The 144,179-nt window shown below is 29.2% G+C and overlaps 4 protein-coding genes and 1 non-coding gene across 5 annotated transcripts; 3 read left to right on the plus strand and 2 right to left on the minus strand.

The window, feature by feature from the left end:
* Positions 1-15,086: 15,086 nt before the first annotated feature.
* LOC129956577 (uncharacterized) lies at positions 15,087-16,619 on the plus strand. Its single transcript, XM_056068505.1, has one exon. The coding sequence runs from the start codon at positions 15,087-15,089 to the stop codon at positions 16,617-16,619; it is 1,533 nt and encodes a 510-aa protein (XP_055924480.1).
* Positions 16,620-16,927: 308 nt separating this feature from the next.
* Positions 16,928-17,743, plus strand: LOC129956578 (uncharacterized). Its single transcript, XM_056068506.1, has one exon. It carries the CDS (start codon positions 16,928-16,930, stop codon positions 17,741-17,743), a length of 816 nt encoding a protein of 271 aa, XP_055924481.1.
* Positions 17,744-28,527: 10,784 nt separating this feature from the next.
* LOC129956861 (probable nuclear hormone receptor HR3) lies at positions 28,528-116,913 on the minus strand. Its single transcript, XM_056068815.1, has 10 exons — positions 116,392-116,913; positions 49,539-49,624; positions 46,511-46,652; positions 43,952-44,159; positions 42,825-43,030; positions 41,095-41,216; positions 39,899-40,031; positions 38,500-38,607; positions 37,300-37,416; positions 28,528-35,944 (listed from the first exon to the last, which is right to left on the minus strand). The coding sequence occupies exons 1-10, from the start codon at positions 116,474-116,476 to the stop codon at positions 35,682-35,684; spliced, it is 1,470 nt and encodes a 489-aa protein (XP_055924790.1). The 5' UTR covers positions 116,477-116,913; the 3' UTR covers positions 28,528-35,681.
* LOC129956860 (biotin--protein ligase-like) lies at positions 47,351-49,503 on the minus strand. Its single transcript, XM_056068814.1, has one exon. It carries the CDS (start codon positions 49,299-49,301, stop codon positions 47,553-47,555), a length of 1,749 nt encoding a protein of 582 aa, XP_055924789.1. The 5' UTR covers positions 49,302-49,503; the 3' UTR covers positions 47,351-47,552.
* On the plus strand, positions 49,899-49,971 carry Trnar-ccu (transfer RNA arginine (anticodon CCU)). The gene has a single exon. It is a non-coding gene; the product is annotated as a tRNA-Arg (tRNA).
* Positions 116,914-144,179: the final 27,266 nt, after the last annotated feature.

A 144,179-nucleotide genomic window follows, 5' to 3' on the forward strand; every position in this document is an offset into this window, starting at 1 on the left:
CTAGGAATTGGATATCTATCTGGGAGTGTTTGGTCATTCAACCTTCTGTAGTCCCCGCATGGTCGGAAAGATCCATCTTTCTTCGAGACCATATGCAGTGGACTGGCCCACTCTGATTTAGATGGACGAATAATATTATTGTCCAGCATAAACTTAAATTCCGGTTTGGCAGTTTCTAATTTCTTCGGATCTAATCGTCTTGCCTTAGAGTACACTGGTGGTCCCCTAGTTTCTATGTGGTGTTTTATAGTATGCTTTACATCAGAAATAAAAAAATTAGGTTTTGTAATAGATGGGTACAAATACAATAAATCTGAATATTTACAGGCACTGTACATTGTATTTACACTGACGTTTAAGGCAGGTGCAACTTTACCTTCAGAAGAGAGGTTAGTTATTCCATCAATTAATGTTTTATTCTTAACGTCAACTAACAAATGGAAACGATTTAGGAAATCTGCTCCTAAAATTGGCTGTTTGATATTTGCTATGACAAAAGGCCATTGGAATTCACAACGTAATCCCAAATCAAGGGTTAATACTTTCGTTCCATATGTTTCAATTTCAGTTCCATTTGCAGCATATAATTTATAATCACTAGTTGAAATTTGTTTTGCGGTATTGGGAAAAATGCTAACATCAGCTCCACTGTCCACAAGAAAACGCAAACCCGTTGTTTTGTCAAAGACAAATAAACGGTATTGACGGCAATCTTGATTTACTTCCGCAGCAGAACTCGCCGTTAAGTCTGCTGCTGATGCTAGTTTTCCGAATTTGCATTTTTCCACTCGCAAGGTTTCTTGCATTTATCGGGATGACACTTTGCTCCACATTTATAATGATAAAAACAGTACTTACCAGCAGGATTAAATCGTTTACGAGACGCGCTGCGCCCCCGATTGTTTTGATTAGCATCTCTGCTCCTTGAACGACTGCGTTCAAGTTGTAAGCGGTTGATTTTACGCTCTAAAGAAACAATTTGTGAACGTAAACTATTTATTTCACTATCCTGCTGTATATCACCTCTAGATGTAGCATATATTTCCCGATTCGGATGCATTTCTACAATACGGTCAGCCATTTCGGCAAGTTTCCGGATATCTTCATTGCTGACGATTAGGATATTTCGGATGGAATCCGGCATTTTTTGAAGAAATAGAGTTTTCAACACATTATCCGAAATCCCATCTGTCGCCAAACTACGCATTTTTTTGAAGTAGTTGAGTTGGCCGTAAATCGCCTAACTCCATTTCTGACACGAGACGCTGAATACGTCTATTTTCGCTTTCTTTAAAGGTATTCAGCAATCTCTCCTTCGCAGCGGTATATTTATTTTCATTAGCATCAGTGACTATATCCCATAAATTTTCAACAAATCTTGGTTCCATCTGCGCGATTAAATAATGAAATTTTGTTTCCTCCGATTTAATACCACTAATGGAAAATTGCGCCTCCACTTGGTAAAACCAAATTTCTGGCTTTTCTGTCCAAAATGGAGGCATTTTTATACTAACCTTGGCTACTTCACCATTAGCTGCAGTTTCCGTTGCACTTACTTTCGGTTCGTGTTTTTCGCTGGTCGCCATTGCAGTTCTGTTTCCGGGTCACCACTTTATCGGCGTATGACTCTGCGTTTTAATGTGCAGATTGTAAACGCTCGATACATAAAATAAACATTTCTTATTTTAGGATATTACGACCAACGATTTAAAGTATTTTAAAGAAATTAAAATAAAAACACAAACTACGTCAAATCCAAGCAACGGCGAGCATCTCACTCGTTCTATTTATTTTTTACAATATAAATCTCGTTGCCAGATGCAACAGCAGAAAAATAGTTTCATTTAACACAAAAATAATATATAAAATATTTTTGATGCAATTACTTCAAAAACAAACATGAACAATTATAACAATTAAACAAATACAAAACATTAATAATTATTTATAATATTTAGTTACGTGTGAACCACAATAACTTGCGATGATGAGTTGCGTTACTCACAACCTGTTCTTACAGTACTGTTTAAAGATAAAATCAAAAACTATATTTTTGTTATTTATAAATAATTCAATACATAATTCAGATGTTTTAAATTTATAAAATAATTGATTGATATGTATTCATACCTCTAGAAAACTTAGAAAACAAAATGCTTTTATATAAATTAATGAAATAACTGAAAAAGTGGTTAGGAATATTTTTCTTGGATCAGTGATAGATTTCATTTCAGTATACAAAATGTAAATTTCGTGGTATTAATACTTTCGATCCTATGAAATAATTCATGCAAGATTAAAACAGAATTTACGTATTTGATCATAAAAAAATAAAAAAAATAATAAATTACGAAAAATATCATTGCAAGAAGTACCCTTCCATATAATGAAAATTATTATTAAAATGCCACAATTTTTCCATATCAAAAACGAAAATTATATAGTTTCTGTGCAAAAATGTGAGATATTTTGTAAATTAGATTATTCAAAAATTTCTTTAATCCAAATTATTATTATAGCAAGTGCCTGAATTCAACTATAAAAAACTCTGTTTCACCCTAACTTGGCAGTAGTGTATATTCTAGGCATGCCGAATCGCAGTCGTCGTCAGGGGAACAGGGTTACTTTAAAGTACAAAGTTACTAGAAATGCAGATCGCTGGCGAAACTTTATCTCGCAGATTTTTCGCCAAATAGTAAATATTTATTTACTTTATCATATCACTTTATCGGAGAATTAATTCTTTCCTTATTTTCAATATTTTTTCAATATTATTGACACATTTTTTTAATAAATCATTAAAGTTATTTCATTTCGTGTCACCGTTTCTCAAAAGAAAACAATATATCTTTCAATATTCTGTAAAGCGTAGTTCGGCTAATGTTTTTCGAAAAGATATCTGTATCATCGTTCACATCTTTTAAAACTTTATCTAATGTTGGGATCTCATTTCTGTGAAAAAAATGCCTGGATTTTTCGTCAAATACAGAATAATGTAAAATCATCATATTTTACAAGACCTGAATGTTTATCTACTGAGAATGGTCGCTTCTTTCCAGGGGTACTTAAAGGATGCCTTTATTTCTTTTTTCGAAAGGAAAACTGTTCATTGCGAAACATCTGTAAGATGCGAAACTTTATCAACGATTTGATTGATAGAATCTTAAAGGTTTTCTCGGAGTCGAGAATAAACATTTAATATGTTTTTACATGTTGCCCTTTTTGTTGGTTTCACTCGCCTTGAAGGTGTGCACAGCGTAGTCGGTGAAAACACTTTCTCTTTTTCAAACATTTTAGAAGTTAATAGAAATGACGAATCGAATAAATATTCACCAAACAAAACTAATAACTACTAATGCGATTAATAGTATCAAAAATATCAGTTGCTAAAAAAGCGAGAATAAAAAAGTACGAAAGATGATAATGGTTGCGAACAGAATGAAGTTGAGTTGGCGGAGACCTAAAAGAAAAGCGCGCCAAATATTTGACCTTGAAGACCGGTTCTAGCCAAAGTGGAATTCATTATGTCAATCTTTTAGTTTTATTCGTTCGCTTTATTTACAAAATACTTAACATATAAGCACTTCTAACTTCAGAATAATTTTAAATACATATTGATAAAAAAAAAAAGGATTTCTGTAATTTATGATATTATTTAATAAATTTCTGCGCATTTTAACTGTTTTAAAGTCGGAATTGATGGGGAACTCTTTCTCAACGCGGAGAGTCACATTTTCCACCTTTTACAATACTGCCAAGTTAGGGTGAAACAGAGTATAGTAGCTTTTTTAAACTAGTCGTCAAAGGCTACTAGACTAAAATAAGATCAAATTACAAATATTGAGACTTGATTACTGATTTGAGAAAAAAAAAGTTCTATATAATAAATAAAGCGAAAATCAGTACAGTATGTTGCACAATACTGTGTGGTATTATATTCTATATTCAACCATCTTACATAATATTGCTAATATTATATAATAGTAGAAAATATTCGTAATATTTAATAATATTGAATATTTCTGTGCTACTTGAGTTTCAAAGCTCACATACAAAAGAAACGTAGTTCATCTAATCGATTTCGAAACCCAAATTGTTTTTATTACTGATTAAAAATTAAATTTTTTGTATCAAATAAGCAAAACAATGTACTGCATTCTTTAGTTTTTCAGTTTGTTAATAATCGACGGTATGGCACTCTTGGCTATGATCTTTAAAACAAAAAACAATTTAATTCAAGATAAATAAAATCATTCGTCATAATATGCTTAAACATCTTTGTTTTTAAAAAAATTGCTTAAAATTGACAACACGCTACATAAAATGGCAAATGACGGTAAGTAAAAGCATATTAAGAATAACTGCAAAAATATTAAAATGTTGGATACCGCTTGTCTCACCTGTGACTCACACCTACTAGCTTAATTATTCACATTTATATAATTAAATGTCTCTTTCTATACTTGGTATAAAGAACAGTAAAGGTAACATGTAATTAGAGAAACGATCCGAGTAAGAAGTATAAGCCATGACTACGCAAGTGTTAAAAAGGCAATAATAACAAGCTAATGATGTTTGGACCAAATGGGGAAAAAAAAACTTTTTTTGAAATTTAAAATATAAAAGACTTCCGCAAAAATCCTAAAAATCTCTAAACTTCGAAAACACTTATCAAAAATTTGATTTTTTTTTTAAAGCAAATGCCAATCAACAATTTTCTTTTAAAAATTAATAAAACATATCAACGTTTCTGAAATTCAAAACACATTTTACTGGTTGAACATTCGGAGGCAAGTGATAGCAAATTAACTCCAAAACAACATTTTGAATCGAATCTGCTTTCGTACAAGAAAGAGGGAAAAAATTAATATTACTATTTTCTAAAAATAAGTACATTCTTATAGCTATTAATTGTATTCAGAATTGATTTTAATTCACTTTCTAATTATCGCTTACTAAAATTTTATTTATAAGCTTGCAACTCTTTAAATTGAAAATTACTTCCAAAAAATGTGCGATAAGCTTACTGCGAGAAATAACTTGTAAAAACAATTCTTGTGACATATAACAGCTGATGTTAAATTTTCATACTTAAATGCAAATTAAATTTAATTTGGTCAATTCGCAATGAAAAAAAAATAGAATTTTGTTTATAAGCAGAGAATAAATAAAAGTAAATGTATACATGTACTCACATTAGTAGAATAACATATTTTCAAGATTTAACAAGATAACGAAAATGACGCAATATCCAAAGCACTTTGAATTCAAAAATAAGACAAAATCCGAAATTCCAGAATTTTGCTAAAATAGCAGCAACCCTTATGGAATAAGGAACCACGTTCCGTAATTTTCCATTCTTCATGCAACTCTAACTGTTGATGTTTAAATTTCCACTTTGGTGCAGTAAAGCGTTGCCAACCGAGAGAATTTTAATGTACAAAATTATAAATATGGGCTCGAAACAATTTGGAGACGCACAAATGGCAAAGTTGAAAGTGAAATATTGTTATACCTTTAACTGTCAGATTCGAATATATCATTGGTAAAACTTACCAAGAACTCAAAGATTTTTTAATTAAGATATTGTTATTCGTTATATTCATTTTTAAAGAGGCTTGCTTCCATTGAAATGCTTTTTTTGTTAATTTTTTTTTAATTATCTTAACGTGATTTTGTAAACAAGAGATCCAAAATTATAAAAATGAGAGTGAAAAATATTTCAGGTATTTTACAAGTGGATAATTAAATTATCTTTTTTAATGATCTTTATTTGTTGCATGATTTATTCTATTGTTTTAAATTTAACTTAATTTTTAAATCAAGATTATTTTATTTAGAATTGTTGGATGGAGTTGATATTTTAAAAGGAACATAATTGTTCTATTTTACTTTATAATGATAAGAAACTTTTGATGACCAAAAAACAATACGTTTCTTTTTCTTTTCCCCTTTTGTTTCGAACGAAAACATTATTATTATTTTTTTTTAAATCTCTTGGTATTCTTGTCTTTGAACTTCGTTTCTGTCAACTGCTATTTCTTTTGCACTCCATCAACTTAATAAGCCAATCCCTTTCTTAAAATCTATAGCTGATTATTAAAGTGAATGTGGTCTTTCAATGACTTTTTAGTTCGATTTCCATCATCAGATGGCGCTGATCGCAACGGTAAAGATATTTGTTTACATATGTCATTATCCTGCAATGCTGCGCTCGGAGTGATATATTTTGTGGACGATGAAATAGAAACTCTCAAACACCCGTTAATGGAACAAAAGTTTAATGACACAGAACATATGTTACAATCCGCTTCAAAACACATTTCTATAAGTAAAATATACACGTACCATAAAACATACCTTTTGCTGCATTGAATGTAGTTAACATTACTTACAACAGTAGAGTTAACAGTAAAAATACTTTATTGTTATGAAAATGAATTTTATATAAATGGATATGATATCACTGTGACAATAGCATGCACCAAGATAACATGTAATAAAGTATGATAATGCAAACAAGATGAAGGGGAGAAACATCATTTTTATCAAATGAAATTGCTATTCTTTTATTAATTCTCGGGAATAATTTTCTTTATTTGTTTTTTTAAAAAAGCTTTAATATTAATAAAACTTAATGTCAGGACTCTATATTTATAAAAGTATATTAAAATGTTATTTATAAATAATTTCTTATATAATAAGTGCGCCAAACAGGGGGTTACACTACGATCGCGCCTTAAAAAGCCTCTATAAGCTGCAAATATTAGGTTTTCAATGCTTTATTTCTTAATGAAGAATACATGGAAGAACTCCTTATCTAAAATTTCTGGTTGCACTGGAAAATAACGTTTGGATTGATTTTTTTTTCTCTGATGTCACATTTAAATGAATACATTACATAATGTAATGTAACAAATACATAACATACATAAATTACATAATGCTACTTCTATAAATTACTGCACTTGTGCTTTTTCTCATGTTTAAATTTGGCTTCATTTTAGTTAAATGAGGCTTGTTAGCTTAAAATCGATGTAAAGTTTTTTTTTTAATGTATTTTGAGTTTAAAATAATGTTTAAACTTTTGAGTGAAATCTCTCCGAATTTCAAAGGAATAGGAAAAATGTTTAATGAGATATAAAGTCATTTTTGGAGGTACGGTGTTAAAACTTACGCTTATTTTTTTCCTGATAAGCCAGTGAATCTCTTGCCAAAGAGCAAGACAATTTCCTGAAAACTCTATTGTTTATTGATTCATATATGTAATATTATTATATATGTTAATGGCCAAAGCCCGAAATCCGCCAATTCGCGAATTGGCCAACGTTGCTGTAAACTTAACGGCCAATGCCAGACCTTTTCTTGATTTCGGGCTTTGGCCGGCCATTTCGCGAAGTTGCTTGGGACGATCGGCCAAAGTAGGAAAAAAGGAATCAAGAGCACACTATTAAAAATTATTATCATCAAGAGAAACTATTATTTTACACACTATTAAAAATGAAGTATTTAAAAATGAGTACTTTTGTGTACTGATTTTTTTTTAAGTACAATTGTTTCAGAAACGAGTTCAAATATAGATGACATCTCTGAGTTAAAAATAAGCTTTAAGGGTGATCCTTACTCTTTTTCTGCTCCATGGACCTAAGGTTAAAGATCCCAGATCACATTGTCTCCCGAAATATCGCTTCAAAAAATATGAAATTTTTTGCAACGGCAAATAGTAAATATAAGGGCTAATTAAAACAAATATAAGGAAAAATAGTTTTGTTGTTAATATCATTTAAAGACATTTCTTTGTTGGCGCCATCTGCCGAATTTCACCTACAACATGTCCTTATTTATATTTTATTATATTTATACATAAATGTCATTATATTTATTTACCACTAGTCGCCTTTGGCGACCAGCTCGTTCGCAGTATTAATGATCGCTAAAATTTTCAGTTAATGTAACTTTTTCTCTTAATAGCTTTCTCTGCAAAAAATTTTTCAGCTTCATAATTTGGTACTTTTATGATTTAGTCATACTTTTATGTAGGTCTTAAACAGTTCTGTTCATTATACTACTCTAATTTTCTGTCAGCACCCATAAAATTTCTACTTTAAATTAAAGTGGAAATGTTAAACTGCAATCAAAATAAAAGATTTTTATACTGAAGCTAACCATGTCTTTTTTTAAATATGAAAATCGAAATCAGAGTCGTTCGGCAGTGAATTTATATGTACACTGCAGAATGATTTATATAATATCTAAAAGAATTATTCAGCAAAAATTTCTGATTCATCGTAAAATTAATTTTTTACTTTCAAAAGACTGAAATGATGCAAATAAAAAAAAAATATTTTATTTCAGTCAATAAACGAACTTAAGAAAAAATTACGAATTTTAAATTTTACACAGTCCTTTGGTCCCAAGGAATCCTATTCCGCGAAATACTCTTGACACTTCAACTTTTAAATAAATAAATAAGCTTCCCTATCTTCTGCAATAAATCTGACCGATTTATGAAGTTTTTATGTATCAGTTTTAGAACAATCAACATTTTTATAATCACAGGTCGAGAAACCCTGGCAGAAGATTAGCGTATCTTCATTGAGGCAGTCGGTGTAGTATAAAATCGCTAGTTTTTATAGAAGAGCGATATTCAAATTTAATAAATTATTCAGTCTTAATGAATGATTTTGTTGATTGGAGTTCAACAATTTTTATTAAAAATGTTGGTGTCTCAAGAATATTTTGTTAAATATGATTCAAAGGGCAGAGGACCTATGTAAAAATTTAAAATTCCAAATTCATCGGAGCATTTATTGACTAAAGTTACATTAAATATAATTATTCAGTTCCTTTAGACCAATTTGTTAACACATGTATGCCCAAATTAGCTGATGGTCACTGATTAGAATGATTAACCTAAGTATATTAAACCATGCTTGACTTAAATGTTAAATTTTTTTATTTAATTAGTAATATAAGTATGGCCAAAGCTCATAGAAATTTTTTCCTCCTTTTACTATTCAGAAAATATCTTATTTCATTTTATACAGACAGCTGCCGGAAATTACAATTTTATATATTGAATTTGCAATAATAGTTGATTTATCTTTTAATTTAAACTTCTATCAATGTGATGGCAACGCGTTGATGAAAGCTAATTTTTTTTTTTTTTTTTTTTTTTTTTTAATTTGACGGGCTTGTGCAGATTAAGTTTAATTTTTATTTTGAGCGAAATATATTATTGAAAAATATAGTTAAAATATTTCTTTAAAAATTCGTTAAAAATCTAAGCATAATTTATAAATTAAAACATTGATATCATTAAAAAGTTAATTTTTTTACCTTTAATTTGATAATTAAATCGATTTTGTGCTATAATATTTTCTGAAGTTATAACGACAAAACGCCCAAATTACGCTTAATTTTTAATAAATTAAAAATTAAAAAAATAGCTTCAAGGTGCACTTTTTCGATCTCCAAGATTTGATAACTGTATGTCAAACGGTTTGGACTGTAAAGCGCCAAAACACACACATACACATACAAACACACACACACACACACATTGAGTTTTATTTATAAGTACAGATTATCACATCGAGCTTTGGCCAAGGATTCCCGGCCACTTCGCAAAATGGCCAGACAAAGTAGAAAATACAATATTAATTGCAAGTACTTCGGACTTTGGCCGTAACATATACACTGATCTTATAACGTAAATTCCTCTTCCTACGGCTTGGATAATTTTTAAAGAGAAAATCAGCTTTCTCAAAAAAGACATCAACGTAATGAATCACTTATTCTAATTTTGATAAATTTGATAATTCTACGAATTAACAGAACGACTCAATATTTTTTATGCATGAAAGAGGTGTGAAGCTTGAAAATTAAATGTCCTAAATAAAATAGTTTAAATAACGATTTTGAATTTGGCAGTCAAATTCCTACATTACAGAAATCATTTACAACAGTAGAGATAAGTACAGTAATACATTTTCAATTGTATGAACAATGTCAAAAATCATTGTTATCCAGATTCAACATCAGAAAGCATCCATTCACCATCATCCGAAGAGTTCCGAGGTGAACTTTTTTTTAGCTCCTATTATTCCACAAAAAATTTAACTGAAGCAAGTTCAAAAATTTGTATTCTTCTTTTCAATACAGGTTAGCTTTTTTATCTACAGTATCTCAAGAGCATTCTGGATCAAATATTTTCATACACAGTTTTAAAGAATTAGTTTATATATATATATATATATATATATATATATATATATATATATATATATATATATATATATATATATATATATATATATATATATATATATATATATATATATATATATTCGAAAATTGGAGCTTAAATTCAATTTTAACTTATCTCTTGAGGTGACAGAATTGTCGAAATTTATATAAATGTATGCATAAATTAATAATGAACGATTTTCACATTCTCAGAACATAATTAAAACTAATTGACGAACTGTTTCTTTCATTCAAAATCGCCTTCTAGTGAATTTCAAAATAAATCAAATTCTTAAATCCAGCATATATATGTAGTATGAGCCCCTATGCTACTCCCCCTCCCTCGCCGGTAGATGGCAGTAGTTTTCAGACTAGACGGAGAAGCGAGGCAAACGACAGAAGAGACACGCTTGGAGTGAGAGTGTGTGAGCGTCGAAGTTGAAGAATAACAACCATTCTATGTTCGCGTAAACTGCAACAAACCATATACTTTTGTTCTTTTGCTTAATGATCGTGTAGTGTTGTGTTCGTTTATTAAAATATGGAAAAGGCAAACGTGTAGTCTTCTTTCGATTGGGGACACGACCCTGCATACATTATAATAATGAATTTAAAACTTACAAACAAAAAAAATCTACGCTTTAAAATAATCTACGCTTTTATACACGGATAAAAGTATTTTTTTAAAAACTGTATTCACTATTAAAAAGCATTATTTTTTTTTCTTTCCTTTTCCTGTCAACAGATCATACTGGATGGGCTATAAAACATAAAAAGCTATAAAATTATTATAATAAATAATATTATAAGAAATATTAATAATAATTAAATTATATTCATAAATACTAATATTTATTTATTCATTGGATACCAATAACATATTGCACGAACAAATAAGTTAATTTGTCAAAGATTCTGAACTATGTCATCAAGATTATTGGCAACTATTAAGTTACCTTTCTTATAATGATGAATCATACAAAGCTTTGTAAAATTTATTCAACTTGGTCACAGTTAATTGAAACAACTCCTAATTAACTAACACTAAAATATCAATTACTGCATACCCCATTTTTTCTAAATAAAAGTTTTCTGGAAAGGAAGTGAAATAGTAATCTATATTTCAAATTAAAATTTTTGTTTCTGTTTCATATAATTTATTTTCAGTAGCATTTATCACAGAATTGAGACTGACTTGCCCTGATGAAAGAAGGAATATTAGAGTATTTCTATACCTTAATAAATATTGTAACAGAAAATATATTCCATAAACATAATATTTAAATTTATTTAATTTAAAAATATACGTTCTATGAAACTAATTGTTGGTATAATAATTATGAAAAAAATTCGGTTGCAAATGGTATTTTTTTACTGAAAATTATTTGTAACAGTTGAAAAACTATCTAAAGAATCGACGTAAGTTTAGTGCTTGTTGTATCGTCATTTTATCAATTTGGTGAACCCACATCTATCTGAATCGCTCACGTGGAAAGATTGCGCTTTTAAGCTTAGAACAAATTCGGACAAAAGCCTGAAACTGTAGCATTCCTGTAGGCGCATTCGAATTATTGCTCTATAAGAAATTCAACAATAATTGAATGTTATAGCAACAATAATTTTTCCATATCACAAAAGGAAACTAGATAATTTCTGTGCAAAATTGTGAGGCATTTTATTAATTGGCTTATGCGAAATTTCTTTCATCGAAATCAATATTTTTAGCATGTACCCGATTTCAACTAGAGAATTCTTAAACACAGTCGGTGCAAGTTTCCCTCAGTTTAATACCGGAATTGATGTTGGTGCATAATTCCTTCTAAGACAGAGGCGCTGCGATCGCTTAAAAATCCCAGAGAGCGCTCGATTCCGTCTTCACTTCTATCACATTACCTTTTATCTCAACGGCTTTGGCAGTAATTTCGTTCTGCTTCCGCCTAGCAATAAGTTACTCCTTTTCTTTCGAAATTAGCTTTTATTTCAAAAGCTTTAATAATAGATTATAGAAACACAGCTAATGAGTGTCGGCTTATGCATATGGTTTTTTTTTTTTTATATATATAAAAAGATTCTGATTAATAATAGTGGTAGATAATGAAATGCAGAAATGGAGGAGTTACGATTAGTGTTCAAACATTCGCACTATTTCTCTTTCGGTAATTTGGTTCATCTGTTACAGAGGAGATAATAATATATAACATAGAACTTCTTTACTTTTTAAATTGGTTTATTAAACAAAATATGTGATAAATAGGAAAAAAATCGTCTGACTGCAAATGATAAACACAGGCAGTAGAAAGCACATTAAATTAATAGTACATACATACGTATAGTTTTTAGTTTTGGGAATATTGGAATTTGCTATTCGTTTGCACAAAGATTTATTATTAAAATGTGGTTTTTATAATGCGAATCAATGCAAAAGTAGAGTTGAAAAATTTAAAAATATTATCATTTCTAAATTTCAGTAGTAAGTTCAGTGTACAAAATTCCTGCTTAAACTTATGAATAATTTTTTTTTACATTCTCCTAATATAATGGGTCATACACAAATTTACATTTTTATTAGGCATTCATAAACTACTGACCATGAATTTCTTTTATCGAATACTATTTTGAAGAATGCTGTAAAGTGAAAAGGTAAAGAGAATTACGGTACTTTTAAATTTGCCGAATGGTGTCTGGCTTTGTGGCAAGCTAGAATTTTTTACTCGCAGGCATATAATATATTACTAGCAAGATATATGAAATTGCTGAGCAATGGGAATTTCTTCTGCCTTTCTAATTAAATGCCTTTTTAGAGCTGTAACCATTTATTTTTACAATTTTTTTGATAGAAATTAATTCTGCCTATAATTAATATATAAAAAAGGTTATAGTTTTAAAAAGGCAAGAACCATTTTTTAATTTAATATTTATTCTATTATTTGATTTTTGTATGCCCGGAATTTCTCGTTGTTCTTAATTTTCATAAAATTAATCTGTTGTAATTGCAACTATTTTAACATTGTCTATAATTGTAAATGAAAATAACTTGAGGCATCTAAACGTTAATTTACGTCACTTTTAGTATAATTTTTTGATCGAAAATGTATTTAGCTGTTATGTATTTAGTTTCACATCCTTATAAAAACAAATAATTTCAACGATTCATAACTATTGATTGGTGATTAAATAGTAAATTCATAAACTTATTAAATATATTTAAAGGATTTATTTATAATTCTTAAATAGTTCTAAAAGGACTGCCTCTGGATAGAAAATAGATTAAAAAAACAGGATGAAACTGAAAAGCTATAATTTAAAGTAGAAAGAATTTCCAAATGAAAATTGCAAAGAAAAACCACAACGTCCACTGTTTCTTCTTGATAGAAAAATCACAGAAAACTTCAAAAAGTATCTATAATTTCAACCATTTTTTTTTTATTTCTCGGCATTAAAATGAAACCAATTAAATTAGATTGATAAATTGGTTATAGAGAAAAAGATTAACTGTAATTTTTGCTTCCACTTCGCTAGCTACATTTCCGGCTTCAGAGGCAGACGTATTTGTTCGTAACAGAATTAGTAAAGCAGTCGATTTCTATCAAAGATTGGAGAAATATGTTACATATTCCTTTTTCTCCAAATAGCGCTGTGGACCGTCGATTTATATGTTAATGTCTTATTTTCTTGGCAGTCAACGAAATGGAGAGAAATGGAAAGCGCCGAAGAATCCTATTCCAAAATGAAATTACTTTAAATATGTGTGTAATTTTAAGTAACTTAATAAATAATTTTAAAGGCAAATTCTAAATCAATATCTACTAGACCACATATGCAACAGTATATACAAAGAACCGTAAATCGTGCTGATTTGTCCAGTAGAGAATTTTAACAATCAGCGCCGTCTATCGGATTTACCAAGGAGCTCAATTTCCTATTTTAATTTGGATAAAGAAATGGAGAGGAAGGGAGGAATGACAGAAGTTCCAGATAACAACTGAATTATAGAATTTAATATTTTTAAATTAGTGTTTGTGATGTCTGCAATAGTAATAAAATAATGATTTTCACTACAAATAGTTGGATTGCTGGCTGAATAGTGTTGCCGATACGATACAGACAAAATAAAATAGTGGCAAATACTGAGATTGCTTTGCATTGGTTAGAGGTGATTTAATTGCCTAGAAAAAAGTCAATAGCTAAAATAAACTGATAATATAAGAAAATGTTCTAAGATTATGAATCTAAAACATAGATCTTAGAAAAAAAAATCACCGAGTGCAAAATTGAATTCAATATCAACATGTATTGTATATGGATCTTTCCGTCTTCAAATGGGTTAGTACCAAAAATGAAAATTGAAGCAAAAACACAAAATAACATTATGTGCTTCGTAATTACTGTTTTCGAAAACTACCTGTGAAAATTTTTTTTTTGATATGCCTGTAGCGTGAATCCGCAATCTTCGACGAAGCGAGTAACAACTCAACTCCGGATTAAAACAACAACAACTTGGAATCAAACTTGAAAAACGGAACAGCGTTGTGATCAGCAGCTGAAAAGATTCTGAACTGTTTACTTTCGGAAATGCAGTCATTTTAACTTAATATGTATATAGAATAGCTTGTCTTGTCGTAGAAATAAATGTTATAGTTATTTTTTCAAGGAGAGTAGTTTTTTTCAATCACAGTAAAAGAACCCGTGTACCATAGGCGAGTACACGACATGGCGTCCGCGACAGGACTGTGATTTGAAATCAACGATTCGAAAGGCAAGTGAATTTTTTTGACGATAAATTATTTGTTATTAGAAATTTGTCGATACTTTGAAGAATAACTGTTTCAGAAAAAATTATGGAAGCTTTAAAGCTTAAACGAAAAACAGTTAGATCTGCATTTACTAGATTGTTTAATCATTTAGATGAGTCAGCGAAAACGGAAGTAAACATTGCAGATGATTTAGATTGTTTGGCAACTTTCCAGCTGCTTGGCGAGAAAAATAATGAACTTTTGCAATTAAATGAAGATATTTTGAATCGTTTGTTGATGTCTGAAGAAATAAATGAAGACGATATTGAAAAGGAATCTCGTTCAGCAGATGAGTATTCACTCAATTTTAAAAGAATGAGTTTATTAGTGGATCGAAAAACTAATCCCGCTGTTAACGCTGATACATCATCTTCAGTTGGCGGTGAAAAGCGGAAATTCAAGCTGCCTCGTTTGGAACTGAAGAAATTTGGCGGGGAAATTAAAGATTGGCTGCCATTTTGGGGACAATTCAGAAAAATTGATGAAGACAACGATATCGATGAAACCGACAAGTTTCAATATTTAGTCCAAGCAACTATCCCGAATTCCAGAGCGAGGGAATTAGTTGAAAGTTTTCCCCCTACCTCCGGAAATTATTGCAAGGCGATTGATTGTCTGAAATCTAGATTCGGCAGAGATGATTTATTGGTTGAATATTACGTTAGAGAATTGTTAAAATTGACACTCGCATTTAATCTTAAAGAGAAACATGTTGAATTATCAACTGTTTATGATAGACTTGAAACCCAGCTGAGATCATTAGAAACTCTTGGCGTTACTACAGCAAAGTATGCGGCCATGTTGTTTCCCTTGGTTGAGTCTTGTTTAAGTGAAGAAGTTTTAAGAGCCTGGCGGAGAAATGATAGAGGATTGGATAGAAAAGATGACACAAAAGAATCTCGATTGGAAAGTTTGATGAAATTTTTGAAGAACGAAGTTGAAAATGAGGACAGGATAGCTCTTGCTATGGAAGGCTTCTCTTTGAAAGAAAATAACAAAAATATAAAGATTAAAAGAGACTTGCCGACAGCTGCGGGACTTTTTTCAGGAAACCAAAAATCTGTTTTGAAGTGTGCATTTTGTGACAAGAACAATCATGAATCCAAAGAATGTCATGTTGCTCGAAATTTGGATTTAAGTGAGAAAATGAACCGATTGAAGAAAAGAGGTTGCTGTTTCAGATGTCTAAGTAACGGTCACGTGTCAAAGCTATGCAGGGTCCAAGTGAATTGTGGAATTTGTGGTCAAAGACATCATGCTGTGATGTGCCCTGATAGAAAGACCGTTGAGTCTTCTAACTCTCAAGAAGCAACGGAAAGTTCAATCAATTTTGGACAGTTTAATACATTGACCAATCCCACATGTTCTACAAGTGTGTTTCTACAAACCCTGGTCGTGGTTCTTCGAGGAGAAACACAGGATTTTGCTGTGAGGGCCCTCATAGACACTGGAAGCCAGAAATCTTATATTACGAAAGAAGCTGCTAAGAAAATGAAGTATCCTGCATTAAAAGAAACAACTCTTATTCATACTTTGTTTGGAGGGATGCAAAATCCTCAGAATACAAGATTTTTGTAAGTGATTTTAACAAAAATTATCATTGCACTTTTAACGCATTTGATCAAGAGAAAATCTGTGCCGAAATTTGTCAGATACCAACCGGATTTTGGTCAAAGGAACTAGAGGATAATGGAATCCATCTAACGGATCAAGAATGTTTACCATCTTGTTCTTCATCAACAATCCATTTGCTTATTGGTGCTGACATAGCAGGAAAATTGATGACTGGAAAAATCCTCAATTTAACTTGTGGATTAACTGCCACTGAGACTTTGCTTGGTTGGACACTTATGGGAAGAGCACCAAGCAATTTAGACTCTATAAACATGACAGTGACAAACTTCCTTATAAAAGATTGTAATATAAGTGACTTATGTAAGTTAGAAGCCATTGGAATTACTGATCCTACTGAATCGAAAAAGAAGACTGAAATGCATCAAGGTACTTCAGATTATTTTCGAAACACTCTGACGATTGATGAGGAAGGGAGGTACGAAGTCGCCTTACCTTGGGTGTTAGAATCATCCCGGCTCCCTGACAACAGACAAATGGCCGAGAAACAACTTTCTTCTGTTTATAAAATACTTGTAGAATCCGAGAGAGTTGGAGTATATGCAGATATCTTTAAAAAATGGATTGCTGACGGTGTCATTGAAGAAATCGAAGATAAAAAGGAATTGAATGTATACTATCTCCCGCACAGGCCTGTATTTAAAGAGAGCAGCATTACTAAGAAAGTGAGGCCAGTTTTCGATGCATCCGCACTTATAAAGGGTACACCCTCACTGAATGCCTACTTAGAAAGCGGTCCTAATTTAATTGAACTTGTTCCTTCCCTACTGAATCGTCTCCGGAAATTTCCTGCTGGAATAGCATCAGACATTGAGAAGGCATTTCTTCAGATCGGAATCAGAGAGAGATACAAGGATTATCTGCGATTTTTATGGAAAACCAAAGACAAGGGAATGAAAATCTACAGACATCGTAGAGTTGTGTTTGGTGTCACCTGCAGTCCATCCCTTTTAGCGGCAACTTTGAATTGTCATCTGGAGTTGAAGATGAAAAAGAAGAGGCAGTACAACAGCAATATGTTGAACATCCTGAGCTACCAGAATCGGACGAAACGTCTCTGTCAAATCTAAATACCATGAAAACCCGTTTCAGCCGAAAGATTCAAGTTCTCAATCGGCTGGACCTGTGAACTGTTTGGACTAAAGAACATTTTGAGTTTTCTTGAAAAGAAAAACCCAAAAGGTGGGAGTGTAGCGTGAATCCGCAATCTTCGACGAAGCGAGTAACAACTCAACTCCGGATTAAAACAACAACAACTTGGAATCAAACTTGAAAAACGGAACAGCGTTGTGATCAGCAGCTGAAAAGATTCTGAACTGTTTACTTTCGGAAATGCAGTCATTTAAACTTAATATGTATATAGAATAGCTTGTCTTGTCGTAGAAATAAATGTTATAGTTATTTTTTCAAGGAGAGTAGTTTTTTTCAATCACAGTAAAAGAACCCGTGTACCATAGGCGAGTACACGACAATGCCAATGGCTATTCGAACTGAAATTGAGAGCATAAATTAAGTAATGAAAGTAAAAATTGGAAGTACTTTTCTTATTTTCAATTGAATAAAAATTTTGTGTCATTTATTTAAGAGAGATGGATTTGAGTTTAGTGAAGATTCCATTTTGATTACTATTCGGAAGTACATATTTCCTGGTTGTACTTCAGTATACCCAAAGTGTTGCCAAATTCAACCAACAAATTCAGAGAAGTGACAATAGATATCAAGAGGATAGAAAATCACTATCAAACAAAAGTCCTCAAACAACGTTTAGTAGGTGAAAATCGCAAAAATATAGGATATCCGGGAAATGTTGGAAACTGAAAAAATAATAAATATCAAATGATGTTTCAACTACGAATTCTTTTTTAAGAGAAATCACATTCTTAATTTTTTTTCATGTTGGCAACAGCCTGATTTGATGACCCAGGAGGTAGTAAATTACAGAAAACAAGAAAGTAGTTTGGAACCCTATCTGCAAAAATATTAAAACTTGAAAAAAAAAAGCATGAAAATGTGAAGAATACTTCACTTTTTAATTTGATATAAGCATATAGTTTGAAAACTAAAGAGTTTTTCAGATATTCAAGAAAAACTAAAATTGGCATCAGAATACAGGAATTGGTGTCTGCTAATCGTTAGCAACATCTCTACTGATGTTTGCACAGGGTGTTGCCGAATCCTACCGAAAAATTCAGAGGAATGATAATAAAGATCAAGGAGATAAGAATTCCAATGAGCATAAGGTCGCAAACGACGTTTGTTTGATGAAAATCGCAATAGAAATACAGCATACAATTAACGTTAGAAAGACACGTCAGTTTTAATGTCAGAAAGGCAATAATAAAAAACCTCTATAAAAATTGCTGAATGTTGCTACCGCGAAAGTCATTGCACAGCCAACAACGACATTTAAAGGATCTCCGGACGCATTCAAATGTTCCCTCTCTGCTGGCGATTTCTACAGGAGCTAAGACAATTCGCGCCACGAAATGTTCCATTCTATCCAAAGGCCATAAACAAGCTATTTCATGTGGCCGCTGAAACAGAAATCTAAGGGATTGAGTACCGTGAACGTGGATACTAACAGCATATCAGTCATGTTCTATCCACTTTCCGGAATATGTAACATCCAGGAAGTTATGCACTCCAATAGAAAAATGTGTTGGTGCCCTATTATGCATTCTCCACATGTTCTGGTGTACAATAGTCGGTATACCCTGCAGTTCCTTTTGAAGGACGTGTTACAAGAAAACATGGCATATTGCACCACTAAGGCTTCGGGCAGCAGATACGGAAATAATTTATCGTGCTTCGAGGAAAACTGAGAACAAAGTTTGTCCTATTCTGAAATTTCATTATCTTTCATAAAATGTTGTGTAGGTTTTATGTACAAAATCCAAAATTTATAAATAAAACTAGTTGAGTACTTTTGAAAAAATACTATAATATATGTTAGATGAATATTTCAAACAAGTATATTAAAAAAAAAAAAAGAAATAAAACTTTAAAATAATTTATGTACGCATTTGAAGATTTCAACAGAAATAAATTATGGAATGTATTCAGATATAAAATAAAAATAAAAGCACTACTGAAGCGAAATATCTGAAACTGAAATTCATAATGGAAAAACTACAGCTTAAATCAAATTCTGCAGAATATTTCTTTATTTGTTATCATCATTATTATCTTCGAAAGGACCCTCAAACACCAAAATTGGCCATTTCCATCTCCCCTCGCCAACGCAAGGGATGAGAATGATAGGCGTAAAGCCATTTACACAGAATTTCAAAATGCTTATTGTTTTTAGAGATCCGAAAAATGCAAAAACAAGTAAGTTCCGTCAAAGAAATAGGCATATCTCATTCCTAAATTATTATGGTACCTCATCCATACAGGATTTGAATCGATTTGTTTTCACTGAATTTAATGTTGGAAAAAAAATACCCTTCTTTTTCTTGCATCAGGTGTTTGATTTGATTCCAGAAGAAACGAGCTTTATCTAACGGCTGCTCATTCGTGTACTATAAATCTTTTAAACTTTTTGTGTTTGATGACAAGTTTTGATTAAAAAATAACTTGAGATTTTTAAAATTAAGTTACAATTAACTGTATTTCTAAAAAAAAAGCGAAAAAAAATAGTTTGAAGTATATAAAACGTTGTTTAATATTAAAAAAAAAAAAAAAAAAACCGCAACAACAGAAGTTAATATTGTTACTTATGGATCCTTAATGTTCCAAATTTAATTAAATCTTAATTAATCACTGAGGAATAAAATTTGGATTTCTGTTTGTTCCTAACTGAAGTTAGATTTAAATAAATACATTGCACGATGCCAGATATTTAAATTTATTTCTTCTGTTTTTTTTGTTCCTTTTTTTTTTTTTCCTTCTTTTTGATAAGCTTCGGTTAGTGAAACTTGTTACCTTAAATCAATGAAAAATTCAGCTTTTTAAATTGGTTTTCAAAAGATGTTTATGGTTAATCCTTCACTGGGGAGTGCAGTATCTCAAACCGCTAAAGATTAGCTTTTGGTCACGACTATTCTATTTTTAGCTCAATCGAATGGATTGCCCCTGTAGCTTCCTGACCTTCACTACACGTGCACTTTTTCAGCGTATGCTATTTTAAATATCTCAGCTATTTATTTGCACGGCGCCTATGACACCACACTTCTCTTTTAGAGTTCAGTATTATACAACGCTTAGCAGACGGCTCTAAAACTTGGTCCTCGAAATATCATCCAACTTACTGACCTTCCAGAGACTTTTGAATGAAGCTGAAAGTGATTTTAGTGATCAAGATAATTTGTTTTAAATTGTCACAATTCCAAGTTCTATAAAAATAAATCTTTCACTTGCAAATGATGGTTTTTTGCTTAAAATTATTTGTAGCAGCTGAAAAACTATCTAAAGAATCAACATAAGTTTAGTGCTTGTTGTATTCTCATTTCATCAATCAAGAGAACACATATTATCCAGGAAGTCGTAATATTAGTAAAAATGAATTATCCGAAAAATTATTAAAACGTGCAGAAAAATAAAATAAAACATGAAAATTTAAGGAATTTTATACTTTTTAATTCGATAAAATCACGTAGTGTGAAAAATGAAGAACTTTTATGATATTCTATAAAAATTGAAATGGGCACTAGAAAACACGGATTGGCGTTTGCTGATCGTTAGCAAGATCGCTACCGATGTTTGCAGATGGTGTTGCCGAATCCTGCCGAAAAGTTCAAAGGAATGATAATAGGCATCAAGGAGATAAAAATTTCCGACAAAGATAAGGCCGCAAACGACATTTGTTTATTAAAAACCGCAATACAGATACAGCATTCAATTACAGCAGATGCATTTTAACGTCAGAGAGGAAACGATGAAAAAATTTTATAAAAAATTGCTCGATGTTGCGGTTGCGAAGGTCACTGCACAGCCGACATCGACGTTTAAAGAACGTCTGGACGCGTTCAAACTTTCCCTGTGTTCTTGCGATTTCACCAACAGAGACAACAATACGTGCTACGAGACTTTCCACTGTATCCAAAGGCATCTGATGAACAAGCGATTTCATGTCGCCCCAGAAGAAGAAATCCAAGGGTTTGAGTTCCGGGGAACGTGGAGGATAACAATAGGTCAGCTGCGTTCTATTCACTTTCCGGGATATGTAACATCGAGTTACTTAAGCACTCCAATTTAAAAATGCATGCCAAGAAGCTTTAACCACAATCAGGAAGGACGTGTTACAAGAAAACAATGTACTTATCGCCACTGAGGCGTTCGGGCAGAAGATACGGAAATATTTTATCGCGCTTCGTGAAAAACTGAAAGCAAATTTTCTGAAATTTCATTATCTTTAATAAAATGTAGAATAGGTTTCAAGTGCAAAATCCAAAATTTATGAATGAATCTGGCCGTGTACTTTCGGAAAAAAATAGAATAATACATTTCAGATGAATATTTCAAATTTAAAAAAAGAAATAAATGTTTAAAATATTTTATATACACATCTGAAGTTTTAAACAGATATAAATTTTAGAAATATTACTCTATAATGAATATTTCTCTCCTTTCTCGCTAACATTGTATTTCCATATAAAATAAAAATAAAAACAGTACTGAATCGAAAATGTGAATTTCAAATTCATAGGGGAAAAACTAAAGCTCAAATCAAGTGCTGCAGAACATTTTTTAATCTGCTACAGCATTATCATCTCCGAAAGGACTCTCAAATACTAAAATTGGCCATTTCCATCTCTGATCGGCAACCACAATGACTAGAATGACAGGCATAACAGCATTTACACAAAATTCCAAAATGCATATTGTTTTTGGAGATGTTAAAAATACAAAATAAGTACGTTCCGCCAAAAAATAAACGTCATTTATTCCTAAATTATTACTCTATCTCATCCCTACGGGATTTGGTTTGATTTGTTTTCACTGAACTTAACGGAGGAGAAAAAAACCGTTTTTATTGTTGCACCAAATGTATGATTTTGATTCCAGAAGAAACGAGCTTTATTTAGCGGCTCCCCATCCGTGTGCTATAAATATTTTAAAATTTTTGTGTTTGATAGCAAGTTTGAATTAAGAAATAACTTCAAATTTATAAAATTAAGTGTCACGATTAAATGTATTTCCAAAAATAAGTGAAAAAATAGTTTAAACTTTAAACAATATAAAGCATTGTTAAATATTTTTTTAAAAAACTCAAGAATAGAAGTTAATATTGTTACCTATGAATTCTTAATGTTCCAAATTTAATGAAAGCTGCGTTTCCTAACAGTGTTCTTTTCATTATTTAAACACATGTTGATTGTTTTAAAGAATTCATAATATTGTTATAAGAATATCAGTATTATTACAAGTTTCAACAATAATTTTTACGTGATATGGACATCGCCAAATTCATTATAATCCAGTTCCGTCTTCAGAAAGAGTCTTTTCAACATCGTCTTGAAGTATTGTGGGTAAGACTTTTTTCTAGCTCTGACTAGCTAAAAAAAGGCATGTGCAAGCAAGTATAAATATCATTTGTCTTCTTTTCAATGCAGGTTAGCTTTTTCTCTCCAGTACTTTTTGTATCTATTATTACAAATGATTTTATGTAGAGTTCCAAAAAACATTTTGAAATAAATCCAAGCAATACCAAAATCATCGTTCTTAATATATATGTTAGGTACGGCTATTCAAAAGTTTGTTTTGATAATTTGTACTAAAATTAATTTAATTTCTGAAGAATTTAAAAGATCTTTGTAGCATCTTTTAGCATTTGCATACTTCTGTTGCAGTCAAATTAGTAATGCGTGTCTTATGTATAATTTAAAAAGCAGTAATTCAATTAAATTTTATTCGGAAATTTAGGAATATAAAAACCCTTGTAAGATGCAAATATTATGCTTTATTTACTTATAAAGAATATATGCAAAATGTCCTTATCTGAAATTTCTTCTTGCACTGAGAAATAAAACTTGGAATTGTGTTTTGACTCTAGCTGACATCAGATTGAAATGCACGATGCGAAATATAGAAATTCATTTCTCTTGTGTTTTTTCTCATATCTTCATTTTTATTATTATTTCTACTTTAAATCAATGAAAAATTCAATTTTCTGAATTGGTTTTAGTAAAGAAAAAAATATATATCAGATTGAAATTTTTTTCTAACTTTTGGTTGAATTCTCGGAGAATTTCAAAGGACTAGGACAAAGGATCCGGACAATGGAAAAGTATATAGGTATTTTTTCGTTACCAGGGCGCAAATGTCGCCAATTGTGAACCAAACGCAAATTTGGCGTAAGAAATGCGGCGGAATTCTATATTATTTGGCAATTTTTTGCTTGCGCCCGGCTAACGGATTGTGAACCAAATGCGAATTTGACGGAATTCAACATTATTTGGCGATTTTTCGCTTGGGCGTTGTTCAGCGAACAATTCAATAAATTGGTTCTTTCCTCACTCCAGATTGCTCTAATTACACAGAATTTTTTTTGCAGATCTGATTATATGTTTTTACATTATATGATTAAATGTTACTAGATTAAAAATTTCAAACCAATAACTGTAATTCTATATATTATACGTTTATTTTTAATTGACAATATATTATAAATCGATATTTTTTCCGAAATTCTAAGGAATATGATACAGTGATCTCAATACTTGGTTTCAAGAAATTGAACCAATGCCTATAAGTATAATGTTATACTTTTTGCATATTAATATTATTTATTCTATGTTTGTTTTTATTTTTTGCTTAGACTTTTTATGTTATTTCCATTTTTTTTTCTCTATGTATTAATTTTTCAAAACCAGCGAGGTGAATGGGAACGCTAAAATGGTTGGAATATTAAAAAGACTTAAAAACAGGGGAAACCAAAATATTCTATATGGGGATACTGTATTTCATGTATCAGTATTTTCCGTCATCTAAAAAAAAAAAAACTAGGGAAAGAATGCTGCGGACGTTTTATACATGAAATACAGTTAAAGAAATGAAGAATTATGCAATAAATGAACATGTAAGCCATTGCAAGGGTTGAAAGAATCTGCAATAAGTTATGTTTATCCTACCACTAAAATAAATATCCGCAATTCTCCTCAAATAAAATAACCAATCTCGCTTAAATTTATACTAAAAGCGTGAGGTGCTTGAAGAACTGAGTTTAGGCCGCATATATACGGCAATTGTATTAGACCGTCCTCAGAGAGAAACCGGCAATCTTTAAACCACAAGGTGTACAGCATCGGTTCAATTTTCTGATAAACAGTAAAGCATCTACAGCACTTTAGAACATTTGATAACAACAGAAAATGTTAAGAAAAATAAAAATCTTGATTGTCATCTTACAAGCCTTCTATCTTCCGCTTTTTGTGTTCTGAAAGAAAGTTTCAAGTGGATGTCGTGATGAGTGTTAGAAAAATATTAACTCAATTGTCCGATGGTGTCCACATTTTATTCGTTACGCACTTTTATAATTAAAAATCTGCCAAAAGAGTCATAGCCCAGATGATGATATCTCAAATGCATTGCAAGATTGTCAACAATAGATAGTACCACGACGGTTTTTTTTCTCTATATATAATATTATGTAAATGCCTCTAAAAAGAACAAAGCTTCTTTTTTACACAAATAAATGGTGCAATCAACACTATTCAGTAGATTGTTCAAAAGATAACAGCGTGGGATTAATTTCATGTAAGGAATTAATAAAGATATATTTTTCATACATAATCATGAGGCGTAGTGTTGGAATTATACAAAGTATGCAGAATTCAGTTGCTATAAATTTTAGTATCAAAATTCCGGAACCCATATCTTTTCTCGCTCCCTCTATATTCCTTTATCCAAATTAAAATAGGAAGTTGAATTCCTTCGTAATTCCGATAGATGGCGCTGGTCGTTACAAATCTCTGCTGGGCAAATCGGCAGGCAGGATTCATGGTTTCTGTTTCTGGTATATACTGTTGCATATTTTATCCAGTTGATATGGAATTATAATTTACCTTTCCAATTATTTATTTACTTAAATGATGTACATATTCAAAGTAATTTCATTTTGGAATAGGATACTCCGGCGCCTTCCATTTTTCTCCATTCGGTTGCTTGCCACACAAGTAACATATTGAGATGTAAAGCAATACTCAACAGCGCCATCTGGAGAAATACAAATATGTAACTTACGCCTCCAATCTTTGATAGCTGTCAATTGCTTTGCTTCCTTAATTGTGTTGTGTATATATATATATATATATATATATATATATATATATATATATATATATATATATTTACGTCTGCAATAGGTGCATGTAATGTAGCCTGTGAAGTTGAAGCAAATGTTGCAATTAATCTTTTCCATTTGATCAATTTAATTTATTTGGTTCCATTTTTAACACCGTGAAATAAAAAAAAAATGGTTAAAATTATAGACTTGCTTTTTTGAAGTTTTTTGTGTTCTTGCTATCAAGAAGAAACATTGAACGTTGAGGTATTTCTTTGCAATTTTCATTTGGAAATTCTTTCTACTTTAAATTATAGCTTTTCAGTTTCATCCTGTTTTTTTAATCTGTTTTCTATCCAGAGGCAGTCCTTTTAGAACTATTTAAGAATTATAAATAATTTCTTTAAATATATTTAATAAGTTTATAAATTAACTACTTAATCACCAATCAATAGTTATGAAATCGTTGAAATTATTTGTTTTCATGTGGATGGGAAATAACAACAAAATACATTTTCGATCCAAAAATTATATTAAAAGTGACGTAAAGTAATATTTAGACGCCTCAAGTTATTTTCATTTACAATAATAGACAATGTTAAAATAGTTACAATTCCAGCAGATTAATTTTATAAAAATTAGGACTCATCTTTAGCATTATTGATTCGCATTTTAAAAACCACATTTTAATAATAAAACTTTGTGCAAACGAATAGCAGATTCCCAAAACTAAAAACTATGCGTATGTATGCACTCTTAATTTAATTTGCTTTGTACTGCCTGTATTTATCATGTGCAATGAGACGATTCTATTTATGACATATTTTGTTTAAATAAACCGGTTTAAAAAGTAATGAGGTTCGATTTCATATATTAAGATCTTCTTTGTAAGCGATGAAGCAAAATACCAAAAACGAAATACTGCAAATATTTGATCACTAATCGAAAATGACTCCACCATTTCTGCATTTTATTATCTACTACTATTATTAAAAAAAATTTTTTTTATAAAAAGTAAATACCGTAGTATGAAATTGACTTTCGTCCACACTAAGTCTTCAATAGATTCATTAAAGCTTTTGAAAAAAAAAAAGCTAATTTCGACAGAAAAGGAATAATTTGTTGCTGTGGGGATGGAGAACGAAATTACCGCGAACTCCGGTGAGGTAATGTAATAAAGTTCAATACGGAATCGAGCACTCTCTGGGATTTCTAAGCGATCGCAGCGCCTCTGTCTTGGAAGGAATTATACACCAACATCAATTCCGGTATTAAACTGAGGGAAACTTGTACCGACATTGTTTAAGAATTCTCTAGTTGAAATCGGGTACATGCTAAAAATATTAATTTCTATGAAAGAAATTTTCGAATAAGCCCATTTATAAAATGACTCATCATTTTACACAGAAATTATATAGTTTTCTTTTGTGTGCGAAAAAATTGTGGTATTTTTATGGTAAATTATTATTACTTAATTTTTATCATAGGAATGGTACCTCTTGCGTTGATTTTTTTGTTTTTAATTTTTTATAATCAAATCCCTCCCTTTAATAAATATAAAAATTAACTACCTAATCGCCAATCAATATTTATGAATCACTGAAATTGTTCTTTTTTATAAGGATAGAAAAAGACTGCAAAATACATTTCTGATTTAAAAAAATTATACTAAATGTGACATATAGTAATGTTTCGATGGCTCAAATTATTTCTGTTTCTAATTATAGACAATATTAAAATAGTCGTAATTACAACATATTAATTTTATGAAATTTAGGACTCGCTAGTAATTCGGGATATACAAAAATCAAAGAATAATAAACATTAAATTAAAAAATGGCAATTGCCTTTTTAAAAAATATAACCTTTGTTATGTATTAAATATAAACAGAAAAAGTAACCTTTGTTATGTATTAATCATAAACAGAAAATATAACCTTTCTTATGTATTAATCATATACAGAAATAATTCCGATCAGAAAGTTTGTAAAAATAAATCATTACAGTTCTAAAAAGTATTTATTTAGAAAGCCAGAAGAAATTCCCATTTTCCAGTAATTTCTTTTATATTGTATGTGACATATATGGATGTGAGTAAAAAATTGTAGCTTGCCACAAAGCCAGACACTATTCGGCACATTTAAAAGTGCGTAATATACTACGTTCAGCTTCGAAATGAATGCCAACTGAAATTGAACTGAACTGAAAAGAGTTTTTGACTAGGTAAGTGTGTTCTAAATAGAAATACGATTTAAATCTAAGCTGGAAATTAGAACAATAGGCAAAATGACATATATATCAAGCAAAGAGTCGTGGTATTTTTTTTTAATACAAATAATCTGTTTGATGAAAAGAAATTTCGTTTCTTATTTCCTGCCACACGACACGATTCGCTTATAAGTGTACACTTTATGTTATTATTACCACTTGGTTATAAGAAAATTTTATGTCCCCGTCATGTTTTTTCAAATTGTGGAAAGATACATATACATTCAAAATCTTGTCACGACGCACCAAAAAAATTGACTTTAGAGGCATAGTACTAGTTCAGTTTTTTTGACAGTGTTAAAAGGGTTAAGCGAGGATGTTTTCATAATTGAAATAAATAAAAAATGCAGACAATACAATGAATGAGAAGAAAGATAAGAGTATCTTTTATTGTTTGTCATCAACAGTATTAAAAGATTGCAAGGCTAAACAATATCTATGATCTCTAGAGAAGGGTTCGACTGAAACAGCCACTTGTAGGACCCTTTTCTTGCAGGCGATGGTTAACTCAGGCTGCAAAATAATTCACATTAACTCTTTACTTCGCCAGTATCTTTCTTTTGAATTTGTTGTAACAAAATGAATTGGAGAAGAAAAAAAACTTTTCACCTAAACGACTTTAAGCTATGATTCGCTAGCTCCAAGCATAATTAATGATATAAATAGATAAAATGTTGGGTTCATAATAAAATAAACTCTATTGATTAGAAACAACTTTTAGTTTATGCCTTTATATGATAATTTTGCATGAGGATTAGCATCTCTTTTTATATAATTTTTGTAAGTTTATTGGTTCAAAACAGCCAGTTTTATAACAAGTCTGTAAAAGTTTTATTTTTAAACAAAATGATTTTGCATAAAAAAATGAATTAAAATTTGCACTACACACTGCAATTTAATATGCAAATGGAATTGAAATTTCCTGCAATTAAAAAAAAACACAAATATTTTATCATTTTAAATGAAATTAAAATATTTTGGTTTAAATAAATGAAAATATTTTTTTTCAACCAGAAAAATAAAGAGTGAAAGTAATTCATTTAATTTCTATATCCAAATTAAAACTTTCATTTATTTAATCTGCAATAATGTTTTACAAACTTAACAACTGAAAGAAATCCTGTAGTATTTTGCATTAATATAAATAATACATTCGAATAAATTGTAAAAAATTTTTAAGCATAGATTTGAAATTGAATAATACATTTTTTCCCATTATCTCTAATCTAGTAGCTTATTAATATTTCGAAACTATAAATACATCTTCCAAACTCATCTTACTAACGAAGCATCAAAGTAGCAATAAATACAATTTAAAATAAATTAAAAAACTAAGAACATTTTTTACAGCTGAGTTAACCATAGCCTCATTACGATATACATAAACCCAAGGTAAAGGGTGTGTACCATCCATGGGCCCAATATTTAGACGTGTAAATATATAATATATAGCTTTGCTTTTTTTCGTCTGTAATATTCTAAAATAGCAGAAACATCTTCCATGGTCAAAAATATTACAGAACTCCAATACACCACGAAAGAGAACAAAACGCATCTGTACATACACCAACAATGATGAAGAGTAAAAAATATTGTACATCAAAATAATATATTGAAACATTTACACATTTGTCTTAATACAAACATAACTTTTTTTTTTGAGTAGAACAAATTAAATGTTCTAATTACTATAAAAGATATTAATGAAACTGTGTCTATCATATGAGGCTTCTCAAGTAAAAAGACATATACAAGGGAGTAAACATACAGAAAAAAAATGATTCAGCACCCATTAAAGTCACAATTAATGTTTATAAGCATTTGTGCCATCTTACATATATTTTTTTTGTACATATTCAACAATTTTAAATGCTTAAACAATAACGGGATATTTTTATCAGACATAATACTACAACTGAAATAAATATATGTATGGCTTTTCAAGACATAAAAAAATCATGAGACAAAATTTATAAAAATATCACTTCTAAAAGTTTAAGAGGTATACTTTTTAAATGTTCATAACATTATTTAATAGCTTTTAATATCTCGTTAACAATAGGAATTCATAATTTATCAACACACACTATTTTTTTGTAATAACATCTTCAAACAAGTCTATATATATCAATAAAAGTAAATGAATTCCATGTGATTTTTCAAAATGTAATGCAAAAGGAGAATTCAGTACAATAAAGTAATTTAGCAAATTAATCAGATCCCCCCCCAAATAATTATAAGTATATTCTCCAAATTTTTCATTCATTTCAAATTTAAATGCATTTATTTTCAACTGTATGCACTCAAAATTTACCATTTCTTTTTAAGTTGTGTTTTAATAATTGGTAGATAATTTCAAACCATACACTTTTATTCTTAAAATGCAAAAAGCAGCTAAAATATTAGAAATGTGTGTTTTTTTTAAAAATTGAAATGAAAAAAGCTTAGTCTTGCCATAAATTCAATTCTTGTCATTGAGAAATTAGTAAAACAAAATGAGGTTCATAAATTAAGTATTACAACTATAGTGTATCATATAACAAATAACATATAATTTCTCTCTTTATTGCATATTAAATGCTTCCAATAAAATGAACAGTTTTGTTACAATATTCTAGAATGAGACTCAAGAACACAGTCCTGTCCTGTTACCAACCATTAGGTTTTGACTGTAAAAATCTAATACCAAACTTGGCAAGTTATTGCTCCAAAAATTCAACTTGAACACTGTACTGTGGTCTTAAGTCTAACCTACTCCTGAACAATCCTATAACTTATGCCAGTAACAAATAGTTTATAAAACTTTTATTGGTACTATTCCAATAGGTTGACAGTAGCTGCCACCAAGTATAAATGTTGGCGTAAAATGTCACTTTTGATGCAAATGTGTATGTTTCACCATACAAGGTTGCTGTACTTGGCAAACATATGTGGCTGCTATCAAGCTATCGAAAAGTACCATTTTATTAACATGTAAACATATCTACATGCATTAGCATCTACAACTATTCTCAATAAATAATATATTTATTCATTATATAACTTTAAGACAACTTTGCTAATTTTGTATAGAATAAAATTTAAATTCCATGCTAAGTTCATAAACATTAGTGCAAATTATATTAGGCACACAGTGAATAGTTTAAAACAAAATTCTCTCTCATGAACTATGAGAAAACTCATCATAAAATTATAGTCTATTTTCTATATATAATTTATTTTTTACAATACACTAACTTTATTCTTGAAATATTTGCTAGATAGCGCATTTAAAAAAGTCACTGAAAATACTATACTTAATACTTTGACATTATTAAATATGGCTGAAATCTAATTAGTGTGTCCCTTCATATCGCAAATGATGCCTAAGTTTCCAATGCCAAAAAGCAACATGGGTACTAAGTCAAGTTATGTAGTGAACCAGTCATTGAAGACCTGCTAGAAAAATTGCTCTGCTTCATTATTATAGAAGCAATATTGGTGATAAAGCAGATCAAGGGGCACAATAAAGTAGATTTCAACATAAAATCTTTGCAGCTAATAATATATATTTAAGGCCTTCACTGTAAAACTAGTACAACTACATATATTCTTCATTGAAATGATGAAAAAAAATGCATTGCTTAAAAAAAAACTTGATAAATCAGATTTTAAAATATATAAATAATTTAATACCTTTATTAATAAATACCATATTCACACGATCCAAGCACATCTAAACATTCTTCCATCATTTTAATATCTGATATTCTATAACACAGCAAAGCATTGATAATTTGGATTAATTGCAACAAAGATCAGGATCTTCATATCAAAAATCCAATAATAACCTGCAAATTACATTTGAGAAACAACTATATATATTGTATTCATAATCTAAAAGTTACACAGTAGGCATTTATTAATTTTTTTTTTTTAATTTGGTACATCCATATAAATTTTGCAGCCATAGGAAATTACTGAAAAATTTGTAACTTTGGCCAGATGTAGAGAATAATAGATAAACTAGCATCCTACTCTCCTAACTCCCACAATTCTTTAAGATCAAAGAATAAATTCCAGATGTAAATCAACAGAAAACCCATGTCCAATATCAAGGCAGCCAAAAAGCCACCATATAGAATTTAAATTTTAATAAAATCTGCAAATATCTTAAAGATATAACATTTTTCATTAAATCCCTTATATTCAATTTATTACAATTTTTTAAAAACCAAATTTATTATTAGGTAGATAATGGCAGATAGCAGATAAGTAATGTAATGAATCCAGATTTTTAATACTTTGCTGTATCTTAGAAATGATTTAAACAAATAACTTAAAAAAAAACTCTAAAAACACTTTTATGACATTACATATCAGTATTAATATAACTCGCATATATATATATATATAATTTCAGTTACAACAATATTTTTTCTCTCATACAATGTTCATGCATTTACAACAAATAACTAGAATTACAATTCATATCCTTTCAGGAAGACACTGTCATAAAGTTTTTATTTAACAAGCAATTTCTTTTTTTTACTATATAAAACAACAAAATAGAGAAACAGATTACATATAAGTTACAAATTGTTGAATAAAATAGCAAGTTTTTAAAAATAAAATTAAACTACCCTTGTGACCATGAAACAATTTAACTAAGCTCCGACGATCATTCAGCACACATTCACATATAAGAATCAGTCATGCACGAAAAAAATTAATGCTTATATATATTAATTTATGAAACAAATATGAACTCGTTTCTAACATGGTGGCAGTGATAAAGTCATATGGAAAAAAAAAAAAAAAATTGTTTCTAACAATTTTTATTGACATAATCACATCCCAGCATTACATTTTTTTTTTTTTTTTGTAAAAAAGGCATTAAGAAGTTAGCAAAAAAACATATACTGAAAAATAAATAGTGAAAATAACATATTTTCATTAAAAATGTGACAAATTTCCAAGAGCAGAAAAGTTAAACAATATCTAATAATTCACATGATCTACTGTGAGACAAGTTTAAAATTCTATTTATGTGAGTTATTAGTATGCTCTCCAGAAAATTTAAAAATTCAATATCTACTTCCTAAAACTGAGAAATTTATTTAAAAAGCAAATGTGCAATCAATAATTATTTATTTTGGGACACAAATTTAAAAGGCAAGTAAATCCCCCTCCCCCCAAAAGTTTAAACCTTCAAGAAGATAATTTTGTAAAAATATCTTACGTCATCCTCAACATTTATAATAATGTGAGCAACAACAATATTTATCAGTTAAAGCATGTTTAGCTATACATACGATCTTTAAATTAATTATGCAAGACATTAAATAAAAATTAAACAATATTCAAACTAAAATTTACAAAATATGTAAATATATTACATAATTGATTTTTATAAATCAGATTTTAGACAAGTTGATTGCTTTAATAACCCACATAATTTATTTTAAACCTGAGTTATATTCAGTAGGTACATTTTGTCTGTTTTCCTTTGAAATATTGCACATTTCACACACATAAATGGATATAATTCTGAACTTCTTTAGTGTTTCATATAATAAATTCATCATATCTTTCATTATGTTATTATTTACAATATGAAGTTAAGTACCAGGAATTGCAAACATATGCATTCTCAGCAGGCAAAAAAGAAAAAAAAAAAAAATGTCTTCAGTTTGCATGTATGTAGTATGCTTTATAAAAAAATATGCAAGATGAATGTAATAGAATATGATTAAAATAGGAAACAGTTCAAACCCAAGACGAAAAATGCTCTGTACATGCTAAATATTAATAATTCATAATAAAAATAATTTGTACACCGCTAGAGAGCTAAAAAATATTGTTTTTACTGATCGCCAAGTTTGCTCTCGAAAAGGCAACGTCCCACAACACAAAGTTTTTTTCTTCATGCTACACAAAAGAAACATTAAAAACACTAAATGTGCAATATAAATAAGTGAGCCAAAACGTATTTTACTATATAAAAACTACCGATCACCAACTAAAAACACAAGCACAAAATTGGCAGTAAGGAAAAATCTCTTCGTTCACACACACAGTGTTAATAAAATTCATCTTGTAACAAATAATTGCTTCAGAAATATAAATCCCTGGCATTTCTATTAATAATAACTCTTATATATTTTGTACAAAATATCTTAGTAGTCCATTCACAATAAACCTACACCATAAGCTATTTTCAACAATGTTTTTCGGCTTAGAGCCTCGTAACTTTCACTTCACTTTGTATCACATTTATTGCTCCTTCTAAATCTTTTCTTGCAGATACTTTTTTTTTTAATGGAGAAGGTGATGTTCAAAGATGCAGAGAGTTTCTAAAGGAATGAACAATACTGCCTCTATAGAGCTATACAATGACTCCCCTATAGGAGCCAATTGGCATTTTATACCATAGTTCACCGGTCAAACTCAAGTTGACAAGTAATGGAGTTGTACACTTGAAATCTTTCTTTCACAAAATGTCTATAAATAAATCCACAAAAAATGCATCAATATATATATAGTTAATGAACAATTTATATTTTCTCTCTTTTTTTACAATCCAGCATTTTGAATAACAATAACAATATATATTAGATATCTAATATAATTTATCCAACACGAGCACCTTAATACAGGGTGAGGAATTGCTGAAATTCAAAACTGTCGATAGTTTTCAGCACAAAAAACCAGACAAATGTAACAAATCACATTAATTTTTGAAATATTAATCCTCAGAATGAATCTAAACAAGCTCCTGTCATTAAGTTATTTCTAATCATCTTAATAATAATACAACATGACCAATAAAGAATGTCTTGGTTTGTCATTTTTTTGTACTATAGGTTATGTACATAAATAGGATTTTTTTTTAACTATACAGCATTGAAAATGGCAACAATTTGAAATATATCCAACTCAATGACTATGAATATTTTTTTACTAAAATATTATAGATTACACATTAATAACAGTCATTCTATTACAACAGGTTTCAGAAGAAATATACTTTTCATACATTTTAATAAACTATCAATTGCATTTCAACAATACTGAGAATTTACTAGCAGAGATGGAATTTCATTTTTAATAACCGATTTTTTTAATTTTATTTTCAAGAAAAAATATTATTTTTTTAATCTTATATATTTTTTAAAAAATTCTGCAATAATAAAAAGATGCTATTACTTATTTTCATTAATAATAAATTATTTATTCAATACACATGGAAATATTTGCATATTTATTTATCGATTTGCCTTTTTCTGACATTTCCTGCACTAAACAACTACAAACAGTTCTAGATTTAAAAGAGAAAATTGTACACTTTCAATTTTCCTCACCCTGTACAACATGTCAAACTAAAATCTTTCACCTCCAAATGAAAATCATAGATTTTCTCGTGGAAAAAGCAGCGTGTTAATGAATGAGAATTCAATAGGCCACCGTTAATACTTTAAATTCTGGCACTGCAAAAACTGATGAGTCGATGGATGATCTTTCAAGGAGGAAGATGATCAAGCGCTCTCGATGGAAAACAACTCTTTGTGGAGTGCTGGGAATTCGAGATGTGGTGCAGACATTCTGAACTTTGCCAGCGTCTCCATGTGAAGCATGCTCAAGTCCCTCAAATCCGCCAACTTGGCCATCAAGACGTCAAACACTCGAACATCGCCTTTGTATGGAAGTTTGTGGGTTTGCTCAAGTTCATACTTTAAGGCCTTGAGAATAGCCTGGTAGAGAGTCTGGACATCTGAGATATTTTTAAGTCCAAGACGGTCTGAAGAAAAAATAATTCAATTAGGAAATGGAAAAACCAAATAAATAAGATAAATTGAATTTCTTAACATTTAAATATTGCTCATTGAATTTAAAAAATTGTTTTCATTTCTGTATTTATTTTATTAGGTCAATTATTCTGTATATCATGCTATATTTTTTAAAATTTTCTATTGAGCAATGAAATGAAATTTTAAAAAGAAATCAATATATCACATTTTCACACACACACATACTATACATTAATTATATAGTTATATTCTGTGATGTATACTGTACCTTTATCAAAATTAGTTATTTAGTAGATTAACTATTATTTAATTACCTTTTATGGAATTTTTTAATTAATGATACATTAGTGGTTTTTACGAAGTTGGTTAGATTTAAGAAAAATGAATTCATTTTAATTTATATTTATTTATTATTGATTGCAGAATTTTTTAAACAGTAAGAGGTACACTTCTTAATATATATAATGTAGGGGTCTCTGAATCAAGACCCAGAATCACATTTAATGAACATTTTTATGCATCAAATTCTACAATATTAAAAACAAGTTTACCTAAAATCATTTTAATCCAGAGGGTTTAAAAAAATTATTATTCATTTAAAAATGTGTTTCTTTTTTAAAATTCATCCTAATCACAGGTATTAATTAAAAATGAGAAACATTATATTTAATAATAGATGTATCTTCAATAGAGTAATTTACATTCTTGTCCCAATGATTTCTGTCCTATTGTCAATCTATCTGGTACTCAGAATAAAATTGCATTTTTTCCACAAAAGTCATAAAACTGTCCGTTTCGACAACTTTTTGATCCCACTTATTTCATTGTCTTTCCAAATTTTTGCTATTTCTATTTATTTTGTGAGGTCATAAATGGAATGACTTTAAAAGATTTTGTATTGATATGAATTACTGTAAATATAATACAGAACTACAGATATTCTGTAAGTTCAGATATATATATATATATATATATATATATATATATATATATATATATATATATATATATATATATATATATATTAAAGGATATTCGAATATTTTGTCAAAAAATTCATAGCAAAAATGTTTTTGAACGATATGGCCCCACGATATTGCATTAGAATTTGACAAATATTTCATTAAGAATCAATTTAGAATCTTTTAAAACTAATTTATAGTGAGATCTGCTATTCAATAAGTAATTATATTCCAATTTAGTCCTAAAGTCTGTCCTGTAGAGCATCTTGAAGGATTTTTTTTATCATATCACACATGCAGCAATTTTATAGATAAGATGCAAGCCTATAATCATTATTATGTTACTCATTTGATTTACAGTAAATTGCAAAAATATATATTACCTGGAGAAAGTAAAACACAAGCAGAATATAGAGCAAGCTCAGACTCTGTCAGTTTCAATTCAGCTATACTTTTGGCTGTCTCAAATGTGTTATTCACAAGCTTCATTTCTGATGTATCTGAAAGATTTATAAGAACATTTTTTAAAAGATTCTATGAATTAGAAGTCAAGATATGACTTAAGAAATGAAAGCTAAATTTTTTTTCAAACTGTATGTAGTAACATAATTGAACAAATATAATTATCACAAGATTATACACTACCATTACAATAAATAGCATTCATTCTACTTTAGGAGTTTTCATGGTACATGTACTTCAAGAAGTATGTTAAATTATATTTAGTGTGTAATATTTATATGAAAAAGTTTTAATGATTGTTCAAAAAGAATGGAAAATAGTACACTTGTAAAATTTTGTCTTAATATGTTAGAAAATGCAGGATGCTAGAAATATAGAATTATGTACAAAATATCTGTAATACAGAATGTTATGAAAATATAATAGTACAAAATATTTCAATCAGTTTTTTTTTAGTTTAGAAAAAACAAATAAACTTCAAACAACTGTTTTTGGCAAGGAAGGTATCGTATTTATAAAAATACTTCCTTCCTTTTCAAAACTGTTCAGCAGAATGAATGCATTTTGTTACTGAATGTATACGGGGGGGGGGGGGAGGAATCAGTATTCAGATAAATCAATTTTAAATTTTCTCTGCTCACATTGCTTTTACTAAGCATTTTGAATATCAAAGATTGAAAGGAATGCTATTAGATTGTTGATGGATTTGATATTGTGGGCAAAATTAAATAAATTAATGGCTATTTAAAAAAAAAAAAAAACCCTGCATTTGGAGCAGTTAAATAGTGCTTATATGCACAGACTTCTACCCATTTTTCTTTTAAAGCAAAGTATGAAATTTTGATTTCAAATTTTGTCAGTGCTTTGGTAGTTCAATATTTCTAGATGAATTTAAAGGTTTCAAAGATGGAAACGTACTAAAACATGCAATGGAATAATATGCAAATTTAGAATATCTCATTAATTCTTCTCTAAAATTTCAATCCCGTAAATTTGAATTAGTGATAAATATTTTCTAAATTAAAACTTGACAAACTATTTTTCATTTTTAGAAGGAAATAAAAAAACAAAACAATGAAAGATAAATAAACACAAAATAAAAATCCAACTGAGATACAAACCAGCAGTTGTAAATGCTTCAGATGGAATCATGGTGTCTCCATACATTACAAGGTTGGTAAGAGGATCAAGGTACCTGCTCATTCTGAGAACACTCATTTCGAAACTACCTATAATAAAAAATAAATAATGTTATCAATAATACTGAAAAAATTAATATTATTATCTTTCTCAACAGATTAATAATTTGATTAATTTTTCATAATAAATGAAATGAATAAATTATTATAAATGTCTCAAATATCAACATTTTATTAAAAAAAACTTCATTTCTTTTATTTTTAGTAAAAAATATTTTCATTTACTTTATACATACTCATTAGATATTAAAATTTTTTGTCTCCAATACAACAGATATTGTAGTACACACTGCAAATCAACTTTTGTACTAAAATTTTAACCTTTGGCCTCAAATATTTTTTTTGTTCCAGTTGCTGCAACAAATTAAACAATTAACCCTCTCAAGAGCAAAAGATTAAAAAGTAACAACCTAAAAATTAAATTAATTAACCTTCATAAATTAATTAAAAAACTTAATTAGATGTTCGTAATGTTTAAAGCAAAACAATACAGTAAAAATTATGGCCCAATTAAACACAAAGAATTCATCTTACAGAAATATAAAAAAACAATTTTAAAACACCAAATAATTCTCCTTTTTAATTATCTACTCTTGCTATTTCAAAATAATTAATTTATTTAAATCAGAACTTATTAAATTAGAAAAAAAGAAGCTATATTTATATAGTTGGCAAGGGAAGTTTATTACTTCTACCAAAGAAGAAAAAGATAGGTTATATTTACATAAAATATTAAATATTTTATTTCAACATTATATAAATATTTTAACAACAAACAAATATTTTATTCCAACATTATATTTTAAATCAGCATTTTTTAGTAAATATGGCAAACTCCAAAGAAAGAAGACTGAATATATATATATATATATATATATATATATATATATATATATATATATAATAGCATTACAACACAGAAGCAATATATCCAATAACTAAAATAATGAAAAATATCCTTGTATAAATTAAAATTAGAGAAAAACATTATAATGAAATAAAGTTGGTATCACTGTATAACTTATATTTCAAATTTTAAATAAAAATTTTTTTGGGTATATGCTAAAAAAGAAAAAAAAATTAAAATTTTCAACACTTTTAAGTTAAAAGTCAATTTACAATCATTGAAAGACCTTTTGTAGTGAGCACCTACTATCTAAGAAAACAAAAATCACATGCTATATTTAACAGTCATAACTCTATAGTTTGCTTGTAGAATGTTTCGTTGTTTTTTTTTTCTTTCCCCATTAGGCAGACAGTACATCAGGCAAACAAAAAATAATCATGTCAAAATCAATATATGATAAAATACAATCTGTACCTGCTTTGAGTAATAAGATCTGATCATCTTGGGAAAGTTTCATGAAGCCAGGAACCATCTTGGCAAATTCGATGATTTGTTGAATGATGTTGGTGAGCTTTTGAGCACAGTCTAGCCACAGTTGCTCATGGTCCTACACAAAGAATAAGTTTATTAAAATCGAACAAAAGCAAATAATATGAAATGAGAAAATAAAATTAAACATATATTAAAGGTTTCATCTGACTGAAACCTTTAATCTAAAGCAAGGAAATCCAATGAATGAACATAAAATTAGAAGCATAAACAAAAGCTCAATCATTTACATCTTATTTAATCTATGAAATGGAATTTCAAAAAAATTATGAATTTAAACCAATGACAGTGACCTGCCCAAACTTTCTCATTTACTCTCTAATAAATATGCTTGCATATTATTAAAGCTATAGGCAACAAAAAGTTATGAAAGAACTTTTTAAAGTGCAATCTTCAATGATTCTTTATTTTACGATTAATTATTCAGACATGAATAATATTAAAATACTAGACTGGATACCTTTTTTTTCAAATCAATTATTGTCAAAATTTGAAACAGATTTACAATTATAATCACAAATTCGCATACCAATTTCATATATATAAGTCATTGCATTTATGAGTTTTCACATTTATATGCATGTAAAAGTAAGTATACATAGAAAAATAGTCAACCTCTTGGTTGAATTGGGTCCAAATTTGATACTTATCTATATTTAAAAACTAAATGTGTATCAATTTTTATCCATCTAGTTATCTTCATTTTGCAGTAATCATTATATTAAAACAGCTGAATACACGGAATTTCTATGAATGGATTTACTTTAAAATAGGATAAAAATCTATAAATCTGGAATAGATATTACATTCTAGCTATCCAACTAGTTCAATGCGTTTTTGAGTTACCACATTCATAGGCAAATCAAATTCAAAATTCATAGGGATTCAAAGTTGCAAAAATATTCTTTTTTGGTTTACTGAGGTCCAAAACATGAAGAATTGTCAAAATTTTAAATTTGAATTTTTTGATGATTACGATACTTTTCTAATAGTTACTTTGAACAAAGAACATGTTTTCAGATGAAAAAATACAAAATTGTATTTTAATATTTGAAGCATTTAAAAAAAATCCAAAGCATTTGAAACAATAGCCATGGATATGACTCATTTTTCCTTCTTACCATGCTTTTGTACAGAAGAATGGAACCAACATCTGGTGGTTTTTTCATGATCTCAGCTACTTGGTCAGATGAGTATAAACACGTTCTTGTGTGAGCTTCTGTCAGTGTTTTTGTTAAGAGTTCTGAAACACAAATTCAAAAATTTTACAAAATGTAAATGAATACATGAATTGATAATGTAAAAAAAAAAAAAAAAATCTATCAAATTAAAATTTTAATATTGATGTGAATTTGATTGGGAATTTAAAATTTTTCATTAAAGCAAAGAGATGAGATTTAATCTTGAAATATTACAAGATCTACTTTGTCCACTATTTATTTGAATGATGGAACAAATTAACAGAATAATCGATTTTTTTGCTTACACTATAGGTTTGATGCATATTTAAATCTGCATTTCAAATAATTCCATTATCTGAGAAAATTTGCAATATCAACTTTTTTTTAAGAACTAATTTTATAAGAAGTCAAATATTTTAATGTTATTACCATGAGTACTTGATAACTGCGAAAACTTTGATGAAGTCAGATAAATCAAACCTAAAACTTTATGGTGCTACTTGTTTCAGACTAGAATGAATTTCGAGCTTTTCTTTCAGATATTATATAATTTTGATTTAGGTATAATAGTATTTTTTTTTTTTAGTTTGAGATTATAAATAAAATTATGAAATAAGTTAGAACCTTGAAAATGAAAGAATAAAATGATATTTGATGGAAATATATCAACAGCTAATGATTATTTAAAATTAAAAAAAGTCAACCACAAGATAAATTATGAAAAAATCATTCAATCATCAGATTTTTATATCCATTTATAGTTTCAATAGGCTTGCTTTAAATATTTGGCAAATTTTCATATATTTTTTTCTTAAGATCTATGAAAAAATATAAAATGCATTCCTTGCAATATATATATATATATATAATTTTTAAGGCAGATGTGTGGCCAAGAAGAGAGATGACACTTCGAGTTTTTACGAAAAAGAAGGTAAAAGAGGGAAAAATTAATTATCCCTAGTCTTATACCACGAGATTCCAATAGGGATTTCCTACACGAGTCGACCACAGGCAAGGGAATCATAAGGATCTTTTAGAAGAATTTGTTTAAGTCTGCAATATTTTATTCCTTCACTCAGAGTGTGGGAACTTGTCGGCTTTTAGCCGATTCAGCAATTTGAGAACTTGTGTTGAATTAATTAAATAGAAAAAGTGGAATGGGATCAGGAAATAAGAGAATATTTTAGAATGAAGTTAACATGGCCTGAATTAAACTGAAAGTTAGGAACTTAATTAGGATTAAATTAGAATTTAAATTATATATATGCACATGCAAATGCAAAAATATAAAATGCATACAGGAGAGAAATTGCATATTATATCACAAAAACATGTTTCAAAAAGGATCACTGTATACCGTAAAATATGTTTGTCATGAATGAATCAAAATCATATGCTTATTGCATGTTTTTTTTTTTTTTTTTTTTTAAGTATAGCAAAATTTACTAAAACACCTCATTTTAACGCCTCATCAACATTACCATATAAATTGTTGAACGTTGTATCTAATTTTCAGAGCAATGTTTACAATCATTTACTATCTTTATGATTTATATTCAGTGTTTCAATGCATTGGTTCAGGTTTGTAATTTAATCAAGACTGAAAAACACTGTTATAAAAATTTAGAAATTCCAATTTAAATATTGCATTAAACATAGAATAAACTGACCAAGATGAGAATTTGTGGTCATGGGTCCAGGTGGGACAACAGTTATGAGCAGGCTGTTGGCATCTGGAATAGTTTCTAGCTGCTGTTGAGGGTCAAATGTTGTGCTGTCAACATAGTCTGTGCTGCCCAGATCAAATTGAATAGCTTGGGGAGTGTAAGTGTAACCATTTGTAGAAAATGTATTCAGGTCCCCATTATAAGTATACCTACAAAAAAGTAAAACAATCAATTTCAGCAATCATAGCACTTTGTATCTACTAAAAATAATACAAAACTATTAAAACTAGCATGCATATAAAGAAATTTTTAACTATCTAAACTTGAAGATCAAATTTAGAACTTTGAAATTTTAGGCAAATGTAGAGCCAATAAAGTATCTTTTCTTTTAAAAAAAAAACCCATAAAAAATAATTAAAATATGCAAGGAAAATATGAATTTAAGGTTTTATTTTTTATTCAATAAATAAGAATCAGAGCATTTTATTTTTTAATAAAGAGAACACTGAATACCACCAGACCAGAAATGTAGCATAAATTTTGTCAATACACATTCAAAATTCGACTTCAATACACACATACAATTAAGTAATATCACAGTAACCATGGGGACTATCAATTTACTAATGCTTCATTCTCTTACATATACAAATTTTCATTAACGATTTTATTTTTGCAGCTAATAGAGTGTTTCAAAATTTTTTTAAAAAAATGGCCCTTTTTTTACTAAACACCAAATACTATAAGTGTATATCTTTGTTTATTTTGTATTAGATATTTTTAAGACATCCTACACATAGGTAATTTGTATAACAGCTTTTTGATTATTCCAATACAAAAACACGAATATGGAAAAAATCATAAGCTGAACAAAATTGGAAATGAGTTATGAAGTCATAATAAAATTATTTTATTATAAACTCTAATACAATTAATTAAAATTCTAATGCAATTAATTAATTAATTAAAATTCTAATACAATTAATAACTTACATTAAATCATCACAACTTAGTTACTTAATACTTTTGATTTGGTCAATTAGTTACAAATAAAAATTAATGCAAAAGACTTTAAAAAAAATTGTAATGCTATTAATACAATATATGTAAGTGATACACTTAATCCATACCCGCTGTTAATGTAGGAGACATGTTGATTGGATGAGGACGGCTGCTGTTGGTGGTCAAATACCGAACTGTCCGGTGAGGTTTCTGTGGGTTGCGGCGTCGAGTGGGACGGTGCCGTTCCCTGAGGACGGACTAGCTGCGCTCGATGGAACCTCACTTCATCTTCCACCTTTTCGCGCTGTTTCTTGGACATGCGGCCAAACTTTACCGCTAAAATGAAAATGCACAGACATTAATAGTGACAATAAAAAATATGACAATCAAGTAATTGGTAAAATAACTAAACAGAATATTATAGTTTCATAAAATTGGTTATATATTTTTTAAAAAATCACTGTATTTTTAATAAAATAAAATAAAAAAGCATAATGTTGTGGGAAATTAATTCCATAAGAATTGAGAAAATTCTCCAAGCAATTAATGTAATTAAAATAACTGTCATTGTAAGTCAAAGGATATAAAAGTAGAAAGTTTGAGAGAAATTTTCTAATTATGAAGGCGAGAAAGAATTTGCAGACATTTGAATCGTTTATATAATTCTTTACCAAAAAAACAACCAAACTTATTTTTTATTATATTTAGAATATAATAAAACTAAAAGAGAAAGAGTTAGATAATATGGTATGAAAGCACAATATCAACCATGAACTTGAACCCTACACACCAGACCACTGATGCTCATTTGGGCATAAAAATACAACTTTTTTTTTTTTTGGAAAAAAAAAATGAATGATTATTTTATGAAGAATTATTTATTTCACAGTGAATTCATTTCAATCATCAAACATAATGATTGATAAATCAAGCTAAATTATTTATTCTATGAGGCTCATTTTACATGTATTTTAAAAAATCAGTTGAATTTATAGAGATAGAAAAAAAAATTAAAAACCAAGAATCTCAAGCTTAATTTAACTAATAGCTTCATTGATGTTTAAGAACAGAACCTTGCAAACTTAACATGGAATTATTGAAGAGAGCAAAACCAGTTTGTTACAAACAATAAGGAAGAATATAATTTGATTTATTAACCCTTTTAGTGCTCATTTATTTTGTTCGAATACAAATTATTCTTATATAAATTACTCTAATACAAATCACTCTCTCAAAAATATTTCTAGTGAGAGATTTTAAGAAAATATACATCTAACTATGAATTATCTGCTTTTGAACAGAATATGAAAATTGAATAAGTTGACACTAATATTGATCAATAGTTAAAGTTATTTTTTTATAAATAAAAAAAAAAGAATTTTATTTGTCTATGATCAATACTTATTACACAAACATCTTTAAAAAAATTAAAAGCTGAAAATAAATGAAATTGGGGGAAAAAAAATGAAATAAAATAAAAACTAAGATTCCAAGCTTTCATTATAAGAATGGATAAATTGTCCAAAGCCAAGTTTCCAATATTTAATATCCCTAAGAAACATCACTTTATAATTATAAAGAGAGAAATAATCAAGAAAGAAAAAGAAAAAATAGTAAAAAAAGACAATAAACAGAAGTAAAAACAGAATTTCTATTCTAATAATTCAAATACGAAATTCACAAGATTGAATACATTATATTCTACTTGCCACTTCCAAAACAATTTGTACGATTAAAGGATGAAAAACAATTTACTATAATGGAAGGTTTATCTTTCTTTCAGTTAACATTTGAAAAAAAAAAATTCATTCTGAAAGTCCTTAACCTGTGAAGAAAAAAATCAGAGTTCTTGATTAAAATTCAAAAATCTTATATGCTGCAGAAAAACAGTCTAAAATTTCTGGGAGATAGATAAAAAAATTATTTGTTAATTTTAAATTAACTGAATATATTTGTTGGATTATTAATAGTAAACAATAAGTACCATGCCAATATTGAGTGATATGTTTTCTTTTTACAAAAGTTACAATTATAGAAATAGATGAATGAATTTAAGCAAATTTTAACATAGACTTTTATTCTTCACAAGATTATTTAACAATACTTAAAACTAAATTCCATTCAAATTTATTGATTACTTTTAACACCTTAATGCATCATTTAAGAGCAGAACATGAGAATTCCATTTTAACTAGACTAAATGAAACAATGTGCAATTCTGTATTAATTTGAGCTTAGTGATAAAATCAATTAAAGTGTCAATTATTACAAAGTAGAAAGATTATACAAATGAGAATGGCTGTTTAAGAGCATAAAAAAACCATCAGCACATTATACAACAAGAAGTTGTTATATTCAACATATTTCTGGATACTTGTTTATTTTTATGATTGCAGCAATAAATTGCCAAAGCATACAAAATGTTAACAACCATCTTGCATCTAACATGTAATGGAGCTGGCAAAATCCTATCTTTAGCATAAAGAAACTTGCCATAAAATAAATAAATACCCAATTCTATATATTTTTGGCTACTATAGAAGAATATTAATATTTATATACTAACCAATGCTCTTGGTTGTTTTTATTAAGCTATTAAAAATATTTAAACATTGATGAAACATAATAGAAAACATCATTAAAAATATACATTTTCATTTTAACCTTAACAATTGAAACAAACTCACCATCCCTGGACATTCCGAGAGCAAGACATTTTTGTAACCTGCAGTACTGACATCTATTCCTATTAACTCGGTCAACAACACAATTCTTCTGTCGTGGACATTGGTAATTCACAACACTTGACTGACTTCTTCGAAAGAAGCCCTGTAAAAAATGAAGTTTAAAAAAGGTGTAAAGCAAAAGAGCTGAAATTTTGTCTAAACTAATGAATATGTATAATTATCAAACTGTAATTTTGTTTTGAAGATAATAAATTGCCAGATACATTATTGTAGCTGTATTTTTCAGTTTATATTTGGTGAACTTTCTACTATTTGGTAGAGTTTGATTTAAAATCGATATAATGTTATTTGATTCTATCAAAATATTTTATTTTCTTAAGCAGATGAGAATTATATCAAATTTTATATCCACAAGGAAAAGCTTGGTCAATCCAAAGTAGAGAGAATTTTAAAGCACATAAATCCAGAATTAATTAAAAATGTTTAAAAATTCATTTTATTGATATTGCAGTTAAATTTAAAGAAAATTATAAGTAAAATTCACTTGCAGGAAAAGCATATGTATTTAAAAAATTAATTATTACATGTAACTTAAAAATGTATAGATATTTTTAAAATTTAATCTTTCACTGTGTAATATAATATTAAAATATATTCACACAAATATTCATAGATAAACTTTTATTTTTTATAAATATTCATTTCCAAGTCACAAAAACACATTAACTCTTCAAAAAATTTCATAAAGAAACAAACATATTATATATAAAGTCACAACTGTGCCAAACAAAAATATATTTATAAAAGAACAAAATACAATTATAAAAAAGTCATAATCAGTCTCTAAAACAATAAAGATAAATAAATTTCTAGATATTAAATGCATCATCTAAGATACAGCTTGAAATTAGAATAATGAATCATCTCATATTGGTATAAAAAATAAAATTTTCAAATAATATAATGTCACTCGAGCTTATCAAATATCTATCATAAAAAAAACAACAGAAAAACCAACTTTGTAAAAATAAATTTGGCAACATTATTTGCTGATTATTAAATTTTGCATCATGTCAAAGCGATTCCCATCAGGCTGCAAAGTTAAACATTTTTTTTCCGCAGTTTGAACAATCAAAAATCCATAATCATCTAAACCTTGTATTATTGCTTCTTTATTAATAGAAGAAAGAGTGACACGCTGACCACTATGAAGCCAGTACGAATAATATGAAGATAAAAAGTTATCTAGTCCAGATTTCGTAAATTCATCAATTATATTTTCTAGCTCAGTTAATGCCAAAGCAATCACTTCTTCTGGTTTCAGTAAAGGCAAAATATCACCAGTGACTGAATTATGAGATTCAATTGCACTATTGATGCATGCTGTAGGTTGTTCATTTGCAACGTTGATTCCAATTCCGATATAAACATGAGCTATACTTCCTTGGATTGTAGTATTGACAAGAACACCACCAACTTTCCTATCTTTTCCTAAATACAAATCATTAGGCCATTTAAGTCTTAAATTAAGTTTGTTATATATTGGATTTTTTCTGATACTATGAACAACAGCAAGAGATGCCATATGTTGCAACAATGACATTCTTTGGCCTAATTTTGAGGATAATGATAAGCTAAAATGCAGAGTAAACATCGCAGAACCTTCTGGACTTATCCATATATTACCGGATCTACCTCGACCAGATATCTGTCGCCCAGCTATTATAACTATATTCTCATGCTCAGAGAGTTGTTCAGCTGCAATCATTGTGGAAGTTATAACAGGAAAATAAACCACGGTATGGCCAAAATGATCAGATTTTAAGTTTGAAAAGTAAGCTATCTTGTCAAAAATAATTGGGGCTGCCCCATCACTTTCAAATAATATAGGCACACATACATCAGCAGAAGTGCCTAGCAATTCAGCTGTGACTGAAAAGGAGTTTTCAAGCTTTCCAAGGTGAATTTCTTTGGAATTGAATTTGCTCTTGAGTTCACCAAGCAGTTTGTCATCATCAACAATGACATAACCAGGAGTAGGTGAAGGTATGGTTACAGATTTTATTTCTAATCCTAATTGATCACCTAAAATACTCTTTAATATCAGCAAACGATTTTCTTTATCTTTTTCTGCATCTTCAGTATGACTGACCAATTCAGGATCTAATGCCAAGTGAACTGATGAAATAATAAAATCGCCACTTTCATTAGATTTAATTATTACAGATTCTTCGTCAGAATTCGTAGCCAGAATATGTCCACCATCAAGAGTATATGAATACTTCCCACGAATAACAGGAACGTTCAAAATATTTTTATAACTAATATTCACTTTGTCCCCTCCAGGTACTACATTATATTTCAAACCAGCTCTAATATATTCAAAATTTGAACAAAATATAATCATCTTGCCTTTATTATCGAGATAATTTTTGAAAGCTTCAGAAATACTAGATTCAATTTCTTCCGAAACCAACACTAAAACAGCTACATTTTCTTTCCATGGAGTTGCGAGAACTTGAGATTTCTTAAGTTCATAAACAACATATTTATCTACGTTGAGACAACGAAGGATGTTAGTAGCTACATTTTTAAAAACATGTTGCCGATTTTCTCCCACATAAATGAGAATGTTGGGTGGTTTCACAAATCCACTTCCGGAATTCATTTTCAATAATGAATAGGTTAAATAAGATTGCGTCCTTAGTAAAATTTGCTGCTTATACAAAACTTGCTGCTTACACTGCGAAAATTTTCGCAGTTTTCCCGCGCATGAGACGAGATATCTCATTACATAACTATAAAAGTTAATGTAAAGGTATTTCTAATACCCAAAGAGTAATATAACTTCACCCAAAAAAAATCCTAAAAAATAACTACCTCGAGCACGGTGGCGCCATCTATGGTAAAAATAAATTAAGACACCATGTTTGTGACTTTACGTAAGATCTTTTAAAAATAAAATAATAATTATTAAAATCGCGAATTTCGGAAATTCTATTCATTACCAGATAATTGATCTACATACCTTGCAACCTTCACACGTTATGACACCGTAGTGAACACCAGAGGATTTGTCACCACAAACTTTACAAGGGATAATTTCAATTTGAGCTGCAATGATAAATAAAACGAAATTAGTTCCGGTACAAAATAAACAATAATAAATAAATAATATGATTTTGTAGCTTACTTGAATTGTAAAGTAATTAATATGTTGCTTCCAAGATAATGTAATTCCTTGTAGTATACAAATTGTTTTATTTAAAATTTCGATGTTAGGTGAAACGACCGAATTAACTTTCAAAATGCCAATTAGGCATTTAGTTTGTATTAAAGAAAAATAAAATTTTTATTTAATAGCAGATTTAAGATAAACATAGTTGTAGCCCTCGTGGCCTAATGGATAAGGCATCGGTCTCCTAAACCGGGGATTGCGGGTTCGAGTCCCGCCGAGGGTAGCTGCGTGTTTTTTTTTTTATCTTTCGACTATCTGATGTGTATTCCTAAAATGTTTCAACAAAGCAATTCGATATTTTATTAAATTTCTTAATTCTGGTAAAAAAAAAAAATATTTTTTTATAACTAAATAATTTATTCCAATATAGGGAAATAAGTCACTTTTAACTAATAATTTTTCTTACTCACTAAAAAGTTCGCGAAGAGTGAGGTTACGTATAACTAAAAAATGAAACAGAATAGAAAAAAAAAATCATTTTATTTTTTAAATTTCCATTTTTTTTCCTTTTATCCAAATCTATTTGTTTTAATTAAAAACTGCTTTCGGCTATTTTTTGAATTTAAGATAAATTAAATATAATATTTGTGTCAATTCATACGTAGACTGGTAAGCAATTCGCAGAGAGATTTTTTTTTTTTTTTTTTATCAAACTTTAAAAATAAAAATATATTTCAAAATATTGATTGATTGGATTGGTAATGTATGCAAATGGTTCGTAAGCAAATGATTTCCAAATATTAATTAATTGGAATATCAAAAACACAGTTTTAAAATCGATATATTTTCCTATAATATAACATTTAATACTTGAATATTCAATATAAAAGTATTTCAATTAATTTAGTTCCTATGTGTATGTAATAAATAAAGCTTCAACTAATTATCAATTTATCCAAAATTTCAATAGAATTCGTTGATTTACTAATACTTTTCACAACATTTCATAATTCTTCTTTCCATTTTATTATCAAATTTATTTAATTAAGCAAGTATAATATTTTATATCATGAAAATAATTTTTTTGCAATAAATATTTTACAGGGGAAAATATTTCTTTATTCTTAATTAACTTTTCGTATTCAGTATTCAATGCTTGAAATCAAACTGACTGCAAAAATGATTGCTGGTAAAAATGTTTAATTATATTTTGGCTTTAAAAACAAACCAGAAGAACAAGGAAAATTTCACAACTTTATTTATTTAACTTTTTAATAAAGAAACTCATAACGTTAAATTCACAAAACCAAATGCCAATAATTTATCACAGAAGGGAAAAAAAAAAAAAAAAAAAAAGAGAGAGAGAGAGAGAGAAATAGGGGAATGAAAATCAGCAACACGGAAACTAAAGAAAAGCTCATAAATATTAACACATTAGATCTCTTCTCGTTTATCTAGTCTTTAAAATTATGTCGTTGGTACAAATGCTTCGCTTCCTTTATTTTTCCAAACTGTGCGATGAAGCAGGTACGCAACACTTCCGGTATTTTTTTTTATTTATTCTTTTTGTTCTTTCTAGCGAACATAACAGGTCAGTTGGAAAAATGACTACAGCTTCCTACTTTTCACGCATCATTAATTTGATCACGAGACATTTTCAACCACATTTTGGTGTTCATTTTGCCAAGCGATCACGTTTTATAAAAGATTAATTTTTATTTTTTCCTCTTTTATTGCTCCAATTTTTAATATCATTTTTACTTAATTGAGATTAAGTTTTTTTTCAAGTCCTAAGCTTTGAGATTCCAACTTTATAAATGTGTATACTGACTGTTCGTTTAAATTTGATTTTATTAGAGTTTCCCGCAGCAATAAATGGAAAATTACAACGCAATAAAAAAAAAAAGGTAGTTTGGGATTATCCTGTCGACCATTTTCGTACTTTGGGATTATGTGCCAACCATTTACGCCACACCCAATATTATCGCCAAAAAGTAGCTTCTTGCATATTCTAAAATCGCCAATCCTTTCGCGCATTTTCGCCAGCATTGACAGGTTGACGGAATAATCCCAAAGTACCTAAATAAAACGTCTAGTCGCATAATTATTATTAGAATTTTTCGAATTCCAATTTCGTGCATTTTAATCGTCTGCAAAAACATATTCCCAAAAGTATTGATAAATTTGGATTAGAAAAGGATAAAACTTTTTCGTTTGGATAATTTCAGATAAATTCATGAAATGTGTGTATGTGAGTGGGGGGGGGGATCCTCTAGTAAAGAATACAACGGAAATGCGAATTCAAAAGAATAAAAATTGTAGAATTGTAATTGGTACAATGGCTATTATTCTTTAGATTTGTAAAATGGCATAGTTTTAGCAATACAATAGAATAAAATAATTTATTATAGCTTATAAAATACATATTGTAGAAATAAAAGGGCACAACTATTCTATATAAAAAAGAAAATACATTCATCCATAATTTGAAAGTATGAATTTATTATAAATAAAATTAGTAAAATTTAGACTGAGAGTTCAATTCAAGAATTTACATTTCTATTTTCAATGTGAACCGCTCGTGTAGCTTAAATGAATCTGTGGTTCAATCTTCAACGAGTATTCAATTATTATTATCATTTAATTTCTTATTTAATAAAATTTTGATACATCTGAGCAATATAGTGAAAGTTGAAAAAAAATAATAGTAAGGAAAGCTATAATAAAAACTTATTTTTAAATTTCAGCACTTTACAATAGAAAAAACAATCCTTTAGGTCATTAGTCCGCATCATTTTTTCTCTTTTTTTACTTAAAAAACACACACATATAAAGGCAAAGAGCGAAGTCACATATACTTGCTGCTAAACACAGAAATTAAAAGTATAGCTCAGTAATAATAATAATAAAAACCGTGTATCGAAAAGATAAAGTGCATTCCTCAGATCATTTGGCAGCGGATCAATTTGTATTGAAATTCTTTTACATATAATGGCAACGATCAAGATTAGCGTATTTTCCCGCGTTTCTCCATCAATCTCATCAACTTGCTCTCCAGTGGAAAAGGCCAAGGTTCTTTATCTTTTATTTTATTCTTCGCCCTCGTCTTAGCTGCCCTCCCTATCGTAGTAAATTCAGTTGTAGAACGTGACCAGGCCTAGCAAGGCCATAGTCAGTCTCACGGCTGCGTTCGCAACTTCCTGGATATAACGGAACAGATGCTCGAATTTTCTCTGAAGTGCAGACGATTAAAAGATCTGACTAGCCGATTCTAAAGCGAGAAGAAATAAAGAAAAAAAGGAAGTAAACAATAAAGAAAGGAAGGAGAATAGTGTCAATTTAACATTTTTTTTTCATTGCGCTTTTTGCAAAAGAAGATGAAATCTATCACACAAGGAAATCAACAATTTTTTGTAGGTGGTGCATGTTAACTTTAGTTATATAAAATTGCCATTCATTACATAATTTTTTTTTCCTTTTTAGGTTAATAAAAAGCTGATAATCTGTAAAACGCATGCATTATATTAAAATATACGGTATTTTATCTTATTTAAATAAAGCTAATGTTCATATATTATAAATAGTGTATTAATAAGTAAATCGGGCTTAGAAATAATTGTATTAAATGAAGGGTAAAAAAAAAACCGTAGTGCAATGTAACTCATGCGCAATCCATTAACACTTTAATTTGCAAAATGTAATTTCATAAATCAAATTGCAGCACTATGTATTTAAGTCACAGTGAACGTGATCTATAACAAGGATATAAAGCGAATTGTTAGTTATTTACTTACATAAATAATGCGAAGGATTTCTACGTAAAAAAGGAGATATGATTTTTGCTCGACAACTTAGATGTTATTTAAAAAGAAATTCAGTTAAGATAATTTTCTCGCATCATTATAATTAGCATTTTCGATAGATTAAAAGAATATTCAAAGCAATGGGACTCATTTAATAATTTCTACTCAAAAGGATCTTGGACGAAGAGGTTCTTCGATACAGAAGATGTATTTTAATACTTTTCATATTATGATACATTTTTTTTTTATTTTTGCATAATTTCAACTTATAGCAATTTTTCAACCAAGCATGTCAAATTTATTTTAAATACACCTCACCTGTCAAAATCTATTGTAACCGGGTATATACATTACTCAATTAATTGTATGTGTGTATATATATTCGTTTTAGAGACAAAGATATTTAAATTTAATAAACGGCCATACTATTTTGCAAAACTGTACATTTTTCTTAGCCTTGAATATCAAGTTAAGTAAAAGTTTTTACTATCATCATAAAAACTAAAATTCATTTAAAAAAAATTAAGGAAAAAGAAAAGAAAATAAAACAAATTTTATTTCTAAAATCAGAAGGCTTTATTCAAGAAAACTCTACACCGGAGTTCCATAACATTTATTAAAATTTCATGAAAAGAACAAGTTAGCCAGCAATTTCGAATTAAAATATAAGAAGCAGTAAAGTCGTGAAATAAAGAAACATAAGTTTTATTACTGTATAATTTCTAATCTTAGAGGAACCACACATACACGCACACACAAAAAAAAGCTTGAAGCAAGAATATAAACTAATTTGAAATGCAAATATCGTCTGACGATATCCTTGAAGTGGTATCGTCTGACGATTCCTCAAGTTTTCTGGAATACCTCAGGTATAAGAGAAATTATATTATTTTCATATATTTTAAATTAAAAAAAGACTTATTCGACTTGTTTTGCTGTGTTAAATCGCAATTTTTAAGCGAATGTTGACAAAGGTGTTATTTGAAATCTTCTTTTGTAAAAGAACGCTCATCATGACATTTATCAAAAGCGTGCTAACCTCAAGATCGTGCAAGATCTGGTTTTTCATTTACCGCTACACGAACCGGTTTAGCAATTCACGTCTTTAAACCCTTTTTCTTGCTGTTTTTCTTTTCTTGTTCTTATCGTTTGGTGGAGAACCTCCTCCCTCCTTTTCCTAGCAGACGATTTCCAAGCTGATTTTGAATTTCAAGTCTGGCCTTGCAGTTGAGAAATCCCTCCGTTTTACCTTCAACTTTTTTCTCTATTAGTCTTTTTGCTTTCCGCTGTGTGGTGTATAATTTGAATTCTTTTTCTCTCCCCCCTAACTTCATTTCTGAAATTCATGTTTGTTTACCACAGAGATTTTTTTAACAGAAAAAGAAACGGCAAAATGCGTGCTTTTTTTTGGCAGAAAAAAAAAATTCTGTTGATTAGATCGTAAGGTATTTTTTCACCCCATTGAATCTTAGATTATCACAGAAAACGGGGATTTTAGGCTTTAGGCTTTCATATAAAGTATCTCCGGAAGATGGCGCACTAGTAGTTCAGCTAAATTGCAGAATAAATGATTATTAAACCAATTTAAGTTGAATGTTCACACCGCACATTTCCATCGTTTCGTCTGTCATATGCAATAATAAATGGATTATCATTATTAGATTTGCTTCCACAAGATAATACAAATAAATTTACTGTAATGAATTCAATTTTATAAAAAAATAGATTTTTAATAAAAATTTCAAAATTCTGAGAATTCTTGGAAAATTCCGCCTTTTTCAATAAACGTTTTAAACATTTTTTGTCCCCCCCCCAAAAAAAAAATGATAACTGGAAAATTAAACAAGAAAATTTCATATAATAATTAGACAACGTATTATAGAATTAAAAATATTAAAAAGTAAACACGTGAATATACTACTGTGCGATACCCCGACCTAGCCAAAGACCATGTGGGAAACTTGATGGGGCTGCTGAAGAGCAAACCCACCTAACACGGAGGAATAAACTACACTTGATGACACTGGACCCTTACAAACAATAAAGAACCTTCTAGAGAAAACACATATTGGTACTGAAAAAGAATAGAAAAAAAATTACATTTTACATTAAGTATTAAGTTGTGAAACATTAAAAATTCATTAAATACAGTAAAGGAGTGTTAACTTTTTACGTTAGAAGAGATTTAAATACAAATGTTCCTAATAGAAAACTTAATAACTGGAATTTTTACCAGTTCTTCGACTTCAAGAGACATCTAATTTCTTGGCCATCTGAGTCTATGTTCTTGACATAGTGCCTAGACTTTGATCACGTGATTTTTAGATCCTCATTTAGTGTCACACTGACAAGTCGAACTTTGGTCAAAAACACAACTTTGATGTGCAGAAAAAAACACCATGGCCAGTGTGTACTTGGTTAAGATAGAAATCACCCTCAATTCGGTTAACCAGAGGTTAAACACGTGAATATGAAAATAATAGCCTTTTCACAGAAGAAATTATATTTCAGCCTTAATTACGCAATTCATTTTTTTGTTGCGTAATGTGACTACCTTGGCAATGTTTAGGAATGTATGTCTTTGTGCCAAACGCAATTTAGATAGCCTAGTAACACAATTTTACAAAGAGGGATGCAAGTAAAAAAGTACGGAATAAGGCAACGGAACTATTTTTAGCTTCCTTATATCTCTCCCAAATGGAGTTGTAAAGTTTTTTTTTTTTTTTTTTTTTTTATTCCACCTTCTCCCATTCGCGAATTCCATCTGATGCTACATAATTCGCGCTTACAGAGTTCACCTGCTATTCTTAAAAGTTCGTACACTCGCCTTTTCAGCAATTCCAGGATCATTTTTATTTTATTTTTTCGACATCACAAAACAACAATCACTTATCAGAAAACAAACATTTGTTACAACATCACCAGAGAATTGGATTTTAACAATGAAATCCCTTGGATTTTAACAATGAAAGCAAGTGAAACGATTAAATATTTGATAAAACAATGAAAACCGTTCGAATTATATAAAAGCAATGTAAACATTGTTGCAAATCATGGATAAAAAATATTTAAAAATTGCCAAAATTTGGGGGGGGGGATTGTACGACAATGAAATTAGTTCATTAAAGGGACAGTTTTAATATCATATAATTTTTGTGCAATAATATTTCCAGAAATTATCGTGGAAAAATTCTTAAATATCATTTGCTTTTCAATTAAATTTTTTTAAAAATCTCTCCAAGTGCACATTTTTACCATACGATTGCATCAAATTCTAGAACATTTCTAGAACATTGCATCAAATTCTAGAGCAATTCTATTCTCTAGAACATTAACAAAATTATAAGACAATCAAATTAGGTTCATTAAAGGAATAGTTTCAAAATGGTGTAAAAATAATTTTTGTGAAATAATAGTTTCAGAAATTATTAGGAAAAAATTCCTAAATATCATTTGCTTTTCAATTAAATTAAAAAAAAAAATAGCTCCAAGTACACATTTTCGCTATGCATTTGTATCAAATTTGATGCTTCTAGATGAAATAGCCTATTATCTAGAGCATTAACAGACACATACACAAGCACACACATTCTAATTTATTATTAATAGTGATAATCTATTCATAAGACATCATTGTTAATAAAAAAATCTAACTTATATGCCATTATCTACATGCACGTGATCCTGAACATGCTGGCGGAACACGTATTTTTGTTCCTCTTATAAAATGGATTTCAAAATTAAATTGGTAAAATTTATTTGAAAAACTTAACTTCAGCATGAATTGAATCTATTAAACTTTTAGTGTTTCAAGTGATTCCATTTTCTAATCAATGCAATCCAATGACGAAAAGATAGTTTACGAATATTTTATGCATCTGAAAAAAGAAAAACGTTATATGTCACAGTGAAAGTCAACAGCCAGTTAAATGTTAAACACTGGCAGTTACTGTTATCACGTGACTGTGACCTGGACCATTGCCCAATTTATGCCGTTAAAAATATTTTTTAAACGGATTAGCATAAGTTTTAAAGCGTTCAATATGAAAAAAAAATAATAAAGGAATTATAATAATAATTTAATTTAATCTTGGCAACAAATCCTTTGAATATCTAAAAAATTTAGATGACAGATATTAAAATCATCTACCTTTCAGGAAAAATAACAGATATCTCTCTATTCCCGATTAACTAATTTACAATAAAAAGATAAAAACATAATTTAAAACATCAATAAATATAATTATATGATATATCACATCAATTATTTCAATATAAATTTTTTATATAAAAATAATTCATTTAATAAAATATTCTTAAGTTTCAGATATGACGTTTTTCTTAAACGGAGGAGGTTTTCCATGTAGGCTGTCACCAAAAGCTGCTAAGACAAGAGGCCACAAACAAATCGATTGAAAGCTTTATTTTCACAATTCCCAAATGCATACGTTTGCAAATTCTATTAAATGATAAAATACAAAGATAATATTAATTTTTTTATGAAGTCTAATGTGTCAGCATTTATTTACAAAGCCGAACTTCTGGATCAATAATATAGAGCATGAAAGTGAATGCCGGGAAGTTAGAAATCATAACTGATTTTTAAAAAAAAATGCATATTTACAAAGTTAATAAAATAAAAATTACTAACCTATAATAAATCATTAAAACGTTAAAAATTTTCTGAAATGTAACATTAAATCGACCATCTTATTTAAAAAGGGCCCTTATAACGTGCATTGTCAAGAACAAAAAAATTATCTAAATTCGCAGTTGTTCTTAAGCTATTGCCATTCAAAATCAATCTTGAAAAAAGAATCCAATACATTACCGAATTTCATGATCCGTTCAATGAAAATCTGTTAAGTGGATTCATCCAATCCGACCTACATATGCGCCATTTTACAATTTATGGTGGGTCCCTTATTCAATTTTACCAGGTGAGACCGATACAGCACTGCCTGGCTTCAATATACAACAACACACATACAAACATATGCGGAAGTAATCCAAACAGTTGCCCCACTTACCAAATCGCCATCATAATCCCCTCATCCACCTCTTCCTACACCCTCCGGGCAACCCAACAATGCCTTTTCTGCGGTTGCAGTTAGTTCCGGCACATCAATGAATGCCCCCGGACAATCTACCATTCGCATTGTAATATTGTGTAATAAAGTAGTAATCGGCTGCATTGTTAGGTAGACGCCAGGGATTATTTCAGATAGTGCCTGTACCCCCCCTGAGGGGAATGAATATCGATTTTTTCCCTCCTTTGTTAATCGGCTAATTGATACCTGTATTTGTGCAAGAGATTCAGATATTACTGCAGGTGGTGTAATTGATGATCAAGAGTTCTGAAGAATGGATTTAGCTAAGTCTTATTGCCCCATCGTAATTTACTGCGTTTTACTGCATAAGTATTGTGGCAGTCTAGCTTCAATTGGATCGCTAAATGTGCGATACTATGTCTGTATTTGCATTGTGAGGATTTTCAATCAAATAAATTTAAAATTAAATAAGTGTCTAACAAGTTACAATGAAAGAGGGGGAGGGATTGAGGCCTTGTAAAAGATTTCGCAAATTTATTTTTTTCCCCCATCAATTTTCTCTTAAAAAGAGATAGTTTAATTTAAAAACATTTATCTCATATTTAAAAACTTTAAAAGAAATATAAAAAAAGAGCATCTCGTTTGGGCTGCTGTCAAACATATATAACAATTATTTATACGGCTTTTCTGCTAAATTTCAAAAATTTCTAAAAGCAGCATCCACAGTTACTTCCAAAATAATATAATGTATGCTATGAACAATTTTCGTAAACGGTAAGGAAATATTTGAATTTTTTTTCCAAATTATTTTATTTTGCTCTTTTTTTTAGTATAAAATGTTTATAATAAATAATGGATAAAAAATTTAAAATCTTCCTCACAGCTCTGGATTTTAAGATAAAGAATTAAGCCTGGGAAAAATTCATGAAGAGATTGAAAAAAAAAAGTGATTCAGCGTGAAAATAAAATTTATAATTTTAAATAATCTGAATGCATTCCGCAGAAAGATATCAAATTAAATGAATATTCTTAAGTTATATTTAAAAGATTCAAAATGTTAAAGTTTTGCAGCAGAACACAATATCAGCCCACATTAATAATAAAAAAAGTAAAAAATTACGAAAAAAAAAAAAAACCGATATAGTCAAAATTTTAACTGAATATAAATCTTTTTAACTGAAATTCACAATAATTCATGTTTCAATCAAAGCTTCATATAAATTTAAAATTCACAAAAACTTCCAATTCAAATTTTTATTTTTTTAATGAGCTCTCGAATTTTCTTTTTAATATTCCAAGGATATTAAGAGAATTTTAGATATTTTTTTCATTTATATATGCATTGTACTCTGTAACATACAATGAAGTCTAAAATTAAACGTTTTTATAATTAGATTTCGATATCACATATATCTTTTTTTTTCTTCAGAATAAAATATGTTGAGGTGACTACGTGGAAATTTTGATTTTTTGAGGAATTATGAAATGTTTTTTTATTTAATATTATTAATGTCTGAACAGATTTCTTTAAAAAATTCTTAGAATTTTGTTTTTCTGAGTCTATTTTTTTGAGAAGTTATACTGATATTTATATTTGCATCTGCATACGTTTTAATGCTATTTTACATATTTAGATGCTATTTTCTCAAATTCTACTTTTTGATAAATTTTATTAAGAAAAACCTGTTTAAATAATTTCTCGATATGTTCTGTAGTTCCCGCACTAGAGAATAAGTAACTTATTCATTAAAAAAATTTTATAGTTGTTTTGGTACATTATAATGTGAGAAAATTTGAAAATTTTGTGTTATTTATCAGTTGAACGCCAATATTTAAAGAATGGATAGAAATACAGTTTATTTTTTAATTCAGGAACTAGATAATATATTTCTTAAGACATCAGAAAAATTCAAGCAAATCATTTGATAAACCCTTAAAGTAGAAGGATTTTGATTTATATCGCTTTTTAGCCAAAAGAAAATGCTCTTTTTTATGCAATTCTTAAAACAAAAAACTTTTGCCATTTAACTTGCATATTTTAATTTTATACATGTTTTTGTTTCAACTTTTTTAATGTAAACATACAAAAATATAACCATTTTCGAACGTTTTTCAAAAAATTTACCGTGATCGTAGTCACATATCGCAGAAATGAATGGCATTTTTTTAAAAAATCTCTGTATGCATAGAAAATTAATTCAACTAGATTTTTTTTTCTGTTAAAGGGAAAAGAAAAAAAATAGCTACATATGCCATAATATCGAACCCACTTCTAAATATCCGACATGCAAACATACAACTGAGAACTTTTCGCTAGGGGAAAGAAATTAAGGTTATTTCGAGCAGAGAGATTCTATAAAAAGATTTTTCACACTAAGCAAGTTGAAAAAAGCAAATGGAGGGTGAATCCCTTCGCCTCAGTATATTCATGTCTGCCAAAAAGAACCTCGATGCGAATTTTTAATATTTCACCTGCTACTCGTGAACAAAGAGAGAGTGAATACTCTTATTTAAGTAGCTGCTCCTGCAAATTCGCGAGTTCTGGACGTTACGTCACCTAGCCTCGTGCTTTTGTTGAAAAGTGAGTAGACTTTCGTTACGGTGTGAGGCAACACGTGTTAAGAGCAAACGATTTTGCTCCATTTGGAACAACTGAGTAAATGTGCAAGCGGATACAACTAACTAATTATTCATTAATTTGAAAGTTGGCAGCTTAAAAAGAAGAATTTTTATCTCTTTTGAACTGTACATAAATCCGAAACTTTCGCGTTATTACTTTTATATAATTTTTTTTTTTAATTTTAATAAAATGAAAACGTAGAGACACTTTTTTTAAACGCAACTTTGATAGGAAAAAGGAGAAAAATAGTAAAGAATTTAAAGAAAATTTATTAAATAGTCTATTCAAAATTCGGATCTCAAAGAAAACTATTCAGAAAAATTTATCTCAAATGTTTCATTTCATCATATAATTTTTTAAATGCAACTTACAAGTACAACTTTATGAAATTAAATTATTGCTATTAAAAATTATATAACCGCAGAAATTGTAGCTTTATTTAAAATAAAAACTTAAACTAAAATTTTAATTTGACATTATTTTAAAAACAACAGTAACAAACGAAAGATTCAATTGCATCATTATGCGTAAATACGAAATCTCTTGCAATTTACGAAATGTATTTTAGTGAAACAAATGTAGTTTTTTTTTTTTTTTAATAATAGAAGGAAATTAGTTGCACGTGCACAACACAACACACAAATATATTAAACTTGGTAATTCACTTAATAATTAAATTAAGTTTTGTGTACGACTGCAAAATTTTGATAATGTAAAGTTTGCATAAATATGAAATTTTGTGATACAATGCTGTTTTAGATAGATGGCATATGATATTAAGAATATTTTTGCCTGTCAAAAAATTAATTTAATCTCTGATATTAGTAAATTGGAATTATCTCACTATTAATTATAAAATATTTGGCTAGTTTTGTTATACTTTTAATCATAAAGAAGTAAAAATTAGAGATTTGTTTGGAGTGAATGCACCTAATATTATAAGATGGATAAAACATAGATATGACCAGAAGAATATATTATAAAGCATAATAAAAATAAAACTACTTTATTACTGATTGCCACATACAAAATTAACTTAAATGGAAACTATTTATTCTTTTTAAATTAAAAAATATATTTTATAATTGAAAGTTATTCAAACGTTTTAGAATACAAATAATCTATTATCTTCCAAAAAAAAAAAAGAAGAAATCACTGGGAGTTTTGCATTTTAATTAAACTAATGACTATAAAAATACTTTGCTTTTAAAAAAAAGAAATATCATAATAGCTCTATTTGCGAAAAGGCATTCGAGAAAAATACTTTTATTTTCACCAAAACAGATAACCAGAGCGACGGTGGTTTCGACACAAGTCACATCAGCATTTCAAAAGCAGACGATATTTCTCTCGGAAACGCTAAAAGAGATGTGAGGAACAAATGCTGTGTCGCTTTCAATTTCTATCAGAAAGAATTGCATCTAAGTACTTATGGAGACATTTCTCAAAATGCTGGCGGAAGAAACACCCAAATAAGAAGTAATAGAAAGTGTGGAAGAGGACACAGACTTTATGTGTGTGTGTGTGTGTGTAACCAGTAAAAAACACACAGTGAGACAGCTACCTACTGTTTGATCAGTAGTGTATGTTACACTTCTTCCCCACCAATCAGATGGGAAGTGAAGAGAAAGGGGGACTATATACTTATTGCAAATAAAATGAATGAGTCTGTTATAAAAATAAAATTGCATTTTAACAAACAATTGTTTTTGTCTCTAAAGAAATATACCATTTAATTACAATTAATTTGTGAATATGAATGCTCTTATCTTTCTAGAAGATTTGAAGTACTTTAGTTATATATAGATTTTTCATACACCTTCAAAATTTTCAATCAGTTTTGAGAAGGAAATAAAAATATCAATAATTAGAAAGAGTTTAACCTAATTATAAATTGATTTTTGTTTCGTAAAAAATCCAAAGTAATATTGATTTCTTTTTTTGAAAGCAATGATCGTATTCTTGAATTTTTAAGTATTATTCCTCAGTGTTATTTTTAACAAAAAGTTCCAAAAGTTATCGCAAAAAAAAAAAAAAAAAAAAAAAGCCGGAAATGAAAAGTTGATGCTAAAATGTTTTTATTTGTTAAAAAAAAGCTTCTATTTGTAAAAATTGCATATATTTCATATAATATGTATCGTAAAATGTTCGTAAAGTTAAATCATGATAATCATGTTTAACAATTTCTTCACTTGATGTTAATACCTGTATCTGAAAAAATTTGCATCGTATTCTTATTTTTGTGAGATGAATAGACAAGAACTGAATAACAAGGGATAACCAAAAGCAGCAGCGGACTAGCCGTGCGAACATATCAGAATGAAAATCGAAATAAAAGAATTCGTAAATGTAAAGTATGAGCTTTTATATACCTATTTCGCTACAGAAGGCATTTTATGTAAAAGAAAAGATGATAAAACTGACCTCCGTTTACATCGTGATACAAGTGCAAAAGGGGCCGCGGTGGCCTGGTGTAAGGTCTCAGCTCGTGAGCCGGAGGGTTGAAGGTTCGAGACCCGATTCCACCAAAGAACCGTCGTGTAAGGGGGTCTGTTGCACGTTAAATCCGTCAAGGACAAACGTCCTCCCGCTTGTGTGATGTGGATAGGGGAGTGCCAGCCTAGGTTTCGTCCTCGTTATCTGATCGCGGTTAAAGATTACGAGTTCCGCCCCAAAATAGCCCTATTGTTGCTTAAAACGGGACGTTAATATAACTAAAACTAAAGTAAACTAAAAAAACTGCAAGTGCAAAAGAGAGAGAAATTTTTCCCTTCTGTGATTTACTATGATAGGGAATTTTTTTTTTTGACACGTGTCGATTTAGGAAAGGAAATCTTAGGTATCTTTAAAAGAATATTGTAACTTTAAGGATTTTTATCCCTTCACTCAGAGCATAAGAAAATTCTGAGACCAGAAGTTTTATAGAGCACGTGTAGAATTAATTAAATAAAAAGTGGGAATTGGATCAGGAAATAAGAAAACATTTTAGACTGAAGTTAATATGGGCTAAATTAAGACATTAATTAGGATTTAAATTAGATTAAAAGATATCATTTTATATACATCCATATTATTTGTTTTTTAAAAAAAATTGATGAAGCTTTCTTAAAATTTCAGACAAAAATGATAAATTTTTAACGAAAAATATCGAAGACTATCATAAGATGAATTCTGTTGACAAACTTGCAAACTATCCTCACTTACATTGTAATTTCTTTAAAAATTACAAAAAATAAAAAAGAAAGAAAGAAAGAAATATGCCGTCCGTGCATATTCAAAATTCATTCCGCGTTTCACCCTGAACACCATCAGATAGATCACTTCCTACAACAACCTGTGGAACATCGAATAACCATGTGGTCTCTCTTCTTCACCTTGAACTTTCCTGACATCCACAAACTCCGTTATCAATAACGTTAATAGAATTCTCTTGCGTCTCTACCCGTTCTAGATTCAAGGTAAACCTTTTCTACATACCATCGTGGGAGATGCTTTGATCTACCCGTGCGCATTAAAAAGAAAAGGAGAAAATATTCTTTTCAAAATAATTCCACCCCCATTGCGCAAGGAACCCAACATTTCATTCGTATTGACCTTCAGACACATGAATATTTTTTTGTACCTGCGAATGCTCTGTAATTTTAGAAAAAAAAAAAAAGAAAAAATGTCTTTGTTTAAATAAGTGGTAACTAATAATCACACACAAATCAAAAACATAAGGAATTACTAGATGTGGGTATATCAAGGTAACCACCTTTAAGATTAGTCATGTATATTTCATCGTTTTAGGTCTTTAAATTTGGATTTTGTAATTTCTTTTTATAAATCCGAGCGAGCATTAATTCAAATGCCAAACGATTTGAAATACCAAAGAAATTTTTACTTACAAGAGAAATTTAATAACTAAGAGTTTAATCTCTATAGGTCAAATTTAGTTATTTTTTAAAAAAATGAATCGGTTTTAATTCAAATGCCAAACGATTTTAAAACTCCAAAACAAAAATTTTATTTAATAGAAATCCAATAAGTAGTGAAGCACTGATTTTATATTTGGATGTCTTTAAAATATTATGACTATATATTATAAAGATCGCGACTTTATAATGGCATTTAAAGTTTATAAAAATATATTTGGTATCATTTTATGTCGACGCTTTTCACATACAAACTTCAATACAATTTAACAAAGTAACAGTATGACGATTTAACCAAGAAATGTGAGATGGTACACTTTGCTTCGTTTTCTTTTTCATGAATTGTCACAAGTTAGAATTGCATTGATATATTAATTATAAAAGCAAAATTTCTTAAAAAGATTTTTGAGATTAGCCCCATGCATTAAAAATCCTAATGCAGAAATTAGTAAATAGTAGTAAAAGATAGTATAAATTAATATTACATCTTAAAAATTTAATTTTTGCTAACAGTAGACAATGCAATTGTAAAAACATTTTATTTTCAAATCACATATTTTTTTTAGATAATCCCATGATTCAATTTCAGGAAAATCTGGTAAAATGAATTTCAAAAATTATCGTCATTGCAAGATTTGCAGTGAAGATAAGAATTATGATCCAAAAATCAATAGCGAAGTTGCAAGAAACAATGTTGAAGTATCAGAATATTAATTGCCATGAGGAAAAGGATGCACAACAAAAGTGGGAAACGCCCCTGCTACAGGAATGCGGGCGTGTTCTTGAAAGAAAAGAACGATAATTCATTTGAGCAGTTTGAACACTCCATAGAGAGAGAACAAAGAAACTTCAACTGACAAAAATTTAATTTTATATCGGATCAAAGGAAATATTCCAAAATTCTTTGTGGAAATCAGATTAATAAATGATTACATTAAATTCATAAAAATCATTTTAAATACAGTGAAATGAGTCGACTTCGTTAAAACATTGAACTACGAAACAATAATACATTTTTGTAAGCTAAAAAATGCTCTTATATTAATAAACGTTCTTTCTATGAAGTAAGTGCAAGACATTCATCTATACTTTAAATACATTTTAATGATGTTAAACATTCCGTTTATTAAACTACAAGAACATTGAAAGAATCAAAATTACATTTTTCAAAACATATTTTATCAAATATCTGTATTGTTTTTCTTATTTTATTCAGTCATGAAGTTTATAAAATATATTTTTTAAATGAAATGCCCTTTAATACAAAATATATTTAATATACACCTATATTTGAAATTTAATGTGACAAAAATTTTAAAGACTGATTAAATTATTACTTTTCTTACTTTATGAAAGGAAGGTGACATTTAGCTGAGCGAACATAGAGATTTATAATGACACCAGATGATAATTTTATTTTTTTCCCACATACTGATTTTAACAAATATAAATAAAATTATTTTACAAACGATTCTGCTACTAAATGTTGAAAATTCCAGTTTTGATGCATATTATTTTTTAAAAAAAATAGTTATGACGATAAAGTTAAAAACACATTATTAAAATACATTTAACATTAATAATTTTATTTCGTACTTTAAATACCCTCAAGAATTTATTTTATTCATAATAAAATAATTTAAATTGCATCATTGTAATAACTGTAGTTTTGTTCTGAAAGAACAAGCTATTTATTTTAAAGCCCATTAATTTTTTTGGTGTAAAATAAAAATAAACTTATTAAAATATTATTTATTAATATTTTCAATTTATGATACTCATTATTTAAATTTACCATTATTAATATATTCAGTTAAATTACTTATAACTTCATATTGTTTATAGTTCTTATTAATTATTTTATTTTATATTCATTTGCTTTATTTTTATTTCATGTCATCTTATTATATTTATTTAAAACCCCAAGAATGCTTCAACTTATTCTCTTAATTAATGCTCTTCACATTCTACTATATTAAATGCATATAATGAATATCTATTTTTAAATTAGAAATTCCAATTACTTCGAAATATATTTACAGCAATATCGTTGTGATTCAAATTTCTAGGACAACCGAACATCTTTATAACAATCCAAATACACCTAACGACAACTTGCTGCATTCCATCTTCACAGATAAGAGGAATTAGCAAACGATAATAATAATAAAAAAAATGTAAATATGCCCCCATTTTTGAGCCAACGTGACTGTTCCTATATTACGAAGAACAGCGGTAGATAAATATTTACCAGCTGCACGAGCTTTTCTGATAACAAACCATAGTAGGTCATTTACACCAAAGTAGGACACTGCAACAGAGCAAGGGTTCAAATTCAACTCGTTAGGTGTTTCTAAGACCCAGAATTCTTGAACTTGGATTCTTCTTGTGTTAGCATTTATTGATGTACGCTGCCGTCGCTAGTAAAGGTCATGTCAGAAAAAAAAAAAAAAAAAAAAGCAGCTCTGTTGGGAACAAGTTTTGTCCTACTTAGGATGTTCCAAGTTCAATTATTTTTTTCTTTTTAATTTAAGATGGTTAAACTATGAGTTCATTGTAATACTTTAGACATTATGCAAATGAACTTTGTAGTGTATTTTTGAAAAATGCATAAAGTTAATAACTTCAAAACAAAATTCTTGACTAATAAAGCATAATTACGTATTTTGAATAGTTGACATACATTGAACACATTCTAAGATATTTAAAAATTTCTAATAATAACACCTGAATAATAATATGCTTAATTTTATATAAATATACTTAATTTGTAATTTTATACAAATATACTTAACATACTTTAATATACATAAATTTTATATACCTTAAAAAGTTTATTTACTAAAAATGGCTCTGTACAGGATTTCAAATCTATTTATACAATTAAAGGTGTATATATATTTTATTTAATTATATTACATATCATAATTCATTTCCTTTATCATTGCTGTTATTAAACGTTGACTTTCATGTTAGTTTATATTATTCATTATCAATTTGTTTATTTTTAACATATAATAAAATTATGTATGGAAATTCAAAAAACATATCAATGCAATTAAAAAAATTAAATGCAGTTTGCTCTACTGTATATTTTAACAAGCACATTTCTGAAGAATCAGTTGCTATTTCGTTTCAGAACAGTAGAAAAAGCAAAACATCATTTCATAACATTTATTTAAATAAAGAAACTATAGTTGGATTAAAATCTGAATATCTAAAACATTTTAAAGTTTTTTTGCAAGTTTTTTAATTTTATTTTCAAAATAACAAATAACACCGTCAACAATTTTAAAATAAGAGATCAAAAAGTCATACTATAAAAAAACTGCATAGCTTTTAACATTTTTTTTTTTTTTTTTTTTTGAAATTCGTATTATTACATCCAGCAACATCTACTCTTGTAAATTTATATTGAAGAATTTTTTAAAATAATATATTAATTACAATAAACATGATTCTGTCGAATAATGCGTACTAAAATATCACTTATACAGTTTCAAATGCGCAAACAGCATGGAGTTCTCTCATGCAGAAAATACAGAATTCCAGTTAAGGTAACATATTGGCAACAAGTACTAAATATGGATTAAAGTTATAAATTTTCAGAAAACACTAATGTCGAAATTTGAAAAAGAATTCACATAAAAATAATTCGTTACACTTGATTAAATTATTTATGATATTCGATATAAATAATATAATATATCTATTTAAATCCCTAAATAAGAAATCTGTTCTCACAGTTTTGAGGTTAATTATCATAAATAGAAGGAAGATGGTTGATAATATTGGTACCTTCGAAAAAGTAGAAATTATGAAAATAAAATCGCGATGAGCCATTAAGTATTTCAAATGAAAAGACATGTTTTTAGATAAAAATTTTCGAAATATTATCCTTAAATCTTTTAATTAATTGTAAAACATTTCTATGAAATTCTAAAATGAAATTTAGAATTAGCAAAAAAACATTTTCCAAAACTTAAAAATTATCATACATTTTATTATTTATTTTACACAAAATAAAGGAAGAATGTATGGAAAAATCATTATAATGATTTTACAGGTGTTATTATTAATAAATTTACATTTATTTGGAATATAACAATCGTTTCCTCGTCTTTTCTAAATGTAGAAACCTAATGGAAGGAAGCCAAATGACATTTTTATAGAAAATAAATCAGATAAATTAATTTAAAATACAATTTTTATTTTTTAAAGCCAAGTAATTAACTGACAAAATAAATTATCATAAAACAACAATTCATTTAAATTATCAACAGTCGTACTATGACAGAAAAAAAAATCATAAAACAGATACATCCGCGAAAACAGTTGATAAAAAAAAATACATATAATGTCAATGGTTTATTCGAGAAAAGGCTTATAAATGATGCATTCAAAATTTAGACTTCTCTTTCGGCTTCTGGCATGATAAATGAAACCGAAGGAAAAGCAGATGATAAATGAAATGAAATAAAGTTTATTAATGAACTTTGGCAACAAAGAGGAAGAATTCGAAACTATCTCCGCGCCGAAGCGGCATCAGAAACTACGAAAAAGATGCAAAATAAATTTCTCAACAATGCCTAGTCTGGAAGGATTCCAAAACTGAAATCCAATGCATTAAACATTCGTGTAAGTAACAGACGAAGAGCTTTTTGAATTTATGTAAAACTGTTTCAACAAATACTTAAAATATTAATCAAATTTCATCACAAATATAAAAATTAACATTTTCATCTTTATTAACTGAAATTATTTAGTAGTAAAACAAAAAATAATAATGAAAAAAAAAAAAAAACTGAAAATTAGCTTGAAGTGCCTGATAACTTATAAAGTTAACAAAAATAAAATTTTGCAATGCCATTTTTTTTTTCATTCTTCTAAATAACTTAATTTAACATAAATTTGAGAAAAAAAAATCATTTATGTTTTACTGTTATATTTACTTTCAGAAACTGCTATTATTTGTTAATTTTGATAAACTTATGGTGAGGTTCATCTTAATAACCAAGTTCAACAACATTTAAAAAAAAAATTGAAGCAGTAATGTATTCAAATTCCTTTACAAAATTAATACAATTTTGTAGGAGGGAGCAAAGTAAATACGTTTGATTTAATTTTAATTTCTAAAACACAAACATTTCACGAAGTATATTTTAAAATAAGGATTTTATCTTCTTTCCAACGTGGCATCCCCCCCCCCCCATAGTTTAGGAACAGAACTAATTACTGGATTTTATTAATATTTATTTATTTATTTTGTTTGTGAAAATATTATCATCTATTTTGATATGTAAATAATATGTAAAAAAAATCCATAACTATTCTATCTATACTTTTGAAGAAAGAGAAAACTAACTGATTCTTTTGAAAATGTCTGATTTAATGTTAATTGTTGTCTTTGCAATAAATGTTAATTGTTTTATGTTAAAAATAATGCATAGTTTCTCAATGCATTTTTTTAAAATTTCACCAAAAGATATTTATGTCCAATATTCAAATTAAAAACATTTCCCAGATAAAAAGGAAACATTTTTACAAATATCAATTCATATTTACATATTGTTCAAAATTATCAATTTTAATTAATGCCATATCAAAATTGTAAGCAAATAAGACTTAAATGTTAATTGTTTTATGTTAAAAATAATGTATAGCTTCTCAATGCATTTTTTTTTTATTTCACTAAATTTATATTTATGTCCAATATTCAATTTAAAAACATATTTCTCTAATAAAAAGGAAACATTTTTACAAATATCAATTCATATTTACATATTGTTCAGAATTATCAATTTTAATTAATGCCATATCAAAATTGTAAGCAAATAAGACATATAGTTGGCCGTCTTGTTCACAAAACGTTATTATAACTGTTTATAATTTCTCTAAATGCAGAAATTCTGGAAAAAGAATTAAGCAGAACATTAGATGGCCATATCAGATTTTCATCTTGCTAAAGAAATGCGCAATTTCCGAAAAGTTTTTGTTTGTCATTATCAATTTACGGCGAAGTTCAATGATGTGAATCTATAATTTTACAAAAGGCAAAATCATCAACGAAGGCAGTTTAAATTATAAAATAAAGCATATCATCTCCTTGGTATCTAAGGCCAAGGTTCGAAAAAAAGCGCGTAACAGTTCGCGTAACACAAAAATCGGGTTACAGCTACAGAGGTCTATTAACAACAAAAACCGAGTAATAAGGAAAAGATAATAGTGGGGGAAAAAAAGAATGAAAAAAAAAGCCGTAAAAAAGTAGGTCTCTGAGCCAAGAATGAAGAGCGCGGTCAATCACACGGAAGCGGAAGTAAAGCGAGTGTGGCACAATTCCATATCTCTAGTCCAAATCCTTTTTCCGGGTTAACACCATTACGACGCATCTGACGTCAGCAGAGCTTCGTTCTCTCCCTAAAACCTGTACATCGCCGCCGATGACGATGAAGCCGTCATTCTAGTTCGTCTGCTATCTCATGAACAGCTAACTCTTCATTCCGAAAGACTCAACTCTTCCGAACGAAAAAAAATAAATTGCAATTTGATCGGCACTTTTTTTTTTTTTTTCCCCATAAGCGTTATTCTACTCTCGACAAACTCTTTCTTATTTCTTTTTCAAGATGTCACAGATTTTTCATGAGCCAACATGATTAAATATACGGCTTTCGAAGAATATTAAAATTTAAATTATGTCATTATTATGTTAGTATTAACAATCGTTTAGTAATGGTCTTAAAAACTGCGCATTTTAACTCTGTGCTTATTTAATTTTTTTTCGAAAATCATAAAGAAATGATCTTGCTCATTATTATGTCTCTTATTCTTTCTTCCTCGTGAAACAAAACAATTTTTATTTCCAAATCGGTGAATTTTTTTTTTCCTTGAATAAAAAAATGTAACAGAACTATTAATTTTCTCATACTCACATTATTCTTTATTTCTTTTTAAACAATTTTTTTTTGATTCTTTCGAATGCCAGAGAATTTTAATTAGCGAACAAAATTAAATATGTTTAAAGATTTTTAACTACCTATTTTTATAAACTATTAGAAAACAAAATAACTAAATGATCATGTCGATGCTTAAGTTAAAATTTATTTGTTTTCTAACAAAAAAAGAAAACTTCCATATCTCACTGGAAGCAGAAATAGTATATTAATACTATGCGTTTATCATCACTTAAAAAAAAGGAATATAATTTTTCTAATAAACTTTAATACAAAAATTTATTTAATATTACGGAATTATAACATTTTTTGTTTCGTTTTTAGAGGAACTTCATGTATGTAATTATTATTATTATTTTTTTTTTGTCCAAATTCGATTATATAAAAACCTAAACGGTTATTTTTGCATATCTTCTTTAAAATACATAAAATGAGAAATTATTTAAAATGATTTAAATGACACTATTTTTTAAACGATTAAAAGCATTATTGATTTTGTTTATAAGCAGTCACTCAATTTAATGGCAAAGCTACAATTTATTACAGATGATTATTTGATACATTGAATTAATTATAATTTAAATAAAAATAAATACATTGTTACTAAAAATATCCGCAGAAATTATTTCAACATTATGAAAATTTGAATAAGCAAATCTTTAGTGCTGCTTTTATATTAGTCTATATTAATTGAAAATGTTATTTGGTAATAACTTTTTGTAAAAGACATTAAATGCTGATTTTAAATCGATGGAACAACGATTAATTCACAATTATTCATAAGATCACGTGATAACAGATGTTGGAAATATTTAGTTTGGTATTTAGAGATATTTAATTTTGAGATTCAAAAAGAATTGTGCGTCATAATACACGCTCAATTTAATGATATGTGTAGTTATACGTGTCACGTGACTTAACTTCCGAGCTGTTTTAATTAATAACTCACGTATTACAAAGCTTTAAGGAAATAAAAACTAAAGGGTGTGAGATTTCTTACTCTTTAACGTTTTTTTACCATTTGCTTATTTTTAATAATAAATATTTGACACTGGAAACAAATATAATTTCACCTCACATTGCAATATTTGTGTTGCAGAAATACATTTCTGTAAATTTATCTAGTATTAAAATATAAATTACAAAATCGATTCATTTAATCACTGCTCAAATCGCTCGCTGACCGTTCCATAAAGTCCCACAAATATAACTTCTGAATATACCGAGAAATTATCCACAAAATTTTACAAAAAGAATATCAATGAATTTATATAATAAGTAGAAACACTTCCTACTGTTCTCAACGAACTCGATTTGCAACCATATCAGTACTTCCGACACTAGGGGGAAAAAAGAAAGAAAAGAAAAGAAAAAAGAAAGAAAAGACAAGAAAAAAGAAAATGGGTTGATTCGGTCCCTTTTCTCCATAAAACACAGTTACGCCATCTTCCAAGTTTAAATTCAATAAAAAGAACCTACTCCATACATCAAGTGTTATAAAACATCTTGATAATCTTTTACACCACCCAAAAAAGTACCGGCCAACTCACAAAAAATAACAAATAAAAGAAGAAGAAGAAGAAGAGTGATCAATTCTTCAAACAGACTTAATGCCAGACTATATTAATGCTAAGACCGCATTATTATTCCATACATGCTACTGAGAGTTAAAATGGCGCTGGTATAAAAGGGGGAAAACCAAAGAATTCGAATGGCGGGAAAAAAAATCCTGACACTTATTTAATGAATTGTGATAAGACTAAGATATATATGCATTTGTTCAGAGAAAGGGTTAGAAGTACGCTGTTATATTTATGGGTATCCGTGATCATTCCTTTAGAGGTATAGAATTTGGCAAATAGCCCAATGGGTTACTCGCGCGAAAATAACGCGCCAAATGAATCGCCAAGGTGTAACAGATATACTGTATATTCTGTCGCGCCTATTGGAAAATGTTGGAATAAATTTAATTTCTAATCCTTTGAAGTAATTTTATTTATTGTATAATAATACTTAGAAAAATAATAAAGAACATACAAAAAATAAATTAAAAAGAACTTTTAGAACAGTTACTGAAGTGCAGACAATATTATTTCCATAGACATAATTAAAAACTCTGATTACATTTACAAGAAAAAAAAATGTAAATGTTTTAAAAGTTATGTTAAAAATAAGGAAAAGTTTTGTTATATATTTTATTTAAGTCTGTTTCATGAATTTATTATATAGAATTACTTTTACCAAATATATTATATCGTGTCATTTTAATAGTTAAATAATTAATAGCTGATTACAAGATTCTAATAGTCTTGCTGATGATTCAGTTTTAACGGCTTCTCTTAGCAATTACTGGCAAGCGGCCAATGCAACTTTTCCTCACTGGAGGACGGGGAGAAATTCTCTTTTCAAAAACAAAGAACAGCTGATTTAATGATAAAATTAAACAGAATGCTAAACATATAATGGCAGACCTTTTTACGTTTTTCTAGCTAAGGACAAAAAGGGTTTAAAGAAAAATATATTTAGAAAGAGGAAATCTGTTCATTTAAATCTTCAGAAAAATTTATTGTATAAGTAATGAAAATAAACACATAGATGTTATGATTTACTCAATAGGGACTCCTTTTGTGGTAATCTGATCATTTTAAAATTCTTTATAAAATATTTAAATATATAAAATAAAAGAAATTCTTTCAAGCCAAACCAGCAAATAAACGAACTCCACTCTACGTATCCATTTTCAATTTAAATAGAAATATTTAAATCTAATACTTTTAGCATTTGTACTAATTTTAATAAACTTTATTTGATAACTAATTATTTAAATGATGGCGCATGCATTATTTGCTGTTATAAAAAAAATCCGAAAATTAGGGATTCGTGAGTTTCTCCCTATTCCTTTATAGACTGCATATTGTTCTTTCAGTGAAAAAAAATATTAAATAATATGATTAAAAAAATCTTAACTTGGTTAAATAAGAAATAAATCCACATAGAAAAAATACATACTCTTGAGTAATTAGTAAAGTAAAAATAAGTAAAATTGACTGCAAGTTTTTCAAAAATGTAAACTGTCATTAATTTAGAATTTCAGGAACTAACAGAACTTTATATTTCAGTAGTCTAAAATTAATAATAAAAATCAAAACTTCTAAAATTAAACACAGACATAAATTTAAAAAAAAAACTGCTTCTATTACACAAACAAAAAAAAAAATCCACATTCATTAAACAAATAAAAAAAAGGCCATGTTTCATTTTCTTCACAAACAATAACATTTTCAAATCAATTAAACTAAAAACCAATTTAAGAAAGAAATCCATATTTCGCATTAATAAACTATTATAAAGCTCAGTTTCATTCGATTTGCATATATATTACGAAAAAAAAAATCCCTTTTTTTTTATGTTAACTATGACAAAAAATAAATTAGTAAAAAGGATAAGTTATTCTGTTTTGCCCTGAGAATTTAGTTTTAAATAATTATTCCCCCCCCCTCCCGATATCATTGCGAAGTATATATTACGTTTACGGATATTATAATTCCCTATATTCAATTTTTAGATCAATGATGTCTCTAATATCCGGTAGTCCGTTATAAACCGGATTTACAAAGGTGTACACAGCAGTAATCCCTAAAAATAGCTTCGTCCCTAAAAGAAAATTGCCAAACATTTAACGTTCAAGAAACCCGGAACTTACCCGGAATTTTATGGAAACCTCGACCCCTAAAATGCTCTTGTGACCCAGACAGACACTGCCAAGCCCCCTTCCCTCAAACGATAAAAATGCATACGAATTTTATATCACCACCGCAGGTTGGTCCCATAAATTTCAGCCACCTGATCGCTACGAACACCCTCTTTAAATTCCAGTTTATGTCGCAGGATCCCGGATTTTCGAGACCAAACGATAAAAGGTATTGACGTCACTACCTCATCTTTGACCCACCGTGGGATCGGGGTTACCTCCTCAACCCCTCTGAAAGGGGTTCCGCGAGGGGTGAGCGGAAGAATGAGATGATAGAAAAAAAAAAAAAAAAAGGCTTTTGAAATCACCCCCAAGTTGGCCATGATCGTAGCAAGAGAAATTGGTTTTGATATCTCAGACGACCTTAAAATCGAATTAAAAAAAAGCTTTTGGGAGGTCATGTGGTTTGCCGAATAGATCGATGATTAGCTTTCACGTTCCTACTGGAAAAGAGGAAGTGAAATGTTTAGTTAAATGATGACGAAAAAACAGTATAATTTGAATACAATGTATATAAATAATTTAAATAAGGAATGTTTAAGAAATGGCTGAAATGATAATAACTTATTAAAAGTACTATATTATTAAATTGTTAACTATAAGATTTTTTATAAAATCATCTTAAACTATCCTGTGTAAATAATTCTTTTTTTTTTTTTTTTTTTTTTTTTGCTTCAACTTTGAAGAGAAAATTAAATATCGCACTTATTTGGAAACAAGGAGAAACATGATAAAACTAATTTATAATATTTAAAATGAATTAATATAAGAGAAAAAGGAGTTCCTAAAACTTTAAAATAACATTAAAACGACTTTCGAATGATAAGTTTAAAAAAATTGTTAATGTAAGATTATAAATATTCAAACATCGCCTTTGAGCACACACACACACACACACACACACACACACACACACACACACACACACACACACACACACACACACACACACACTCACACACACACACACACACACACACACACACACACACAAAATAGTTTTTTAACGAATTTCTAAAAAATTTTTGGTGTGTGAATTTGTTTTTAAAGGTTGTTATATAAAAGATTCTTAACCTTCATGTGTTTGAACCAGAGTTTTTCAGATAAGGGTAAATTTTTCTATTCTGCAATGAAATTTTGCTGATCCTTGCCTTTCTCCCACATTCTAGAGAATTTTGGAATTCTCAATATTTAGATTAAAACAATATTTTTAATGTTTTAGATAATTTTAAGAATGATATTTAATCTTTACATTAACAGATAGAATGTCTTTTAACTTTCTTTTTCATTTTTTTGTTTTGTTTTTCGCCTCCTTTCTCTCCTCTTCTGTTATTCACCCCTTAAGCGGATCGTCATGTATCTCGAGTACTACTTTATGTAGTAAAGAGTTGGAAGCACAAAATCGTTTGGTTTCTGCATTAAACGCCAAACGTTAAAGAAAGACAAAGGAAGTTGTTTTTCTACAGCTACATCAAACTTAAACAAAGATTTATTTAAAATAATCAGTAGAATCTAAAATATTATTGAATTAAAACTTCCCGGAACAAAACATTTTTTATAATCCAGATTTAAGATTCAACTCCCACATCCAGAAAAAAAATCTTTTTTTTCTTCCTCAAATTTAAGTAACGATAATCTTATTAGATATGCTGTTGCCAGACACAAAATCCGAAATAACAATTACTAACTAGACATTCTTTTCTTCAATGCGTGGCAACAATGGAAGAGTTCCGGTCGTCGTAAAAGGCTGCCAGCCAAATGCAAAACAATGCTCCAAATAAGTGAACGACGTGAGAAGAAAATCAACGCTTATTTTCCCTACGACTTGTGATTGTTTATTCACAATCAAAACAGCTTCGGAAGGGAAAAGACTGGCGTTTGAGATGTTCGATAATGCAGGAATGTAGGTTGCAGACGTTTTTTAAAAAAAGAAACGGGGGGAGGGAGGGGGGATTTTTAAAAAGAAGTAGGAAGGGATTCAGATCCGGGTCACGTGTTCCATGGGACATCGTAGCAAACGATTCGCGTGACCGATTGTCGTCCGATGTGCACCTCCATCGGAGCACAACAAAACACGTGAACTCACGCCACGGCAGTTCCCACTCTGAGTTTTCTAACTGTGACTTTAACGGGGGATCGCCTTCTTGGAATGATAATGCCCTAATAGTGTAGTTTGTTCCGCTGTCCTATATCACGATTCGGGGAATTTTTGCGCATGCTTGTTGAAGTTTCGGTAGATGATAGAAGATATGATATATTTATTGGTTGGTGAATTATTTTTAGAGTTTCTGGTAAAGAATGTGGTGAAAAATTCAAAATATACCTGAACGTAACAAACGATTCTGAAGTGCTCTCTCTGAAATAAACGAACATAAAAAAAAACGTAAAAAATAAAAAAAGTTTTAATATAAAATATTAAAATTATCATTTAAAAAAAATATCATTTCGAAAACTTTGTGCGCATGCTTGTTGAAATATCTGTAGATGAATAGAAAATAATATATATTGATTGGAAATGAATTGCTTTTAGAATTTCTGGTAAAGAATATTTTGAAAAATTCAAATGCAATCTGAGGGATAGCAAACGATTTTGGTCTGCTTTCCGCAATTAAGAAGAAAAACATTTAACAACGAATATTAAATAAAAAAATGATCACATTTTTTGATAAGGCATTCATTTATTTACAACAAAGTTAGCGAACATCCATTTAATGAAGGTTTTGATTCAGCGAAATCTTCAGAACCATGATTTTTATTTATTTACAACAGAGTTAGCGAATATCATTTAATGAAAATATTTATTCAGCGAAATCTTCAGAACCATGATTTTTATTTATTTATTTATTTACAACAGAGTTAGCGAACATCCATTTAATGAAGGTTTTGATTCAGCAAAATCTTCAGAACCATGATTTTTATTTATTTATTTATTTACAACAGAGTTAGCTAACATCATTTAATGAAAATATTTATTCAGCGAAATCTTCAGAACCATGATTTTAAACATGCTTTTTACTCCTTTCGTAAAAAAAACTGTTTATATATAATAAAATATTTCCGGTATTTTTTTTTTAATACCACAGTTTTTATTTGTTGAAATTTTAACAAAACCAATCAATTTTACAATTTAATATCTTCATTAAAAGCCAATGATATGGAAAGAAAAGTTTGCCTTTTCCATCTTCATTCATTTTTAAAATTTGATTTACACACTTCTAACCAATAAATTTATTTCTAATGGATTTTTTAAGTGGAACAATGCCATTTCATTAAACATAGATTCGACTGTGTATTCTTCGATGCTTTTTCTCTTTCGATACCTTTCAAAACAATCGACAGAAATTTTAAATGGCTTATAATAATTTAAAAAAAAAATATTGAAATTTGGCACATATTACTACTGCATATTTATTTAATGCGTAATTTTGTTTTTGTTATTGATTACTGCAGGAAAATTAAAATTTTTTGCAATTTCTCTTTGGATGCTCAGTATAGCAAGTGTATTTAAGCGTTATGCGCACATGATTGACCGAAAACAATTATTTGTTAATTTTAATTTGCTGAAAGTATCTTAAGAATTTATTATTGTAATTGACAATGTAAAGAAATGTTTTAACACAGTTAGTATATTTAGAAATAACACATTATAATTATAAGTTAGTATGTATTGCAATAATTAATTATTTACACCCCTTTTCTTCAAAATCAAATCCCGTAGCAAAACAATTTCATGGATTAGGTTTTCATCTACATATTTTTTATAAAACATAACAAAATTTTGGAACATTTTTCTAATTCATGTTTTTCCGGTGTTTTTATATAAGTAACTAATTTAAAATAATTTTATATCTTTCTTTTACATGACCAATAATAGTATCATTTATAGAGTTAAAAAAACAACATCTAAATTCCCCAACCGGCTTTTCTATAATTTCATCTTCTGCTCTATCGGAAAATGTTCTGAAATCTTCAAATCACGTGCTATCTCTTTTGCTTCGTCTAAAAATGAGTTAAATTTTGTTCTTAAATTTTGGATTTCAGCTTTAATTTTATTGACTAAATTAAAAGCCCAGTAGAGAAAAAATGTTTTTTGCTTGAAATAGTTTATTGATAGTGCTCATTTTGGACACTATTGCAAACCATACTATTAACCATAAAATAAACGTCATTTCTTGTACTGAACCCAATAAACTTTTAGCTTCGGATATTGCTGTATTATTGTTATTTGCATCAATAAATTCTTCTAGGGTGTTGCGGCAAGCAAGCAAGCAAACAGTTCCGTATAATTACTTTAAGCTTGAGTGGCATCACCTTGTTTTGTTGTTATTCTAAAACTACTTATATGCTTGTACGTCTACTTATTGTGAAGAATAAATATATGTTTTACTAACGCCGTCGTCTTTAATATGGTGCCGAAACCCGGGTAAAAGTTTCTTCAAACTATATGTACATTGCTTTAACTGAATCTATTTTGGCTTCCCAACGAGTGTCGCATAATGGCTTAAGAGTAACGTTTAAATGCTTTTGTAGAATTTCCCATCTTTTTGTATATGCAGAAAATAAGCAATATTAACGTTGCAATATCCAAAAAAAAAATTACAATATATATTGCTAGAAGCGGTATTGCAAATTAATAAATAAATTAAAATAGTGATAGGCAAGGCACATAAGCATGAGCACAAGGGATTAGAGAAATTATTCTAGATTGCATACCTTTATATTTCCCTTTCATGCTGCTATCGTTATCGTATGCCTGTCCTCTACAATACATAATATCTAAATAAAGATCATTTAATATTTCCAAGAGAGCTTTAGCTATTCTTCTCCAATCACATCAGTTATTTCAATAAACCTCATAAATGACTCATTTATACTTAATCTTTTTTTCCCTTCAAAATTTACATACCTAATAAAGGCTGAAGTTTGTTTACTATGGAAAATATTAGAAGCAGAATGCATTTGGATACTGTTATACGTGGCTGCCTTTATATCGTCTTTAATTTTTTTCTTCTCTTCTTTCCATCCCGCTATTACCGTTCAGAACATTATTTTAGTTCTTAAATCATGCTGGGGCCCCTCAATCGTGGACCTCCCCCCCTCCAGATGGCCGGCCCTGACTATACTTCCTCTATACTACATATACGAGAAAGTAAAAATCGAATGCCATTCACTTTGATAAAATATCGATATATCAAATCGATTAATAAACTGATATAAGCGAGATTTAGCTACAAAATAAAAATACATTTCTTTTTGAAGCGTAAATTATTAACAGAGAGGAAACAATAAAATCGCATTCTCTGTGAATTATCTGTAAACTTCTTAGCTCTAAGAACTTATATTATTATGACTGTAAAACTATTTTTACGGCGAAGCAAATCGGTGTACAGAAAAATACAAATTACTGGACATGATTAAAATATATTTTATTTCTGTTATAAATTCAAATCTTGACAAACCAACATTAAGTAATACAATGGATACAAAATAAAAATATCAGCCTTCAAATAAGAATAAAGAATTCAAAAAGATGCTTTAAAAAGAAATAAATATTAAAGATTTTAAATGTACGCGCATGTACTTGATTTGTATCTTACTGCATTTTATTTTGCTTTGCGGAGCATGTACTTGATTTGTATTTTACTGCATTTTATTTTGCTTTGTGGAGTATATAGTTTTACAGAAACAGGTGGAGACGATTTTCTGCACATGGAATTTTACTATGAGTTTTTTTTTAATTGTTCCTCATCCAAAACTTTGTTCTTAACCAATATGCAGTTAAACACATTACTGAAATGAAATTTCCATTTACAGCTAAAATTATTTGAAGCTATAGAAAATGAAAAAAAAAAAAAATGGTTTCTCTATTTTGCATATAAATACACACTAATAACATTAAAGGCAATTCATTCAATAAAATGTCTGCATTCAAAATGGAGTCCAATAACAACCATGTGAGAAGCTCTATGTTAATTAAATTTCGGATCAGGAAATATGGTTTCACATTTAAGTCAAACAATGAGCAGTTTGGCGGTAAATGAAATGTGCAGTTACGTTTCTCCTGTGAGTCTATCTGCATCTACGTCATTAAACACCACGCGGAATTAGAAGAAACAACATTTAAAAATCGAGTACTACTTTTAAATACCTCTAACTATAGGGATAAAATGTACCTTAAAATGTCTTATAAGCCAAAATAGTTTATAAAGACTTTCGTTTAAAAAATATGCGAGGTTATATATCAAAACTTATTTTAAGAAATTATAAAAATGTGCCTCAAACGCAATGAAAAAACAATTCTTCTTTTTCGTGTGAACTTTTTATACTTATCCATGTGCGCTTGCAGTAAGGAATCTTTTATCCAAAATTAGAGAAAATATTTCTAATATTAAATATTTAAAGCAGAGTCGTTTTCGATATATATGTAATTTTAAAAAATGTAGCTGCATTAAAAGTTTTTCTACATATAATTATTAATTATTTCGAACGCTTCAGTTCATTTAGTATTTTACTATTTAAAAAAAAATGGAAAATTTTGTGTTGTGTATCGGAGCATAAATTAGCGTTAAAAAATTGAACTGTAAAAACATCGCATTTATAAAATTTAAATAACAAAGCAAAAAAAAAAAAAAAGGAAAAAGAAGGGGGAAAAAACCCAGCATTTTATGAACATAAAATTTTTATTTTCTTCTTCCTGTTCAAAATACATAAAATTGAAAATCCGATTCCATGAAAATTTAGCCATATGTACTGGCTAGGTGTGAGTTCGTTTTTCTAGGTGGTATAATAAAATTAGTTAAAAATTACGATAACGGTCCCAAAATCAAAATAGATCACGTGCAGTGACTAACAGCGATACTAAGTTAACTCAACTAAATATATCCTCCTGCATGTGAATTTTTTTTAATTGAATTTCTGACTAAAATGTCTACATAAACAAAAATTCATTTGATTTGAAGAAAACAACAACTTTCCATCAAAATCATATCAATTGATGACAAATGTCGAATGCAAACTATCACTTATTAAATTTTATAAATAGTAGGATTCAAAATAAAATTCGATTCAAATGGACACCTTTCCACAACAAAATCACAGACTTTGCAAAATGATTATTATCTCGTTTTAATCTAACGACATATACAATTTTTGCAAGGAAAATTTCATTTCCTGGAAACGAAACGAACAAATTCTCACGTACAAATTCAAAATATTAACAAAATTTCAAGGTTTTCTTCCTTAAAGTTAAAACCTTCCAGAGAGCAAAAACACAAAGACTTCAATTCATTTTACAAACGTGAAAAAAAAATCCAAAGAAACCTGTCTTACACGGTTAGTTAAAAAACACACACCTTACAGACATATTACTTCTTCTTTTTCTTTTCTTTTTTACTTTCCGCCCTAAACCAAGTTTTAAACAGTTCGAAGAAGTATAATTTTGGCCCAAGCCATTAATTTCATGAGAAATTTTTAAATAAACATCTTCTAGGGTGAAGCTGTAAATTAAAAATTGCATGACTGAACTAAATGTAAACCAGCGTTAAATTATTGAATCAACAAATCAGGCGAAAAGCTCCAAAGTTTGTGAAATGTTTAGAAAGAGAACTTCTATTTTCGCCTTGGATTGCACGCTGTTAAAAACGGTTTAAACATATTTAGAGTCGCTGAAATCATACTGATTTTATTCAATAAACAATAATAATATTCTAAACAACTGTGTTTATAAATAAATTTCATTGCTAATTTTAATTCTTAGTAATTGAAATAAAGCATTAATAATTTTTAATCGGTTAATAAAATCTGGTAAGATAAACAAAGAAAAAAATACACCAATTTTTTTCAGTGTGATCAACTTATATAACATCACAATCGTATTATATCCCTGCTTACAGAAATTTTAGTTTTAAATTAATCCTTGAATGTAAAAAAAAATGTCACGGTTTTTCTTCTTCTTCTTCTATATATATATATATATAGAACAGGTGATGAGTATCATGAGATCAACTGGTCATTTCATCCAGTTCAAATAAATGAAGATTATAGAAATATTGAAATTATAATGAAGCGGTATATTAAAGTTAGAAAGCAAAATTGTACAAAAATAAAATTGGTAAAACAAAATTTTTTAAAAAGTTTAAAGTAATATAAAAACAATTTTTAATGCGGTAATAAGTTTCAAAGTTACGAGAAAAAATACAGATATTATGATTTATTTTAATTAAATATCTAATCAAAATTTGACCCTCCTCTCCTAATTTTAGAAATCGTCTACTACTCAAGAAGTAATTACATGCCTAAAATGATAACTAAGTTCAACGGCCTTATCTACAGACCATATTGAGTAATACATGCCGGAATTTATGCTAGCTTGTAAACATTATCGTATAAAAAATGATTGATTATTCGTAATTTTTGATTTTTATTTTATCGTCACTTTTGACGATGCAGTGTTTGTGAAACTATATTCAAAACTGAATTGATATAGAATGTCTATACAAAAATGTTGTGACTGCAGTTTAATAGGTTTTAATAATAAAATCTGAAAAGAAACAAATAAAAACTTCAACGGAGAACAAGTTTAAGTTCTCTTTGCCAAAGAAGTTTTGAATTATTTTAATTTTTGAAGTACTTTTTTAAAAACTTCATTTAAGTGATATTCACTTCTTAGGATTGCAAAATTGGCGACAGTTTTTCTAAAATATACAAGTTCTTTTCCCTATTCAAACAAATAATTTTCTTGAAAGTACAAAGAATGGCGAATATATATCTATATATATACAATCTTTGTTTATTTAATCACTTTTTTAAGAATATATATATATATATATATAAAAAGATTCATTATATGTTGACAGGAAATGCGAATAGCGGCACTTTATGCTAAACAATTAAACTAAAACAAAAATACAAATGCTTAAGACCACAAGCCTAAATTAATTACACAGCGAGACTTTTCATAATAATCTAAAGCAGACAAATCACCAAAACAAATCTCATTTCCAGAATAGAGCCAAAAAGAGAGAGAGAAAAAAATCGCCAAACAATGAAAGGGCGATCCAAAACAAACTTCAAACAAAGAGAGAGCAATAAACAAATAAAAAAAAAACTTTTATGATGAAAACGATTCTTTCCAAAGCCAAGAAACTCTTATTGTCGGTGTGGTGGGGGGTGGAAGAGCGTTCGAATCGGCCTTGGAGGGGTTCGGGAGGGGAGGCAATGAGATCATTTCCCTGTCATGCTTGGCACGCTTGTTCGCGCCAAGGCCGCCGCGGCCGAACCGTTATTCGGGCTCCCCTCCTCCTCCTACGAGTGGTTTTTGTTGTGTTTTCGCTTGCAGACGATTTTGCTAAAGAACTTCCTCAGGTTGTTAGATTGGCAGGTACTGTGAAGTGGTAATGGATATGCTAATTTCGAACAGGGTGGTGAGCAGCTTTTCCGCGTTGAAGGATCGATGCGGTTGTTCTAGTGTATTTGGAGAGATGACCATATTAAATGAAGTTTTATTTTAGAACTACCTGTTAACATTGCAAACACTAGGGATCACATGTCTAGGTACTTATTATTTTATTTTAGCAACTTAATACGTAAATAGAACTAATGTTTAAATCTATATATAAACATAAACATATATTACTGTTCCAATGTAAACATGATAGTTGCTAAACGAATAGAGCTAGACTGATAAAATTCGGTACACAGATTTAACATCTATAGTGTAGGTAACTGTGAAATTTTGAGCCAAATGCAAATATGTGTTGACTGTCTGTCGGTCTGCACTTTCAGACATGTAAACGCGATAATTCAAAAACGCTAAGACTTCAATATATCAAATTTGGTATGAAATTTTGTGACTACAAGTGCAGCTTTATGTTATTTTTTTTTCTCACTCCGGTTGAGAAAAACGTGTCTAAAGCAAAAATTCGATTTTTGGATACTACTGGTGGCATGCCAAGGATTACTTGCCAAAAAACTCGCCAGGAATCACAAGACAGATTCAATAAAAATGCTACATTCACACCAAAGGTTAATATTTCTTACTATTGTACGCCAGTGCCATGTAAGACTTTCTCTGGCATGAGAAGCTTATTAGACAGTATGCGAAAAAAAGTTTTTTAGGGACCACTCCTGTTGGTTTTGTATTTGTGTACACAGATACGATTTCGTTCTTTATATATAAAATGACCAATCTGGGATACCTAAGAAGTTGGGGAGGAAATGACGACGAAAATGGGATTGTTCTGTTCATTTTGTGAAACTGGTCCTTTCACCAATGGCATTAATGAAGACAAGCTTATGCAGTATGGATATTAATATCATTCAAATTAATTAGAAAATTGAATAGGCATAGTTTGTAATATATATAATTTCAGTTCTCATTTTTCAATGAATAGAACAAGTCAGAGAAAACAACAACAAAATAAATAAATAAATAGAATTTATTTTTAAAGCGATAGATCCTTTTAAGATTATAAAATACAGAAAAATTACATCGAATAAAATAAAAATTATGATGTTAATGTTAATCTCGAAAAAAAAATCACATTAGTTAAAGGTATAAAGTTTACATTAATTCATGCGGAATATTTTTAAAGTTTACATTAATTCATGCGGAATATTTTAAATGAAAATATATAAGAAGTCATTTTTTTTTTTTTGTTATTGTACTATTTTTTTTTTTTTTTCTTTTTGGTGAATCAAAAAAGGAAACAGCGCAGAAATTTTTATAGGCCTCTAAATATATCATGTTGAAATTTAGAATGATCAAATTGAGATGTATCGAATAATACGTCATTTTTTCATACATTAATTAATTAAACTTTTTTTAAAGAAAAAGATTATTGATAACATAATTTTATAAAACCAAAAATGAGCCCTAGATTAAAAATTACGATCGCGAGGCATTCAGTAATCAACAGCAATATAAATTTCTCAAAACTAGTTTCAAATGAAGGATATAATCGATATTACTTCCAGCGATTGCACATCGATAAACATATTATGATACTACGCATGCGCAGAACTGAATAACGCATGAACTGAATAAGGCAGATCTTCTTTACAGTAAGTTGCTTCATTTTAATAAATGAAGCATGCAAACAGAGTTGGTGAAGAGGAAAATTACTTTTTTTCTCCATTTAATCATAAAATGTAAGTTAATTATGCGAACTTTTGAATGGAGAGCAGCAGTTTGTGAACTTAAGCCATCAAGAATGGCTATGGATGAAATCAGCTCCTGTGACGTCAGTTACATGACAAGCGGTAGTGCGCATGTCATTTCAATCTGGTTATCTATTTATATGAAGATGAATGTTAGTGTGTGTGTTTTATACATAAATCTACAATATTTTTCGGCTATATCTTCAGCAAATATTATAACACAAAGGGTACAATTCGTTTTTTACGGCGACCAAAAAGCGCCAAGAAAAAATTTCGCCAAATTATAAAATATATACTCAAGTGCATTATTATTTATTAAGAAACATTTTGGACGTGCAAAACATGTGCTATATAGTTTGAAATCGTCAGACTGGCTAAAAAAAATTTTTGGGCGCTTTTTGGTCGCCAATACAACTGACAAGTACCACACAAAGTTGACTTTCACATTATCTTAATTTTTTTTTAAAAAATTGCCATTGTAATGATACTAAATTCATTTCTGTAAGACCTTCCTCTAATTTTAATGTTTTTAAAAAATAAAATTTCATACCCAATCTGTTAAAAAGCTTTTTTTTTTATGATAAAACTCTACAAAATTCCTCCGTTTCATCCAATCAATCACTCTCATGTTTTTGGTAATATTTATTCAATCGCGTCCTTTTGCCAATGTCAAAACCAGCGGAGTGGTCCCCCCCAACACTTTTTTTCCATACTTTCTACTAAATTTTTCATGCCAGAGAACGCCTTACATGGAATTGGCGTACAGTAGTTACGATATGTTAACTTTTGTCATGAATTAATTTTTACTGAACCTATCGTGCCATTCTTGGCGACGTTTTTGGCGATAAATTCCTGGCATGCTTTAACAGAATACATATTAACACAATTGCGTTAGTGAGAATTTGCGTTTTAGAGACGTTTTTCTAAACCGATAGAAACAAAAATTTGACACAGAACCATAATTGTAGTTACAAAATCCCATACCAAATTTGATATATTTGTGTTATTATTTGTTTTAGTTATCGCGTTTACATATTTTAGAAAGTGTAGACCGACAGACAGTCCACTCTTTGTCGGATTTGGTTCAAAATTTGACAGGATTTTACTCTATAGATACTAAATATGGATATTTTCCATAAATGTGTTTCTCGAACTCATAGAGGTCTAAAACTTGAAGATTCGTCAAAATCTCGCGTTCGAATTTTGTTGACGATTATTATATTTTCTCTATACTAAGTATAAGAGATTAATGCGCCTAAACGTTCAAATATTTTCGTAGTTTTATAAGTGTCACTTTTCACTTATTAACCAACGATTGCAAAGTGAAAAAAAAAAATCATTGGAATCATTTAGATTACAAAAATAAACAAACACGTTTCAGGGAAAAAAAATACTCCGATCCAATTAACTAACATAAACTTGACAGAATTTTTTTTTTTTAATTCCCCACATACAATAAGATTCGTAAATAAATAATTACGTCTCAATTCTGTGTCCTTCGCTATATCATCTTAATGTGCAGCGCAGACAATCCACAAACAAAAAAAAAAATCTACTAGTAAAAAAAAAAACGCTATACTTTCGAACCCTTTCTTTAAGACTTAACGTCACACCAGACGATATCGCCTTCTGCCACCGCCGGAAAATAAAATACAAAAAAAGAATGCGTACTCAAAAAAAAAAAAAAAAAAAAGTAACGCTACCTTCAGGAACAAATCCAGAAGGATAAAGCCGAGCACGATGGAAAATACACCTTTCCAATTGACTCATCCATTCCGAGCAGCAAAACAACCTAACCAGTCCAACTTAAAAAAAAGAAAGAAAAATGTCACTGAGTTGGCGCAGTGTGGCGCCAAATCTGGCTAACCTCCGAACTTCATCCTTCCACTGCTATTCCAAAAGCGTTAACTACTGACTTGCTTATGCCTAATAACAAAAAAAGCCTCTCGGCGGAGGAAATTATAGGAACACGTGCGAAGGTCTTCGCCAAAATGGACAGATTCTTCAGTATGCCGATTGTATTTGGCAGCATCTATATCAACGGGTGACAATGTCTACCGTCCCACAATAGAAGACATTTTCGCGATTGCTTTATTCTGAAAAGTGGCGGGAGAAAAAAGAAAAAACGAATTCGATTTCTTCTTCCTCACATGCTGAGTTGAACAGGAGCTACTGGAAGGATGCCAGAGTGAAGAAAATCTCGTTTTTCTTTCTTAATGTTCTGATTTGTCTTTAAAGGACGCATATTGTTGAGGGTGACATACAATATATTTAAATTTGTTGCCGAAAATGAAATATTCCATTGAATTTTCGCTTAGATGTTGTCATTTGTTGGCAACATGAAAAGGTCATAAAATTGATACGTCAAAATTTTCTCCCTTTGGAATGAAATCAGAATTTTTAAAAATTTGCTTATCTGACTGATAATAACTATTTTTATTAGTATAAATAATAGTTTTGACTACCAGTTTCCTCATTAAGAATATTGGTTTCCTTGGTGTCAAACTATTAATATTTAAAACTCCAACTTGTTATACATAAAGTGAATAGAATTACTCCACTACAAATTATTCAGTGAGCAAAAATATTTTTAAAAAATTATATTCTACCAAAAGTAATAGTAAAAATCCTACTTCGAAATTAAGTCCAAAGAAAACTTTTTTAAAAATCTGAATTTTAACACTGGCAAAAGCAAAGAATCGAATGGTTTGATGAAGCAATAAATTTAATTTGAATTTTATCATTATAAAAACATTGTTGCTTACTTTGTATTAAAAATAAAAAAATTATCAAAATTGGATTAAAAAAAATTGCATCGACATATTATTAATAAGATAATTTTTTTTCAATTTTGGTATAATGAAAAAATTATTCTTGTGAGATAATTTTTTCAGGAAATATTGCTGAGAAAACAAAAATGTGCCCAATTTTTAAAATTGATTTATATTTTAATTAATTTTTGGATTTCGGAAAATTGAATGATCTTCCTATTGCCTTACAGAGTTAATAAACAAAATGTCATCAAAATCGGACAAAAACTAGATTTGCGTAAAAAGACATGCAAAAAAAAAAAAAAAACTTATTTTATATATTATTCCGAAAATTTTATAAAAAATTTAAAACAGATGGAAATTCTTGTATAGAAAGCTAAATTTATTCAGAATTCAAAACTTTTGATCGCAAAAGTAATTGTTAGCGTTAATTTCAACTACATTAAAACCATGATCTTTTATTTTAAAAATAAAAAAAAATGGCAATATTTACAGGTTGAAGAAATTGATACAGTTGATATTTACAGAATTGAAGAGAATTGTTTAAAATTTATATCGGTTAAAAAAATTAAGGTAGAATAAAGTTTAATTTATTCATCAAAACAAAAGTGACATGAGTATAAAGTTTTAAGAAATAGTAAATTATGTATGTTTCATGTAGTTTAGAATTTGAATATCTATAAATTTATATCGTGTGACAATTCATATATTTTTTTTCTCAAAAAGAATCTCATGTATCGGTTTATTCATTGCTTCCCATATAAAAATTAATGAAGTTCCAAAAATGTTGCGAAAACCTTGGAGACGAGGGAAATATCGATACAGATTGAAACAGTATCTAAAGCAGCAAAATCTTCGCAAAAACGGGATTTTAAAGAATACATACAAATGTTTTCAATTATCACTATGGCAACTAAGAAAAAGTTATCAGCACAAAAACATAGCGACATATATCTTTCTTCCGTGTGGGTAAAACTTTCACTTTTTTTTCTAGTTTCCAATAAGCACGTGAGACAAATCTTGGAAATTGATATCAAATAATAATTTTACTTTATTGGAAGTTGGTGATAAAAAGTCAGGTTGTACGGAAATCTTCATTGGCGATTAACTTTGGCGACTTACTGGGGAGCTTTCTATAACAGACTATTAAAATATTCAAAAATATACCTTATTATGATATTAAAAAAAATCTTTGAATCTTGGTTTGAAACGTTATATTTTCTAAAGCATATTTATTCAAGATTATGCATATTTGATAAAAGGAGGCTTATTTTTCGATTGTTCCCTATTAAGCAATCTCCATGGCTTATCTTTCAAAATATTTTTTATTAGTATTTCAACCTCTTGTGATGCCTTTTTATAATCTGTGAAATACCTTGAGATAATTTCATCTGACGGTAAACTATTTTGTAGATCTTGAGCCATTCGCGAAAGCAGTTCTTTATTTTTGAAAACCAGTACTAATCGAAGTATCAATAGGCATTTCATAGACGGTGTTGATAAAACCTTATTTTTACCGAACTTTTCACCAACTCCAAAATAAAATCCTTGTTTGCCCGTTTCGAATTCGACATTTTTTCTCAAACACTTCGAACCGGAATCTTCAGAGTATTTCAAATTTGTGGACAAATTAGATCTAAAATTAGTTTCCGACGAGGAATAGATAATGTCTCGGCAGAGTTTACATTCCCCAGAAACAAGAAAATAGGACCACCGAGGTTTGGATCCATGGTCTCCATTATAGATCTCCACCTCTTCTAGGTAATTTTGAAGACGAGAAAAAATCTCCAGTACTTCCCATTCCTCATGCGACCAATCGAATCTTACCAAAGGTTCACAGCCTCGAAGATAGGCTCTGAGACGTGCAACATCATCTTCAAGATAACTGCAAATAACACCAAAATCTTCTTTTTCAACCTTCAGCAATTCTGCATATCCGACAGCATAGGCATCGACTGAAAATGGTCTGTTCTGTAAAAGATCGATTTCTCCAAAGATGTCACCGCGTCTGAGTATTTTCTCTGGCCACCTTGTTCTATTACATGAGTCAGAACTTTCGCAAACATTGTATCGCAAAGATATAACTCCAGAAAGAATCAGATACATAGCTTCAGATGGATCGCCTTGCCTAAACAGAAATTCGCCAGCTTCACGGACGACAAGCATCATCTTTCGTACAAGTTTGAATTTGGTATCGGGGTTAAACTTCTGGAAAAAATCGATGTCTTCCAATTCAGTAATCGCTTTAAAAACAGCATCGCGATCTCTTTTCTCAGACGCTAATGACAATAAATGCTTAGATTCATGGGTTAGCAAACCACGGAACTGAAGCGAATTACCACAAAAAAGCTCGTCGCTTACATTAAAATTTGATGCTGGAATAATATCTTCTGGCGACTTTTCAGACATACTAAGATTCGGTCTGTATCATAAAATTATAAAAACTATTCACTAATCGCAACAGATTAGTAATTAATCATTTCAGGAAAACTGTTGACGGTTTCATTTCCGATTTAATTAGTTCAGCTTGATACTAATATAAGTAATTAAAACGAAAAAAAAAAAAACGAAATGAGAATATTGAATCTATCTGCAGCCTCTTTCATGGCAAAGAAACAAAACAGAAAGCGAAAACAGCGCAAGTTGAGACGAACAGTAGCTTCTTAACGGGATTAACTTAAATGTCGCGACGAAATAAAAAAAAAAAAAAAGACAGCACAGCAGCATGGTAGTTAAAACCTTTTTCTTTCAAAGTTGTTATTTACTTCAGATGCAGATGTCTCATCCAACCACCAACGCAGCTAAACGAAACACTATTTATATTTGTGTTTGAAGAGTTCTCTAGAATAAGTAAATACTAGTATAATTTGCATAATTTTAAAGAGTGTAGAATTCCTATTTAATATGATATAATAATATATTTTCCTATTAGCAGATCTTTAAAACTTTTTTTAAGCGTTTACAAATGACTGTATTTCGGAAATTATTACTTTTATTGGTAAATTTCATAAAAAAGATCCAAGTTTAAATTTCAGAATTATTTTTAACGATAACTTTCCGTAATATTAATGAAGAATACGTACTATAAGAAGTAAATGTAAATAAACAATTTTTCATTAAAATGATTCATTTTTTTATTGGAATATAAAAGAAATAACAAAATTTTGCATATCATATACGTGATTTGAAAAACTTTATTCTTTTAACTTCTTAAAAATATTTTGTGTATTTTTGTACATTTTCTTTACAATACGCAAAAATATTACGTGGAAAAGTTATCATCAAATATTGATAGAACGAATACTTCAAAAGATATTTTTTAAAGCATCGGTCGAATATATGTAAGAAAAAAAAATTAACCAAAAACATTCACTCCGTGTGAAACTCCAAACTTTTATTTAATAAACATATAGCATCGACGAAAAATAGGAAATTCAAAACCGAAAATTTGAAGTCTAAAATAAACGATAAGAAGACAGCGAAACAAAAATAAAACGACAGCGAAAAGGCGACTGAAAGAGAAGCCGGAAGACAGCTAAACCCAGTCGCAAACAGAAGCCGTAACCATAGTAACTATACCACTAGCACTGTTACGAGAAATCTAAAAACTAGAAGCATAAAAAAGAAACTGCAGTTTTTCACTATTCTCTCCCCTCTCTCCCCACGCATTCTAACCATGCTTATCCTTTCGAATATCATTATGATTTAACTGTAACCACTCTACGGTCTCCATTTGCATAAGGAAAGAATTTGGATGCATGAATGAAAACGTTCGCGTTCCTGTTTTTGTTTACATGCTGAAATGATTGCGGAATGTGAGAAAAGAAACTTTTTTGAAAAAGAGGAAATGTGTAGCCCATTTTTCAAATAAATTTTAACAATTTGTGAAAAGTTAATGTCATTGTATACAATTAAGAATTTCTTTGCTTTTTAATTCAGGCTGTCTCTTATTTGGCACATATACTTTGGATGAAATGTGGACCTTAGAGCAAGTTTTTTTTTTGTAATTTTAATTAAAATTTTAAACAACTGAGCGAAATTTTTTCCGTTTTACCACAATATCTTCCGAAAATATTATTATGCAAAAATAAATTCTACACTATTTCATTTTTTAAAAAATTGTTTTGTAAGATATCAATTGAACGACTGTTCATTCCCCCCCCCCTGAACTACATCATTAGAAAAATATTTTTTTCCCTAATTTGCAACAATAGATAGCATTATTGCTCCAAAATTCAAATCGTTTTCATTATTTCATCAAATATTCAGTCGTGTGATTTTCTTCGATTGTTGAAAGCTAAAAAAGAAAGATTCTGTTTAGTGTCTATGTGATTTACAAAACGAATTAAAAAAAATGTTACAAAATCTCGATATTTCGGAGACAAATGAACCCTTGGATATTTACTTTTTTTAATAGTGCTATGATGTTATGAAACTGTCTTCATTAGAGAAGTTCATGTATTCAATAAAATACATGAACAATTGCAATAATTAATATAACAATTAAAATAACATTCCCACCGAACTCGAATAATTCTTAAAAGAATTCATTTCTTCGTTCACTGGAGAAACTAATATATCCCTAATCTCCGTTCCGACGAAAACGCAAAACAATCAAAGAACAATTTCAAGGTTATGAAAACGAACATTAGTAACGAAGCGTCCTTCTGTTTCATTGTTAATCGAATTGGAATTTTAATGTATTATCGTCTGCCATAAATTAATTTGACAGGCATGCGCTGTAATTATAATGCAGATTGAGTCTGATAACCAATGACTAATGTAAAGTTTTCGCTTTATCAATCATTTATATCTGATTTATGGCATCAGTCTTTTATAATATAAATATCTTATATTAAATATAAATATTAAATTAAAAAAGAAAAACGAAGGCTTATTATTTGAAACGGAAGATTTTTTAAAAATTAATGACAGAAATTTAGAAAAAGAAATCATACACACATACGTATAAAAATCAAATCAAATCAAAAGTTGAATTTTTCAAAAAAAAATTATTTATTTGAAAAACCTGTACCGACTTTAATTTATACACAAAATCTTATAAAATAAAACTGTTGCAAAAAATCGTTTGTGAGTAATTACAGATTTTATGCAGTGAGTTTCAATAACTGATTACATTTTTAAAAATAGTTTGACTGAAACTACTCGATATCAAAAGATTAAATCCCAAATTTTCTGGAGAAACCCAGTTAATTTAAATGGAATAATTTCCCAGTTAAATGGAATAATTTTAATAATTTTTTTCAGTTCTTTTTTTTTTTTTTTTTTTTTTTTTTTCGCAATTAGAAATATTTTTAAGATCTACATTTACAAATTTCACAGTCTTTAATCTCTAAAAACGCTTTTCAGCTTTAATAGACTAAACATAATAAAAACTTTCAAAATATAATTTAGCTTGCGTGTGTGTAAATATGGAGTATGACAGCAAATAAAAGGATGTGTCATCGCGCAGAATTCACTACGTCATACAACGTCACTTCCTTTGATATCCGCCAAACGAAAAAAGCAATGCACAGTAATATTTTATCACAACGTTTCGTGATCCCAATAATTTATTTTCAGTTTTTCCAGGTTCCGCTAAAAGCAGAAGATGATCCCGCATCTTTTTTTATTTTGTTTTATTTATACATCCATCTGCTTTTATCTCAAATGTCACACGCCGCAGTTCATCGAACGTCCGCAATTCATGTATTTAGAACATTCCTATTGACCTTATTTTGGACACTAATGAAGTATATTTGATATCATGTCAACTGTGCATTTAGAGGCATTTGACTTCTCTTTTTTTTTAGCAGAGTGGTGAGGACGTAATGTTATTAAATAGGTTTAGTGACATTTCTTTTCAAGGATAGGCAATAAAAATAAATATGACATGAGAAATGGTTTTTATTTTGATGCCACTGGCGTCTAAAGGTATAGGAGTTCTTAAATTTTAATTAAATAAAAACATTTTTTTTATTTAATTTAAATTTAAAAAATAGCATATTTTTATTAAATCCAAAGTTTTTCGAATGAAGTTCCAGCAGTTTTGGAGGCAGTATATGATTCAAATAGCGATTTTATTATTAATCGAAATTAATTTTCCATCGTTATTGTGTTAGCAAATATAAAATAGAAAAGGAAACCAAAAATTATCGTGCTTTTTCGCATGATAAAAATATTTTTTTTTCAGGTTTGAAAGCAATCGGAAAGCACTAAAGAGCCAAATGTGGTGCACCGACACCACCAGGTGTATTATTTCTCAAGGACGTAGGCAAATTAAAGAAGCAGAACATATGAAAAAGTCGGGAGACAAATCTATCAGCGTGGAGAGACTGATACAGACAGTGAGGGGGTGGGGAGTTCTTTTTACGATAAAGCTTTAAAAAATTTCTTTTTCATGTTAAATCAGCAAGAACAAAAAAAAAAAAAAATCGCTTGTATTATTTCCTCCATGCGTACTATTTCCGGTATTTTTCTTTTTTTTTTTTTTATGGTAAAAGCCTAGAGATATGCCACATATTTTCTTTCTGACTTGTTAAAATGGCATCAGACGCTGACTTGCTTAACATTCTGTTGCCACATTATGTAAGAAAATAATTTATTTCAATTCGTCTGCGTTGCTAAATGTGTTCTTAGTAATTAAGTCTAAACTAAAATTTATAACAAGAATTTTTACATAGTTATGTACACTTTTACAACTAATAAATTTAACTTGTATAATATACATGTTGTTTTATTTGAAATGTCTGTGCAATCTACAAGTTGAATGTTGTTTGTCAGTTCTATTAACTTCTTAGAACGGCGTTGGTAGAAGTAAACACGCTAAGGGTTAAGAAGTATTTAAAATCTATTTTTATAGAGAAACACACACACCTTCCAAAGTAAAAAAATAACAAATAATTTTCTTTTTAAAAAATCAGAATTATTTTATTTTTTAAGCTAACATGAGGCAAAAAATATGTTTAGTTTTAAATAAACACATATAGTTTACTTTGTATTAAATACTATAGTGCTATAGTATATAATACTATAGCCCTATTATAATATACAATTAAATACTATAGTATATAACTTTTAAATAACAAGAGTTTTTCAATGAAATATATGAGTTCTACAACAATAAATATTGTTTGATAATATAACTCCAAAACAACAAATAATGCTCTAAAAAATAAATATTCCTGGAGAACATAAAAATTCTCCCCGATGATAAGAATATTACAAACAATTAAAACAAATTTTCATACAAAAATTATATGCCACCATATTCAATTCTAAAATTATACCATTTAAAATATTTTAAGCCTTTCAGTTTAATTTATAAACTAATCTTTTTTATAAGCACTGAAAATAAATAACTTTTTAACCGACGACTTTAGTTTTAATCAAACTAAATAATAATTAAAAAAATTCGCCAAAAATTTTTGCGAATGGCCATGAAATGATTTCTACGACTATTTTAGTATCAGTTAAAATAAGAAAAACGCTTTTCAAAATTTTGTCAAAGAAAAACTTTTATAGTAATAATTTTTTTTAACAAATTGTGAAGATTAATTTGAAATAACAATTTTCCTAAATGCTTAATACTAATTTATATTATTTTAAATTTTCTAAAAAATATTTCTTTATAAATAAAAAGGGTGATAACCAGGAATAAAAATTGCTTTAAACACACCAGCCCTTACATTACATAATAGGTTATCTTCGGGAAATGAACTGAAATAGTATAATAGAAATTAAATCTAACCTTTAGAATAAATAAACACTTAACAAGTTTTCAAGAAAGCCATTAAATACTTTTTTTTTTAATTTGAGAATAATTTTAAGTCAATTTTTGATTTAATAGTTCACATTTTTTGTTTAAATTAAAAATAAAGTGTAGTGCAAATGAAAATCGAAATTACAAAATTCAGAGGTCGTGTAAATAGTAAATTAATTATAGTAAAACATTACAATGAAAAAAAAAAAAAACATCGTTAGACGTTTTTAAAAGTACTGTCATCATAAAAATGAAGAATGAATAGTTAGGATAGTGACTTAATCTTCTACGAAATTTCCGTGTGATTTCCGATTATGATTTATGACAACATTTTTATCGATATTCTATGAAATTATGATGAAACAACTACATTTTTACCTTCTCGAGTTCGCGCAGATTGTAAATCAATCTAGCGAGATTTTGGATTTCGCCATATTCCGGGCAGGAGGTCAATGAACTTTAGGGCGATGCTATGCATTGCGACGCTTTTTTCAAAATCACTGTTTCAAAAAGAAGAAAGAAAAAGTCTTCACATTATTTATTTTTTTTACATTTTTGTTTTGAAGAAACCACTTAAAAAATTATTTACAGTGATAAATAAAATCTGAAGAAAACAAATCCTAGAATGTTGGATTTTGTACGTAAACAGATAGAGCAAATATAAAAGATAAGTTGCAAATGATATCACAAAAAAGAATATTTCCTGCTGATAAAAACTGCAATTAATTTCTGCATGTTTCCCATAAAGATTTTTACGAATATTTTTATATTTCCAAAAAAGAAGAGGAAAAAGAGCCTTAAGTAAGTGGAAATAAAAAAAAAATCATTAAAAATGCCAAACAAAATATTTATATAAATTTTAAATAGTTTTCACTTGATAAATCTTTTTTTTAATATTTAAACTTAATTAAAAATTATTTTAAGAGAGGAAAAAATACATACATTTAAATAAATAAAATACACGGCATTTTACTAAGGATGGTTAAAATCGTCTGCAGAAATTTTTTTAATTAAATACTTTTTTTCTGTTATGAAAAATAAAAAGTGGCAATTCATTTTTCTTTATTTTAAATGTTTGATATAAAAATACAATTTAATGAAACTGCTCATAATAAATTTTGAAAGAAAAAAAATTGATTAAATAGCAATATTCTTTTTTGATTATTAATTAATTCTTTAAAAAAGGAAAAAAAAAAAAAATTCTTTTTCCTCGTAAAGATGGTGAAGTTATTTTCACATTTCAACTAACACTTCCTTATTTCGAAATTAATTATCAGAATTATTCATCTGCATGCCAAAAAATGTAAAACATTTATTTTTCACTTTAGAGATTACAAAAGTTAATTACATTATTATTAACATTTAAAGAAAAGAAAAGTTAATTCGCCTCAAATGAGATAAAAATTATATAAAAATCAACATAAAATGCTCCACTGGGGAAAATAAATAACATAAGCCCAGGAATTTATGCAGATAATTTTCTTTGATAATATTTTAGGTATACAAATATTCAAAAATTATTTTTAAACTTCACGCATGAGTTATTTCCCCCTTCATTTGATTATTTACGAATGAATAATGAAAGATCCTAATTTATGAAAAGTGAATTCATAGCTTATTACTTCCGCTTTTCAGAATACATTTCCTTAAAAGTTAATTTTTAGATATCAGTATGCAACTGTTGGTTTGTTTGAATATAAATGTTTTATGTAGCATTTTGAAATAGAATAAATTATAATGTTTAAATTCTTGTTTTTCAATGCATTTTCTTTTCATCCAGGAAAGTTTTGAACCAATTTAATTTGCTTAACGGTAAAATGCATTACGACAAACATGCTTTATCAGTTTTTTCGTTTAAGAAGATAAAATGTTACATTTTAAAAAAATCGTCCCGCCTATTTACATTCTATTCGACATTCTTTTATCACTGCTTAATCATATAAAAATTTACATATTAAGGAAAAAATTTAACAAAAAATAATAATATCCGCTTATTTTGATTTTCTGAATAAGACACAGTCATGCGTAGCTTAAAGAGCACATCGCATAATAAGCACAACAAAACATAGGAAAAAAAAAAAAAAATGAACTCTTAAAGAGTCTTTTGTAGGACGAGTGACGTGATGTCACATGAAAGAGAGGCCTGCATTACGGGAATCATTTTGTTTAAAATGAATCCTTATTTCTGCATGGAAAACACTTTAGCCGGACAGCGTTGTCGAACGCAACTCCAAGGGATTTGAGCAGATGCTGCTGAAATCTGAACCGACAAGATGTGTTTCTCGCCACGATTATGGGACTAGAAATGGATGGAAACGACATAAATGAGTTGGCAGAAGAACACAGACAGAACTACCGAGGAGTTTTTGGAACTGCATTCTGTGTCATAACAAATGAGAATTGGTCTGGAAAGTAGGAGATAACACCCCAGAAAAGCAAAAACCTTCTAATGATTGAAAGCATGGAATTTTACATTGAGAGGCCTCACTCTAATCAGGCAGTAGCTAAGCGTTTTACAATTTCATTTAACGATAAAACTATGTCTCATTATCGCCAAATTTTGTAGTGTAGCCAAAAATAACTGTGTTTAGACAATTTTCTTGCGGAAAGAGTATGCATTATGAGTAATAAATTACATAATTATAAATGAGATTTTTTTTCCCCCGAAATGGAACTCACTGTCTTATATTATAGGGATTCCTATGGAAAAATTGTTTCGCTTATTGAGTGTTTCGTATTGCCATAAGATTCGAACAACAGAAAATAGCCTTCCAATTAAATGCTCGATAAAAATTAAATTTTTTAACATGTTTAAAGGCAAAATAATTAAATTTGATTAAAATGAATGCAGATTATTTGAATCAAGAACTTCATAAGCTATGCATACACATACGCGGCCCATCGCTATTATAGGATAGCTCAGTATGTACTAGATGCAGCAATAGGTTTCTTACTAGTAAATGACTAAGTTCACTGGGTTAAAAGCAGACATAGGTTAATTTATTAAAAATATTCTTAGGCTAATTCCCAAATAAATAAATTTCTAAAAATTACAACTTTTATATATTATAAAATAACAATATATGCTTACAATGAATTATTAAAAATCATTATAATATGAAATTATAATTAATTACTAATTTCTATTATTAGGATTGCAATGTGTGCTGACAATGAATTATTAAAAATCATTATTAAATGAAATTATAATTAGTTATTAATTTCTAACACACTGGAATATTAATTATTTGCTTAGCTAACTTTATTACATTTCATTTGAAGTTCTAGTAAAATAATAAATTTTAATTCTATATTTATTTGAAGTTCATTCTTTTTTTATGATCAATAATAATAATATTTAAATGTTTTTATTTATAAATAAAGAAAGTATTAACTAATTATTATGGCTCATTTTTCAAAAACTTTTATTACATAGTAGACATGTTTTAAAAAGGGTAATATAAATTATATGAGTGTGTGTGTATATCAGAAAGTTACTAAAAATAATTTTAATTTAAAATAAATCATTAATATCATGAAGAAATTAAAAATTTGTCGAAATTTGAAACTAAATTAAACAGTTATTAAAAGAGGAACTTCTTAATGTGCACTCACTGAGGCCACAAAATTCATCCTGATTAAATGCAATTTTCAACGCGTACCTACTAAAACCAACATTAGAATACCACAATAATAGGCAAATTTCAGTGAAGAAGCATTAGTCAATAATTATAAAAATATTGTATTTTAAAAAAATCTACCAACTAATAACGTTCAAAATAAAAACAATGAGAAGTTATTTGATTTTACTGAATATAAATTATACTAAACTTTCGCAAAATAAATATTCAATTTCTATAAATAACTCCTACCAGTGTCAAGAAAAACTTTTAAAAGTCAAAATCCAGTTTATATGCGATTCTTAGCTTGCGACTTTAAGGTAACACTTCAGTTGCACACTGTTCAAGGAAGATAAATGTGACGTTACAGTAACGTGATTTCGCGAATGTAAAATTTAATCTAACATAATCCTATAATTGGCATATCCTTTAGTGTTCCTCCTAATAAATTAAATTCTAAATTAAATAACCGGAGCATATTTGAATCTATTTATTACATGAAGCTGAAACGACTCAATTTCGTTTTGTAACAGCGATGTTAATTCAAAGGAGAATTCTGCTATTTTTAAAAGCATGTAGCTTCCATAGCTGTATTATAACTATATTATTGGATAAAGATGAAATCTCATTCCTTTTAAATTTATCGAATAAATTTTTGTTTGAAATACATGTACATTTATTTATCCCATTGAGTTCTCAAAATTGTAACCGATTTGATAATGATTATGATTACTGTAAATATAAAAATTTAATTTTTTTTAAAGCATACAATCAATATTATGCGATCTAGTATATTTTAGTAATGGAATCACTGATCACATGATACACGTCTTATGAATGAAGTCAAATTAATTTCGATATTTACATTTTATCCTACAAGAATATAAAAGAACGTGACAATGAGGAAATTAAAACTAAATCTAAATGCGAAAATACTTGACTCCACAAAACTGATTGGTTTTGAAGGGAAAAAAATTATTATCAAATTTATCGCCGCATTTTGTTTTCCAGGATTACAACATTATAATATTTATTCAAAAATAATTGATTTGAATTATATCTAAATTTTCTACCGTTCTTCTGAAAATTATATTGACCTTATTAAATATCGTTTGCATCTGCAAAAGAAAAAAAAATATCTTTATAGATTAAAAATAATAATTAAAAAAAATACTTAGATCTAGCATTTAGACAAAAAAATAACTTAACCATTTTGGCTATTTTATTTGACGTATACAAATTAGTTAAAAATATTATGATATTATTAATGAATTTACTGTAAAACATGCAAGAAAATGAATAAAAAAGTCTTTATTGTGCCAATTTGAGCAAATAACAAAAGATGATCTTTGTCGAACGAAGTTCATTTTGAGGCAATATAACTATTTACGAAATCGCGCTTTGGACCAGACTGGCGCTGACCAACAAAGACAATATATATTTAGATATTACATGAACATGAGTAATTACGTGTATTCTGTGTCTAAGCCATCAAGAAAATAGAGTCTATTGCCATATAAATAGTAATAAAAATAACATAACTTTTCAACGTTTTTTCTCAAACTTTTTCATTTTTAAAAAAATTAGCCTCTCTTAACCGAATTACCGGGTAATCGACGTTCAGTTTAATGATATTTCATAGTATCCCACTTTTACTTTAAAAATACATTATTGTCCATTGCCTATAAACAATAATAACTTAATTTCTCGTATACAATATTTCCATGCTTTTGTCCGTCTTAACCGAACGCGGATCATCGACATTCGGTTTAAAAAGTTCTCAGAGCACTCCGTTTTTACTTTAACATAAATTACAGTCCACTGCTAGAAAAGGATAATTACTTCGCCTCTTTACCCTTTTTCCCAATTACTTAGAGACAAAAAATAAAAGCGTACTTCCTTCTTAAAGTGCTGGACGAGAACCGTCACTTCTTAACTACTTAAACGCGAAAAGGCGCTACCAATTAGCGGTCGAGCTTAGCCTACAGGAAGTGATCATTGCAGGTATGCAAAAGAAACCGTTACAGGGGGGGAGGGGTCATTGCGAGAAACAATAGGAGGGATGAAAGAGATTCGCGTGATAGCGTCTAATGGCAGAAACGATTTGAATCCAAGGCAAAGAACCAGCCTCCTTCCACGCGGTTACCAGGTGAAATTGGTGACCTCTTAAAACTCACGGTTCGCAGAGATTGAGGGGGCATCACCTGGCAAAAAATGGTTTTTTAACGGTCTGTTAACGTCTGGGAATTTAGGAGTCCAGTATAGGAATTATTAATTAAAAAGACAGTTTCTGAAATGAATAAATAAATTATTTTGCAAAATCCAAGAAGCGAGACAGAAAATTAATCATATATGATAGGTTTTTAACCAGTTAATTTCAGAGATTATTTTTTAAAGTTCGTCAAGGCCACCCTTTTTAAAGTCAAACGATGACGTATATACATGTCGAACGCAATACAAATAATTGCAAAGTAAGTTTTGCAGTAATAATAAATTGAATAAAATATGATTTTTATCAGATAAAAAAATTACACGTCAACCGCGCCAAAATGAAGATTTGGGGGATGTAAGGTTGATGCATACATGTCGAAAGCACTTAACTGGCTAATGTAATAATATTTATAAGACGGATTACTATATGTAAATTGCGTCATATATGGGGGGAAAAAATCGTCCAAAATGCTCTGTAGGGCAGACAGTTGAACCTAAAACTACTAAATCTGGCAGGTAGTTATTTCTTGAGTAGTAGGTGCTCACAATGAAAGGGATTTTTAACCTTCCAATGGGGCCGAAAATTGGGAGAAAAGGGAAAAAAAGGGATTTTTTTAAATATTCGATTTTTAATTAATTAAAATTTTAATGGTTTCCCTTAATAACTAGATACAGTCAGTGATACTAATTTTATTTCTGTATTATTTTTTTCTCTAATTTCACTAAATCAAAAATATTTTAAAACATATTTGCAAAAAAACAAAAAAAAATCGTTATTTTAATTACAGAATTTGTATACCCAAGCGTTGCCATGACATTAAATAATTTATGTGTGTGCATATTATCGCTGCCATATAATTAAAAGTAAATTTTAAAAAATAAAGGCCGATGAATCAAACCAGAAACAATTTTGTGCCATAATGTTTTAAACTACATGTCCGACTTTTTTTTTGAAGTTTTTGAAATAAAATATATTTACAAAATCATTTCCACTTCTGTTCCAAACTTCACGAAATCCAAAATTTTGATTATCGATTGATCCAGATAAATAGAAGCAAATTAAAACAGACTTAATTCAAATATATAAAAAAAAACATTCTTAAGAAAATTAGGGCCCTATTCAGCACTATTACCAAAGCGTAACGATGCAATGCATATTTTTCCATCAATGACAACTTGAGGTGTCAGTCATTAAATATTTCTCAAAGTCATGACTTCATATGAAATGGTTTTACTAACAGATTTTATCTTCATTTGCGCTTTTATTTTAAAAAATTTAGAAACTTACTTTAAAAAGATTACTGTCTATTTTATTAAAATAATAAAATAAAATTGAAAAGTTTAAGCGCATATATTATTAGTTTTATATTAAAGGGAAAAAAGGATTAAAATTTCAGTATCAAAAGGAATAAATTAAAAGGTTTTGCTTTATCAATTAAAAAATATTTTAATAGCCACAGAGTATTCGGTTAAAACACCATATTTATCCTAACACTTTGAAAATATTACAGCGATATTTTTAAGTGAAAAAAAAAAACTTTTAAAAAATATATACTTAAACCTAGCAGACATAAATTTGTAGGTTAATGAAAATAGAAATAACAAAATAATAATAATAAATGAAGCCGAGGATAATAGTTATGTAGTTTTTCTTCTCGCACAAATAACTTTTATGTCGCTCCAAAATAGGACTATAACATAATTTAATATTTATTACTGGCTAACATTACAATTTCGATTAAAAAGAAATATGACATTGAATCTTGCTGATTAACAAAATAATATGAAAGAACTAATTATATTCATCTAGGAAACAAATGAAAAAACTTTCAACATTACTTCAATATGGATTCATGGAATTAAATACAAAAACCAAAGATTTTCCAAACAGAAATACAGAACTCGGAGAGATGAGAACATATTTAAATTTAAAATTTCAATTCGAAGAGCAAACAGTTCGGAAAAGCTCATTTTAAAAACTGCGAAATAAGTTACTTGTGTTGCGAATCATTCGTTAAAAAGATGGTTGACATTTGACCCATGTTAAGCACGCAAGAACGCAGTAATTTACAATCGGGTCATCTAGGAAAATGGAGCAACTTGATATAATTCCTCGTTCTCGGAATGATTACGTTAAATGCGGGTAATTGAATTTATTCGCGGCATTAAATTTTGCGTTATTAAAGCAAATCGCCTCTGAATCGAGACAAACAAACAACATGTTTTGTGTTTTTACGAAAAATGTTAGCATAAATGAAGAGTTAGAATTCACTTATTTTAATAAATACAAATTTTTCAACTTCTCAACGGTTTATTTAAATTATTAAATACTTGCTTTTTTTCCTCTCTTATGTTATTACCTGAAATTGTTTGCTAATTTCTGCAAGGATAACGTCATATTAAAGTTATTTAAAAACTTATACAATACAGTCTGAGTTTAAATTTGCAAGTTAGCTAAAAGCAATTATAACAAGGACGACATCTTATCGTATAAAACTATCGAAGAAAAGTCAACCAACACAAAAGCAGCATCAGCTAATTAAGAAGGTTATTCTTATCCAAGCGGTCAGACACGTTTACAAGAAGGCTAATATGACGTCATCCAATTCTGATAGTTATGTAATCTTAGCTCGATTATATATGAAAATACATATATTGTTTAAATTTTGATGTCATTCAAACAAAAATTTATCAACAACAACAAATTTATAATAGAAAATTAAAATATATTCTATTATAAATTTCATTTCATTTATTATATTAGAATAAATGAGTTTAATAATTATTCTGATATCATTCAGATTTTTTAAAATAAATTATAAGCTCTAAAATAATTACGCCATTGCAAACAATTCTTCTTTTTTTTTTTTAATTTTTTTTATTCAATTTGCCTGAAGTAAGTTGAAGTAAGCAAATGATTATATATTTATTTATATTAAGTACTATTTTGGAACACAGTATGGCATCAGTTTGAGATTTTATTAAAATTGCATATGAAAGCAAATTAAAAACATATATTTTCCAACATGCTTTTAATTTGAAATTTCACATTTTTGCCATAAAAAAAGTAAAAAAAAAAAAAAATGCAAATTAGCCTGAAATTTTCTTTTTTTATAAATGAAGGGGTTAGAATATGTTAAAAAAATTAAAACTTATTTGGTTGACCGTTGTGACGATTTCGTCAAATAAAATAGAATACGAATCTTTCTCAAATCGTTCAAATACACTACAGGAATATGGCAACGGCAATAAAAAAAAATCCTAGCGGAAATAAAAATCATTACAAAAATGGAAAGTAACCTATCAAATATGAAGAAAAAATACTTCTATAAGTGAAAGTTCTATGATTAAATGCCGATGACAGATTACGATAGTCAACGTACTTCATTCGAACAACAAATAAAATCGAAAAAAGTACAAACTTACATGTGAAGAAAATTGGGAGACGAAAAGTGATTGAAGAAATAATAATAACAGAGATAAACAGTGACACAACAAGAGATAAGAGTTACGCATTAAAGATTTTTTTCTTTTAAAGTAGATGTCAAAGTGACCCTTTGATAACTGTGCGCATGCGATTAGACGTGGCACCACGTGAGCCTTTTTTCCCACTCAACAGCTGCTTTTGAGCAGGTTCCGAAGATTATAGAGACTATCAGTGCCTTTTTTTTTTTTTTTTTTTTCCAAACATTTTTTACGACTTCTTCTAGCAAATGGAATATTGAATCCTTCCACTTTTATTTACATAGTTTCAAGTTTGCCAAGATTTAATTTTATAATCGATAGACCCTTCACTTGCTTCTAAATGTGTAGAATTTAGAAATTTTATGCAATTGTGCATTCTCGATGTTAATACACTATTTTAAGAATTTAATTACCAGTTATTTTCATTTTTAACTAAATTCTGATTCCATTTGAAAAATGACCCCTAAGTGTTAATTAGAGTTAAATCTTGACTTTTACATTTAACAATTTTATAATAATGACTTACAAATAAAAGATTCAAAAGGAGAAAATAATTAATATAAAAAATCCAATTTTTTTAGAATGCTAAAAAATATTTTATTTATTTAATTTGTGGTTTATTAACTTTAAAGGTTTTTATAATGTTTATTTAACATGATTTGTTATATGTTTGCAAAGATGGAAATTTGCAATCGAATTTTAACACACTTTTCAGACTTTCGAGAGGTTTGAAATTTGGACAGTTATGTGCTCTCGATGGCAATATCCTATTTTAATATTTTCAAAAAAACCTCAGTTAATCAGTTAATATTATTAAATTTTGGTTTCCTATGAATTTGAGAAAAGACTGATAGTATAAAACATGACATGTGTAATACAGAATAATAAATTATTGATTAAAAGCATAAAATAATTAAAATGAGAATAATTTCTAATTTTTATAGCAGTAAAAAAATTGTGTTTTTTAAACTGTTTTTATAGAAAAATCTATTAATTGGCTAAAAGCATAAAAACTATTAATTTATATTAATATATTTAAATTATTATACATAATTTGCTTATTTTCCATCAACTTTCTTTCCTTTTTTTCAAAACTGGGTTTTAATCTTCGCTGTTTTGAGGATAAAAGTATAATTATGTTGATAATATTTTAACTAATGTTATTTCAGATGTAAATTTTTATATCTGAATTTTATATTAAATTTTTATATGCATATTTGCAGAATCTATATTTTTATTTTATATTTTGATATAGATATTTCTAAATCTTTATTTTATATTTTTATATAGATATTAACAGTAATTCAATCAATTCGGGTTCATAAGAAATGGGTGGCGTTGATTTGATTTCCGAATCTATAATACATTTTTCGATTTATCAGATTAAAAGAGAACTAATATCACAACATAAGATAAACATGCTGTGAACTATCAAAATGCCAGGAGAAATTACATTTGTCACGTGCAGCTACATGTGTTGAATCGACTTTTCTTTTATTATGTAGCTTTTATTTATTTGAGGGAGAAAAAAAAAGAAAATTGAATTCGTTACATAATTATCCATTTATTATGGCTCGCTCCACAGTCTTCTTTATTGTCTTATTTATTAAATATAAAAAATAGTATCGATATACTGATGTATCAGTTAATTATAATAAAAACTTATTTATTCTCTAGCCAGTGTTTGCAGAAAGAAATTGATAAAATACGTATTCCGAAGGGTCAATGACCTGATAGAACTGTTCGTATAAAATCGTTGAAAACGATCGACTTATTGTTTAGAAAAAAAAAAGGAAACCTTAAAAAGAAAATAATTTTTATAGAATCGATAATAAATTCGCTGTCTAATTTTTTAAAAAGCTTTTAACATACATTTCCATTAAAATATTAACAGAAGTTACCAAGCTGAGGTAATAAAGTTTCATGATAACAATTTTATAAAGAAGCATAACAAAGAAAACTTTTGAAATGCAATGATGATGACAACAAGATATAAATTTGAAGGGGAAAAAAATCAGCTTAACGATTTTGACTATTTTCAGAAAAATAACCAAACGATTGTTGAGCATGACATGAATGTAATGATAATTGAATGGAAAATCACCATAATCTATCAATGTTGAACAGATGTTATTCTGACCGTGTGTGATTGTATAGTGGCAGGCATAATTACAATTTTTTTTTAGACATATTTACATTCTCGAGCTATTTATTGGTATTGGCGATATTTGTATTAGCTGGCTCCATCGATTCGGATTTATTAATAACAAATAAATAAACGTTTGGCTTATAAATTCAGCAAATATTTCTGATGCTTCTATCAAAATAATTCTGCCCTAATTTTTTAAAGAAATCAGTTTATTACAAATTTCTTATTAATTCAGATTTGCAATGAGAATTTTGAAAACCATAACATATTTTATTAGGAAATACAGGTGCTTTATTACAAATTTAATTATTTTAGCGAATTATAGCCCCTTAACCCTCGTACAGAGTGAAATTAACTTATGCATAGAAGTAATTACTTTAATCTGTAGGCGACCGAGTACGCATAAATCGAATTGGGGAAAAAAATCCTTAGTAAGGATTTTTTTTTTTGTTGCCAAAATTCATCATTTTAAAATAATATCCTCGGATTTCTTCAACTAATTAAAAAAAAATGTAACGGTTTTATATATTCCTTGATCCTCTGAACTCCTTGGAAAATCGCCAAGTCTTTATATTTCGATAAAGCAACTTGGAATATCCAAAGACCATCAATATCAAAGTTTAGATTATCAACGGTCATGTAATTACTTCCGTCTTCGTGTCACAAAAGTGTCCAAAGTCAGATCTGGGATACGTGGAAGCCATTCCAAAACGTTTTTCATTCCAGTGTGAAATTCAAACCTCCTGCACTAACGCAATTCCTATCAAAACAACGGCATAAGGCTTCTTTCGTTAACTATCTACACTTTCTCGCCAACGAAAAGGCTTCATTAGCACCCAAAACATCCCAACACTGACACCGCGTCTACCCTCAAACATCCGTTACTATGGTTACAGTCCCCCAAAGGCTTGTGTCGGGCGGGAGAAGGGGAAAGAAGGCGCCAAGTCGGCATCGTAAAGTGGTTCTTCTTCTCTTCCTGGTCGTTTCCCCTTCCCCTCCACCCAGCAGACGATTCCAGCGTTCTTCATCCCTTTGTGCGCTCGGTGCTCCTCCCGCCTTTGCTTACTATGTTCATTACGTCAGTCTCTTCAAACGATAAGTTTGGGGGTTGCTCTACACCCACCGCCGAGGGATGGTTTTTCGAATATATTTTGATCGTATCGAATGGATAACTGCGCATGACTTTACGGTTAAAGAAGTCGTCATACTTTTGGAAACAACCTTATTATTATTAAAATAATTTTTATAAAAAAACTTGTTAATTAATCAAACATAAAAAAAAATGTTGGAAAATGTCTATAAAAATATTCTGGGAATAAATAAAACAGTTTTTCCGCAGTAATAATAAATTTGCTTTAAAAAATTTATTGAAACGTTTGTTACTTTTAATGACATCCTAAAAATATAAAACAAAAATTTTTTAATAAAACGCTTGATCAACAATTAATCTTAAAAATACAGATATTGATACACATTATTTTTCTTAAATAACGTGTATCAATATCTGTATTTTCTGTATTCTTCTTGAATATCTTTTTAAAAAATGTTTTATATTTAGTCACTTAAATAAATAAAAAAAATCGTTAAAAAAGAATTCAATAAATTGTAATTTTTTAAAATTGAAAGCATTACTGAATAAGCCACATTTAGAAATCTGAAACGGAATATCAGACGATAAATATTTTATGAATAAAACGTCGGAAATAAATTGTGGTGATCGCACTAACAAAATAAATAAATAAATAACATTTATAAAATCCAATATACACAAAAATCACGTTCTATCGAAAACTTAACGCATGCGCATAACTGCAATCATTGCTCTCCATAAATCTACAAATGATTTAAGTCCAAGAAGACTGCTTTTTCTTCGTCTTTTTTTCTACACAGCAGAGTTCCTTCTGATATAATTAATCTTCGATGTCCGCTATTAGAAAAGTTTTGGGAAAGTGAGAAAATATTGAGAGAGAGATTTTTATTATTTTCTCTCTCTTTTTTTTTACATCTGTGAGGGGTTTTCATTGTTCACGGAAATATTAATAGAACTGATCTGCGTAAAAATAATTTGACTGTGAGCAGTCTATAAATCAAACGAAAACAGGAAGGAGGGAGGGAGGGAGCGAACTGGCTTGTAGGATATAACTTAATAACATTTTGATATATGGTTATGCCCCCGCTTTTTATCCTCTTCATAAAAGATGTGGCTTCGCATAATTATAGAATATTTGTTGTAATAAATAAAAAATTCAGGAGAAACCGCAAGTAAAGTTATTTATATCCAAAATAATACTTGAATTCAAACAAGAGAAATAAATCAGAAAAAAAAAAATGATTCTAACGAAAAATTTAAACTTCACTTCTTTGTAGATAAAGAAGAGATAAAAAGAAAATTCTGAAAAACACACACACACAAATTACATATGATTTAAATATTATCCGCTTTAAAATAAGAAATACACTGAACAAAAAGTTAATATTCTTTAGCTGAATTCGGAAACAGAAAAGAAAAAAAAGAAGGGGAGGGGATGAAGATACTAAAACGTACACACTCGAGTCGACCTTAAGGCTTCACATCATTTTAAAAGCGTAGATTAAAAACACAAAAATGAAGTAATTTAAATTTTAATGCAGCTGTTGAAGAATAATATTGTGTTCCTAACAGGTTGACACACTTTATTGCATAGGTAACAGAAAAGTGCAAAGAAAAAGTCATCTGCAATACGAATGAAAAAGAACGAATTATTATTATTATTTTATTTTGATAAAAAGTTATAGACGGTTTATTTCTAAATACTTTAATTGATTGCCATCATTTTTATTTCATGAATGCTTCATTTTTTTTAAATATCCTCTAAGAACTGTATGAATAGAAAAAATTAATATTCAAAAGGAAAAAAAAAAAAAAAAATGATGCTTAGTTCTTGTTTTGAAAATTCATTCGACACGATTTTGAACTGATGCTTTTCTTTTAAAATAAAAATAATAATAAAAAAAAAATTCAACGAAGATCCAAGCTTTATTCCGAAATGGAATTGGGTCAGAAGGCTGTAAACGAAGACACAGTCGAATCAAGAGAGAGAGAAAAAAAAATTGTAAGGTGTTTGACCTTAAAATGCAGCATTTTACCCTATTTCAAGGCCGTGGGGAGGGGAAAAAAACAGTGAATGAAAAAAAAAAAAAAATGCACGGAGAGAGGGAAAGCACGCTTCTCAAAACATTTTAAAATTTACGATTCATACCGAAAGGGGTTTGAACTTCGTTTTTTTTTTTTAACCCGGAAGTAAAGATACTTTGTCAGCTCTGATAAAGAGCGAGTAACCGCTACCTCTTAAAGCGTTCGGATTTTAAAAAAGGAGAGAGGGGGGAAAAATATTACGAACGTTCAGTTAATCGGTATTGTAGGCTTGTTATCATAATCACAATGGAATGATGTTTTTTTTTCTCGGTAATAAATTAAGCGGTCGTTTAATTAAGTTTCGACAAAGTTCGTAGTTACTGAGCATTATACTGACAGATTCCGATTATAAAAAAAAGTACTGAAAATTGCCATTAAACAAAGAAATGTTTTATGTAAGAAACAACGAAAAATATCGAAAAATCTTAAAATAAATAATTTTGTCTCTTAATTAAATAAAAAATAAATATTAAATAAAATTAAATAATAAATAAAATTAAAATAATCAAATATTTAACATTTTATTTTTTAAGAGAAAGAAATGAGATTTTAATTATTAAAAGCAAAACATTTTTTTTTTTTGAGCTCAAAATGAAAAACTGCATTTTTATTCAATAATGAAAGTTTAAAAGCTGAAATTCGAATGAGGGGATTTGAAATTTAAGAAAAATCATTCTATTAAATTAATTTATTATTTGGACTTCTTATTCAATGAAATAATAAATGCTATCATTTTTAAATTCTTCATAATTTTTATTCAACTTAAATACAATTACAACTTATTTCAATATAATATATAATATAATATATCGAGAGATAAGTCATGATTAAAGCATGGAAACATTTTTTTATGTATTATAACAAATTTTACAATAGCAAGAAAATTGCTATCATAAGAATAATGCCTATATTAAACATTTCTTCCCAGATGAAACAATAAAGAATAATGCGAGAATTCATTGGATGACCAATCATACAATGGTAGACTATCTTTATGAGGTTTGTTCAATGTAAACAATAAATCAGCACTCCAATTTTTAAGGCATGTTTGAAACATACGTTAAAACGAAAAACAAGATATATTATAAGAGACGAATTTTAAAAATGAAAAACTAAAATATCCTGCTTTCCTTTAGCTTTGCCAATATTTATTCAATATGTTTACGCGACACCTTGAATAACGCGAATGTTTTTACTATGTGATGCAGCATCTTTTTCTCTGATAGAAATATTCCATACGTCATTCGATACGTTCATCGTAGAAAAATGCACTCTAGCTTCCTACTTGATCACGTGATTTATTTAGCCTCGTAAACGTAAATACACAAAAGGTTTTTCAACTTGAATACTTGATCTGATCGAATCCTTTTCAGATACATGCGATTCTTATAAGCTTTATTCCGATGCCATCGACTTCAACTGGATGACTTTGATTATATGTTATATTTATGAATTTATTTCCATTTATAACCAAATCAGAACCACTTTGCTTTGATATTTTTAAAAGAAGAATACTTAGGAAGAATTTGATTTATCGATAGATATCATATGATAACGAGATATATGAAAAACAATTGTTCAAATTTTGAACGAAAAAAAAATCATTTTCAAGTTTACAATGGAAGGAATTTCTAAATGAAAGCTTATATCAAAAAAGTTATTTTTTTCAAAGAATTCAACAATTAAGGAACAAGAATAAATGAGAAATCTGAAGAAAATTCTAATTGGAATATGCCATAAACTGTAATTTCTTTTTCAAATTTTGTTTAATCTTAAATAACTTAATAAAGCCAAACGATTCGAAACGAACTTAGTCGAAAAATAAAATGTTTTTATTATCCTCAATACCAATAGTTTTTTAATATTTCAAAGACATCATCTTAATTTAAATAGTTGATTACAATAATTTTTCACTTAAATAAATATTTTATTCATTAAAAGAATGAAATAAACCTCTTGTTATAAGAACGCACAATTTAATAAGAATTAGTTTTACTTATAAAAAAAATAGAAGACAAAAATTCTTATTCATAATTCTGTTATCTATTTATTAATTACAAAATAAAAATAAAAAATTCGTTTAGAAAATAATGAAAGAATTTATACTTATTTTTCTTTCAATAGTTTACAATAATTATTTAATTTATATAGGGCATTGAAATTGAAATAAAATAAAACATGACACTGCAATTCACTTTTAGGTTAAAAGTTCTAGTATAAATACACCAAAGAAAAGAAATTGAAGAAGGGCTGAATTTAAGAAACAAATGTTTAGTGACAGTATTCCTCAATGAAGCAATCTCATAAAAGAAACACATTATTTTCCCTCAGAATTCAAGTTCCTACGTCAGGAGACAATAATGCAAAGTATCCATTTATTACAGTTATTCCAAAGCATGGTAAAATCTACAACGCCTTCTTTTGTAAGCTACGAAAGAACTTTTTTTATTTCTTTTTTTATCTATTAAAAAAAATAGTTTCCAAGCATTGGAAACAATCGCGAGGTCTGTTATCAAATTACACGAGGAACTCCAATCTATATTCCCCAACTCAAGTAGGATTAGAATCCAAAACTATTTATCAACGGAGAGGAATTGATAAATGCAGAAACTTTAACCCGTAAGAGATCGTGGAATAGATAAAACAAGATAAATTCTTCCACAACGAAATGAAAGATTTTTTTTCTCTTCTTTTTCTGTTTCTGAAGGATGAATAGCCAGATGGAAATGAATAATTTTTTTATGTTAAAAGTTTACGACTCAATTTAACAGAAAACAATAGGGGAAATAATAAATTTTCCAAATCAAGTAACGACAAATTGATCATATCATTCTTTATTAATTTAGAATATACGAAAGACTTTTTTTTTCATAGAATTGTTATTAATTTCTGAATTATCAGCACTCTGAAAAGAGCTTTATTATTTCATTTTGAGTTAAAATAAAAAAAAAGGTATAAAAATAACGTTACAGAAATAATTATATTTACTCGTTTATATGTCTCAGTGTTATTCACTTCAGAATACCCGGAATTAAAAATCTTGCACGAGGCTTTGAAGAAATTTTTATTAAAATATATTAATTAGTAAATAGAAGACTAATGTTACATTAGTCTTATTTAAATTACTGTTATTTAAATATTAAGACTTAAAATTAGTTAATTTCAAAGCATATTCAACACGTACAAACATAATTTTTAAAATTTAGAGTAAAACTAAATGCTTTAAAGTTAAATCTGTTTATAAAATTTATTTTGTAATCTCATCGGTCTATTTAAATATGTCTGAAATGTAAAAATGTATCAATTTTTCCGCATGTCGATCTACTAGATAATCATTTAAATTATGCCAGAAATATTTTTAAAAATTATAAGCAAAATGAAATGAAATCATGAACAAGTGAAAAAAAAAAATATTGAAAAATTGACCCGGAAATTGTATGTATCAACAATAACAACTTAAATTCTAGATTTCAATGAAAACACAAATAAGAACAAAGAGCTATCGGAAAAACAACAAAATATTCCAACACACGTTGCTAGGCAACTCTGAATACTGTCGCCACAATCTTCTCAGCAATCATGAGCAGCTAGTTACAGGAAAACAAAAATGAAACCTGATTCATACTAAAAATGACGATGTTTGGGGAAAAAATCAGAACTAAACGATGGAGAAAATTCGTTAAAATCAACTGTTTTTTTTTTTATAGTAAAAATGGAATAAATATATTTTATTTTGGTAACTTTCTGAAATCAACGAAACAAACGATTTCAGATAGTGAAGAATGGAAATTTAAACAGTATATTCACAAGAGTGAATAAAAATTGCAGTCATCATGTGTTAATGAATTTGAATGTCAAACACCGACAAAGAATTTAGAATTCCAAAATACCAGAGAATATTCATGAATACAAGATGAAAAATTATTCCATCTCGATATTAAAAAAAAGATCACACATAAAATGAAACAAAATTAATTAAAGATTAGCAAACGATATTTGATATGTTTTCAGACTATACTATTTTGTAATTATTCGTAGAATTTTGTATGTAAGGAAAAATTAAAACTGGAAGCAGATAATTATGACAAAAGAAAAGTATCATTGGAAAATTAAATAATTCAAACTTATAGATTTTTTAAAATTTTATGTATATTAAAAAGATAATTAATTTCAAATAAGAATTAAAATTAACAGGAATTACTTAAAGTAGTTAAAAATTATAGAATAACACTTAAAAAGTTACCGGTTATCAGTCGAAGTAAAAATTTGAGGGGGGCGAAAAACGTAACAAAAAGTGTACTGACCTTTTATGGATCCTGTGGATGTTTGGGGCTGTGCCACCTCCACTTTGCCGAAGCTCGTAGTGCACCAAGACATTTGAAGCACCATCCGAATCTTAACAAATCACTTAATTTTCCGTCAAATGATGCTACACCTTCCACTACTACCAAAATCCACCACAGGCCTTTCGCACGATTTTTTTTCTATTGCCAGAAAAAAAAAGAACAAAATCTTCTTGCGGACAGGTCACACGTTTTTCTTCTCCTTCCCTCTCAGACGATGCACAGAATTTCAGGAGAATCAACTATCATCTAACCTGGCCCCATGCCATAGAACAAAAATATAATCCGAGAGTGTAGCACTTGCGAGTCAGAGTAACCAATACACCACTGTTTACAGTTTGGGGTAGCGGGGGAAAAAGGCGAAGAGTTAGGCTTAGAGGAATGCACCCTCGTTCGATGCATGCACTTTGTGAAGTGAGTGAGAACAGTTCTCGCGTTCAGTGCCCACCTGTTCGGCCAGTAAGTACCGTTATGTGAAGTAGGAATATGCGTAGCGTAGACAAGTTCTTGAACGCTGGTTCCCTCGCTCGTCTCTACTTCCGCAAACCGGGTTTGGTGAAAAATCGCCAACCACTGTCGCCAAGGCATCAGTTTTTCCATCGCCGTCGTTCTACCGCTACGGACATGTTTGTTTACATGGGCTCATGCTCTTTTCCCATCCTCATCGTGGTTGTTGGGAGGGGAGGAAGGGGAGGATGGATGGCAGGGGGGAGGTGAATGAAGAGAGGATACTGTGTTTTTCTTTTAATCATCGGACGGCGGGGCGCTTGTCGAATTGCAAGGGGTGGTGTTGTTTTTTCGATAAGTTGAAATTAGGAAAAGGGATTGTAAAAGAATGTCTTTCTTAAAAAAGAAATGCGTATTTAATCTTGTTTTTAATTTTAAACAATGTATGCAGTTCGGAAATAAATATTTAAAAGCTTTGATTTAAGGCTCACTTATTCAATTGTTTGTATCGAAATTGTTATTTCCGTTATTTTATTTTAGTTTCAAATTCATTTAATTTAAATAAATTCGGATTGTTTTCATTTTAAAATGAAGTATTTTATGATATCAACACATATATTCTAATCTTATTTAAAAATACAGAAACTTGAAATCTAAATTATCAAACATGGAAAAGAACAAAATTTTAAAATTTTGCTCAATATGTTAATAAAGTAAATAAGTTTATTAGTAAGCGTTTTTCAGAAGAATTAAAGCTTTTGTTACATAGATTAAAGTATATTAACATTATTTGTCTGTTTACTGTTATTTTTATTATTTATTTCATATAAAAAAAACATGAAAAACACATATGTATTAAAGAAAACTCGTTGCTGAAAGCAAAAAAAAAAAAAAAAAAAAAACGTAAAATAAAATTTGCTGTTATAAAAGAAAAGTAAGGCAAATATATATATTTTTTTAAATGAAATGATGAGTCAGGAAAGATGATTTAATTCTATTATTATTTAATTCTATTAACCATTTTTTAAAAAATATTTCTTTTTTATTGTTCATGTCATTGACGTTAAATGAAATTTAACTCTAGAATGCATGACTTTTTATTTTTTTTTCCCAAAAAATGTGTGTTTTGAATAGGTCTATAGGCAAGAAAATATTTAAAAAAATTTTAAGTAATTTTGCCGTGAAATTAAAAAAAAAAATAAAATGTGCTATATAATTCATTTAAAATTATTACTAATAAATAAGACAAATTTTTTCTTATAAATTAAACAATATACCAGTGACACAAATCACGTTATAACAATTCTGAGATAAAAACAAAAGTCCCTTTTTACCAAAACATATATTTACGAAGCAAAAAAAAAAAAAAAAGTATAAAAGTATAAAAAAAATAAAAAGTATAAAAAATATAAAAGTATAAAGTATAAAAAAATAAAAAGTATAAAAAATATAAAAGTATAAAAAAACATATTCATACAACATCCGTACTGGTATTTTCTCAAGTTTCCAGTTTAATTCTGATACCGCTATTATAATCTTTTGTCCTTTTCTAACAAATTTTTATCAAAAAGCATTTAAAAAGAATTTTCAAACATTTATTCACATGACTCTTTGGAAGAGTCATGTGAAATATATTAATGGAAATAAAAGCCTTTAGCCAAATGGCTACGCGATGCACTGCAGACCCTTAAATCTTGTTTGAATTTAAGGTACAGAGAAAAAGTAGAATAAATATGATTCAATTTTTACTTCGGATAAGCAAATAAAGTGATTAAAATTTTTGATAAATCAAGAAAACGGCTTGAACTTTTCTATAACAATAGCAATACTGTTATAAACTTTATAAAAAAAATAATTTTTTGAAAATTAATAAAAATTGGAGAAAACATTCTACATGTAGTAAATTGATTGATATAACTATAAAGGTACTTTTCTTTTATTTTAAAGATGCTGTATTCATTTCATCCCTATCCCCCCCCCCCCCAAATTTTGTCAAGTGTTTTTACGAAAATCAATAAAGTTCCGTTTTCAAGTTTCAAATTTGTTACAACACTGCCTTTGGACTTTCAATACACATCTTATAAAGTCTTTGAAAATATAATCGACTCTTCAGTCGCTAACCCCTTTGAAAATATATCTTCGTTTGAGCTTAGCAACTTAAACCTAAATGCGCAATCCCCCCTTTTTTTTGCCGGACTAAGCAAAATTTCTGAGAAACAACTAGCTGAATTAAGTACACTGATAACAGCCGGGTTACTTTTATAATTCCAATTTCCTTTAGACCTTTAGTAAAAAAAGTGACTGATATTGTCGCCACTTACTTGTCCGACAACACAGCATCGCAGGCAATACACCTGAAGTACTCAACTGCACTTCATACCACTAATCATCCCTTAGACATTTTGTCTCAAATAATTTTTCCGCTATTAACAGGATACGTATTTAGCCGCGTTCCTATGACATGTGTATCTGCAGACATGGCACACTTTCCCCTGTTTCCCCTCTCTTGCGGTTTTCCGGGGTTCTTTGATGTCTATGGACGCAATCTGGAGTTCCCCTCAAATTGTCGGTAAACTGGATAGACATCAAAGAACCCCGGAAAACCTCAAAAGAGGGGAAACAGGGGAAAGTGTGCCATGTCTGCAGACGTACAGGTCGTAGGATCGCGGTTTTTGGTGAGTTATCTTGCTCGCAGAACATCAGTTGATGGACGCACATCTACTGTATTATTATTAACAATGAAGCAGTGGCAATATTAAGAAAATGGCATGAGTATGAAGATTTCCAATTTAAGTTTGGCCGAGAAACTGGAAATGATGGCGTAGCTTAAAAGTGTTTGGCTTAGAAAATGCTACTCTTTTTCAGGTGACAATGGCACAAAATCACAAGAGTTATTCTAAAATGCTCATAATGAGTTCTTCATATTACTATAAAACAGAGTGTAGATATACTTAAATTTATCTAATATAAAGTTTTAATAATATATGTTTGAACAACATTAAAAGTGGCAGCGGTATCACAAAAATTTACATTTTTAGCTTTTTAGTACATGAAATAAAATTATTTTGATTAAAAAAATTAAATTTTCTTAAGCTCTTTATTTTTTCCTATACAAAATATTCTAAAGGAAAATATTGTAATCGTCATAAAAATTTGAAGAATTTGTACGTTTCATACCTCTACGAATCCAAAAAACACATATTTGGAATTATACCTGTCTGTCCGTCGTTCTCTTTGTAAATGAATATGGTATTTCAATTCGTATGGTATTCGAAAACTTAACAACATAGATACTTTCATTCACAGATTTTGCATCGAAAATTTAGATCCTTATTGAATTTTGAACCAAATCTGTCAAAGAGTTGATCATCTGTTAATCTGTATTTTTGCATGCATGTAAAAGTGATAGGCTCAAAAATTCAGGGTCTGAAATGAATGAAATTTGGTATGAGATGTTTGAATATGTCGAATAAAAAGCCGACGAAAATAAATATTTGGCGTTTTTAGTGCGTGTGATTTAACTGTATGCCAGTGATTAATCGTCAAAAAATATTCTCCAAACATTGCACGCTAATAGGTGTTTTTCGTATGTAACTATTCACCAAAGATATGCGGTTAGTACACAAGTACTGGATTTTTATTTATTATACTTCGAAGCATATAATCTCTTTTGAGGGAGTAAAGAGATTTTATGCTTTAAAAATAAAAATCTGAGCTCTCTTTGCATTCATGGTCTCTGCTATTAATTTTAGGTGGTGGGAGAAGGAAGGTAACATTTTTATTAGAGACTGTGACATTTCAGGGAAACTATCTCCGCATATTTATAGGTGATAGATGTTACGTAATTTTTTGAAATTCAGGACATTTTTCAATCATCTATACGTATTACCTGATAATATTAAGGTATGTTACTATACTAGGTGTAAATTGTTTGAAAGACGTTCTAAAAGAGTTATATTTTTGAATATTTGCATTTAAAAGATTGAGAAAAACATCCGTGAAACTAAAATATGCCCGTTAAGTGGTAAAATGTTTTAAAAAGGTTGTTTTCTTAACAGAATATGACATTTCAAGAAATATTGATCAAACAAAAAATACTAATGAATTTGCCACGAAAAACAAAATTTTAAAATGCTAAGAAAAACATACTTATATCGATCAAATAAGCAATTGCTGATTGTATTATTTTATGTAAATTAATATTTTAAATTATCTAAAAATATAAAATTTCTTTACCCGTTTTAATTTCTCTTATACATAGTATAGAGAAAATAGAGTAATCGTCAAAAGATTCGAACTCGAGATTTTGTCTAACCTTCAGACTTCACTGAGTTCGAATAACACAGTTTTGGAAAATGGGGATCCGTCTGTTTGTGACAAATTTGGTATACGGTTTTTATACAGAATTTGTAGATTTCTATCAATTGTGAGCAAAATACGTTCACAGGAAGTCTGTCCGGCTGTTCGAATATAAGTTAACACGATAGTTACAAAACGAAGAGAGCTAGATAGATAAGATTTGGTGTTCAGATTTAACATCTATAATGTAGACGCCTATAAAATTTTGAGCCAAATCCTATAATGGTTTGACTGTCTGTCGGGCTGTATTTTCAGAAACATGTAAATACGATAACTGAAAGATGCAATAACTTAAATATATCAATTATGGTTCGGGGTTTTGTGACTACAAGTGCAGTTTTGCTTCAAATTTTTGTTTCTATTGCTTGGGGAAAACTTGTTTAAAACACAAATTCGATTTTCGGATACTATTAAACGCATGCGAGGGAATAATCGTGAAATAACTCGTCAAAGATTACACGATATATTCAATAACAATTCTGTATTCGCACCAAAGGTTAATATTTCGTAACTATTGCATGCCAATGCTATTCAAGGTATTCTCTAGGTTTGTTTGATTATATTAACGTCCCATATTTAAAGCAACACTAGAGCTATTTTGGAAGGACTTTATACATTTGAAACGCGGTCAGATGACGAGGACGATACCTGAGCTGGCACCCACCCTCTCCCAACTTCCACAGCACACCAACGAGAGGACGTTTTACCCCAATGGACTTAACTTGTACCAGACCCGCTTACACGATGTTTCTTCAGTGGAATCGGGTCTCGAGCCTGAAGCTCTTCGGGTCTGAAACGGAAACCTTACCACCAGGCTACCGCGGCCCTGGTAGGCTCTAGGATAATACTGTGTAAGAGAGTATGCGAGAAAGTTTCGGAGAGACCACTCCCGCTGGCTATTGAATATTAAAACGCACATTTCTATATTCCTTGAATAAATAATTTTATAAATGTTAAATAAAATTCAAAATATATATGTATGTTTTATTATATAAATTTAAATATTAGACGTATTATTGCACTTTTGAATTAAATAAATATATAAAATCGAATAGAAAACCACTCTATAGTATTGGAATCTTTAAAATTTATCATATAGTGATCAAAAGCAGTGGAAGCTGGCTTGATAAATTCATTTTTGGAAATGCACCTCAGGCCGTGGTGGCCTGGTGGTAAGGATTCGGAGGGTTTTAGGTTCGAGACCCTATTTTACTGAAGAACCATTGTGTAAGTGGGTCTGGTTCACGTTAAATACGTCGGGGTCAAACATCTTCCCAAACATGTGGTGTGGAAGTTTAGATGGGAGTGCCAGCTCAGGTGTATTCCTTGTCATCTGCCCTCGGTTCAAAATTACGAGGTCCCTCACAAAATAGCCTAGTGTGCTTTAAAACGGTACGTTAATATAAATAAATGAATTCGGAAATGCGCCTGTTTGTAAAATTTTTAGAAAGTTTTGTTTTTTATTCATTTTATTATTAAGTAACTATTTTCGTTGGCCACAGATGTGCAAAATTTTAGTTACAACTCTTAGAGGATGCCTTACAGTTCAGATCGTCACTTCTCTCCCCCCCCCTTAAAAAACAAATATCGAAATTTTGATGAAAAACAGGGTTTTTTTTTTTTTCATTAAAAAATTAACAAACATGCTTTTGAGATTTTGTTTGTCTATCTATGAAAACAATAAGTTGCAAATGGAACAAATTAGACAAATGATATTTGGTAGGTGGTTTTTCCACAACAAAATTTTAAATCTACCTCAAATTTTGAATGAAATCGACAATGGATTATCTTTCTACGCATGCGCATGCATGTACGTTCATTCAAAAGTAGTAGCAAATTAGACTATTTAAACTTGGCATATGGCATTACCACAAAACTATAAAATGGTATAAAATTTGAGATAAAACCAATGGAATGATTGACTATCTGTCTATTTCTTCGTATACGAATAGGGTAACTCAAAAATAAAAGTTGGATTAATTAAATTTTATGTATAACCTTGTTTCTAAAGTTGTAAATTTGTATCAAATTTCGAGCCCAATTTTTCGATTGTACAAACTAATATTTCCTTTTACTATATTAAACTACGCAATACGAAATACACAATATTATATTTAAATAAACATATGAGAAAGTAGAAGGGAAAGCACTCATCAATTTAAAAAGTCATGCATAATGAATGTCTACAGATATAGCTTGGATCTGACTCGCCGGCGGCTGACTCTCCACCTAAGAGAGAGCATTTGGTGAAAGGGAGAAAAATATGAAATAGAAAACGGTTTGTGGAGAAACAATAGAATTGTTAGAAATATGATTGTGTTGAAGTCGGTGCAATACCCTGCTTCTCATTATTTGTATTAATATTATGAAGGAGAGAAGTTGAGCCAAATTTTTCAAACGATTCGCGCCTGTCTTCTAACTTATCAAAATGGACTCGTCTGATGTCACGCATTCTTACGTCATATCAGCCAACTCGTGAGAACCGGGTTAAAAAGTACTCCATTTTATTTGATAGTTTTTTCTTATATACAACACTGATGTATGTAATATGTCATAAATGTATATTTTTCAAATATAACTTTTAGCATCTTATTCAAGTGTTTATAACCTTTATTCTGCTGTGAAGAAAAACAGTTTCCACATTATTTTTTTTATACAGTTCTATTATACAAATAGCATAGCAATTCATCTTGGTATTGCCTACCCCTTCAAACAGTTTATAATTCTAGTATTGATAGGATTGCCAAACAGATTTGTCATAAAACTACGTTAAATTATGTTTCCCTTTAAATTTTAAACAAAATCGTTCATCTGCGATCCCAGTTATATCTCTGTGTTTATCAAAAAAGGTGTTTCAAAGTTTTAAAAAAAAGCGAAAGTTGCGTAATTGAGAAAAAAAAAGGCCCGGTGGAAAAATCTCGCTCAATCGTTTGTTCACCAAAACTTATCTGCTGCTCGCCTCTCAAGTTGCAATAAACAGAAAGGATACGATCATGAAATGATAAGTTTGTTTCTTGTGTTTTTTCAGGTCTTGAGAAATATCGGAAGTCATATTTTCTTATTTATTTTTTTTGAAAAAAGGTTATCATCTGCTTTAAAGTTACAGGCAGAGAATAAATAAATAAAAATTTCTTTGCAAAATTTACATTATAAATTTACATTTCCTTTACATTATAAAAGAGGTTGCAAACATAAATAGAGTGTTAAAAATCATATTTAATTATACGAGTGGTAACTAGCACGCTAATGAATGTATTGATTCTTTTCAGTAAATGTTTCAGTTTTTTAAGTAACTTATTTATTTTTACAGTTCATATAATAAATCGTATCCTCCCCCTCAAAAAAAAAAAAAAAAAAGGCAAACAGTCGCCAATTATCTTTGCATCTTATTTATAATGGAGTAATCTAATTTTGACTTCCTATTGAAATTTGAAATTCGCCAAGTAAACCTGGAAATGTAACCATCTTGATGAAATTTTGTCATCTTTTGTACAATGGAATTTGGCAACCGTGGCATAATCTGAAAATCGCCAAATAAACTATTATCTTGGCATTTTTTGTATAATGAAACTTCATGAGTTTGGTGCAATCTAAAAGTGCCAAGTAAAACTAGAAATTTAACCACTTGGAGAAATTTTTTCATCTTTTGTATATTGGAACTTGTCGATCATGGCGTAATCTAAAAATCGCAAAATAAACTATTATCTTGGCGAAACCTTAGCATCTTTTGTATGGTGAAGCTTGATGGTTTTGGCGTAATCTGAAAATCGGCAAGTATACCTGGGAACCATGAAAATAAAGAATTATCTCAATAAATATAGTTGCACTGTACTAGAGAATAAATACAATAACAAACAGCGATAGGGTTTTCCCCTCATTTTTATCATATAATTTTTCAAAAATGATGCGTTTCGTGCCTCACACTATATGCAGAAAACTGAGTACAGAATTTGATTGTCTTCCATTCAATGTATTGGGCCGAGACGATGCTCTAAATTTCACTAATCTAAATCATTGTATCATCGAGTTACCACATTCATATATTCACAAATATAAAGACCGATAAACTATTAACTCATCAAGGATTAGTTGATTCTGAAATTTAAAATAAGATTATAATACTAATGATAAATCCATCTATTTTAATTTAATCTATTTTGCTATTCGCATTTTTGAGTGATCGTGTTTAAAGAGACTTAGACTAATGAATAGATAGACTTTAATAAACAGGCCTCATTCACAATATAATAGACCTGCAAATTTAGCGTAAAAGCTACAAACCTTAATTCATGCCTGCAGCTAATTGAGTTTTTGAGTTATCCATTCTGTAGATAACATATAAACATTATTCCAAACATGTTTTTTCGGTCGACTGCAATCAACATTTAATATCGATATACAATTTTAATAATAGAATTTAATTCATTTCATTTCATAAATTGTTACGTTCTTGAGTTTTCATGTTTATAAGCTTTCGGAAATACAGACCAAAAGACGGTTAATCGTTTGAGTGTTATAATTCAAAATTTAGCTCAGATTTGTATTTTAAAAGCTACAACTCAACGCCAGACGGTGTCCTGGCATAGGGGCAGAGCGTCTTCCCCGTACGTAACTTGGGCGTCCTAGGTTCGAGTCCCGGTACGGGCATGGTTGTTTTCTTTCTTGTCTTCTCTCTGTGAGGTGCGTGAATGAGCCCCCCCCCCCTGTAAAAAGGGGTTGTGCAAGCGATTGTGTGTGTGCTATCTTCATTTGAGCTAGAAGTCAGACTTCTGCCCTCTAGTGCTCAGGGGTCTTTACCCTCAAAAGCTACTGCACAAAATTTGGCTTAAATAATCACACGACTGACAAAAAAAAAAAAAAAAAAAAAAAGAACTCGAAGTCTTATTTAGCCTAGCTCTTTATATTTGTCAGTTATTGTTTCACTTGCACTCGACCGGAGAAATAGACAACTTTCGTGTGAAGGAATTACATCCAAAATATGATAGACATCAACATATTTGGTGTATAGACCACGTACCAGATAATTTCACAAGTTTTGAGTTATCATACGTGCAGACGCACGCATATATATATGTATAAATTATTGTCTGTATCTCCATTAATAATCAAGATTGTGTGTGTAATGATATCTCTTCCTTTAATTTCAATCCTAATAAATTTTTATCTTAAATTAGCTCGTGTGAACTTTATTTTAAATTGTTCCTTTATTTCCAGAAGCAAATTTCACTTTTGTTATTTAATTATTTCTAACAAGCGTTATAAAATATTGTTGACTCTGTTTTTTCCCAAGTATTCAGAAAAGGGATAAAAATCCTTAACATATAAGCATCTCTTTCAAAGATACCTAAGATTCCCTTGCCTAAGTCGACATGTGTCAAAGAAGTCCCTATCAGGATCTCATAATAAAATCACTAAAGAGAAAAAGTCTGTCAGTTCACTCTTGTTATCTGGGGTGCGAACGAACGAACACATCTCCATCTGCATCCTTATGTAAAACTTATGCCACCCTTTGTAAAATAAATTGAAGTCCATCAAAAAGTAACTTGCTTTCTCGTAACTGCCAAAATTATACCCCCCCCCCCACGCACACACATCATGCATTCTTATGATTTGCAGTAGCAAAACAGATACAAGCGGGTTGATTAAAAATTTAATTTTATTTAAAAATTTATTTCGATGGCCAAACAAATCATTTGTTAAAAATGCAAATTTTATGAATGACAAAGTATTAGGTTAGCATCAACACTTTAAAAAGTATAATTAATCAAATTCCAATAATATCACTCAGTTATTAGTGTACTTATAAAATCGAAAATTTACTTCAATAATGTTGTTTAGTAATGTGAATTCTGAGTAGTCTGGAATCATAATAAAGAAATAAAAACAAATACATACTCATAAAGTTAATAAAATAAAAAAAAAGCTTATCTAAAATAATTCTGTAGCCATAAAATACCTACATCCGCTCTTGAAATTCAGCACTCTTGGTGCGTGCCTGTTATTTGAAGTAAAACTGATATTCAAAATACTTACAGGGCAAATGAATTTCAGAAACAAATCATTTCAGTCATTCTCTTCGTTGGAAAATATGCCCTGTAATGTCTTGATGCTGACCGATCAAATAGGAGAGAAGCGCAACAAACAGTTTTTTTTATTTACAGCCTTATATATGTAACCAAAAACAACTAGTTCTCATCTAGGTTAATATTATTTACCAAATTCACAAAACAGTTGAAAGCTCAACAGTTAGCTCAAACGACTACTTCAGGGGCAGCTCCAGAAATTCACTGATCTTAACACAGAAGCCCGAATCACACGGAGCTTCTCACAAAGCCAGGAACACCTTCGAACACTCACATCTCAACAAAAATCCCCCATTTCATTTCCGTCAAATCTCCGCCTCTGATTTTCTCATTGGTGCACTTGAGTTCTTTATCATCCAATAGCTGTTCAACAATGTTTCCCCAATGGTCTCTAATCGATCGTGGGAATGTCTGTTAATGATTCATCTTTGTAGCTGACCTTTCCCGAACACATGTTAATTATATTCAATTCACAGCTAACACCGGCTAGAGTCCACCTGACCGACACTTAATGGCAACGGTTGCTGGTGATTGATCGTTCCTTGAAGATGTGAGGAGTCCCTTCATAATGGAAAAAAGTTTAGCATCTGGATGTTTTGACGTTCTTTTCCCTTGAAAATATGATGGTTCTCTTTGAAACGACGACACACGTATATGTGGTCCTTTATCTGGATACAACAAATGACCAGACACAATGACTCCACTGGTGAAGAGGATCCTTATATGGCGGTCCGGAGGCACTTACGATGTGTGGAGAAATTGGTGAAGTTACCTCTGGTAGGAATGCAAGTTATCATATGAGGGAAACGGGGAAACGTTATAGCCCCGATTTCAAGAAGATGTCATGTCCGATATTACAAGTACAGATTTCGGCTTATTTTGACATAAGCAGCCAGCACCAAATGCTCATTACAGGAACGTTTAAGCAGAAAATTAATTCTAATATTAAATAAGAAAATTATCCGTATTTTGATGAATGCAATATGCTTCATAATTTTTTTTTTTTTTTGGTAAAGGCAATTGATTGTTTGCAATTATAACAACTCTGACAATTGATAAAATTAAAGATACGTCTAGATGTTATCTAAAAGCTTTATCAATTGAATCAAGTATCATAATAATCTTATTATCATAAGTGAAACAGATAATATCCACTATGATATAAAACATGCATGCACATATGCGAATTACAAATGGTACACCACCCCTCCAACTCAAATAATTCTGATTTCTGACAATATAAGCCAAAATATATTCAGCTTAGATTAAATCAGAAATCCTTTATTTAAACTTCAATTAAAGTCAGTCCCTTAAACAATTTATTTTTAATCTTTTTCATGCATGGTGCTTTATCTCCTGAATCCTTTATATGAAAGTATGCATGGTGGTTCAGTTTAAAAAAAAAACTTCATGAAAGTATATTTCAAAAGAACGATGGTTTATTTCAGTAACCATACAATAAAAGACTTCTGTATACTTTAGAAATCATTATAATATATTACAGGCATATATTGTGCTAAAATATTAGATACTGTACTGTTACCAAATATTCTACGTTTTTAAAAATAATGCATAATTATTCAATACTATATTAGCATAACTTATATTTTATAATACAATTTACATCATGTATTGTAATATATTATTATTATACGATATAATATAATTATATAAGGAGTGGTATAAATATGTGTCATTCCTTAAAAAATGGAACAAAAAAGTTTTGTCTAAATTTTTTTATTATGTTAAAGTTTGATTTAGAGTGTAAGAATGATGTTTCTCTCTAAAATAAATGAATTTTTAATTTGTGCACGCACAGCAAGGGAAATTATTTTTGTATTCATTTTTATGCCTGAAAGAGCCAAGTTTCTTAAGAAGCGACTATTTGAATATAAAATGTCTTATTACCGTTAATTAATTACCTGTTTTTATTCCTTTGAAGTATACGAAGAGAAAATATAGTAATACAAAAAAAAAATCGATGTCACAATTTTGATAAATTTCTTAGTTTCAAAGTTTTTTATTAAAAAAATTGAATCATATGCGGCAGTTTATTAAAACGTTTGATAACTTTCGTCCATTTGCGGAAATTAAATCACTCTCATTTTTGGCATTCTGAGCTGAAATTTTTGTTTGAAACCTTTTATAACAAATTCCAAATCTGTCAATTAAATTCGTTTATAATTCAGGTTTAAAATTCGCTTTAACTAGACGCTTATATTTGGCATTAGCACGCTTTATATTTGGCATTAGCATTCAAATGAATATCTAAGCCGAAACCAATCATAATAGTCTCTCTAAAACTTTCTCTGAACACTCTAATGAACTTGTCATTCCAGAAAATGCTTTGCGTGGCATTAACATACAATAGTTACAAAATATTAACTTTTGGCGTCAATTTAGCATTTTTGCAGAATATAACGTGTCATGCTTGGCTAATTATTTGGCGATTAATCCCTGGCATGCAGTCAATAGTATCCAAAAATCCAAATTGTGTTATAGACAAATTTTTCTCAGCCGATTCAAACAAAGATTTGACACAAAACTGCACTTGAAGTCACAAAATTCCACGCCAAATTTGATGCATTTGTGTGATTGAGTTTTTGAATTATCGTGCTTATATATTTTTGAAAGTACAGACTGACAGACAATTAATCCGAAGCTGGATTTGACTGTAAATTTGACAGGTGTTTACACTATAGATGACAAATCTGAGTATCGAATTTTACCTGTCATGCTCTTTTCGTTTTGCTATTATCGTGTTATGTTATATTCGGACAAATGGACATATGGGCTTTCTCTGAACAGATTTTACACAAAATTTGATAGAAATCTGCAAATTTGATGTAAAGACAGCATACCAAATTTCATCCGTCCAGCTCCAAGTGTTTTTGAGTTATCTTTGTCACGAATTGACAGACGGACGGACATTTTCTAAAAATGAATTTTTCGAATTCTGGAAGATCTAAAACGTGGAGATTCATGGATATCTCGAGTTCGAGTTTTTTTGACGATTACTATACTTTATACTAAGTTTACGAGAAAGTAAAAAGGGAAATAGAGTTATTTAACTTCATAACTTTTTAAAAAAATGATATGCAATATTCTTATAAAAATATCGGTTAAATTTGTTACTTGTAAAACTACAAGAAACTTATACTGGTTTCCTCTCTTTGTTGGCAGACAACTTAGAAAAAATCATAGGATTTTTTTTTTAACATGCGGAAGACACCTTGCGCCAGAAGCTGTTTCATCTCAACCACATTGTCTCGTCTCTCAAGAAAAAAGCAGAAAACAAGAATTCAGTTTGTGTTATCAGCATTTTTACGACTCTATATATTTGGGTGGCCAAACGTTATCTGACGAAGATTCTATTAAATGTAACTTTAGAAGCCGAATGACTAATGCCAATTTGGAAATGTGCCTTGGAATACAAACAGGAAATAAAGTAACTCTCTCAGATCCAAAATGATGGATTAAGTGATTAAAAGCAATAACAGCAGTATTTTGCGCGATCTTTCTAATTTTAATAAAAGATAATTAAATTATAATTTATTATCATAAAATATTTTATTTCTTATAATACCTTTAATTTTCTTTTTTGAAAAAAAGTCGAGGAGTTTTGAAAAAGTCTGAATAAAAAAATTCACCTGAGGTTAGCAGCTTTTAAAGCAGTTGTTGCTCTTTATGAATTCAAAATCAATTTGTCATTAAATTGAAGGATGTTTTTACTTTCTCGCATTGGTAAAATAGAGAGAGTATAGTAGCCGTTAAAAAAATTTGAACTCGAGATTTTAGCGAACCTCCACATTTAAACGTCTTTGAATTCAAAAAACACATTTCTGGAAAATGTCCGTCCGTCCGTCCATCTATCTGTATATGAAAAAGATAACTAAAAAACGATTTGAGCTACACGGTTGAAATGTGTTGTACGTTCTCTACACCAAATTTGCCGATTTCTTTCAAATTTTGAGTAAACTCTGTTTAAAGAAAGTCTGTCTGTCCGATTGTTCGAATATAAATTAACACGATATTCAAAATCTATTTGAGCTAAGCGGTTGAAATCGAGTTTATGGTCTTTACATGAAATTTGCCGATTTCTATGAAATTTTCAACAAAATCCGTTAAGGGGAAGTCCGTTTGCCCAGCTGTTCGAATATAAATTTACACGATAATTACGAAACGAAGAGAGATAGATAAAATTTGGCACACAGATATAGGGTAGAAACCTATCAAATTTTGAGCCAAATCCAACTACGGGTTTACTATCTGTTGGTTTGTACTTTCAAACACATGTAAACCTAATTTCAACCACTTAAATGTATGGCATTTTGTATGGGATTTTGTGAATACAAGTGCAGTTTTATGTCAAATTTTTGTTTCAATCGGTTAAGGAAAACATGTCTAAAATATAAATTCGGTTTTGGATGTTTATAAAGCCTGCCTAGGATTAGTCGCCAAATAATTCACCAAGGAGGACACCATAGATTCTGTAAAAATGCTGAATTCACACCAAAAGTTAATATGTCGTAATTATTGTACACCAGTGCCATGTTCGGCATTCTAATTCGCTAGAAAGTTTTGGGGTGCAACTCCTTTGACTAGTTTTAAAATATTGAAAGATGAATCTAAAACCTTCAAAGATGGTACTTAAAGAGTCTACGAGCTCTGATAATTCCTTCTCTAACGAAAGAAAGCCATAGAAAAAAGCATTTAATATCATTATCAAATCTTTTATTAATTCTTTATCCAAATGAAAGGAATTCCTTTCATTCTGGAAACCGAAGTTCTTTCTTAATAGTTCAACTATTTTGTTGGGTGAAGTAAAAATCAGAGAAGATAGTTAAAATAATGTCTATTAGATTTTAAAATGCGCGGGTAAAAAGAATTTATTTTAAACGTATAAATTAGTCAAATTTATCATACAAATACCATAACTGTTTAACTATCTTGTAAAAACCTAGAAATAACTCCTTTGTTCCCAAAGTTGACCACATTATGCCGTTTATTTTGATGCCTTACACCCGCTAAGCAGGCTTTATCGATGTATTAAATAATTAAAACTTTTTCTTGGTTTTAGATAATATGATTTTTTCAAAAGTGGAATTAAAGGTGTTGTAAAATTATCACTTTACAACGCGGTTAGATTTTAAAGAAATTAATTATTAATTAAAAAGGATAATCTTAAATTCGATTTAATTTAAGGATATCGTAAATCAGCATCAGAATTGTTAAATTGTAATTAAAAATTATCGAAATCGCAATCATAAATTTCCGCACACCGAACATGTGAATTTCTTTCATAAATTTCTTTCTGGTATTTATGAAAGAAAGGAAATAAAGTAAATAAGTGATTTCTTACTAAAATTAAAAATCCGTTTTTTCAATTAAATAAATCTGTATTTATTGGTTATAACTCTATGTAGAGATAATGACATATATACAACGTATAAAATGAAGTCTCCTGAAAGCGTCTGTATGTTTTAAAAGAGAAAAACTCGAGAAATAGTTAACTGATATTGGAGATAATTGTACCATTTTGTAGGACATTATATTGAAGTATATTGTATTTATTTTTAGTATATTGTATATTTAGTATATTGTATTTAGTATATTGAAGTCATATCAAAATAAAAAAAAGGAGTTTTATTATTGCGATTTTAATTATTTTCCTGCTACGATTCGCGCATGCGTAAAACAGCAGCATTTGTACTTATCTGCGCATGTGCGAAAACCTCAAACTGCGCATGCACAAATAGCAAGAGATGTGGTAAGCATATGCGATACATTTCTTTGTTTACGTCTGATTTTAAACAGCGATTCAAAACTATTATTATGGAGAAAGAAAGAAAATCCAACCTTGGCCGGAGCACATTAAATGCCAAAACGCTTCGTTTGTTGCGCGATAATGAAAATGTAGAGGAAAGAAACGTTCAGTTAGCGAATATCAGAGAAAGAATGTCCACACTTAGGGAAGGAGTGTCTTCTGTTGAGCGAAGTAGCTGTCTCTCTTTAAATCTCATTTCAATTGAACTACAGAGGCAATGAATCTCATGAGGAGCGAAGTGAGGGCGTATCTGCTGACAGAGAAAGACATTTAAATTTGAGACAGAGGCGAAGAAGTGAAAGAACAAATGTTCCTGATATTTTGTCCGAAAAGGAGTAGTCTCTCCTGAATTACGGGAGCAATGTCTTGAATTAAGGGAACAATGTCTATAATCTGTCCAAATTGTTCAGCTTTAAAATGGGAAAATGAATCAAAAGGCATGTGTTGTTTACAAGGGAAAATTAAATTAGGTGGCTAGACTTAAGTTTAAAATTAATTTTTTCTCTTGGATGTTATGCAACGGGCAACGCTGTGCAGGTACGGCTAGTTAATATATATATACATATATATATTGGTAACGTACATGGTACGGAAAGCGCTCTTATTCTTAATTGTCGAATAACAGTATTCAAACGTAAACAAAACTATCATATGAATTTCAAATGGCTTCTTTGAGCCTTTTTACAGCTGCGTTTAAAACATTGCTACTTAATTGAGCTGCAAAATATTATTTATATCTAATAATATTTAGAAATATTCCGAAGATTGCTTGCTGTATCAGCAAAAATTGCATTCAGTCAGAGGAAAGAAGATTTAAAAGAAATCAAGAAACAGAACTCAAACAGAAAGTTTAATCGAACTCAAAAATAGACTTAGCCATCGGCAGATATGGGTATTTACCTAAGGAAATTAATATCCATACCATCCAAAACAATTATTTTAGACTCAAAGATTAAACATTATCTTTTTAATGATACTAATTTGATTTCTATATAATTTCCCCTACTAATTTCAATAATATTTTTAGATTCAATTTAATACAGATCTGTTTTGAAATGTTATAACGGAATTGAAACTCCTTCGTCAAAAAATTCAGTTGTGTGCTCTTGCTAATCATTAATCTGCAGTAGGATTATAATTTCCTTATTTTAGTTGGCAATTTATAAACATTTTTTTATTTGTGAAAAACGATTCAATTGAATTCATGCTTTTAAATGGCATCAAATAGCAAGGTGAAACTTCTTTAAAAAATACATTCTATTATCAATCATTTAATAGATAAACAAGTCAATAATCTTGGGGAATAAGATGGCCGCTAAAGGCAACTAGTTTAAATAAATTGAAAAATGTATGGAATGTAAACAAGAATATTCCATTTAAAATCAATGAGGGAAAAGCTTTAAACTGGAACAGATGTCGTTGGCTATAAATAATTTCATTATATTGAATAAAACAAATATTCTAAAAGGAAATTTTTCCAGAAGAAAGAAAGAAGCTTGGTAGGAGTAAGAAGTGTACGAAGGAAAGCGAGGAATTTTCTCTTTAGATATAATGTAATATTGATTTGAATTTGCTATTTCAGAAATCTGCAGACAGCCTTGCGACGAAGCCTGATCTCTTTAGTTTCAATTCCTTTTCTTTGTGTCATCTTTTTGAAAAGTCATAGATAAGAACATAAATAAAAATCTTATTCATTGTAATTCAAAAATTTGCACATAGATATCGATTATCACAACGACTTAATCGATATGAAACCTTCACAAGTTTACTAACTATAAAACCGTCAAAGTGTTTCTCATCTATATCACTTTGATACAGATGAAAGATGCACTCATTTAATAATGGACCAAACTAATGATGCAGATATACGATGCTTGATCCATTCAAACGGATACCGAATGATCACTTTTGGTGGCAAGAAATTCACAGATGCGCATACAAAAATAGTCTACTATAACTTACAGAGAGGCCCCTACAAAGTAATCGATACCTTATAAAAATATCAAAAAGATATATATTTTTTATATGAATAAATTTTTGACTTAAGACTGTGCTCCTGTAAATTTTATTCCGGCAAAAAATCTGAGTCAACGGAGCGCGAACATCATTTTTACTTCTGCGTTACAATTGCCTTTTGACGTGTGCAGAACGTCGTTGGGATTCTGTGACAGAAACATCTCGATATGCGCTACTCGTTTTTCCCACCACTGGGGGAGGGGGGGGGGTCCGAAAAAAAGATTCTACAATATACAATTTATTACCTATCATAATCAAATATTTATCAAAGAATACCTGAAAACACCCACCTGTGTTTTCTAATATCCTGCTTTTATCTATTTTTATTTCCAAAATTCACGGTTCTATCAATAGGTTGACGTACCTAAAATCTCAGAATCTCTGACTGGCGTATCGACGAAATCAGCATAAATCCTTTGTTGATAGCGTACAGCTATGCGCCAGCTGTCAAATCGGACAGTTCGCTAGCTGCGCAAATTTGATCCCACCACCTGCGAAGCATTGAGAAGTAACCCTTTCTCCTCCTGGACAATAGAGAAGGCTAGTCTTAAAGGCCATTTTTTTTCGTGCCAGGTGTCCGATCTCCAGGGGTTATCTTTCCAACCCCTCTTAAAACCCTCGCTGCTTTGAAAAAGCAAAGAAAACTGTTTTGATTTCAGGCAGCCAGGGAAGTTTAATAATAAAATAAAAAAATACAGAGATCTATGGCAGCAAACATATGTAACGGAATGAAGGTCGGATTATCAAATAAGCAAAGTAGGTGGTTGCATAGAAAGGAGGAGACCCCCCCCCCTCAGAGCATTGGAGACATTTTTGTGGTATTTTCAGGAAATGTAATTTTTTTTTTATTCTTTTGTTAGACTTATAAGCTCTATATATCAAAACTTGTTGCATTAGAATCAAGAGTTTTCTAAATTTCAGTATAGTTATATTAACGTCCCGTTTTTAAAGCAACATTAGGGCTATTTTAGGAGGGACCTAGTAATTTTGAACAACTGTCAGATGACGAGGAAAACACTTGAGTTGGCAGCCCGTCTCCAAACTTCCACGTCACACCAGTGGGAGGTCGTTTGGTACCCTACGCATTTAACATGCACCAGACCCACTTACACGACGTTTCCTCGGTAGAATCGGGTCTCGAACCTGAATTTGACCACCATGATGTTTAATATATTTTTTAATGCTTTCAAATTTGCTGGCGGATTATTGTGGTTAAGACTGCTCCCCCCCCCCTTAATTAAACTTGCAAGAAAGAAGTTCTAGTATTCTTTTTATTTGATAATTTAGAATGCTTTAACTATATGTTAATTTTTTAAAAACCGTTTTGTTTAAAATTACTTTTAAATTAAATCTTTTTTTTTTTTTTTTTTTTTTTTTTTAGCAAACGAAATTTTGAAATAATTTCTTTTAAATGGTGATAAGTAATGAAATATTATTTCATTTCAAATTTGTAGTAATATTTGGCATTTAGAAATTCTTATAAGCAAATTAAATTAAAATAAATAAAAATGATTCAGTTTTGGATGTAGTTATGAAGGATTGGGCCCTAAAACGCATTACCTCAGGGCCCCAACAGAGCTTAAATCAGTCCTGAGCAGAATATGCAACTACTAAAACAATAAAATCCAGAAAGATCGATTCGCAATTCTGAAAATTCGCTTCATATTTAAATTTGATAATATTCATTGAATGGATGTTATTTGTAAATTGCCCTATTTTCCATTCATGAGAAAAGAAAAATCAACAGAGAAAACTGTTAGATGCAGAGTTATAACAGTAGGCTCGTAGTTACTTCTTTGGTAATAGGTTTATTATAAAAGATTTCTCAATATTTTTATGATATATTTTAATTAAAAATTAATCAAGAATTCTAGGTTGAATTAAAATGAAAGAATTAAAAATCAATCAGTCTGAACATATTTCCTCACTAATTTTGAAGTACAATGTATACGATATTTATAATACTTTAAAATTAACTAAAAATTGGATTTTTTATACCAATTTCTAAGCTTTCCTTTAATTTTCATATTTTTTTTTTTCCAAAATTGTTTTTCAATACGACTTTGGAATGATGCTTTACCATTATATAACGACGCTCTCATTTATTCAGAAACTGTGGATAAAAGATATAATTATTCTTCCAATAGCTACTTTGAGATTAAATCAGAGGAAGTGGTCTCTTCTAAACTTTCTCGCATATCTTGTTGTATATGTATTCTTGTATGTATTATTAATCGTATATATAGGGTGGTTATGACTAAACTTCCCCTATAAACAGCATCCTACAACGCAAACGGGTGAATGGACTGCAACGAAATTTTGTATATAGATTATACACGAGATGCGGTCACGGAATTTTGAAAAAAAAAAAAAAGAAAAGAAATAGTCCAAAATGTCCACCAGAGGGCGCCTTTTCCGGGAAAACATTAATTTTAACACAATAAACAACCAAAACGGAATACATAAACAATATTAACAATCCAGAACAAAAATTATGAGTAATTAAATGTAAAACCGGGAAACGCTGTCAGTTCTAGGAAGAAATATCAAGATTTGCATGCTTGCAAAGAAGAGGAAACTTTATAGAAAACAGATTAAGGTAAGAAACGTTTGCTGTCGTTATCATGTTTTATGTCGATGTTTCCGGCTGTAATGATGACGGTATCTTGTTGCGATGTTAAATGCCTAAAAGAACTTCATAACGCTTCATGTGCGAAACATCACAACTGATCAGTTACCATCTGTTGTTGAACACACTGTCCATCGACTTGAAATTTTGCAGGTGAACATCATCCTGGACATGATTAACAACTGCTCCTCTTGTGCAATTTCGTCCTAATCGGTTCTTGTTTCTGCAAACTGAACTGTTTTTTTCCTCTCAAAAAGCGTACTGTTATTTTTTTCCTTACCTTTACTTAATGTGTTTCGATGACAAGGTGACCAGAAACTAGTCGCTAAATGTTAATATTGTTTCTGTATTCCGCTTTGGTCGTTTATTGTGTTCAAATTAATGTTTTCCTGGAAAAGGCGTCCTCTGGTGAACATTTTGGAACTAAATTTTTTTTCTCGAAATTCCGTGAGCGCATCTCTTGTATAGTCCATATACCATATTTTTTTTTCATCATCCGTGTACCCGTATGCGTTGTAGAATGCTGTTTATAGGGGAAGTTTAAATATAACCACCCTGTAATTGGCGAAAATAGTTACGAAAGATCATATGAGAGTGCGATCTTTGGTCATTAATTGCTGAGATGGGTCAAAATACAGCAGCTAGAAAATCGAATTTGTATTCTTGAGGTCTTTTTTAAAGACTGAGTTTTATATGCGGTATTTTGAAATTTGTGTACATTCGGATTATCAAAATTAGGCAACGAATATGCATTAGATAGTAAATTCTGAGATGTTTCTTTAGAAAATTCGATGAAAATTTAGAATTTGGAAAAAAACTACAACCCTACCATATTTGAAGAAGTAAAATAGCATGAATACATAAGCCATGGGAGTATAAAAATAATTGAAGCTTCCCAAAGAATGAACGCTGAAACAAAATTCGAACGGTTTTATATATTTAAAAAAAAAAAAAGAAAAAAGAAACTATCAAAAGTAAAAATTATTGAATGAAAAGAAAAAAATGTATTTTCCTCAAAAAATAATTTCTCGACATATTTGAATTTTACCTTAAGGCAAAATTATGTGCTAACAATAAATGCTGCAGAAGCGTTTCACGGCACTCACAAAATCATTACTATTTTAAACTGAAACAGTATTAATCAGTGGCATATTTCCAAATAAGTAAATAATTACCAGTGATATACATAATCATGAGGGTCGTTGAGCGAATAGGGAACCTCAGATACCCAATTTTAATTCCTAATTGATAAAAAAAATAAATTTGTAAAAAATACAAATTATATGAATTATAAAAGGTGAGGATAACATTAGCTATTTAATAAATATAATTAACTGGCCAGTATTCTATAGGTTTCACTTCATTCATTTTGTTATTCATAACACGTTAAGGTAAATGTAATAAAATGGTGATTAGTCATAATCACCAGTAAGTTTAGTCGTGATTATGAACAATCACAGGTAATTAGTCATAATCACCAGTAAGTTTTGTGATGATTATGAGCAATCACAGGTAATTATACAAATCACAGGATTCATCATATTTTCGTAACGATCTTACCGTTATATATATATATATATATATATATATATATATATATATATATATATATATAACGATGATATCGTTACGGATCGATATAGTATACATAACGAGGTATCGATATATGTACATCAATCTTTGTTTTTCACCATCTTAATAAATATCAACGTTTTTTTTTTCAATAATATTGCTTACAAATGAGAGCGACGGTCAATCATAAGACATAATAAGCAAATTAGAGAAAAAACAAACGCAGTTACCACAACGCAATAAAAAAAAAAAAACCTGAAATAAATAATCAGCATGCTGGGTAAGTTAAAAGTATGTTGAATTATAAAATTGACTGGTTTATTAAGAGAGTGACTTTATATAATAACTCTAGTATTCCAAAATGTCTAAATAAACCTCTGTCATAATGCCTTGACAGAGGTTTATTTAGACATTTTGGAAGTAGAATGGAAATATTTTGTGGAAATGTAGAATGGAAGTGGAAAAATTTTGAAGTAGAGATAATATGTCAATTAAGATTAAATTCATTTATTAACGATATAATTAAAAAGAACCATTTTTAGATACAAATATATTAAAGTCTTCCGTTTTCTGTCTTTCTTAACATCCCATTTTTTAAAGGCCCTTTCAAAATCCGCGCCAAATCCAGCGGAGTGAAAGTGATAATTCGCCAATCAGTCGCCATCCTGCGGAGAAATGTGATCGTAGTGGAAAGGTTCATTGTTTGACGGGGAGAACGGGGGTTAACGTAACTGCCGCTTGTTTACTGAATGATCCAACTGAGCCGAATGACGTCGTTTCTGTCAGCACACCAGGCCGAATTTCAGTAATTCAATTTCTCGTATCGATTAAGAGTTGTATGCGATTCTTTCTCGTATTACGATTGAAAAAAATAAAGGAGATTCGGTCTATTTCGAGGTATCCTGAGATCGATACGACTATTTTTATGCCGTTTCTGAAATGTACTCTTTAATTATGTAGCAGCGATTACATGCACAAAAACAAACGTATTTAATACTGTCGCAACGCGCATAAGTATAAAACCAGTGGCATACATATATAATTAGAGAAAATGTTTCAATGCAATAAAATTATTAGCGAAAAGTTTAATTTAATTTTTTTTAAATGGTATAAAGATGATTTTTATGCATTAAGATGTTCTAAAATTGTTAAAGGAAATCTATAAAATATTAATTAATCTTTAGTTAAAAAAATTAAAGATTTGGAAAATCTTTTAGAGTGAGTTGTTAGTAAAGAATATCTTTATAGATAACTATTAGTCTTTAAGACCAAGAGCAGTTACATGCACAAATTAAAGAATTTGTGGCCAGTTAATATATTTTGTTATTTCATGGTGATGCAACACTAACTTATTTTGAAATCTCCTCTATCAAAAAGATTGAGTCGAGTGCACTTTGGTGAGTCCCTCCTGCTCACCTTTGATACTTTGGTAAGAGTCCCGGTTGGTGTCACCGTCTGAATATCTCTAGAAAACAGCAAACTGCTCTCTCTCTCTCGTTTTTTGAGTGGACACACCAAATCCCTCACCTTCCAATACGGACAGAGGATTTTTGCTGAATGTCTTTGGTGCAAGGCAGATCAAGCCTCCCCTAATCATATTCTTAAATGTTTAAATTTTTAAGATTTTTGAGACTTTAAGGGATCCGCTATTGTTTTTGGACTTTTTAGAGATCTTTGGTTTCATGGAGGTGGTATAGCTCAGCTATACCACCTGGAATCAGAAACAACAACAATATTAATTTGTGCATTGGCTGACATGCTATCTATCGATTGAAACATATATGATTCAAAACATTCTAAATAGTGTTATTTCTTAGATAGTAAGTGTTCCCTCAGACAGGATTTTGAAAAGTTTAATTAGGTTTGTAAAGAAAAATAAATGAAAACCGAAAATTTTTCTTCTTTACTTTTGGAGCGTATTACTACACAAAAATCGTTTTATACTGTTTGGAAATTCACAAACTGTGTATTTCAGATTATTAATTTTATTTTCATAAATTATTTTTCTCTAATTTTTTTTTAAATATTAATTATTTTCGCATTTATTTTAGAGCAATCCTTTTCATTGTTAGAGTAAATGGATTCAGGTTTTCGATGGTAGCATATGGTATGAAAATGCATATTTATTATCACCATTCATCGGTCTTTTTCCGTCGAACATGTAAATTTACTATCATTATTCATTAGCCTTTCTCCGTCGAAAATACATATTTATTATCATTCATCGGTCTTTCTCCGTCGAAAATGTGTATTTATTATTACTATTCATCAATCGATTCTTTTAGCACCGACTTCGAAATTCCGTCTCAATGTAATTATAATTACTAAAATGAATCCAATAAGATTTTTTTTATCAGTTTTATTATTAAGAATACTTCTTCATTTGAAAAAGGTGCTTTCGTACTATTTTATTTTTCTTGGAATGGTACCTTTTCGTGCATTAATCTGTTATTCTTTTAGAGCAATGGCTTCTATTTATGAAGTTATATGCTATATATACTAAATTACTAAGTGTTTAGTAATAGCAGTATTAAAGAATGCCTGCTTCAACATTTTGTATGAATTCAGTTTCTAAATATTGACGCAGAATTTATTGGCTGTTCAGCACTGAATCTAACTCGTTGCCTTTTTGATATTTAATTTGACATATTTTGTAAGTTGTATAACAGTTAGAAATAATTTTCAACTGCTGGAGGGTGGACATTATGCGTCCCTGAAAGACGGAACTGAATTTTCTGTGTGTCCAGTATTATACCTCACAGACTGATTATACAATATTTGACTTAGTTCATGTTGGAAGTTGCATAATTGCGAGAAATCTCTGTCTTGTATAAAAGGGTAGGCTGTTATACTTCGGCAAGATATACATCCCTGGAAGCCGGCACTGAATTTTCCGTTTACCCAGCATTGATAATTATAGATTGACACTTCTATATTTACCTTAGTCCATATTCGAAATTACATGACAGCTAAAAATCTTTTTATAATGTTGAAGGGTATGCTATCGTACTTCAGCACCCTGTACGAAATTGGTCTCTGTATCAGAATTGATCCAGTACTGAACTTTTTGTTTGTTCAGTACTGAACATTACAGGTAGACACTTCGATATCGGTTTTAGCCCGTATTAAAAGTTGAACAACGGCTAGAAATCTTTCTCTACTATAAAAGGATATGCTGTCGAATTTCAGCATCTTGTACGAAATTGGTCCCTGAGAACCAGCACTGAAAGTTTTGTTTGTTCAGTACTGAACTTTACAGATAGACACTTCAATATTCGCTTTACCCTATATTGGAAGTTGTGTATTATTTTTGTCTACTGCATTTTAAGGTCATTATATCAAATTTGTAAATGTTCATATTCAAAACTGGAGGATTCTAGATTTGAAATAATCCCATTCTATCATAATTCCACCGTACAATCAAAGATCCATAGAACTCTCTGGTCGAACTTTTATTTTTATTTTCCTCCAGTTCCTCATTAAATTTTGAGACTTCGATCGTTGGATTCTTCCTCATATTTAATGCATTGCTAAATACGTTAAAAATTGAAGTTTCGCAATCATTATCTTTAACCGGTATTAATCTCTCCCCCCCCCCTCCCTTTTAAGTAGTGTAGCATCTATTTTTTAAGTTTGAACCTCCTGAAAATACCTCAGTAACTAATGGAGAAGATAACAAACCCTCGTTGATCAAAGCTAAATACACAAGGGGAGCTACGTACCCGAGTGTTGAGATACAATATACTACATTTCACGTTTCATGGTATGAATAGATGTGGCATTCACGTACAAGTGAATGTACACACCAATAAATTGTCACCTTTTATTGAGACATGTTTGATATAGGAATTTAACAAATAAATATATTTGAGATGCTAAAACCAGGCAAAAAATTTCCTGTTTACAGCTCTTTGCTATTTTGAGCACTATGGTTCATATGTGCCTGGATAGAAAGACAGAAAGATTATCTTCCTGAGGAACTCAAATAAAAATTGTCAGTTTAGTTATATTAAAGTCCCATTTTTGAAAGCAACCCTAGGGCTATTTTGAAACAGATCTTGTAATTTTGAAACGCGAGATGTGTCCTCCAGATGACGAGGACGACACCTGAGCTGGCACTCCTTTTCCAAACTCCCACATCACCCCAGCGGGAGGATGCTTGGTCCCGACGGATTTAGTGTGCACCATACTCGCTCACACGACGGTTCTTCGGTAAAATAAGGTCTTAAACCTGAAACCCTCTAATTCCGAAGCCGAGACCTTACCACCGGGTCGCCGCAGCCCTGTAAAAGTTGTCAGATATTTGGTATTAGGATTACATGAAAACATTTTTCACTTTTCTAATTTGGTTTTTTTGAATTATTGTTTTAACAAATAGTTTCATCAGGTGGATATGCTTCTGAAAAATATATTTTTTAAATATAGGGGTGTGTGTCAAACATGGAATTTACAAAAATTTTCGAAGCGGAGTACTTTTTTTTTTTTTTTTGTACATTTGTACGCTTGAAAATGAAGGGGGAAAAATTGCTAAATGAAAAGTTTTATCACTTTTATTACTGAATTATTTTGCATTTAAGTGAAACTTCTGTTGTTTAGGATTGAATCAATAATTATTTGAATCTCTTTTTATTATGAAAGGCTATTGATTGTTAAAACTGATGGCTGTTACTTTCTATTCATCAGGAAGAAGAATGCGCATGTTGGCTTTCTATACGCCAAACTATTTGGTTCAAAGCTGCCGAATTTCGCATATATGCGCCTGGAAGATTGAAAATGGCACCTCAGGGTGGTTTTCTTTGAAATTCAGTTGAATTAT

This window comes from Argiope bruennichi, chromosome 11 (genome assembly GCF_947563725.1).
Source record: "Argiope bruennichi chromosome 11, qqArgBrue1.1, whole genome shotgun sequence".
NCBI lineage: Eukaryota > Metazoa > Arthropoda > Arachnida > Araneae > Araneidae > Argiope > Argiope bruennichi.

Coding starts and splice junctions, on each gene's coding strand:
- LOC129956577 (XM_056068505.1), top strand. CDS start 15,087: ATGGAAGCTTTAAAGCTTAAACGAAAAACAGTTAGATCTGCATTTACT.
- LOC129956578 (XM_056068506.1), top strand. CDS start 16,928: ATGACAGTGACAAACTTCCTTATAAAAGATTGTAATATAAGTGACTTA.
- LOC129956860 (XM_056068814.1), bottom strand. CDS start 49,301: ATGAGATATCTCGTCTCATGCGCGGGAAAACTGCGAAAATTTTCGCAG.
- LOC129956861 (XM_056068815.1), bottom strand. CDS start 116,476: ATGGTGCTTCAAATGTCTTGGTGCACTACGAGCTTCGGCAAAGTGGAG. Junction 46,653..49,538: donor TAACGTGTGAAGGTTGCAAG/GTATGTAGATCA, acceptor CATTTTTTACAG/GGCTTCTTTCGAAGAAGTCA. Junction 40,032..41,094: donor TTCTTCTGTACAAAAGCATG/GTAAGAAGGAAA, acceptor TTCTTTGTGTAG/GACCATGAGCAACTGTGGCT.